The 144,179-nt window shown below is 46.5% G+C and overlaps 1 long non-coding RNA gene across 1 annotated transcript; it reads right to left on the bottom strand.

Annotated features, from left to right (window-relative positions):
* Nucleotides 1–79,456: 79,456 nt before the first annotated feature.
* Nucleotides 79,457–129,379, bottom strand: LOC147659651 (uncharacterized). The gene is made up of 3 exons (XR_015307191.1): nt 129,076–129,379; nt 122,258–122,300; nt 79,457–79,724 (listed from the first exon to the last, which is right to left on the bottom strand). It is a non-coding gene; the product is annotated as an uncharacterized LOC147659651 (long non-coding RNA).
* Between the last annotated feature and the right edge of the window lie 14,800 nt (nt 129,380–144,179).

Raw genomic sequence — 144,179 nt, 5'->3', positions numbered from 1 at the left:
CTTAACGGGGCCACAGTGAAGAGCAGCCCAAAGTGCGATTTACAGATGGCTGATGATTTACATATGTTCTGGCGTTGTCCCAGCCTGGACGCCTTCTGGAAAGAAGTGGGTACTACCTTAGAAGGGGTATTTGGAAGACAACTTTCTGTAAGTATGGACCTAGTTATTTTTGGGATCTCAAGAACGAATGTAGAAAGACCTCTTACTAAAGCCCAAGAGAATTTACTTTTCATTCTGATTCTTTTGGCAAGGAGGGAGATTTGTGTAAAATGGATAACTCCGGTTCCCCCTACTCATAACGAATGGTTGGCCTCAATCTTGAAAGTGTTTAATTTAGATAAAAATAAGAAGTACGCCTCTAAAAAATATAGATTCTGGGACTTGTGGGAAGAACATCATAAGAGGTGAATTAAATGGAGTGGTATATATAACATGTGTATGTAACATGATGGCAACATTCCTGGTTTTCCTACTACCTCCTCTGTATACTGTCCAATGATTCCGCTATCGCAACAATGACGAGAAAGGCTTGCAAGAGTAGCAAAGATGGCTAGCTCAACCCACTATGAATAACCAAGCCTCCTCCTTATAAGTATATGGACTTTCTTCAAGGGTGCCACGAAACTGAGAAAGGTCCCTGAAAACTCCTGACTTTTAACTGTTGCGTAATGAGGACTAAAAAAATAAATAAAAAATAAATAAAAAGATACATAATGCAAGCGAGTCTGCCCATCTGTCAATATTAACAAAGTGTACAGCTTTCTTCACAAACCTGTTGATCCTCTTAAGGATTTAGAGTATAGTACTTGGTATTACAAGGAAAAAGTACTTGGTATTACAAGGAAAAATATTTTCCCGGTGGTCTCAGAATTCTATAAACATATATTCCTCCCTCACAGTTAGTTGGGACGACATGTAGTTTCAGCAAGAAAGAGTAAACCTTGCACAAAAAAGATACTTCTTTGCAGAACTCTAGTGGCTCCCCAGTGCGAGCTGTTGTTTCCCATGCCCAGAATATGGCCGCTACCCATCTTTCAAAAGCCATTCCATCGAGTGTGTCCATCTTATTGCAATAATTATAGTGGACTTCTGGTCTGAGGAGTGGGTCGGTGGGTGCGCTATAACCAAACAGCACTGAGATGGGATGATTGCACATGCTGCTGAGGCTTCAGGAAAATTGGCTGCTTAGAACAGGCAGGATAAACACATCCTTTCTGAATCATGTAGCAATAGAGCAAAACCTACAAAAAGCAAGTGAAACAAAATAGTTGTTACATAAGGCCACATATGCGATGCTGCCCGTCTACAGTTATAAAAATGGCTTGATGTCATGGAGGCTTGTAAAGTTTATAAACATGAAAACATTTGGGTATTGAAAATGTGTTCACCTGGCAAAATGTTTACCATCATTTTATTTGTCAGGTTTAAGTCTACTAAAAGCTTAGGCGCTGCAGCCATAAATATCCATGCTGGACTTCAATATGTGAACGAGCAATAAAGATGCCCTTACATTTTGTGTTTATCTTGGCACATTTGCTGGATGTACAAAGACAAAGGTCAAATGTCAAGTTATCTTCTGATAAAGTGCTGCTGATTTGGAAAGTGGTGCTGTCACAGTATAACTCTGGCTCCCTCATGGTGGGCAGCCTCCCTGTGGTGCTGTCACAGTATAACTCTGGCTCCCTCACGGTGGGCAGCCTCCCTCGCTGCATAACCATCCCTAGTGGTGCTCGAGCAGCCTACCTGAACCAACATGGCAAGACCTGGCCTGTCCGCTATGGGGGACAATTCTTTCACTCTAGTCTACCCCCAACCCTCTCCAAAACCTCTGCAAAATCTTACAAAACACTCCACCCTGAAAAGACACCCTGAGACACTGATATCTGACCTACGTAACAGCGCAGACACCGGCACAGTCACGAATGACCTCATCTTCTATTCTAGAAGAACATCTGCCTGGCGCAAAACCTTTGCTCACCACTGCAATGTACGTGCTTCTAAGAACATTCCGTACGGCACTAAACTAACTATAGCACCCTCCCCTATGCTGCGAGCTGATCTCACCATCACTCTCTATAAAAATGGCATAGTTTTGATCCAAGCTTTGCCCAAAAACCTGAATAAATTTGCAGACCTTTTTACCCACCTCAGAAACCTCATGCCCAATACTAGCAGGGTATCTAACTCCCTCCCTGATGTGCCCCTGTCCAGCCCACCCAGTGAGGCCATCCACCCACAAACCTCTCTAAGATCCTCCAACAGTGATCACTCTAACCTCCCTAGCAACTCTCCCGGTTCTGTCAACAGAATCACTTCTAGACCCTCTGTCCCCTCCCTACTAGCTCCCCAAGTAGACCATGTCACCGGTACGCCCTCTTTAAACTACGATACAGATCACACTTACCTTTCCCACACTGTTGAGTCCTCACCCAGCCCCTCCAGCATGGCCAGCCACCCTCTAGCCCCCCTTCGGTCTCCCATCATTGACCACCCGAAACAATCCAGCACTTCTCACGGCCCCGCCAACAGAGTCACTTCTAGACCTTCAGCCCCCTCTCTACCAGCCCCCCAAGTAGGCTATATCACTGTTACGCCCCCTAAGACTTACGATACTAGTGCTACTTGCCCTTCCCGCCCGCAATCCAATCCGCGAATGGACTCCAACATAGATCCTATGGCTTACAATACAGGCCATACTAGTCCTTCCCCTCTTTCACCTATTCACGCTGTCAAAACTGCTCCCGCACCATTGCCCCCCTGCCCTCCAGCACCTCCTCCTCATAGGGACATCGATTCTCTGCACGCCAGAGCTACTAAACTTACCCAGAGCATTCATATTTCCATCCTTGAGCTAATGAACCTCCTCCATCTTGCTGAACTCTCCCTCGCCAACCTCATGCCCCTGCCAAACGCCATCTCCCCACACTTGACAGAGCCCACTAAACAACCTCTTCCGCTATCCTTGAGACATCTCCGCCCCCGCAAGCACCCACACCACCTATCGGAGGAAGAAATCCGTACTCTTGTCCTATCCTACAACTCCACCTTTGCCACTCCAAATCAACTAGATCTCACTGAAATGGAAATCCTTGCCACCCTCCAAGACCACAACTCCACCCCAACAATCCTGCATCCTGTAGATGCAAGTGCCGAACACGCCATCGCACGGTGACCATCAACTCAAACAGACCAGCTACCCTCCGCAACAGAATGGTGGTCAACACTAATCTAGATCCAGTTCACCAGTCTGCCCAGATTCCGGAACCTCCTCCCTATTCCTCCCTGTCTGGTCTGTTAATTAATTGCCGATCAGCAGCTAAGTATGCCGTGGACATTGTTGATCTCGTCCTCTTAAAAAATCTCCACTTAGTGATCCTTACAGAATCATAGCTCAATGAATCCTCATCTCTATATCTGGATCTCCTTGTCCCTCCTAACTACAACATCGCTAGGCTAGACAATCTGGCAAGAAAGGTGGAGGCATTGCCTGCATCTACCGCTCTAACCTTCTGGTCACAGAACTTCTAGCGGACACCACTGAGTCCTGCGAATACCTCGCCCTCGCTATTCACAGCAACTCTACCCTACTATGCAACCTGCACATCTTTTACCACTCCCAGGCATGAATGACTCCTTCACAGACCACCTCATGGAACTCATCACAGGTAAGAGCCCCAATACGGCTAATGATATTTTCCTTGGAGACTGTAATTTGCACTGGAACGATCCAAGTGACTCACATGTCAACGCCATCAAGGACCTACTTGCCGATCAAGCCCGGACCCAAGTCGGCTTACTTCCAACTCATTCAAAAGGGGCCACCCTTGACTGGATTATCTCCAAAGAATCAACAGTCAAGCTCATCTCTATAGACCCATGCGACTGGTCTGACCACTACGCCATCACCTTTACCCTACCTGGCACCCACAAGAATAGGGCATTGCAACCTGTGATTCCTAAACGCTGGATCAGAGACACTAAGAACCTAGACCACAGAGAACTCGAGGCTCGCTGCTAATCCGACCCCCCCCTGTCATATCACAATAGCCAGCAACCCCAGTGATCACTATTCTACATCTATCTCAAACATCCTGGATGATCTAGCCCCACTAAAGTTGTAAAGATCGATTAAAGAACAAATTAAGCAATTTTGCTTGCAATTCTGAAGTGTGATTAAACTAAAACTATTACTTTGTGATGTGCAAATATTAAATATTTTCTTAAACACAATTTCCAAACATGATCATTTGTGCGCTATAATGTTTTACCAGTAAAACTCCATGTCTGTGAAAATGTGGTGGCCATTGCAACTGAAAATGTACTGTCTATACATAAAGTGTGCTATCTCAGTAGTGCTCAAACATGCACGACCAGCTACATTCCAAACCTTTACCACTCTCCCATTGAAAGGGCATGGCACATTTAATACAGTTGTTTTTTTGTGTACCTCTTGGATTTTTCAAAATCCTTATGAATTTTGTGATATAACATTAATGGCAGTGTTGATGCTAAATATTTCAAACCACATTACATAACACATTCACTGGTTTTAGACATAGAAATCCAAAGGTGCACATTGCACGTGTTACATGTAGTGGCACAGCAGTTGAGATAACTGAAGTAACAGCACTGTAAAAGTGTGTTTGAAAGTGTTAAGAAACAAGAAATTAATTGCTAACTGATTATAATGCTTATAAGTAGGTTTCCATAACAAGATTACTTATGAAAATGATGATTTATAATTAATTTACTGATTAAATGAATGGTTCTAATGGAGAGGCATAGCATTTCTATTGCCTTAAATTGAAATACATTATGAATAGATTGTGGTGCAATTATGCGATAAAATCAGTAAGCAAGCTGAAACTTACAAATGTGATAGTAGAGACCATAATGATTCTAGAAAACAAGAAACAATTTTAGTAAAATTATTTTTTAAGAATAATTTACATATGTGGATGTTGAAAATTGTGCCACTAGGCCACAGTTAACGTTAATCAATTTTGTGTCATAATACATTGGTAAAGCTTTACTATTTGTCTCTTATTATGAAGTGTTTGATTTAATGCATTGCACTTGGTTCTAATGGAATTAAATACATTTGAAGCGGACATATGCATTTTAAGACCTTTCAAACCTGTTCTTTTCTAGGCAGCATTTTTCCCTTTTACAAATGTCCCTTGGCATAACATAACAAACTTCTTACTGATGACAAAACTGTGAGGCCAGGAAAGTCAATTCTTGCTCATGATCAGCATGGGAAGGTATGCCGGAATATCTAAATTGTATTTAGTGATTTCATACGTAACATAATCATGCGATGAATTGACTAGTGGAGTGATAATATATTACTAAAGAGTCATAAAGACTTAGGGTCCTATGCATGGTCCTATGTATCAATGTTAGGTTTTGCGATTCTCAAATAGCGAATTTTTGAGAATCGCTATTTGAGAATCGTAAAACGCTATGTATGTAGGATTTGCAATAAATGTTGCGAATCCTACATATTCCTTAATTGCTAATCGCAAAATGTGATTCGCAATTCAGGAATATCTCCTCATTCATTCCGAATGAATAGGAAGACATTCTCAATTTGCGATTCCCAATTAGAGAATCACAAATTGAGAATGCAACTTCAAGTGTGCCACGGTGTCAAAAGGACACCCTGTTACACCCCTGAAATGAGCATTGGTGCACATGTGGCGCACAGACATGCCCTAAGGGCATGTGTGTGTACCACATACCACTTTGAGAAATGCAAATGCAAAAATGTGCATTTTTAAAAGAAATCGCAAATTGCCACCAACCTGTAGTTATTTTGGACTGACTTTTGCTAACACTGCTGCCTTAAGCAGTTTAGCCGAAATCCTTCTTTGCCAAACTACATGCTTATGGACTCGCCAGTTAGTGGACTTTAATTTGAACCCTTTCTGCTTCAGAACCTTTGGATGCTGTTAGAGAAACGCACTATCCTTCTGACTTTAATGATGGTAGAACTCTGTAATCTTGTATCTGATTACTGTTTTAAAGCATCCTCTTTGGATTTGCATTTTTGACTAAATGTGTAGTCTTGAACAACATGCTGTAATATTCATGACTGAAATGCTTAAGAGATTGCTTATCGGTATTGATTTAGGATCATTAATACAATAACCAAACGATCTAAATTGTCTGAGTCTATTATTGTGTCCTGATGTTCTTTCATTCAGCTGTGTTATTTTTCATTTAATTTTAAATGCATTGTAGGGAGAATCAGCGAATCTTTTCAGAGTATAGAGGTTTTGTTTCTTTTATTCTGCGTTGCTGTAGCAGAGCTCCTAGTGTGCATGATTTTAATTAGAATTAACGTCTTTAGGAGGTTGGGTTTTCCCATTGAAATACTTTATTTCTATAGAATGGTCCTGAGAGTTGTGTATTAGAACCGGATCTTGAACTTGAAAATTAGTCACCAATTAATGGTCCTCATTTGGTGGCTAACGTTGTGGTTTGGAGACCCTTATTCCCACCCCTCCTATCTACAGAGAAAGATCCCTCAGAGGACCATTCATCCCTGTGGGAAGGGTAATGTTATGATCCATCAAACTGTAGAGGGCCCAGTAAGGCTAGAAAGATAAATGAGTAAGTAGCGGAAGTAAGAGATAAAATTAAATCTATTACAATGCTTCAGCTGGACCAAATCTTTGGTAGCAGAGCTATGGTTTTGCTTAGAGAAGTGAAGTTTTTGGGAAGCCAAAAATTGTTTTTTTGTCCAAGTCCAAACAGTTCACAATTTTGGTTCAGCAAAGAGAATGACTGATGGAGTAATGATGGAGTTTCATTCTGGATGAAGTCAATATGTAGCAGTAAAAGAGTGTGAGTATTAATAGGGATGCGCGTGGATATTGCTTATGCTAAGATTTCGTTTTTAGGTATCGGCTAGCGTAGGCTGCGCAGTCTCGCTGGCGAGATCTTATGTCTCAGAGTAGCGAGGCTTGAACCCGCCCCTCTTCTCCATTGGCTGGCTGCCTAAACGGCGGCCAGCCATTGGAGAAGAGGGTTCTGTGACGTCATTTTTGGTAGTTAAGCCCCGTCCGTTTTGGATTGAGGGGCGTGTTTTTTTCATTTCTTTCTCCCCTCGAAAAACACGCCCCCCAGTCTGCAAAGGACGGGGCTTGGCTTCCAAAAATGATGTTGCCTCCTCTCCCCCCCACCCCTCTTCTCACCTTTCTCCTCTCCTTTATCATGGGCTCTCCCCCTCCTGTCTTGGCCGATGCGCTCCCTGGCTGCCGCTGCTGCTGGGCTCTGTGTGTGCCCGCATTCCGCTGGCTCCTCCTCCCCCCGTCCCCTGCCGAGACAGAGAAGGCTTCCCCCGCTGCATGCATTACTCCCTCTGATCCAGTGTTCACACCCAGCCCCACACACAGTAAGCAAACTTTTTAATTGCCGATTTTGATTCGCAAACCATAATAAGAGACCGAAGAAATGATTAAACAGGGGTTACCTGATGAGGTTGAGGAAGGAGTCAACGGTTTCCTTTCTGGTGGGCACAGTGTCCTCCAGTCTCAGGGTCTTAGAGTTGAGGGCGGCGGCGCCCGCACCAGGCCGGATGACGAAACCCAGGGCTACGGCCAGGGCTGAGGCCAGCAGGGTGGTCCCCAGGAAGTAGCCCACCGCGATGGCCCCCAGCCGGCCCATAGAGCAAGTGTTGAGGCTGGCGGCGCCGGAGACCAGGCTGCACACCAGTAGGGGCAGGATGATCATCCACAGCATGCGCATGGTGTTCCGTCTCAGGAAGGGGAGGCAGCGCCTCCGCCAGCAACCCCCGGGGGTCGGCCGCTCATCTCGTACCAGGGCGTGAACGGAGGAACTGTCGGGCTCGGTGGCGGCGTGATCGCTCATCTCCGGCCTCTTCTCCATGTGCCCGCGGGCAGGCTCACACAGGGGCTTCCCGAGAGCTGAGCGGCGGAGCACTCACGGGAGCCACAGGGGGTGAGGCTTGTGAGAGGGTAAGAGGAGTGTAGGGGTGGTGTGGTGGGTCTCTCAGGGTTAGGCCTGAATGGGGCTTTCTGAGGTAAAGGTAGTCAGTTGGGCTTCCTCCGGTATCTGCGGGGGGGGGTACTCTGAGGAGTTTTCAGGGGGCAGGTGAATGTAAGGGGGCTGTTGTACCGTGGCTGAACAAAGAAAAACCAAAGGTGATGATGGACGTAGCGTTGACAATACAAACACTCACCCCCAGTCAACTGATCTGGGTTTAATCCATCACCGTTCTTTATCTCACTCCGCCACCCCAGTTCAGACATGGCCATATGCAAATGTCTGACCCTGTGCCTCTTGGGAACAGTCCAGCCCAAACTGCCAAGCCATGTCTTCCCTGGACTGGCTGATTTGCATATAACCAGTGTCTGACCTAGGGTGGTGTGGAGTGCAAAAAAACGATGGATGTAGGCCCAGATCTTTGTACTGGGGTGAATGTAAGACATTGTTCTGCATTCTGTAGATCAACTGTGTTTTTTTGCAATTTTCACCCCGAGTGGGCTGGGTATGCTCAGACGTGAGTCCCAGCCACTCCACATCACTGGAGTCAAGCTATCCAGGCTGAAGAAGGCTGATAGCCAGAAACCGGTCCTTGGATGCTTGATTCCGGTCTAGGAAAGACATAGCTTGGTAGTTCGGGCTGGACTGTTCCTATGAGGCACAGGGTCAAGGCTGATTTGCATATAGCCAGTGTCTGACCTAGGGTGGTGTGGAGTGCAAAAAAACGATGGATTTAGGCCCAGATCTTTGTACTGGGGTGAATGTAAGACATTGTTCTGCATTCTGTCCATCAACTGTGTTTTTTGCAATTTTCACCCGGAGTGGGCTGGGTATACTCAGACGTGAGTCCCAGGCTCTCCACATCACTGGAGTCAAGCTATCCAGGCTGAAGAAGGCTGATAGCCAGAAACCGGTCCTTGGATGCTTGATTCCAGTCTAGGAAAGACATGGCTTGGTAGTTCGGGCTGGACTGTTCCCATGAGGCACAGGGCAAAGGCTGATTTGCATATAGCCAGTGTCCGACCTAGGGTGGTGTGGAGTGAAAAGAAACGATGGATTTAGCCCCAGATCTTTGTACTGGGGTGAATGTAACACATTGTTCTGCATTCTGTCCATCAACTGTGTTTTTTGCAAGTTGTACGGTGGCTGTCAGAGGATGTGGGACAATGGGCTCTGAAGCGGGATAAAGGTCCTGTCTGAAGGGAGCCGAGACTTCAAGGGGATCAATGGAGACACCTGGAGACAAAGTCCAGGTGCCTCTCCGAAAGAATTATGCAGGGGGCTTCTGTAGGGGTGTGCAGCATCTTCTCTGTGGGATATGTTGGGGTTCTCTGAGGGCATGTATTTGGGCTTTAAAGAGGGAATGTGTTCTAAGAGGAGTATGGCTTTCTGAGGTGTAAGGAAATCGCCTCGGTGGGATTGTGATTGGGCCTCGCCTAACGAGTATTCTAAGAGGCCTCTTTGAAATATGTGCAGGGGCCTCTCGATGGTAATGTGCAAAAAGTTATCGATGAGAATGTGCAAGGGCCTTCGTTGGGATGGCTAAGGAGTTCTCAATGGCTTGTGAAGTACCCTTTTCCAGAAGTTCCGCAAGTACGGCTACGTGAGCACGGTGGAGGTGCACGGGCAGGGCAACGAGCGCTACGCCCTGGTCTTCTTCTACCGCCAGCAGGACCAGGTGGAGGCGCTGATCAAGGGCCGCCGGGACGACCTGCTGGGCCGGCTGGTCAAGATCACACCGTGGATCAGACGAGAGGCCAAGAGCGGCGTGCGCCCCATCACTGACTGGGACGAGTTCCACCCGCGGGCCAGCAGGTGCTCACCTCTCTTCTCTGTCCCTTTCTGCCTTCTCCTTTCTTGCGGCCCCAGCTGCCTCCAGGGTGAGGGCGGGGGGTGAGGGGTGCAGTGCCTCTAGTGACTGGGCTGATACCTGGTACATGGGTGCCTTAAAAATCCAGACCGCCAGTTCACGGATCTGCCCTTCAGCGGTCACTACGTTATTGCCTGCATGGGTACTTTGCCCGTTCGCTATGGGTTCCTTGCAATGGGTGAAACTGTGGGGCCCTCTAACGTGCGAGAGCTGCACAGCGCTGGTCGACTTTATTGGGGGGGGGGGGGGGTGTAAGTGGACGGAATACAGAACCTCAGCTCCCTGAGTCCATCGAACAGTACAGGGCGCAGACCTGCTGATGAGAACGAACCCTTTCTTTGGGATGCGACATGTCTAATGTCTGCCACATTGGCAGAGCGGTTGGCACCCTGAAGGGTGGTGAGGTACGCTTGAGGGTGCCTTGCGTGGGCTCTCGCCTCTGCCATTCTGGGGCATGCCTGCTACTGAGGGGCATTGATGCAAAGTAAGGGGTGTTTATTTACAGTGATATAGGAACGAGCTGAAGGTCTGGACAGGATTGTTCTGTCCCCCAAGCTTTCTGTGGTGCTCTCCAGCCAGATCTCTGCTCTACATTACCTACGACGCCTAGTGGGGAGTGTAAGCACCAGACCTCCCTTCCAAATTCTCCCAGCGCCTAGACGCGGATTGTTGGACTTGGCCCTTAGGGCAGGTTCACCCCTAGACTTTTTGCTTGTTTGTGACCCTGTGTTAGTGATTTTTGGGTCTCTGCGCACTTTTCCCTGGGTCCCAGAGGGAAAGTGCGTGCGTGTAGTATGGCTGGCCTGCCCTCCCATAGGAATGGATGGGGAATGTCTGTGTCCCTGGTAGTTCCTGATGCGTGAGGCGTGCCTTCTCGAGTTTGGTATGTGCGAACTCGTGAGAGTGAATGCTTCGCAATGGTGTGTGTTGCATGAGTGTGTCATATGTAGAAGTGCCACTTCTAGGACTTGGCATATTAATGTAAAATATGTCTGTCGTGTGATTGGCTGGAGCAGGCTGGTGAGCCTGGCTCCAGGAAGGCTGGATGGGTCTGCCCGGTGGTGAGTGGGAGATTAGCATGAGTGATGTGTGGGAGGAGTGTACCTGTGTCCTGGATGGGCTGGGTTTTCCCCACACAATGCTGGCTCCGCCCCCCTGTGGTGTGACTGATGACCCTAGCCCTGCCAGTGAAAGAAAGGGGTGGTTGGGCCATCAAGGGTACTCCCAAACCAGCTGCGACTGGTTTTCCCCCCACCCTGCACCTTGAAACAAAGGATTTCACATTATAAGAAGGGGCTGTGTCCCCACAGAAACTGTTCTTGTTCCAGGATCCTGAGGGGGCTGCTGTTGCTGCCGCTGGGCCAGAGGACCGCCACTTGGAGAGTCTCCATACCTGGAGACCCAGTGTGCTGGCTCTGGGCCCAGCCTTGCCCCCTGCCTGCCCTAAGGACCTTTTTGCTGGACTTCTGGGCTTCCAAGCGCCTGGAAGCGCTTGATTTCTCCTGCCGCGCTGGGAGCGCTTTATTTTGACATATAGCGCTAGGAGCGCTTCACTTTTCACCTAGCGCCTGGAAACGCTGTAATTTCTGCTAAAGCGCTGGGAGCGCTTTCATTTTCCTTCTGCGGCTGCCCACGCCGCTTGTGCCGATTTTAGAGTCCCCTGGCAGGTGCCCACCCTGCCCGGGACATTGCCGCTGTTTTTCTGCCGAGCGAGTGCCCACCTCGCTCGGGGTTTTGAATTGGAGCCGGAGCCCACCCGGCATTGCCCAGCATCTCCGCGCTGCCATTGGTTGCCCGAGGAGGAAGTCAGGCAATCCAGCCTGTGACATTGTGGGCGGGGCCAGCGGGGAGAGAGGAAGTCCCGCGCCTGCCTCGAGAGAGAAGCCGGAAGCAGCCACAGCGTCCTGCCCGGGGCCCCCAAGTGTAGGGAGAGCCCCGGGCCTTCCACCAGCCCCAGAGGAGGGAGAGAGTCCTGCCGCCACCGACCAGAGACCGAGGAGAGTCCCGAGGAGCGGGAGCTCTCCAGCCGGCCGCCAGAACCCGGTGAGTGGCAGTGAAGGGAGAGGGGCGTCGGGACACATTGCCGGTGTCCGCCCCCCCCCCCCTTCTCAGTAGCGCGATTCCAGGGGCAGTTTCCTTTTGTTTCTGAGCGGCCCCGGTTGGCAGAGGGCCGCTCCAACGACCTGAGGGCACCTTTGTCAAGAAGCCCACGAGGGGCTCAGGCGCCATTGTTGAGAGCCCAGAAGAGGCTCTAGGTGCCCCAATCTATTTCGAGTCCCCAGAGGGGGGACTCCCACGAAGAGCATTCCCTTTGAGCCACGAGGTGCCCCGGGGCATCAGTTGATTTAGAGCCCAGCGAGGTTCTTGGCAGGCATTGTCTCTTTGAGTCCCCAGAGAGGGGACTCCCATAGAAAGGCGCTGCATTTTCTTACAGAGCCCTGAGAGGCTCCGCAGTGCCACAGTGGTGGTTCTTGAGCAGAGAGGCTCCAACGTTGCCCTAACTTTCCCTGCACCAATTGCCCAGCACTTTGTGGGCAACTGCCACGTTTAGGCCCCCTGACATTGGGACACAGGGCGTCCTAGCCCCAACAAGGCCAGAGGGCCTAGGGACAGTCACAGGTGGTGACTTACGTGAGTTTTGGCGCAATTGTTCATTTTCTGCACCTCTGAATGTATTGCGATGCATCATGTGTTTTCCCTCCTTACACCTCTGAATGAATGTTATGCATTGCATCATGTGTTATGTTCTTACACCCCTACAGGTATAGCGATACTTAGGTGGTTTCCTTCTTGCTAGTACAGGTGGTACTAGTGAGGCCCAGGTCCCTAGTGTAATCTCCTAAGGTAGTGAGGGTTGCATAGGTGGTGCTCACCTGGTACCAGTAGTGATTGGTTATGTGTTATTTTTGTGCTACAGTTACATTCTATGTGCTATGTTCTAAAAGTGTTACTTCTAAAAGTGCTGATTCCTGACAGTGGTCCAGGTGGCCCTGTCTTGTAAATATCCCCTGTAAATTCTGCCCGTGCCCCTGGCACTTTGTAAAGTGTGTGTTTTTATCTAATGTGTTTTGGTGTAATACAAAGGCTATTTTTACATAACCTTGTGTGGAGTTTCCTTTGTGGTGGGCCTTGGGTGTTGTTGCTGGGGTGCGTGCGCAAATACTTAACTCATATCGCCTCCAAGTTTAGCCTTGCTGCTCGCGCCACGTTACCTAGAGGGCGAGCTGGGGTTATCTTGGCGTGTAACTCCCTTGCCCTGACTTAGGAGTGGTGGTCTCTGACTGACTTTGGCGCAAGCCCTGGCCAGCCAGGGATCCCATTTCTAACACGGATCCACTCACAGTCTGCATTTTACACAAAGTGTTCATTTCTCTATTGCACCGGTTCGTGTATTATAATGTGGGTGCATTTTATTTTAATAGCTTGCTATACCGCGAAACATGTCATATGTAACTTCTGAGTTGTGCAGCCAGTATACAATTTTTAGGCAATGCACTTCATGCTGGGATTTGAGTGTGTGAAATCTTACTTTCGAGTAGAGCCACTTCCCTTAATATGTGAATATTTGTACCTAATAAATGCAGAGTATATTCACTTTCAATGTACGTTGTTTGGAAAATAACATACAATAGGCATATCGTTGTTTATTCAGCTGTATTGCTGTGTGACGTAGCGTTCCCTGAGCTGCGGCGTCTTCCAGGTAGGCGGCATCGGGTATTTCATGTTACCAGCAAGCAGAGCCCAATCACTGCTGCGACTGCTCCTGGTGTCAGCCGGGGGCATATGTAATTCAAGTCCACCCCTGTTAAAATTGTCGCCCACCGATTGTGTGTTAACTTCTCCTTTGTTCGCCGTTTGTAATCATGTCAGATTTTTTTTACACTCATGTACAGCTCTGTGTGTTAGTACCACTGCAATTATCTTGTAACGGGTGCCTTTCTTTACTGGAGGAAGCTTGGGAGTGGCGAAAAGGTAATTTTCATGCCTTGTCACTTTCTGAAATTAATAGCTCCACCTGTTCTCGCGTAAACATTGCCTTCTTTTTTTCTACTCGCCCCTAGGGTTCGATTCTGAGCTCCCTGCTGATTTCCCTGTTGAGTTCACTCAAGAGTTCGTTGCAGAGTTCCCCGGAGAGCTCCCTGCTGGTTCCAGGTTCCTCTCACAACTTGCCAATGTCCCCCTCCTCTCCTCAATGGATGGTTTTGCACCCGTTTGCAAGTGTTCATGAGTGGCGTATTAAACTAGTCAGCATCAATATAATTAACACAGATGGTATTCTCTAATAACGTTTATGTAAGTACCCAAAGTGACTTATTGTGTTTTTATTGCAAAATTGTACTCCTACTTCAATGTTTGTGGATATACCAGTTGTTGGTTGTCTGGGATGAATCTACGTTTACAGAGCATGGACGGAGCCCTAGAATGAGTGAGTGTGAACAGAGAAGCTGGAGATCTACTATAGAAGTTTGTCGAAAGCTCCTGCAAATCTAATGCATCTCTGATGTTTTAATGCTCAGGGTGGGAGTCGGTGACTTTTAGAGGCGTCCTGAGCAGAAATTCAGTGATTGATGCAGGGGAATTCACTTGCTCAAACACCTTTCACAATTATTGACATCTAGAAAATGCATGAAAGAATTATCAGAGCCTGGATACCATTACTGTAAACTTACTTTGAGGGTTAGTGCTCGATTTTCTTGCCTCTGTTCCCTGCTTGTGATTGTTTTTTCTTGCCTCTTCTGTTCCCTGCTTGTGATCGTTTTTTTCTTGCCTCTTCTGTTCCCTGCTTGTGATCGTTTTTCTCGCCTCTTCTGTTCCCTGCTTGCAATCCTTTTTTTCTTGCCTCTTCTGTTCCCTGCTTGTGATCGTTTTTTCTTGCCTCTGTTCCCTGGGGCGTTACTGGGCAGAGATGGGCGTGTGGCTGACCTAGACTGAGGGAAGCAACGGGTGAGCTCTGGGAGTTGGTGGGGGCCTCCAATAACCCATTTGTAAATAAGGAGACTCCCCAGGGTGAGGGTGTGTGGCTCTGTGTGTGTGTGGCTCTGTGTGTGTGTGTGGCTTTGTGTGTGTGTGACTCTGTGTGTGTGTGTGAGTGTGTGGCTCTGTGTGTGGGTGAGTGACTGTCTGTGTGAATGTGTGTGGGTGTGTGTGGCTGTGTGTGTTGCTCTGTCTGTGTGTGTGTGACTCTGTGTGGATGCGTGTGACTGTCTGTGTGGGTGCGTGTGACTGTCTGTGTGGGTGCATGTGGCTCTGTGTGTGGGTGGGTGTGTGGCTGTGTGTGTGTGTGCGCGTGCAAATGCAATAGGTCTCGCATTTGCGAGAGATTAAGCTATTGGCATTGTAAATGACAATGCCATTTATTTATATGTTTTAAAAACAAAAATAATGTAATGAGCAATGCCAAGAGCTCTAACTTTAACAAAGATGAGACCATTGCATTGTAAATGCTTGTCTTCCATGTCCGTCACTTGTCCTGTACTTGAAACATACTTGCTCATATGCCAAAATCTGTATTACTCTATCACAAAAAATAAGAATTTATTTTGCAGTCACTGCTCTCTTTATGTTACATATAGTTCATGACTAGATCTTAAAAATTGCCTTTGCCGAACGCAATATTATAATGTATTAGGACCATAATAATGTTTTCTTTCAGACTGTACTGTTTTGTTTGCAATGCGGCTCTCTAAAAAAACTATTTAAATAAATAGAAATAATTTAGCTTATTGCATACACACACACCTTTCTCAACCCAATCACCCCCCCCCCCCAACGTGGAATTGCTACACGTACTCTTGCTGTCCAAAATATTCTCATAAATTCCCGGTGATTACCAGCGCCGTTCTATTTGCATGGCTATAAAATGTTTTAGACCCAAGTGACGGCTGTATTGAACACAGGGTTGCCACCTAACCACTGTTTTACCTGCATGACAAGAATTGTTATGGCAAGGCCAGTAAATAAATAAGAAAATGAGTCAAAGGGGGATTGAAAGGTGCCAAACCTATCGGAACACCTCTCTTTCTAATAGATTGGAAGTATACTGCCAACTCAGATTCTTAAAACCTTTCTTTGAATTTATTGCCAGAGTAGTCACGGTAGGCTGAAAGATAGGGCTGCTTCTACAGTTATGACCAAGGACTTTGTTAGTTCGGGCTTTCCGTTATAGAAACCTTCTGATCCTACTAGATTAATTTTGAGATACCAAATGTTTACAAATTGCTTCCATTAATATATTAGTGTTAAATGCAGGAATAAAATAAAAATGGGATACAGTCCTGCACAAACGACATTTAGAAACAGATTATCAGAGGGCCAATAGATTCAGAGAGCACATTTTCCTGTTAAAAAATGATTTGCTAGGTGGCATAATTATTACCATGAGTAGGAAGCCCCCAAGGATGCAGTGGCTTTACATATTTTGTGATTTTTAGGTCTCAGCCTGCAAAAGACTGTGCACATGCGCAGTCAAGCTGGCGAGACTTAATGACGTAGAGGGATTTTCACTAGTGTGGTTAAGCCCCACCCCTCTTTTCCATTGGCTGGCTTCCTAAACGGTGGCCAGCTATTGGAGAAGAGGTCCTAGTGACGTTCTTCTTTCTCTGTAAGCCCCGTCTGTTTCAGGCTGGCTTACTTAACTTCCTGCTGGTGTAAAAGCTTTCTTATCTTCTTTCTGGGGCCAACAGATAAGGAACCTTTTACGTCAGCAGGAAGTCAGGCCGAGTCTGTCCACGTGGGACGGCAGGCAAAGAGAAAATAACGACGTCACTGCCAGCGCTTGTTTTTTATTTTTTATTTACTCTTTCTGTTGTTCCTCACTTTCGAAAGATTCACCCAGCCCAAAAGTTTCCTTTTTCAGTGTAACTCTACGAATATGTAGCCAATGACGTGGCTCCATAGCAAAAGCTAGGGTGTTTTGGGAAACCTGCATGGCCGTAGGATTGCGAACAGTTTTGCAGAGAAAGTAATGAAACAGGCCAGTATCTCAGGGGCCGGTACAGTGGCGAGCAGAGTTATTTCTCCGAAGCAGCAAGTCAGGTACGGACGGTAGACAGATATATGCTACTCCCACAGGAGGTTTTGCATCGCCCACGTGGCCCGCTGCGCATTTGCGTATATTATGAGAAGATTTCTTATTACACGTCGAAGCAAAACCATGAGCTTCAGAAGTGGTTGCGGATGAATAACCCGAGCACAAGGGGTGAAATCCGCGCATTTCGATGAAATCTCCGTTCCCGAATGCTGCTGTGGTCATGCTAAAATAGACCCCAGCCACGCCAGGGGTGCAGCTGACGGACAGGACGTCCCGCGTCAGCGCGCTTGCACTGGTCAGCGTGCCGCGCGCGGCGCCTGAGAGGGCGGATTGTTCGAGGCTCTGAATAGTGCAAGTTTTGCTGCAGGGAGGGCTTCCAGCCTCCCGCCATTGCAGCAGGAAGTGACGTCACCGCTGCTCTGCACCAACGAGTGCCTGGACGTCGCTGCCTGGCTAACATACACCCGAGTGGGGCTGATTGCTGAACAGCTCCTGCCCAACATGCCGTCATCACAGGGTACTATGTGTTGGTGGTGCGCAAGGGAGGAGTGAGACTGAAGAAAGAGAGGAGGCTCGCACAGAGACCCTCACCCCCCTGTGTTCCGAGGACCCCGCACTCCTGTCCTTTCGAGCTGTCCTCATCAGCAGTGGCAGATCTGCTCGGATCCGTGATCCAGGAACAAGCGCCCATCTGGATCTGAGGGGGCCGCGCGCCGCACCTTGGGGGGCACAGGTATGGAAAACTTGACTTTTTAAGAAAGCAGGATGGGGAGCTGGTAGCGCTATGAGGGGGCGGGGGTGGATTGCTACGGGGGTATCATTACATGAGCCTATATGTGGAATATCTTGTCTGGGAGTCATGTATTATGACGGGGAAGGGGTGAGTATTTTCTAGGTTTGAGTGTATTTCTTTTAAAGGAGCAGACAGTTTTACTTTTTGCTTGCCTTGTATTGTGATTCTGCTTAGAGAAAATGCGCCGAAGAAAATTGGGAAGGAAGGTGAGCTGCTGCAGAGAGGGAGATTGACGTCACAGTGTGTCGCACTGTGATTGGTAGGTTGGCGTAAAGTTGCACTGGGATTGGATGACTTCGTCATAAGAGTTGCGCTGTTATTGTTTGAGATAGCTGAACAACTGAATTGTGGGAGAAATGAATGTCCTCGTTTTTACGGAAGAAATTTGTGAATGCACATTTTGAAATCAAATAACACATTTTAAGGTATTACAGAAATTGGAAAAGAAAAATGTGACTATATCTGTTAGAACAAAGGTAGAAGATCCACTTGAGGGTATGCCAGGATACACTATCAATGTGGGAAAAGGATTACATACATGTTTGTGGCTTGAAGTTTGGCAAAAACATACAGAGGGAGAAGAGGATTTACAGTTTCCTTGTTATGGGACATTCAATTAAGAATTATTGAAAACTTAAGAAGGAGAATGTATGATATGAAATCACCTCCCAGACCAACAGTAATTGAAGAAATAAATACATGGCAATACATGGCTCATCAGAAAGAAAGAGAAGTATCAAGGAAGATACAAGGAGAACTATAGATCATTATGCAGAAACTAGGTGGGATGCGTAACAGAAAAGGTGGAGAGCAGATATTGTTCATGTCAAAATATTATATTCTGTGTTAGAAGTCGAAGGAGACGACAAGGGAAAGAAAAAAAGAAACATACAGAGACAGAAAATAATGAAACAGGGAAGGAAGGAGAAGAGAGTGACATTGATGACAAACGTTTAACTGATTTATTGTTGAATTGTTTACCACCTTACAATGAAATTCGGAGTGAGGGTTTGACAAACACTGATACAGCGGCTGAGGTTCTGAGTGCACCTTTAATACATGACATACCCAAAGAGCATACACTTGTTACTCCTGTAAAAGGAAGGACAGAAATAACATCTCCAATGACTCCGATTGATTCGAATGATCCAGACGCTTTAACTGTTATCGTTACCATTGGGCCTGTTGTACCTATGTACAAATCAGGGTTCCATATAAATAATGTACACAATTTTGCTCCACCTACTGGAATAAATACAGCACACTGTAATTCATTAGAATTGTCAATCAGATAACTACTTCAGATGCCCTTGTTTCTGATTCAAAACAATATTGCTACAGATGCTAGAAATGTAGGTTAAATTCCAAATCAGGCTCACTTTGACCCAACAAGCAGAATGTTGAAGGGGTGTCCATCTTTTCATTGACCCACACCGAGTGGACCTCCTGAAATAACTTACGATGCTTCTGACATGATCGTGCACATGGGAAATGCAGTTCTAGATACATCTGCATTAAATATGCAACCTGAAACAAATGAAAAGTTTAGCAATGGGGGATTTAATTCAAATAATCCATGAGAGCAATCAGGATTTACTCCTCAAGAATTTGAAGAATAGCTTAAAGGATATAGTGCTCTGACTAATAACCAGAATTCTGAAAACGCTTCAGTTTCAGTTCCAGTCCCAAATTTAGATCCAGTTCCAGTACAAGTCCAGTTTCTTTTTCAGATCCAGCTTTGATTGCAGTTCCAAGCTCAAGTTTGATTCAAAATTCAGTTCCGAAAAAAAAGCAGATTGATGTGATTAGGCTAAAAAAGGAGTCCGAAGAAGTGATTTTGGGAACAATTAGCCATTTATGACTAGCTGCATACCAGGAGGAGGAATTACTGTTTCTCTGTAAAGGTATTACTCAACTAGAAAGATTTACACATGAAAAATTGACTGAACTGGCTCAAAAAATTAAACAGATATTAAATATCAAAGGTTTTATAAAGGCTATACACATTAGACTTTAGTGACAAAGATATTGTGAATTTCAGGGCTCATGGAATGAAATTGCAAATTAAAGAACTGATGACATTAATTGAGGAATGGGATAAGATAGAGAAATAGAAAGGTAGATGGTTAAAAAAGGAGGTAAAAAGAGTTAGGGTGCAGTCATCAAAAGCAAAAGGAACAAATGATGGATGGAATGCTAAATAATGCAAACATCCAACCCCAGTCATAAAGATCCAGATTTAATCCATTGTTGTTCACCACGCCACCCCAGTTTGGAGGCAGCCATATACAAATCAGTCTTAACCCTTCTCCTCATGGGAACAGTCCAGCCGAACTGCCAAGCCAGGTACAAGATCCTTTCACTGTGTAGTCAGAGGCATAGTGAGCAAAAGGATGATGAATTAAACCAAGATCTGTGACTGGGGTGAGTGGCTGAAATGTTTCAACATTCTGCCCATCATGTTGTTGTGTTTGCAGGGTGCAGTCATCACCTGATGTCTTGAATGGAAGTGTAGCAGAAATACAGATGCTCCAGAGGAGAGAAGTACCTGGTGGAGGTTATGTCCATGTGCCATGGACAATACCTATATTTTGACATTTACAAATGATTTACCGAAATTGAGAGAAAATCCAGTGGAATGGTAAAGACAGATAAAAAGATTTGTGAAGATTTCTAAGGTTTTGTGGATTGTTTTGAATACTCAGTTTGACATTGTGGTTCCAGGAGATTTATGGGCCTAATATATAGTTACTGACAGAACCAGTAAGGGATCCTAGAACAGAAGCACCTTCTCCAGTGAGTCCTCTTTCAAACAAACTGTTTTTTCTGTCCTGTTTTTTCCACAGGGACAACCTTCACCTTAGTTCACTGTGGAAGATCACCTGTTTTTAAACGTTAAGCCTTGTTTATATATTTTTCCCCGCCAGTGGGCGGCCACACTAGAAAATAAGTAGCATGCTTTGGAGTCACCATGGAACGTTGTTGGTGTTGGTGAACAAACTGTAACAACGGATTCTTTTCCCCTTAAATGCCTTTTCTCCCCCACAGGTAGATCCAGTCAGGTTAAAGAAGACTTGGGGTGAAAGTGTTATCCCTGATTTACTTAAACTGTGTTTACCCTTTAAATTCTTGTAGATAGCTTTAATTTCTAGGTCCTGAAGAATCGCAGGATTAATGGACCATTAGCGAGAAACATGTTGACCGACAGACTTTAACAAGAGCACATAGGCATGCAAAGTGATCATGATAGTGCCATGTTATATTGCTTTTAATTAGGACAGGAGACCCCCAGAATAAAGTTTGTCAGTTCTAGGTACTCCCAGTCCTATTTTATTTTATATCACATCACAGCATCTACACAATAACGGCCCCATACCCGCACTTCACCATACGGCAGTTGGATAGACGATCTCCGACAAAGAACCCCTTCTCAGGGAGCCCTTTGGGGATTGCACCGCCTCCCCAACAAGGAGCAGCCCAGATGAGGAAGCATGACACCTGAAAGGGTGTGTGAGGGCATTATTATCCAACAAATGGATCACCACTACTATCCTCTCTAGGAAATAGTGAGATCCAGCCCCTTGGCTTCTCCAAACAGCTACGGTTTTTAGAGAGGAACAACATTGAAATCCTTTTTGAATTGAAGGAATACCAGCAGGTAATAAGTCACCAGAAGACTAAGATTTCCCCTAAAGAGATTGATTGGGTACAGAGTTACAGAACAACCCAGGAACTAAAAGAAACAGCACATGCCTATTATGAGAGTTGTGTACAGGCTTTCAAACAATATAATGGATTGGATAATATTGCTAATAAAGATATGGGACATATTGTTTACAGATTTGTGCTTGGTTTGAGACCTGAGATTTCTTCTATGATTCGACAGAATTGGTTTTTTGGCAAAGCAAAGCATTAGATGAGATTTTGAGTAATGCTAAATATTGTGGGGATGAGACTGAAATGCAGCACAAGAAGCTTAAGGAGAAATTGGTGGTTGCCCAGATAGGAGCGATCAAAAAAGGTTAGAATAAGATGAGTTTTGAGTTACAGGGAGTATATAATCAAGCTCCGATGATGCAGGGTGTAAATGGTTTACAGCAACTGTAAAGGTAGATTTTGTGGAAATCCAGTAGATTCAAGAACTCTTGTTGGTGTGCCATTTTTGAAGAAAATGAATCCATGTCATGCTTGGGGAAAATGTGGACATTCGAAACGCAAGTGTAAGTCAATTATGAATAATGTAGGGAATCAGACGCAGAATATGCACAGTTCCAAGCAAATAAGGTGGTACAGACTCAGCAGGCACAAGGTCAGAGAATGCAATAAATTCAAATGTATCTCATTCAACGCAAATGCCACAAGCTCTGATGCCTCAACAGAATGATCAGATGCAAAGGTCAATGTAAACCAGAATCAGCACTTGAACTGAAACCTTTTCCAGAACTAGAATGTAGTGCAACAGTATTTGATTCTGCGATTTTCACCAGGACCCGGCAGTCTGTCGGTGCCTGAGAGGGGAGGAGGATTGCGTAATTAGCGCATCCAAAAGGAAGACCAGAGTGGTCTCTGTGTGGATGGAGAAGTGGATGGGAATCATGTCTCATTCCTTTTCGACACTGGTGCTACTCGCTCTACTTTGAGAACCGCAGAGGTTCATAACCTATCTCTCTCTGGAGAAAGTATCCAAATTTTTGGAGTGATGAACAAAAAGTTGCGTAGCGCAGTTTCAGAACCTGACGCAGATAAAATAGGGTCCTTTGAGGATCAACAACGATTTGTTGTGTGTGATACAAGTACAGTGAATCTACTTGGACGTGACTTATTGTATGAGTTAAATTGTTAAATTTACTGCACACCAAGGTGTATCGAGTTTCACACAAATAATGAGGCCGTTGTTTTTAAACTTGCCCCCAACGGAAATCTGATATGGGAATGTATACTCTCCTGACGAGTGTTGATTTGCCCATTGAGTTGAGAGACAATGTGTTACCTAAAGTCTCAGACTTTACAGGTAAAGATATGGGACTAATCAAGGGTGTTGAACCAGTCCGAATCACTTTTAAACCAAATGCAGAATTTCCGAAAATCCCACAATACAATTTGACTCCAGATACTATTGCGGAATGACTCCTGTGATCGGCTCAATGATTGAACAAGGGACCTTAAAGGAGATAATAGGAAATCCACGTAACTCTCCCATTATGGACTTACAGAAGCAGAATGGCAAGGTTCGTATTGTGCAGGATTTATGCAGGGTAAAGTCAATTGTTGTTCCATGTAGTCTGTGGTACAGAATCCAGCTGTGAGATTGTTTCAAATTCCAAGTGAAGCGGAATGAGTTTCTGTTATCAATTTATGTCAGACCTTTATCTTAATACCGTTGCATGAGGATAGCCAATACCTTTTTGCTTTCTGTTTTGGGAGCCGTGTTTTTGCATGGTGTCGAGTCCCACAGGGTATATGAAGGGCATCTCAATTTTTAACCAGATACTTAAAAAGAATCGCAAATCTCTGGAGATGCTAAATCATTCAGTACATTGATGTACTACTGGTGGCGTTAAATATGAAATAAGCTTGCAGAATAGGTACTATAGCACTGCTGAATCACTTACCAGAGAATGGACATAAAGTATCCCCAACTAAGTTACAGTTTTGCAAAGGAGATGTCCTGTACTTAGGACATCAAATTTAGAAAAGAGAGAGGAAAATGTCACAGGAAAAAATCTCAGCTATTCTTAACATGAATCCCCAACACCCCAAAAGGAAGTCTGCATGTTCTCAGGAATGATGGGCTACTGTAGGCAGTGGATTCCAAATGTTCTTTGACAGAAAAACCTCTTCAGAGGTTGACACACAAAGACGTGTCTGTTCCGGTATTTTGGGATGACAATTGTAGGACAGCCTTCGCAGTGCTGCAAGAAAGCCATTGCAGGGCACCAGCACTGGGAATGCCTGATTACAATAAATGCTTTGTGTTGTTTGGTAGTGAAAGAGAAAGCTGCGCTCTTTCAGTGCTGATGTAGATGCATGGCAGCAATCACAGACAGATTGCGTACTTTTCAGAAATTTTTGACCCCGTTATGACTACTTTACCTTGATGACTGAAAGCGGTTGCATCTGCATGAGTGAGCCTTGAGCAGTGTGAAAGTATAGTTATGGGACATCCATGAACTGTATTTGTACCTCATTCAGTGGTGTTACTGGTAACACGTACTTGTACACAGTATCTGATAGTCGTTTGACTGAGTATAAACAGATTCTGCTTGGTACAGAAAATGTGACGCTTAAAAAATGCATAATTTTAAACCCGGCTACTTTGATGCCATTGCCTGGAAATGAGAATGTGACTGATTAAATTGAACATGATTGTTTGGACGTGACTGAATTGTATACAAAGACACGTCCCGATCATTTGGACGAACCGTTGCCTGAATCCGATCATGTGTTTGTTGATGGATCCTGCTTGAGAGATAATGAAGGAAATCTGAATTGCGGTTTGTAAAGTTGGAGGTGTTGCGGAAGCATTATGATTGCAAGGGGTGTTGGGGAAGCATTATGATTGCAATATGACAGCAAAGTCGCTGAGTTTGTTGTTTTAAGAAGAGCTTGCAATATTTCAGAGAGACTCAGAGTTGCAATTTAGACTGATAGTTGGTATGGCTTTGGAGTCATGCATAACTTTAGGCAATCGTGGTCACAGCATGGGTTCATGACATCCTCTGGTTCACTGTTAGACCTGGCATCTTCGGCGTGGTTTTCCCCTATCTTTTTGCCTCTACCTCCTGTATTTTTTGATGCTGTGCTGGATTTCGTTTTTGCTGGTTTAGATGCTTTGGACACTCTGCCACTGCTGATCAGTGCCAGAGTGTAAGTGCTCCCTATGTAAATTGCTATTCTGATTGGATATACATGTTTGGCATATTTGTATCGCCATGAAGTCCCTAGTAAAGTGCACTGGGTGTGCCAGGGCTGGTGATGACAAATGCTACTAGTGGGCCTGCAGCACTGATTGTGCCACCCACAGGAGTAGCTCTAAAATGGTGTCTCAGGCCTGCCACTGCAGTGCCTATGGGCAGTTTAGAAACTGCCATGTCCTCCTGGTCAGTGTCCCCACTGACCAGGCCTAACCCTGCCCTTTTTGTGCACCTCAGTCACCCCTATGGAAGGCCCAAGGTACCCCCTGGACAGGGTGCAGTGTATGTGAAAGGTAGAGCATGTACTGTTGCAGGTGAGATGCTCTGGTAGTGAATTACAGCCATTTTCGTTTTTCACTATTGTAAGGCTATCTTGCTCTATAGGTTAACATGGGGGATGCTGGCTACAGTGGCTTCCAGAATTTCTTCTCATAGGAACAAGATAGGACATAAGTATCTAGTATCCCTGAACTCAGAATGTAATAACACATCTTTTAGGAAAGGTTGTTTTTAAATCCTGTGTTTGAGAACAGCACTTTTAGAAAGTTGCTGTTCTCTTGTCTGACCCTTCTGTGTGCCTTGGCCTGTTTGTGTATTGACTGTCTGGTTTGAGAGTGACGGGCTGGGGATTCCCCAGGAGGCTGGCTGAGTCAGCCCTAGGCTGAATGACTGCATTTGTAACTGGAGTGGTGGGAGGAGTTAGCACCTGGGCCTGAATAGGGCTGTGCCTGTCTTCCACAATGCTGGCTCCACCTCCTGCTGGGAGGCTGACGACCCTGCCCCTGACTCTGAAAAGAAAGGAGCAGCCAGGAAAACAAAGTGCTCATGAGACACCCAGAACTGGTTCAGACCGGGCTCAGGGCCCACTTGCACAAAGAGAACAAAGACTTTTAGGGGTATAAGTACAGGACCCCTGACAACAGAAAATTAGATCATCCTGGAATCAAGAAGGAACCTCTGCCAAGGAGAAAGCTGAAACTGAAGAAGGAAGACTGTCCTGCTGTTGCTCTGCTGGACTGACCTGTTGCTTTGCTGCCAAGGAGAGGTGAAGGACTTTGCTGTTGTGCTGTGTCCCCTGTCTTGAAGGAATCTCCAAGGGCCTGAGAAGAGCTGGCTCCCTGTTCTGAAGTCCCAGGAACAAAAGGACTTCACACCGCTGGACCGCGCATCGTCGCCCCGGAGATCGTCGCAACCCCTACGAGATCGTCGCATCATGCCTTTGCGAGAACAAACTTCCTACGGAACCTACACACCGGAATCCATACAAGTGGCCTTCCTCCCCATACAGAGCGGATTCGCCGCAACACGCCAGCTGCTGCAGCGGGGCTGTCGCATCGCCTCCCCAGGGTCTCAGGAGCAACTCATCGCTTGTTTTCCACCGCACCAGCTTCTGCTTTTGGAACTTTGTTGCAACTAAAAGGTACTGTGAGTAAACGTGACGCAACTGTAAACTTTTCACGCATCTGTGGACTATTTTATCGCAACTTAAAGAACTTACATTACAACCTTAAGAACTCTTTTGAAACCATATTCTTGAACTGTGTATGTTGGATTTTTGTCATTTTGGTCTTGTGTAGTTTAGATTAAATACCTTTATTTTTCTAAACTGTTGTGGAGTCAGTTTGTGGTGTTTTCACTGTGTTACTGTGAGTGTTGGTACAAATACTTTACGCATTGCCTCTGGTTAGCCTAGACTGCTCATGCCAAGCTACCTAGAGGGTGAGCAGGGGTTATCTCAGAGGGTTATCTCCTTGCCCTGACTACAATCAAGGGTCCCTATTAGGACAGTGGTGCCTACCTCTTGCTAACTAGAGACCCCCAGTTCTAACATTCACCAATACGAAATGGAGTTTGTGCGAAAACCCTTTTGTGGACCCTACAAGTGCCTGCAAACTGCAGTTGTGAAGTGTGTTGCTCATAGGCAGGGCACTGACTATCTAACAGTTATTAATCAATTTATTGCTGTCAAAAGTAGATACCTGGGACAAGGTGAGTAAGTTACATAAGGAAGTGACAGAAGCTGAGAAGCAAGGGTGGGTGCAAGCAGGTAGTAACAAAAGAGTGGATGATGTTTGGCTTTACACTGATGACAGATCTGTATTACCTGTTAGCTTATTGTCACATATGGCGAGACACTGTCATGGTCCTGCATATTTAGGAAGAGATGCAATGATGAGTTTCTTCCAACAGGTGTTGTTTAATCCCAGATTCAGAGTGAAAGCAGAGACAATGTGCCATTGATTTGTTGTGTATCAACAACAGAACCCTGGAAGAAAAACACAGGTGGTCATGAGTCACATTGGTAAATCCGCAGGTCCTTTCAACAGAATGCAAATGGACTTCATCGAGATGCCCCTTTGCAAGGGTCTGAGGTATGTTTTGGTCAATGTATGCACTTTCTCAAAATGGGTTGAAGCTTCCCCGCATGCAGAAATGACAACTTGACTGTGGCAAAAGTATTGTTAAGAGAGTTGATTCCACATTTTGGATTTCCGACTTCTTGAGTCAGATCAAGGAACTCATTTTAATAATGAGGTCCTGAAAATGTTATGTGGAGAACTTCAGGTTGAGCAGAAGCTCCATTGCAGTTACCGTCCAGAGGCTTCTGGATTGGTGGAGCAGGTGGATGGCACATTGAAATCCAGTTGGCGAAGGTGTGCACTTCAACATCTTTGAAGTGGCCTGATGCGTTGCCTCTTGTGCTGATGAGTTTGAGAGGTTCACCAGACAGGAGGACAGGATTGTTGGCACACTAAGCTATTATGGGCCGAGTGATGAGACTGACAGCTGTTTCTGCTAATGGTTTTGTAAATATAACAGACAACCTTATATTGGACTACTGCAAGGGTCTAGCTCAGAGGTCTTCAAACGTTTTGATGCTGAGACCCCCCTGTCAAAAGTTTTTAGGTGTAAGGATCCGATCCTGACAAACATTTCTGGAACCAAGTTCTCCTCATGATTGACAACTATCGGCAACCATAAAAGCCCCCAATTCCCACAGCAAATCCTTATTTACGGTGAGGATATAATATTAAACAGTATTTAGCAAACCAAAGGTCAGTGAGTGTGAAGGATTGGTCAATTGAGTAGCTAAAAACAAAGAGCCTAATTTATGAGGAATTGGCGTAGGGCAGCGCCGCAAGTCTTCTTATTGCGCTGCCCTACACCAATATGAAATACAGTGCATTCCTGTCCTTTCCACTTACGTTGGCGCACAAATTGCTGCCTAGCACCAACATAGTCAGGAATGATTTTTGCGCAGGAAGGGGCACTTCCCTTCAGAAAAACAATCCCAAGAGGCGTTTTCCTCTATCTATGTGAGCTGCAAAATGCAGCACACATACAAAGAGGAAAAAAGACGAGGAGAAATTAAAAATGTTCTCCTCGTTAACCTCGCGTCGGGGAGGCATAAGGTTTTGCACTGCCCTAGGTTTACATGATTTTGTAAATCTGGGGCAGCATCAAAATCTATTGGTGTTGCGTAGCAACCCCCATGCAACCCCCATGGAACGAATCCTTGACGCATAGTAAGGCAACATAGTGATTTGCGCTCTTTGTTTTAGTCCATATGTATGTGGCCATGCTTAGCCATGCAGGGTGTTTTTGCACCGCCTCATAGGTATGATTGAGACACTTGAGTTGCTGCAGCATAAACAAAGTGATGCTCTGGGTGTGCAAACCTCTCATAATCAAGCCCAAAAATATTCTGTAAGTTGTTTAGGTCTTTCACCATCAGGTAGCTACATATAAAATAATGGGCAGCGTAAATGAAAAATAAATTTCAAAAAGTTGTTACTCAGTGTGAAATGCACTGTAGTACATTATAAAAACCTCTATTAATTAAAGCACTGCAGAGGAGTGCGAGTAACCAGATAATTAAATCTTGGTTGGTACAGTTCATAATAGTGACTTGTGTATTTGCAGTGCTATGAGGTCACAGCCTAAGACAGAAAGCACTGTAAATATGCAAGTCATTACTATTAAAAGCACGCACTTCACAGCCCAGTTGTTAACTCTTTGCACTACCACTCAAAAAAAACAAAATCTTTTTCATCACAAAGCTTGGAGTGATTCAATCAATGAATGCCAGCACAGGCTTCCAAGTACCATTTACACTTGCAGATTAACTAATAGCGCACATTTGCATTTTAGTCATGCAAGCAGGCTCCCTTGTACAAAGGCTTTTCACAGCTCAGATGACTAAATTAATGAAATTTCAGCTGAAGCATTTGATCGAAATTAGCCGTCCTGGGACAGTTGTCTTTTTCCAAAACAAAAGTGAATGTTTTGGATTGAAGGCATAAGTGAGGCTAGGGGATGTGTGCCCCCTCCCCTTTCCCAGTATTCCCCAGGCCGCTTGGCGATCGCCCCCATAGATTGAAGTCCTCTGGTCTAGCTGATGTGGTACGTTCTGTCTGTCACCTGGTTTGGAAGGCTGATTTTGCAGTTCAACAGTAGCAATGCCATACCTCAGTCTAGGTGACTGGGTAATGGTGAAGAAACACATGCACAAAACGTGTTTGAAACCGTGCTGGAGAGGGCCTTTCAAGGTGATCTTAGTCACCAACACTGCTGTAAAGTGCGGATGTCTCCTAAATTCGGTACATGCCAGTCACACTTGCAGGGTCCCATGTCCCCTTCATTATGCAACAGCACCTGCTCCTGATGTACTGGTGGTTACAATGAGACAGAGTGATCAGGTTAGTCAAGTTGCTGGGGACCAGCAGGTTGCTGGGATAGCACTCGTTTGCCTGAGTGGGATCCAAGAGAGTCGTCTATAGGTATCGAATGGTCTAAGCAAACAAAGTTGACTGTGAGAGGTACTGATCCTAAAGCAGCAGCACTGGAAGTCTCCACAGGCTCCTAGAATTGGGTTTGGGTAGGAGGGGGGGGGACGGGTGTGATGCATTGGGGCTCCGCTGAAGAGGAGGCACTGCTGTAGGAGGAGTATAGGGGCCTTCACAAGAAGCCAATCTCGTTAGATTGGGGCCTGCTACTTGAACAGTTCTGCAAACAAATATCTGAGATATGATGGGCGACATTAAGGATACACTCATGTTTCCTAGCAACACAAACTTAGACATTCTGCCACCTCCTGAGACACATAGCGCCCCTAAACCCCTACTGATGATAACTCCGTCAACACTAGGACCACCCAAACTTGTTCTGGGGTGTGGGTTAGGGAGTTCTGGGGATTGTCTCATACTTCCATTTTATTATTATTATTGTATGATTATGGTGGCCATTTCATTGCAATGCCTACATTGCTCCTTTTCTTTTCTGTATACCTATAACTTTGTCTGTACTACCAGGAATTGTTCATGACAGCATGTATATGTTACTATTGTACCAACACTAACCTGAAAAACTGTAATAAAATATGTAAAACAAAAAAAAGAAGGGCCTAGTGCAGCAAGAATGCGAACAGGGTACCCCGAGACTGTTGGCCCAGAGGAGGTGAGATTCTGAGAAGTTGCCTGACAACAGGGCGAGTACCACCAAATGTTCTTGAAGGCTCGGAGTAGTCTGATGAAAGTGATACTGATGATGAGCAAACTGCTGTGAGGAGATTGAAAAGAGCAAGACTACCTAGCCAAAAGTACTCATCTCCTGAATGGATTTATCAGGCAGCAAATGAATAGGAACATAAGTTGATCAACTATTACTTTAACAATACAAGTCCACCTGAACTTCCTTGAAACAAATTTTGTTAGAGATCTGAATTTAAACCCTAGTGTCCCAATTGAAGGACTGACACAATATTTCTTGAATATACTCATCAACTAAGCTGATATAAGAAGTTTCCCGTATTAAAAGAAACTGTTGAACTGTGCCTTGATATTTTTGTGCGGATCTTTGCCAAAATTGCTCAAACCACTGTTGTTATTTTAGAACTTTTCTAATTTATCGATCTGAATTTTGAGAAACCATGGAGTCCAACACTGAAATTTCTCCTAAATGCAAACGTGTATATACTGGAATCTTCTCTATTATTTCTTTGATATTACTTCCTTTGCTTATACTTGGATGTTGGTGTCCCTTTAACATATGGAATTTCATGCAGAGCAATAACGAGCTTATTCTATTGTATTGATCAATTACAGTATCACTATTCAAATCAAGATCAGATGTTTTCTGAACTTATTGTGTCAAAACCCTTAAATCCACATGCTGAAGCTTCAAATGCTGAAACTATAGTCTATGTATTTAGACCAACTCAATCTTTGGATATGGCTTATGCACTTAGAAATAACCTAACATGCAAAGTAGTCAGAGCTGATTTGAAACATTTTTTTAGAGGAAAATAAACTAAATATTATGACAATAAATACTAATGCATTGCTTAAATTAACTCCTTGGAAACTACCGCAAGAAAACCATAAAATATTAGAAGAAAAGGCATCAATAGCTTTATACTGTCAACACAAAGGTAAACTTTGTATATATAGAAAAAGATCAATTATTAATACAAATTTTGTAGGTTTGAGTGTCACATGGCCCACTGAGACATTGTTGTCTTCACTAAGTTAGCATGAGCACCCTGCAGACTATCCGTTACTTCGAGCACGTTACTACACAACTTTATTTTGCAATTGCCTCTTCTGATGTTTTCACATGAGAACATACTGCTTTGTTCACGCTTGGTTGGTTCCTGGGATTTAGTCTGAACATTGTGAGCAAGGTCAAACAACAATTCACCTTGTTATTCTGTTCTGGTCAGGCCCTAGCACCTAGACTAAACATAGAGATGCAGCTGTTTGGGACTACGTACTTTGGTCATATTGGAACACACTGATAGTTAGCACACACTTGGAGAGGGACCTTTCCGGGGAGAAGAGCATGACAGCACCTATGATGTAGATCTACCATCAATGGACTGAGGTACGGGGTCTGCACATAACACCCAGAGATCTTCTAATATATCATCATCTTGCTTCTATACAAGGGGAGGGGGGTTAGGCTACGTTATCCTTCACTATGACAACTCCTTTTCTGAATTACAGACTACTTGCTATGCTAACCGTATTCATGTTGTGCATTTTTCTGCTTATTGTGGCACGTATACTGCATATTAGGGCATGTTAGTTAAAATAAACATTTTAAACTTGTTCGCGTCTCTGTCAGATCTTATTTTGGACAAGAGCTAGAGTGTGAGCAAAAGGGTGTGTCTTGCAACCGTGATTCCTGAGACAGTCTAGAATGTTGTGTTCTGGGGTGGCTAATCACTTGTTCCTATATGAGTGAAGAGGGCAAGTGAGACACTGTAGCTAGTCGGTCCCAGGCTCATGGGTACTGGAGGTTTTTCAAGCTTTAATCTTAAAAGGTTTTGTTCATTAGTTACATATAACATGGCACAACTGGTTGCTATTCCAGCACATAACTGGGCAGCAATTACACACCATTTGACACAGCATGGAGTCCCAAATGCAGGGGCTACCAATATTTTTGTGGTCGAGGCGGATCCGGCATACCACTTTGGGGTGTTTCATTCCTGGGTTACCTTTTCAGCAGTAGATGCAAATGATAATTCTTTCCATGCTAACATGGTCACATGCTCCTCCAGCAGCGTATCGGCTTTCGCGATGATTGGAGTTCCGATGGCATTCTATTTGGTTTAATGGCGCCCTTTCTCACCATGTCTTTTTTGTTTGTATGGGCCTCTTAAGAATTGATGGGGCTTCTTGGCTGTTTTGACTGGTTTCACACCACATTCAAACTATCTCAATGTTGCTGTGGTAGAGCTTTGTTTGCTATATGCACAAGTGATTCAATTTTATAGACGGCTCACACAATTTGTTTCTCGTTCTTTTTTAGAGGCTCCGACTGGAGCTGTGCATCCGGCACCTCTGCAGGGCGGAGGCCTTGTGATTAGCCCCGTCATGATTAATTCTGTGATGGGCAAACATCCTCAAAATCGTAAGGACCTACTCTTATGGATAGCTCAGAAAATTGAACAGCTTTATTGTCCTTCCACACACTAGCCAGGTAGAGAAGCACAGGACTTACTATGTGCTTGACGAGTGGTATGATTCCTCAGTTAGCGGACTGCAACATCTGGGGGACAGTGTTTGCTTCAGTGTATACACTGTGCTTTGGCACCCCCTCCATGAGCATTCTGCAGAGCGTTCTAAAATGTGTACAGGATGAACACAGGGCTGGTCCAGCCCTGGATATGGGGATGAAATTAGTGGGAATGTTCCCTATAGTCTCCGATATGATTCTGGCTAACATTAAAGGTGTAGTAGCTTGCTTGCAGGTGCACCAACGCCTTGCGGCAGTGGCAAGCGCTGATTAGGAGCGACAGTTAATGATTATTACTGCTGATGTCTATACATCTCTGGGACGCAATAATTTGGGAGTCAGACCATTTACACAGGTACATTTTAAACTCCCTCCGGATAAGGAAGGTCGTCTTGTCTTTCCGAAGATGACATGGAACAAAAACATGCAGCAGCAGAAGCCTTGGTCTCGTGCTGGTTCGCCTCCACCTGACGCTTCTGAGCATAGATATGATTTACGTGACCGCTCTAAAATTAAAACACCAGAGAGGTTCCAGGTTCCTGATCCATGTTCTCCTAGTTCCTTTCAGGAATTGTCAGATCAATCATTTGGCGGAGGGGGATGACAGGATAGCAGACAGTGCGAGTCCACGCAACGAAGGCGAGATACGCAGCACCAGTTTAACGGCAAAGTCAAAAGGGAGGAACAACCTCAATATCGAGCCCCGTTTCAAAAGAAAAAAGTTGCCGCTTTGACCGCAAAGTATGCTCCAGGCAGTGAGAACCCTCCTCCTGGACAGGAGTTGGGCAGTGACTCTCCTCGACAGCATGGCAGAAATTACTATAGTTTGGCAGACACTCCACCAGCATGTGGAGGCGAAAGCAACTGGCACGCTTATAACTGTTGAAACCGTGGACATCTGCATGCACTATCAAGTAGATCTCCAAATAGAAGGTGATATTAAACGCACACTTTTGGGGCAATTTGATGTCTTCCAACAATATTTTGCTTTTGGAGGTTGATTTGCATATCAAACGGCATTATGGGTTGATACCTTTGTTTTCATCTTCCAGTTGGCTTCCGGACACACCGCAGTGTTGTGGTCTTTGCAGTCTGATCTGCTGGCAACTCAATTCTTGTTAACTAAAGACAATGCCACAAATTTGGTCATAAGGATTGTACCAGGAACGTTAGGATTCACTTATAGGACTATTAATGACGGGGACACGGTTTCCCATTGCTTACAAATCGCATTAATATACTCCTGCAGGATTGCGCTTTTCTGCTACTGAATTTATTTTAACAGCAGTACAGATGGCGATTCTAAAGGAACACTCTCAGGCTCAGAGCAAACCAAATTCTAAAGCTCTGCATCCTTGCTGGATACAATGGGCTAGTTCGTTGACGTCAGTTGATGTCAATTTCATCTTTGATCCATCTTTGCGGACACAAGAGTTTTTACAATATGAACAAGTTTATCCTCTTCCTTTATCCCTGCTCGCTCTTGATCAGTAGAAAAATATAATTTACACTGATAGGTCTGCTCAGCCAACTATTGGTTCTAAACATGCTTATTCTACAGCCTGCATGATTGTGGCAGGCACAATAGTAGACCGCGATTTTAAATCCTCCTTGGTTCACACACAATCCCTTGGGGATTGTAGGGCATAAATGACTGAATTACATGCATTGCTTTTGCTCTTCAGTTTGCTGATCCTGAATTGCCTACTCTTATTGTGTGCAATTTGTTCTACGTGTGTACAATCCTTTAATGACAATGTATTCTTTTAGACACAGAATGATTTTCGTGATTCCAAAGGTAGCGCAATAAAGCATAAGGTGCTTTGGGTCCGAGTGGCCTTTCTTAAGGTCCGCTGGCCACTCACACATGTTATCCATACATTACTCCATCAGCGTGTGGGAGCGTACGCTGGTGGTAATTGTATGGCTGAGGAGACAGCCAAATCTGCAGTAGCCACATGCTCCGTAGCAGCTGTTACAAGCTCCATGACTAAAATTGATAGTGACATTTTGGTTGCTATTGTTGCGACGAAGGAGGGAACAGTGTTTCCCAAGGGGTTTCCCTTCACGTTATTCCTATCAATTAACCACTGATCAGGTTCCATTTTTGACTATCCCCTCTGTTGGTGATCACTTGATTTCCAACGAGGACCGCAGACTTTCATTGATTGTGGCTGCCCATGAAGGAATGGCTTCCGCACACGCGGGAGTGTAATTTGTACTTGTAAAGCGCACTAATACCCCAACTGGGGTGTCCTGGCGCTGTAACACATACCGATGTGGAACCCTTCCTGGCTTTTCCCTGTGAAATGTCCACTCCTGGGCACCCCCAAGGTGAAGCCAGGCATCCCAGCGCTGTTGGGGCCGTTGTGGAGATTAAGCAAGCTATTGCCCAGAGTTGCCGAGTGGGACCCATGATTAGAATAGGCACCGAGGCGAGAATTATCAGGTCCGAGGAAATTAAGCCCAAGACCCGCCGAGGCAGGAATTGAACCCTGGTCCCGGGCCAGACCTCTCCACAGAGAGTGAAGGCCTCAATTTCTCTTTTATAGCAGCGTTATTGGTGGTGAGCTTTATACCAACAAATGCATAAATACGATCTTTCCTGTGACATTTGTCAACAGGTTTAACCTTCTAATTTTTTTCTCGTCCACTACATACTCAACTTTTCATTTCAACCGTTTGGTTGTATTTATCTTGATCACTGCTGCCCTTTACCATCAGATAATGCTTTCAAATATATTATGGTTGCAGTGGATTTGTGCACTGGGTTCCTCTGGGTTTGGCCACAGTGCTGTGCTGACGCTTGTACTGTTATAAAAGATTTGCATGTCTTTGTAGGGGCTTATACCTGTGGCACCTTCCATTCTGACCAAGGTCCGGCTTTTGCCTCTAAGGCTTACCGAGATTCGCTGAAGTCAATGGTGTATGTCTCGTGTCCATATCAGCACGAGGGCAACTCTGTTGTGGAGCGGATGAACTGTGACTTAAAGCAATCTTTAACAGCAAGGGTATTATGTACAGGCTGGTTAATTTATCTCTATGGGGTTCTACGTGCACTAAATAACCTCCCTAGAAAATCTCTGGGTGGGCGAACCCTGTACGAAATGCTCTTTGGCATTAAGATGTTTGTGCGACCTTGACGGTCTAGACATTGTGGCGGTTGCCGCAACATTTGACGTAGATAACCATTGTGCTATGTTACAGAATTTACAAAAGAATCAAGATGCTCTAGCAAAAACCCATTTGCCCTCACCAACGAATGCAGCAGTGCTGGTCCCGGTTTCCGTCTGGCTTCCAAAAGTTGGTGATCTGGTCCAGGAGAAAGTGGAAAACAAGAAAGAATTTGGTCCAACCTACTGTGCCCCAGTTCCAGTCCTTGACCTAAAGGGCACCCAAACTGTGATCTTACTTCTGCTGCCTGGATGCAAAGACAATAGGTTAATTTCAATTGAACATGTCAAGTTACACCCTATGACCGATACTCAATAGTATGCCTACAAGCATTCAGGATCATGATGTTCCACTCCATCAGATGAGCTCTGTTTCTCCTGATTATCGTCAGCCTCAGGAAGGGGTGACTGAGTCCTTAATTGACTTGTTGCCTGTTCTGCATTCAATGTTTACAACTGTTGGCAACGAGTATACTTCCCCACCAGTTGAACTTTCAGTTGATATCCAAGAACACCATCCGCATCACGACCAGTTCCGATGATAACCTCGCTTCCGCCGAACACCTTCACTTCCAGATTCACACTGACCACAAAACCACACTCAGAGGCACCCTCACCTACAGACCACCAAGACCCCGCACACAATTCAGCGAAGACATCGCTGACTTCTTCAGCCCACATGCCCTCCCCTCCGAGAACTACATTCTACTGGGAGACCTCAACTTCCACCTGGAAAAGAAAATCGACAACAACACCACCACCCTTCTGGATAACTTGGCCAATCTAGGACTCAAACAACTTGTAGACACCCCCACCCACTTCGCCGGACAAACGCTCAACCCTATCTTCACCTCCAGCAAGCACATCTCCTTCAATCACACCACAGCTCTCCATTGGACGGACCACAGCTGCGTTCACTTCAACTACAAAAAGTCCACGACCCACAATCCCCCACAACCTATTCCTCGATGAAATTGGAACAAAATCACCACCGAAGAACTCTTCATATCGCTTCACCAAAACCCCCCCACCAAATCATCGGACCCAAACCAAGCAGCCACTAACCTCACCCAATGGATCACCCATAGCGCCGACGAACTTGCACCCTTGAAAAACCATCTCATCAAGCAAGGTAGCAAAAAAGCCCCCTGGTTCAACGATGACCTTAAGAAATCCAAGAAGTTCTGTCGTACTCTCGAGAAAACCTGGAGAAAAAAACCAACCACTGATAACCTAGCCACCTTCAAGAACGCCACCCGCAAACACCACCAACTAATCCGATCCACCAAGAAATCAGCATTCAAGGATCGACTTGACAACAATGCCCAAAACAGCAAGGAACTATTCAACATCGTCAAAGAATTTACTAACCCCACCGCCGGCACCAACGACATTTCTCCCTCCCAAGACCTCTGCGACTCTCTTTCCTCATTCTTCCACAACAAAATCGCCGAAATACATAACAGCTTTGATAACCAGCCCGAAGACATGTCCACTCCACCCATTTCCGATCCAACACCGCCCTCTAACAACCTTTGCGCCTGGAACCCAATCACCACTGAAGACACCATCCGCCTGATGAACTCCATCCACTCAGGATCGCCAACCGACCCATGTCCCCACCACATTTTCAACAAAGCAGGCTCCATCATGGCACCCCATCTCCGCGATGTCATCAACTGTTCCTTCAACGCCGCTACCTTCCCGGAAATCTGGAAACATGCCGAACTCAGCGCCCTTCTGAAGAAACCCACAGCAGACCACACCGAACGTAAGAACTTTTTTTTTTTTTTAAACCTTTATTTGGAGATAAGCAAGGACAAAGGAAGTGCATACACGATTCATACAGTCATAGATGGCCATTACAATGGTACGTCAGACTCGAAAAATAAAAATTTCAAGTACAGGGTAGCATATCAGTCAACACATATAGCCATAGCGAAATGTACAATGCATATGAGAACGAAATGATCCAGGATGCACAGGCAAGCTAATAAGACAATACATTACGGACATACTCTATTAGCTCATAAAAAATAAAACAAAGGAGACTCAGATAGAAGGGCCAAGAGAAAACCTGACAGGGGTCCTATCGCAATTTCTACCATCCAATTGTCATAAGAGGAACCACAGCCCCCAGAAACTCGCAGAAAGTGGCAGCAGCCCAGTCCCTCCCCCGATACTTAAGGATCAGCAAATGTAAAATGACATCCCAGCTCACCCTACTGCTGTCAACCAACCCCTACACGGTCCCCATGTTCAGAATCAGAATCCTGCACAGCTCTAGTTAGGAGGTACACCTGGAGCGGGTTCCAAAAGTCCTTCGGTCTGCATCTGACAGGCATCAATTCAGAGTAGATGTTATATTGGTCCTGACAGTATATGAGGTCATTCAACCAATCCCGGAAGCGCGGTACCCTGCCACGACCCCAGCAACAAGCAACCCTACGCTTAGCCAGCAGCAGGGCCACGTCAACAAATCTGCGATGAGAGGCAGGCACGTCCTTAGAATAACCCAGCAACATCACCAAGGGGTCAAATGTCACCCCATCCTCCGCCATAATTTGCAGGGCCTCATGGACATGTGTCCAATATTCCAGCACCCCCGCACAACTCCAAGCCAAGTGCAGAAAGTCAGCGCCTTCTGCTCGACACCTAGCGCATCTGTCATCCTCCGCTAAGTGAAACCGAAGTTTCCTCGCCGGGGTGTAATAGTACCTCTGGACAAATTTGTAGTGGATAATCTTAAGGCGACAACTGGAGGAAACATTGGCCGTGAGTCCACAGCAGTACTTCCATTGCTCGTCAGTAATAGGGGCACACAACTCAGCAACCCACTGCTCGCGCACCCGATTGGCCGGGACCGGACGCTGTCGGCGAATAGCACCGTATAATTTCGACACCAGGTGTCGCCCATCTGAAACCAACAGCACATGGAGGGGGAGGGTAACCTCCGGCTCTGAAGGGAAATCTGGTAACAGTGCACGCATGCCCTGCCTGAAGCGGACAAAGTAAAACAGCTCCAAAGGGGAGCAGGCAGCTACTCCGAAGAAATGAGCCTGCGTACGGAAGGCACCTTCATGAAACAAGTCACCCCACGTGAGAATACCGAGCCGCCTACACATCCGTTGAAACCCCGTTTCCAGCAACAGAGACAAATCAGGGTGATAAGCCAGAGGCATGACCAACGAATAAAGAAAGGAGACGCCCAGCAATTGGGCCACCCGTTTTCAAGCTTGTACCGTGCACGTCACCGTCGTACGAGGCGTTTCCACATCTGACACCTTGCCCAATACTAACCCCTCCAATGGGAGCGGGTGGGCAACCCAATGTTCAGCAGCAATTTGGGGCATAAACGGCGCGGGGCGCATCCAGTGATATGCGTAATGCGTCTGAGCGCTAAGGTAATAAAGCTCAAAGTCAGGGACGTCGAATCCGCCATCAGGATAGGGTAATGTAACGGTAGCCCAAGCCACCCGCGGCTGCTTGCCCCCCCAGAACAATCGTATGAGCTCAGAGCGAAGTCTGCGAAAGAAATAAGCACCAGGATGGTATGGAAGGTTTTGAAAGAGGTACAAAAAGCGGGGCTAAACTACCATCTTGATAAGTGACGCCCTACCGGCCATGGAGAGAGGCAAGGACATCCATCTAGTGACGTCGTCTGCAAGTTTAGTAATAGCCACACCATAATTAAGCCGAACCGTTTCTTCTCTATCCAATGACACGACAATGCCGAGATACCGCAGCTCCGAATCACACCATTCCAGAGGGTAATCGAGGGGAAACCTAGCTACAGCCGCAGTAAGGGGGAAAAGTTGAGACTTCCGCCAGTTAATATGGACGCCGGAGACACCCCCAAAAGCGACCAACTCCCGCAAGAGCGAATTAAGATTGTTCTCAGGGTCTTTAACATAAAGCGTGACATCGTCAGCGTATAAAGAAATTCCGACCTGCCGCTGAAGACAATTAAAGGCGCTCTGCTGGTGAAGCTGACGAATTCTGCAGGCCAGAGGCTCAATGGCAATGGCAAATAGGAGGGGCGAAAGGGGGCATCCCTGTCGGGTCCCCCTTGTGAGAGGGAACGAGGGGGATAGCACCCCATTCACCACCACCCTCGCCATCGGATCAGTATATAAGAGCTTAACCCATGAGATGAAGATCCGGGGGAAGCCCATACGACAGAGAACATCAATAAGATAGCCCCACTCAACCGAGTCAAACGCCTTAGTGGCATCAAGAAAGATGGCGGCATCCGGAATATCAGGAGCAATGGTCGACACAAGCGAAAACAAGGTGCGAAGATTGTGGGAGGTAGCACGGCCGGGCACAAACCCCGACTGATCAGGTAGTACAATGACGGGCATGAGCTCGGCAAGTCTCACCGCCAGGACCTTCGCGAGAATTTTAACATCGCAGTTGAGCAATGAGAGGGGCCTATAGGAACCCACATCCAACGGGTCCTTCCCCGGCTTGAGCAGCGACATAATAGCGACCTCCCGCATGGAGATCGGCAGACGCCCCTCCTCCAGGGACTCCTCAAAAACCTCGCGGAGAACAGGGGCCATGATGTCCACGTAGCACTTATAAAATTCAGCCGGAAGGCCATCCAGACTGGCGGCCTTTCCATTATTCAAAGACATGATGGCATTCCTGACCTCCTCCACCTCTAGGGGCCTACCTAAGAACGCTTGGTGATCATCCGATAACCAACAAAGTGCCAGTTCATCAAGAAATCCGCCATAACGTGTCTCCCCAGTCTGCTGTGTCGTGTAAAGGTGTGCATAATGGTCAATAAAAGTACGCTGAATCTCCGCAGTGTCCCGACAGCGAGTGCCATCCGGCAACACCAATTCTAGCACGTCCGACCCATGCCTTGGATGTCTAGTAAGGGCAGCGAGGACCTTACCGGGCCGCTCCCCCTCACAGTATCGTCTCGCCGTCCAGTACTTTCCCCTATGTTTAGCCTCTCTGGCGGCCTCCTCTCCATACTCGGAGAGTTTAGCACGGAACTGGGCCAGAAGATCGGGATCAGAGTCAACCTGCATCCTGCGTTCTAAGTCTCGCAAGTCAGCTTCCAAGCCCCCAAGGGTCCGTACAATCAGTTTAAGCATACCACAACTTTTAGAAATTGTGACTCCCCGGATCGTAACCTTGAACGCCTCCCATATAACCTCGACACTGTCAACAGAGCCCTTGTTTCTAGGGAAGAACGCCTCCACCTCCTCGCCAAGCTCCTCCTTGAACACCGGGTCAAGCAAAGCAGTCGGGAAAAGGCGCCAAGGCGGGCGCGGCCTGTGCAGCCCGGGGACAGATAAAACGACCTTCACCGGACAGTGATCAGAATACGTACGAGCCAGATGTGCAGCCTCTCGCAGGCCAGCCACCAACCCTCTAGAGAGAAACACATAGTCCAGCCTCGCCCATGAACGCGCATGTGTAGTGTAATGAGTACCCTCCTTAGTAGCAGGGTGGGTGTACCTCCAGCTGTCGATCAAACCAGCCTCCTCCACAACCCCACGCAGAACTTCTCTAGCTTGCACATTATACTGAGGACTCCCTTCCGATCTATCCAACTGGGCATGAAATGCAAAATTGAAATCCCCCCCCAAACAATGTAAGTGGCATCAACAGCAAGCACATGACCCCACAATGTAACGAAAAAGGTTGGCGTATCGACATTGGGAGCATAGCAATTAACAAACAGCACAGTGTTCTGCCCAAGCCGCCCCCACAGTAGCACATAGCGCCCCTCAGGATCCCCCATAGATCCCAGTTCTTGAAATGCGAGCGATCTTTTAACAAGGATGACAACCCCGCGAGCATAAGAAGATTATGAAGCAAACATCCTGGCCGCAGTCCACCTCCCACCAAAGCTGGGGGAAGGAGCGGACGCAGATGCGTCTCCTGGAGGAGGGCAACATGAATAGCATGCCTGTCCAAATACTGGATCACACTACGACATTTCCTGGCATCATTAAGTCCCCGTACATTCCAGGACAAAATCGATATCTGATCCATAACAGCAGTCGACATTAGCCAGTTTCCGGACCCCACAGGACCCAACAAGCAAATACGTAACATCCGACTCCCAGCAACAGCCGGCGACAGGACCCCCACCCCAGGGAGCAGTCGTCCCCCCGCATACACTCCACACACATCCCAGCCATCTCCAAACCAAGTAACCAGAACCACAACAACCCCCCCCCCAGCTGAACCATCCATGCAGCAAGCACTCAGAAAACATTGCGCGCAACACGCAGCCAATCCAGCTCATACGGCCCACAACTCGCACACGCGTTCCTCGTGCCAAGCGCTCAGCGCCACGTGGCCACCAAAGATGGCGGCCGTTCCATCCGGGCCCATGGCGGACGGGGGCAAGGGCCCCAGGACCAACACCGCCGAAAGGATAGATGGACCAGCCGAAGTAGCGGGCACGGAGCCGCGCCTGTGCACACAGACAGTAGCAGCGATCCCCACACTGACCCATGAGGCCTGGGCAAGCAAGCGTGGTCAGCCTCGTCCCCACCCCACCCACCCACCTGATGACACCCCAACTATCAGGCCATGCGCTCCCCCACTCCCCCCCGTTACCCAACAAACATCCAGTCAACCAACTAAGGACTAGAATCCAAACCAAAGGTACAAGTGGGGTACACCCTCCGGGGAACCTTCTAGAGGTGCACGACACCACTCCCTCACACCACGCCAGTGTCCGAGCCAACGAGTATGGAACGGCCCCAGGCGCAGCGCGGGGGGGGTGGGTGCCCAGAGCGCGAAACCAGATAGCACCATCCTGCGGTTCCACACCGACCTCAAGAAACCATACATACACTCTCACCTCAGGCAAGACATGACCCCCGCAACAACAAAAGAAAAAGGCGGCTAGCAGTTAGGCCACCAATGCGGGCAAGGAAGTCAGTAGAAGTCAGTGCAAAAGGCATACGTCCAGAATGTTCCAACACCAAAAACAAAAAAAGGGAAAAACAAAGAACAAAGTCACCATAATCAGGCGACCTCCTCCTCAGCCGCCGAATGTTCATCCTCAGGGTCTCGATCGCCTCTTCGATCTGCAGCCGCTCGTTCGCGCTGGAGGCGCTTTGCAAAATCCTCAGCATGCTGTGGGTTGGTGAAAAAATGTTGCTTAGCCTGGTGCGTCACTCTAAGTTTGGCAGGGTAAAGCAAAGCGTAGTCTACTTGTAGATCTCGAAGTTTCTTTTTCACCCCCAGGAACTTACGTCGCTGGTCCTGCACCATCGGCGTGAAGTCGGGGTACATGGTGAAAGACACCCCATCGAAGGAGAGGGCCCGATTAGTGCGGGCAGCCTGGAGGGCAGCGTCCCGGTCACGATAGTTTAAAAGACGCGCAATGATGGGGCGCGGAGCGGCCCCAGAGGCCGGCCGAGGTCCCAGTGTCCGATGCGCTCTCTCGACGATGAACTGGGATGAGAATGCTTCCGCCCCAATGGCGCCCACCAGCAGTCTCTCCACATAAGTTTCCATCTTGCCCACATTTGTGGACTCCGGCACACCTACGATGCGAACGTTATTGCGCCTACTCCTCGCCTCCAACTCCTCATTCTTAGCGGCAATGACACGCAGTATATTGTCCATTCTCGCCAGTTGGGTGGTATGGGTCGCTGTCGTGTCGTCGTGGTCCGAAATGCGCAGTTCCGCCGTTGTCAGGCGCTCCTCATGCACGTCCAGCTTCTGGACCACCGCATCCATGCGCAACGATATCTTGTCCACCTTGTCCACTATCGTGGCAAACCCCTGCCTCATCTCCTGCATCATCTGGGGAAAGTCCGGTGGTGGTGGCTGCGGCACACTATCAGCGACAGGTGGGGTGGGGTGACCGCGAATTCCCAGCATCCTGGAGCAATCGCGTTCCCCTCCTAGCCACTCCAGAGTCAAAGGACAACTTGGATTGTTTAGCGTAGTGCAGCGGGAGAACGAAGCAAATAGGAGTTAGGATGTAGGCCGGACAAAGGGCACGGACAAAAACCGAACCGTGGGGGCACGAGCAGGCCCCGCCACTCCCAACGGCGAAAAAATGGCCGTCTCCGCTCCCAGACCAAAGGGGTTATCCCCCAGACGACCAGAAGGAGATCCGCCGTGTCTCCGTAAGCAATGGTACCTGGGCAGGCAGACGTAGGAACCGAGAAATCAGTCCAATGGAAAGGAGAATCCAACAGCTTGCCCGGCCAGAAAGCGTGCCCGGTAGAGAGGGGCAGATCAGGGCCTACACCCCACGTGTAGAGCCACGGGCTGGCGTGAATGATGACGGCGGGCTGAGGATCACCCTACCTCCAGAGCGCAAGTCGGGGAAACTTGGAACCCTCGTAACTTCGGCCAGCAACCTCCGAATGGACCAGGAGTTGGACCGTGGGTGGTCAGTCGATGTCCCAGTAGATCTATAGGGTCAGATCAGGGCGCAGCGATGGTAATCAGGATCCCTAGGCGGATGATAGCTCTGGGCAGCAGGAGCCTCACGACAGTGCGGCCATTCTGCAGTGCGCCCTCTAGCGCCCCCGAACTTAAGAACTACCGCCCCATCTCGTTCCTCCCATTCCCCACCAAAGCCATCGAGAAAGCCGTCAACAGTCAGCTCGCCGCCTTCCTCGAATCCAACAAATCCCTTGACCCTTCACAATCCGGCTTCCGAGCCAAACACAGCACCGAGACCGCCCTCATCGCAGCAAATGACGACATCCGAACACTACTGGACAACGGATAAACAGTTGCCCTCATCTTACTTGACCTCTCCGCAGCCTTCGGCACAGTCTGTCATAGCACCCTTATACAACGACTCAGCAACGTCGGAATACAAGGAAAAGCATTGGAATGGATCATATCGTTCCTTGCCGGAAGAACCCAGAGAGTCCGCCTCCCCCCTTCAAATCAGAGGCCACCGAAGTCATCTGCGGCGTACCACAAGGATCATCACTCAGTCCCACCCTCTTCAACGTAAACATGAGTCCCCTCGCTTCCATCGCGCGACAACACAACCTCAACATCATCTCCTACGCAGACGACACCCGGACAAAACGGAAGTCCTCATCTTAGGCTCATCCCCCTCGGCCTGGGATGACTCTTGGTGGCCACCAGCTCTGGGAACTGCACCCACACCAACGGATCACGCACGTAACCTGGGCTTCATCCTGGACTCCTCCCTCTTGATGACCAGACAAGCCAATGCCGTCTCATCATCCTGCTTCAACATCCTACGCATGCTCAAAAAAGTCTTTCGTTGGATCCCCACTGAAACAAGACGGTCACCCACGCACTGGTCACCAGCCGACTGGATTACGGAAAAACCCTTTACGCCGGAACCACAGCCAAACTACAGAAAAAACTTCAACGCATCCAAAACGCATCTGCCAGACTCGTATTGGACATCCCTCGTCAAGCTCACATTTCCAGTCACCTGAAAGATCTTCACTGGCTCCCCGTCAACAAGAGAATAACGTTCCGTCTCCTCACCCACGCACACAAAGCCCTATATGACCTAGGACCCGAATGCCTCAACACGAGACTGTCCTTCTACACCCCCACCCGCCAACTACGATCATCCAATCAAGCCCTCGCCGCAATTCCGCGCATCCACAGATCCACCATGGGGGGAAGATCCTTCTCCTACTTAGCGGCCAAGACCTGGAATTCTCTCCCCACCCACCTCCGCCTTACTCAGAACCACCTCTCCTTCAGAAAGCAACTAAAAACTTGGATATTCGATAAGTAATGCACCCACCTCCCCAAGCGCCTTGAGACCCGCTGGGTGAGCAGTGCGCTATATAAATTTCTGAACTTGAACTTGAACTAGAAACTATAATACATTCAACTTCTAACGAAGAACAGCCCCCATTGTTTCAGCTCAGCTCCTGCGGTTACTATATTGACCAAGATAATTTTTCTTTGGATACATCTTCATTGTCTTTGTCTATATTTGTGCCAATTACACTGATTTGTGTTTCCATCTCGTGGTTGACAAGAACTTACCTAGTCCACAATGGACTTACATCTGGATTGTGTTGTCAATGGTGTTTCTCTTCATCTGGATCGGATTTGTGACTGTCTTTTTCCTTTTGATTAATTGCCACTACTTGCCTGAACGCTCTGTAGTAGAACTGGCTGACAGAGTACTGGCCCATATACTTCTTCGCATAAAATGAAAAAAGACCAAACCGTTGTTAATATTTCAGCAGTCCTGATGGCATTGTTTGGGACAAAGTGCCATTCGATGTATATGGTCCTACCGAGACCCGACAAATTCCATACGTCTTCCGTTTGTCTTTGGAGGATATCATTTTACTTGGGTTGCGGTCAGATGATTGGGATGTCAATGCTATTAATTCTTTGTTTTCTGATTTGCAATATTATACTGTTTTTGATACAGAAGATTTATATTTAAATTCAGCAAATTATGCAGATTTATTTAGTTACCAACATTATTGACTTCGGTTTCTTCACAAAACCAGTACTCAAAGACCTACCTTCAATTATACACAATGGAAACATTGCCCTATACCATCTAAAATAAGTTCCATTACACAGAAAAAGAAATGTACATATTTTGCGGGTTACAATCTATCTGACCCGGCATCATATTATTTCAAATTGAATAGCCCCACATTGAACAAATATATGCTTATGAAGAACAGGTAGTTGGGACCAATGGGAATTTAAAGACCATGCTCCAACATGCTCCCTACATATACATTACAACAAAAATATTGGAGGGTCTAACACACAAATGAATTCTAACAGGGTTTCCCTTAACAACTCCAAACTATATGTATCAAGAACCGGGGTCATCCCCTTGATGATCAGGAAGGGATGCCCATCAGTCACCACACGGAACCGCCCTTCATCATTTGGGATTCAAACAAGACCACCAAAGGATAAGCCGATGTACTATCACGGTCGGGGGTCCTAGATGTAAGGAGGAGCTCCACCGCCGGTCAGCAAGGTCTGGCTAGGGTCTTGTTTCTCAACTTTAGAGATGATAGAAAACTGGGGACTGATGTTGCAGTGCTCAAAAAGTGTACAAATGAAAAGACAAAAAGGAGGTTGTGTGAATATAAAATAGGATAGGGGGGTACCTATAACTTTATGCTGATGTTACCCTACCTTCCAAATTTAAAAAGTAGTTATTATTGACAGTCAAAAATATGCAGACCGTCTAGGTGTAATATGTAGTCGGCATGTTTCAGCAAACTATAGACCTGTTTGTCGTTGCTTTCTTCAGGACCAAAAATAACTAACAGCTACTGCAAACAAGGTGATAGTGAATACAACTACGTGCCCAAAACACAAAATAATATAAGATACAGAGATCACCTGTTTTTTCTAGGTGTACTGCTCCCTCTTAACATGCATTCTGAAAAAGAGGAAAGCAGAGGAGTTTGGAGGATGTCAACAAAGGTATTCTGATAGAAAAACAATATAACATTATAATCATACTTATGATTAATAATAAGTATCACCACAGTATACTAAACGCCTCAATGCTTGGAGAGCATACATGTATTCATTGGGCCTAAGCTGATGACTACCAATGAAAATTAATAATAATTCAACCCATCTTACCATGTTTATAAGAGGTATAGACCTCGCCCCACCTGGCCACGGCTCAGGAGAAGGAGAAGCACCGCTCTGAGATAGAAAGAAATGTATAAACAAATAAATACATTCACTATCATATGTATCTAAAAATCGAAATAGTGCACGCCACACCGGGGCATCGCTCTGTCCCCGACCACGTGCATGACAGCATAAGCATCTTTAGATCAATAATAGGCCATCACTCGATGTATACCACAGTCGGCGGAGCTTAAAGGTATTGTTATTCGCTCTATACCGTAAAAAGAGCGCGAAGCCCGCACATTGGTGGTAAAGAATTCAACCCGTTCTAAATGGGTTCACACATGATTAGTCCGTAGAGGTTCTCAGTTTGTGCCTCTCAAGGGGATATAGCTACTCTGTCCTTCACTATGACAGCTCTTTTTATGATTGACGGACTGCTTGCTATGCCAACCGTATTTGTATTGTGCATTTTTCTGCTTATTGTGGCACATATACTGCATATTAGAGCACGTTAGTTAAAATAAATATTTTAAACTTGTTTTTGTCAGATCTTATTGTGGACAAGTACAAGAGTGTGAGCAAAAGGGTGTGTCTTGTCTTTCCTCAGAGAGTCTGGAGTTTTGTGCTCTGGGGTGTCTAATCACTTGTTCCTCTGTGAGTGAGTAGGAGGGAAAGTGAGACACTATATCTGGTCGGTCCAGGGCTCATGGGTACTAAGGTGGTGGGATGACTCTGTCCCTATATACTAAAATCCCATAATCCTACGCATAGTCCTGTGTTTGTACAAAATCTCTGCAACACAAGTGAATGCAAACATACTTTTGAATTAAATGAATGAGAACTGGGGAAGATACTTAGAAGGTATTGATCCCATCTTTCATGAAGTGTATTATATTTGTGGAAATAATGCTTTTTATAAACTACCGAAAGGCTGGTATGGAAGGTGAAATACAGGAATAGTTTTATTAAATGTTAAAGATTTAAGAAGAGAAAAAAAGATGAGAACGAGAGACTGAAGAGAAGTGTGAGTGAAATAGTAGGTGATATTTTTGGGAGTTTGAATACATTCTGAAGGAGTAGAACTAACCCACATAAATTAGACAACTTTCTATATAGTCGCTAAATTAGCCACCAGTACAGCTGGGGGATTTTCGGTTATAGATGTAGGTATAATTTCAAAATTGACTTGCACTTGATATCCTTCTTGCGAAGGAGGGTGGAGTCTGTCGGTTGTTAAAGGTCCAACAATGTTGCACCTACATACCAGACAAGAGAAGAGACTTCGAGAGTTACATCAAAAGCATTACTGACTTATATAAGGACTGAAAAGGTTTGGAAACAAATGGTGCCTTGGAGACGATAGGTAAGAGACTGTCAACTGTTAGTAAATGGTTAGGTAGCTTAGGGAAATGGAATAGTGATTTCATCTTGAGATCTTTGGTGGCGATCTCTTTGTGCATAATTCTGATGATATCTATCATGTTCTGCAGATACACTAAGGACAAATGAGGAGTGAAAAGATGGAGAACTGGTCTTGAAATAGAGGATGAACAACGTGAATATTTTGACAAAATGAACATTTTAGAAAGGTTAGAAGAAATGAGATCTGATGAGTAGATATTGTGATGGCTTGATTAGCCATCAGAGGGGGGCCTGATATCACTAAATATATATATATTTTTTAATTACACAGCACATTCACGATTTTAGACATAGAAACCTGAATGTGCACATTACACGTGTTAAATGTAGTGACACAGCAGTTGAGACAAGTGAAGTAATAGCACCATAAAAGAATGTTTGAAAGTGTTAAAAAAATAGAAATGAATTGCTAAATGATTGTAATGCTTATCAAGCACGCAACGCCCATTGGGCTGAAAGGGCTTCGCCCCCCGTCGTGTGTGGCGGCACGGGCTGAGCCAGCTTTCCGGGCACACAGACAGCCGCACCTGAGTGCTTCACAGGTCTTTAAAAGAGCATTTACTTGCTAACAAGGCTTTGTTGTTTATTTACCCATTCTTAGAGCCCCTGCATCTCCACTCTGACTTTCGCTGGAAGAATTAGCGCCCCTCCCCCCCCCCCGAAATTTTTAGTAGCTTTCCCGAAATGTGGCCCTAGTTGCGTCTCTGATGCTTACTAATAGTTTTCCATAACAAGATTACTTATAAAAATGATGTTTCATTATTCATCTACTAATGTAACTAATTAGCTTAGCATTTCTATTGCCTTAAATTGAAATACATTGTGAATAGATTGTGGTGCAATTATGCTAGGAAGCTGAAATTTTCAAATCGATAGTAGAGACCTTAGTTATTTAAGAAAACTAGAAACAATTTTAGAAAAATAATTTTTTAAGAATCATTTACATATATGCCTGTTGAATATTGTGGCAGTAGGGCATAGTAAATGTTAATCAATTTCGAGTAATAATACATTGATGAAGCATTACTATTTTTCTATTATGAAGAGTTTGATTTAATTCATTGTATTTGATTCTAATGGAGTTAAATTCATTTGAAGAGGACATATGCATTTTAAGACCTTTTAAACTTGTTCTATTCTAAGCAGCATTTTTCCCCCTTAGTCAAGTACAATGGTCCCTTGGCATTCCTGCAAATGTTGCTATATTTATTCTGTACATATATCATCATATGTTTAAAGGACATTCTTTTAGATTTTACTGTGAAATAGTCAGGTGGGAAAGTCAACCATAACCCGATGTCATGTATTGACTCAATTTAAACTTCTCACTTGTGAGGCCTGGAAAGCCAGTTCTTTCTTCCATTTGCTGGAATAACTAAATTGTATTTAGTGATTTCATACTTAAACTAATCATGTAATGGACTGACTAATGGAGAGCTACTACATCACCAAAGCATCATAAAGACTATAAAAGAAGAGGCCCAAAAGGAGGCGCAAGGCCCTCATTTTTCTTTGTGAGGCGCAACACAGTTATTTTCCTTGGAAGACATACTCTAAGCCACGCTTTTTCTTCCATTTGCAAGAGCTACAAATGATATTTTTTTTCAATGCAAGAAGACTGAACGCATTCTTATGATTTTATAAACTATCCTTGATCTCTTATTTTGGACTGACTTTTGCTACAAATTCTGCGGCTTAAAGCAGCTGATCTGAAACCTTTCTGTATTGAACTACTGATTCTGCCTTATTTCCTCTTTTTGCCCATGCTATGGACTCACCCTTAGTGGACTTTCATTTGATTCCTTTTTGCTGTTAGAGAAACAAACCATCCTTCTGCCTTTAATGGTGGTAGGGATTTGTAACCTTGTATCTGATGACTGTTTGAAAGCATCCTCTTTGGATTTGCATCCTTGACTATATGTGTAGTCTTGTACAACATGCTGTAATATTACTGACTGAAATGCTTAACTGATTGATTGTCTGTATTGATTTTGGATCATTGATATAATAACCATCTTTGACTAAATGTGTAGTATTGTACTACATGCTGTAATATTCCTGATTGAAATGCTCTAGAGATTGTTTATCTGATTTGATTTTGGATCATTAATACAATAACCAAACCATCTAAATTATCTGACACTATTATTGTTTCCTGATGTTCGTTCATTGAGCTGTGTTATTTGCCATTTAATTTTAAATGCACTGTAGGGAGAATCAGCCACTCTTTTCAGAGTATCAAGTTATGTTGCTTTTATTCTGGGCTGCTGTAGCAGAGCTCCTAACGTGCACAATTTTAGTAAGTCTTAACTTCTTTAGGAGGATGAGTTTTCCTATTGCTATACTTAATTTCCATAGCATGGTGCTGAGAGTGGTGTATTTGAACTGGATCTTGAACTTGTGAGTTAGTGACCAACTAATTGACCTCACCAGGTGACTAATAGTGTTTTGGACACCCTAATTCCTACCCCTCCTATCGGCGGAGAAAGATCCATCAGAGGACCATTCACCCCTGTGCTAAAGGTAATGCTGTGATCCATCTAACTGTAGAGGGCCCAGAATGGTTAGAGGGATAAATGTATAAATAGGGGAAGTAACAGATAAAATTAAAACTATTATATGCTTCCACTGGATTAGCAGCACCCCCCACTGAAAATTGTTTCAGCACCATTGACTACAAGTAATGACTACATGATTTGCACATCCACCTATCACCTTTGCATTCTCCTGAGATCAAATATGGACAAAAGTAAGATATCTGTCTTGGTATGGAGGAAACATTTTCAGGCCTTCAGGTATGAGGGATGCTGCTTGACAGGTTTTCGAATTTAGAAAATCTGACCATGTCTGTGATAAGATCCATTCCCCTATACTGGCTAGTTGAATAAAAAATAAAAAATTCAAGTCAGTAGTCCTACTGTTTAAGATAAGATATTTTACTTTTTTACCCACTCTTTTATGGCTAACTGCTTCTGTCACTATGCCCTGTACCACATTGTCAGATGTTCACTATTGCCCTCTTATAAGCCCCCTGTCCATAAGACCAGATCACGTGGTCACTCTTTTTCCTATCTTGCGAGACTCTTTGGAATTCTCTAACCCTTCCTCTTGGGATCTACCGCATCCATTTTAGTAAAAAGTTAAACTTGTTGTTATTTGATCATGGCTGCAATTACTTTTCCTTTCAGCTTCTCTAGCTGCGCCTTCCATATCGCCACAATACCTTCTCTGGAGATTGAATGCTTGTACTTTACAAATACCAATATAGAATAGAATAGAATTGATGGATTTGTCCATAAGGCCACCTAGATGCTGTTGCAGACAACATTTGTCTCTTTTGTAACCAGCCTGTAGTTTGCTACTCTTCCAAGCAAAGGTGACAGCTAACAAAACGCACGATTTTTAAGGTGAGGTGGTCCAGGTCACTTAGCTATTAACTAAACAAAATGTCACCTGACATTGTGATTGGCAGCAGACAGTGTTTTCTGGAAATTAAAGAATGAGTTGAGAGTGGAATAAATTGAAAATGTGATAAGAGGGGTGGGGGGGGGGTGTTCTACCTCTAGGAGTATGTGCTAAGTTAGGTTAGCACATGATGGACAAATGGACTAAACGCTGACGAGTAAAAGAGCAAGAGAGACATTTCAGTGACAAGGATTCAATGAGGAGGTCAGAAGGTAGTAAATGAATTGTCACATATTTACAGATCCTGAGAAAAGGTTAAAGATCAGAGGCACCCCTATGGGCAGGTGGGAAACATCCAATGGGATATTGTATGCATGCAACCACCAAGCAACATTTGTTCATGACTAATGATATGTAACACCATTTGATCTCTTCACACAAAAACTAAAAGGTTCTTAGAGGTTTACATACAATTTGCCAAAGCCCAGTCTATTTTCAAAATAAAAAATTAACCTGCTGTACTCAAGCATCTCAGCTGTATCTCTTCTGTAACGATAAGGATTTATAGCAGTTGGTTCTAACCGAATAACCAAATTCCGTCTAAATTTCACAGACACAAATATGGTTACAATCACATAGAAATGCTGCAACATGCACCTCCAGACAACAAATGCACAAAAATTGAATGAGGTCAGTCAGAATCGGCTTCAAACTGTGTTTGTATTACCCCAATGGTCATTTGGCACAGCGTTTTTCCTGTTAGATTCTTTACCATGCACATTTAAAATCAAAACTTTTGGAAGGGAGGGTTTATCCAAATGATTTAATTTCTTCTGGGCATCTTAGACAAAGTAATAGGATATTTTTTCTCTTCTTGACTGAATTAGACTTCTCAGTCCATTCATGCCATTTCGTAATTACTTCACTGGGTGTGTGAGGGAAGGATTGTGGTGGTTCTAGGGCATTTGATGCAGAAACAGATTTGCTGTTTATCCAATAATTGTACAATATATTTAAAATACTTTGGGCCTGATGTAGATCTCGGGGGACATGTTTCTCCAACCCAACGGTGATGGATATTCCATCGGCCGAAATATAAATCCTATGGGATAATATGGGATTTATATTTCACCATTGTGACGGAGTAACACGTCTGTCGAAATCTAAATGAGGCCCTAATTGTCTGTCTGACTGTATACAAATGAAAATGGCAACACACACTCCTATAGAGAAACATGCTAATATACTTAGTTTTCCCCCCGGCCCTGTGATCCTCCTCCCTGAGCTAAGCTGATACGATGATTAGTGAGATTTTCAGCGCGGGGACGCACTGTTCCTTGTGCAACCATGCGCTTAACAAATGTCATTAATAATAATTAATAATAATAATAATACTTAACAAACCAGGCTTGTAAACACATGCTACAATGAAATCACAGTACAGAAATCGTAGCTTCATTGATATCAGTACCCGTAATTGTTTACACTGCCTTTTGCCTGCAGTTTCTGTTCATTGCCTGACAAGTTCAGTAGACCCCAAATATGGCAGCGACGTTCGAAGTGCGTGCTGAGTACCGTCAAGTATAGATGTTCCAACTGCATTCCAAGTTCTAGATGGTTGCCAGAAGAAGGCAGCTCGTGTAAGTGCTGCAAGTTGTACGTTTCTTGTGTAGGTGGTGGCCTGAGACTTTGAAAAGTACAAGGTTCTGTTCAACAGTTAGTGCTAACTGATGTTTCTCTATCGCAGTAAGTTTCAGAACTAACAGTTCAATAAGAATGTTGTTTGCAGTGTGATGAAATTACGATTTTCTATCGTTTGATGGTTAACTCTTACAGACAATGCTGGTGAGGAAATTGGTTAAAATCTTTAGGCGCGTGAGATTTGAATCTGGGTTGTGGCCTTCAAGCTTATTGTCAATGTGTAATGATGCAAATGCGCAATAAATTACTGCAAATAAAGTATTCGCTTACATCCCTGGATTGCACCAGATTCAAGTTTCTCCGTAAGGCGTTTTCAGAAAGATCAATGGTGGTAGAAGTGAAAGCAATTCAGCTAACAGGCAGTGGCGTCTCTTCCATTAAGGCGGAGGAGCCTCACCCCACCGGTCAAAAGATAAAATAAAATGATAAAATCTCATTTTATTTTCCTATCGCAGTGAGTGGTGGGGGGAGGCTGGCTAGAGCAGGGGGAGGAGTGATTTGCACTCCCGAAGTGCTCATGACTGCTTGGCCGGTTCTATTGTCACTGACCTCCATGTATCCAAACAGCCCTTTTTTAGAAATAAGCTATCATGCTGCAGTCAGAATAATCATGAGTATCAAAGTGTGGCCACATCATTTCTGAAATAACAACTAGAATGACACCATCTTAATGCTTGTGGTACTTTCAGGTCTGTATGAGTTAACGTCAAAACCCCAAGATTCAACATGCCCAACTATGTGAAGAGCAAACTCAAGTTTGCAGGAAGGGATAGAGACATTTGAAGCACTAATATTTTCCACCTAGAACAGATATCTAAGGCAACAACAGACCCCATTCCTCAAGCATAATTTCACATCTGTGATATGACAAGAACTACACTGTAGAAAGAAACTGCAATCACAGTTTCATATGAAGCAGACCCCTAAACAATTATTTGAGGCATAGTTTAATCATCTGTGGCCATCTCATTCCAGGCCATATGGACACGGTTCAAATTAATTAAAAATAAGCAAAACAAGACTACAAAACCTAGAATGCATTAGGCTATGAGATAAAAGTTCAGGACTGTAAACAGTGTCTGTAATGATGTAGAGGGAAGTGGTCATACTCGTGACATTCATTTCTTAATATCACAAGTGTGGTGATAAGACTCATGAGCCACTGCGCGTAGGCAATACACAAGAATATTGCAAAATAAATAATGCATGGTAAAAAAAAATACCAGTACTCTATAATAAGGAGGTCAAAGACCTAGGCACAGCTCCCTGGGGCAACATAGAAGTGATCCCTCGGTGCTATTCTTCTATGTTCCCTACCAATGGACAACCAGATACATGATATATCAGCAGGGCTGGAATTTAAAGTACAGAAGTGTCAGCCCTTTTTAATTGAGTGAAACACTGGCTCAATTCACCAGAAGAGGATTACGACCAGTCAGCTATTAATGGATATTCAGATCCAGGACTGAATTAGGAACAATGGCAAAAGTCATTGAAATAGAACAGAGTGCAGTGAGTGACGTGAGCAGTCCTCATCCCACATTCATCATTGAAGTACAACTACAATGCTATTATCATTGAGTTCTCACATAGCTGTCACAGGGAAACCCTACGGGTAGCTATGCACTATCAGTAGCCTAGGCTGTAACTTAAAAGAGCCAGGTTTTTAGCTTATTGCGGAAAGAGGATAGGGAAGTGCAGCATCTAAGAGGTGTTCTACATCTAGGGGCCTAGGAAGGAAAAGGAGCGGCCACCCATCCGGAACATCTCACTTTGGTCACTATGAGAGGGACTAGTTACTTGAGCACAGCGAGCGTAGAAGACGACAAAAAGAAAATGATCTGGGTGTCATCTGCGTATGAGAATAAGGCCAGGTCGCAGCTTTCTACTAGATCTTCCAAAGGGCGGACATAAATATTGAAAAGCAAGCGGCTGAGGGTAGATCCCTGTAGAACCCCGGTGGTGGGTGAGTGGGGACTTGACACTGTGTTAATAGAAAAGATCTGGAAGGTATAGTCCATCAGTATATATTTTCTTTTTTTTTTTTTTTGCAGAATGACTTTTATTTAGATATACCCATTGGAATGTTAAGTAGACTCACTGTAGTAGCACCTTGATACAATGCATATTTCAGTAGGGTTTAGAAGTTGTCAAGTGCTTTAAATGTAGAGGACAAAAGAGGACGTTACAAAGTAAGTATCCTCAACCCAGCAAAAACATCAAACTTTTCCTCTCAAGCATTTTAAAATAACATTTGTAATTATTGTCAGCCATTTGAGGAAGTTCTGTAACAGGATCACAACAGTAGCTATGCTTGAGCTTCACAGGCATAAGATTCAATATTACAAAGGAAAATATATGCACAAATGGTGAATGGTATTAAAACACAGTAATCAAATTCTAGAATGGTCTGTCGCAAGTCTGTCTTACTTAGATTTGGCTAAGTTAAAGGAAGAAAAAGTAATCACTAGAGTAGCTAGAAGTTTTATTTAACAGGATATGAGAGTAGGCAAGAAGTATATTAATGAATGACTAAATAACTTGCAGATATAAGCTGTTTAAAAGAAGTGCTCAAAACATTATTTAGCAGCAGTGTAGAATATACTTCTTTTGTATTTAAGAGCACAATAATCATCTATTCCACCACAAATCTGCAGTAGAGTGTTTCCAAAGTCACCAGAGGTATCTCTCTGTATAAATAATTTACCTGGGCAAAACCATGTTTTGGAGACCTAGTTGAGCTAGCGTCTCGACAAAAATGTCATGAGACGCAGTGTCAAAAGGCGCACTTACATCCAATAGGATCAGGACGGCTATGCCGCCCCTGTCTAGGATCCGGCATAGATATTTCATGACGCATTGAAGGGCGGCTTCTGTGCTGTGCTCAGCTCTGAATCCTGACCCGGAGGGATGAAGGGCCTTCTGGGCTTCCACATAGGTGGTAAGTTGAGATTGGGCAACAAAGAAATTAGTCTATAGTAGGCAGAGTTAGAAAGGTCCATATAGGTTTTTTCAGCAAGGGAAGCACCACAGCATGCTTCCAGGCTTTAGCTAGGGGGCGTGGCCTGCCACAGATGGAGTAGGGAGCTTTAGCCCATGCTCCCGTTGATAATCCCCCATCCAGTGCCATCCTGACACAATCGAGGGGCCCTGAGTCATGCAAAAAGAGGGTCCAGACCCCCACTAGGGTGTGGACACTTATAATTTGGCAGGGGGCGATATTAGAGTGAAGAAAGCCACTTGCCAGGACTGAAAAGCGGATACGTCAGAGGAACAAGATGGCACCCGCTGTGGGTGACACGATCTAAGAGACCCCGGGGCGTAGCGAACCGCTGATTGAAAGCCGACAGAGAGGAGCAAAGGGCATTCCGAAGCCCCCGGAAGACAGAGCAGGGGTGTGCGTCGGACCCAGCTTCTCCCCTCCGGAATACTACCATAGGGAAATTGCTGCCGCGGACTGAACCCAAGCTGCGAGTGAGATCGGCACTCAACTGCCGCACACAAAGAGTAAGGGGGCTGACGCTGGACCCTGCGGACCCGAGAGAGGAGGACCTATGAGTTGGACCCCCAAAAGGAAGAGTGGGGTGTGCCTTGACGCCGGGACTTCTCCCCCAGAAGTGAAGGTGGAAGCAAATCCCCAGAGGCTGGGGCCTGGATACAAGCAGACCCCCGACTGGGCCACAGAACGAGGAACGAGGCTGCTGACGGGCCTGCAAATCCAAGCGGGGCAGAGGAGTGGCTTGACTCCATAAGCACTACATAGAAGGGGAGCGGACGCATGAAAGTGGCAACTGAAGCCAGGAAATGAGCCACGAGCACCTAGCGGTACCACACATAGACTCAGGAGAACCACAGGGGGGCCTGGGGACTAACAAAAGGCTGACGCAGCACCTTGCGAAGAGAACCCAGACACGGAGGAGAGGTGCTCAGGGAAAGAGAGAAACTTCATGGATGGTGGCCTGGCTTGCGTGGCTAAGGCGCCGATGTAGGTGGAAGCGGGACTCCGGAGCTCCTCCGCGCCCGCCTCGCACCATCACATATCCTGAGTCCCGGCTCGGACCCCGAGCCCACCAAAGTGCCCAGGAGGGTATCAGGAGCGCAAAGGGGGGACCCGGAGGTCTGGGGGCCCCTGTATCTGCCCTCACTGAACTTTTTGCGGAGAGCGAGGCACCCGGGGAAGCGAGCGCCCAAAATGGCGGCCGCCGTCCCGACCTGAGACGCCTGGCGGCGGAGCCCTAGAAGAGACGAGGAGCCCTGGGACGCTGTGGCGGCTGGCCGTTTGTCGGCGGGGACCCCCTGGCATCCGTTGGAGGTGAGGAGCGCTAGCTGGCGCCACAGTACGCGGGACCGGAGGGCGAGGGACGGCCGGTTTGCCTGACCCTAAGATGGCACCGCCCGGGTGCCTGTGACTGCCTTGGTGGCCGTCTGCGGAGCCCCTGGGACCTCGTGGGGCACTAAGTCCGCCCTCCTGGTGGTGAATTAGCCACGGAGCCCACACCACCAGCAGGCCAGTGGCGCTCGGACAGAGACGGCGAGGGGAGCAGGGGAGAAGGCACCGGCTGCCCGCTCCCGCGAGACACCTGTTCTGAAGGCAGGAAGGGGCACCTGCCTGGCCAGAGAAGCCCGCGTACCGGGTGCCACATCGGGACTGGGGCTTGCAGGCGCAAAATCAACCTGAGACTCCCGGACGAAGGAGGCCTCGCCAGGCGACCAGACACAGAGCGCTGGTGCCCCACGGTCCTGGTGGAGCGGGACCTGACCCTTGGGCTGCTTCTTGATTTAGACCCCGCGTGACGCGGGCCCAGAGGTACGAGAGAGCGGAGCGCCTGTAATGGAGCTGGTGCGGAGAGCGGGAGCGCCGGCGGCCACCGCAGGGACACACGAAGCTAGCTGCCCACCAGCATGGTGCGGGGAGGCAGAAAGAAGGGCTTCGAAGCCCTGAAGCTGGATGACCCGGGGCACCTCGTGGAAGATGACCCGCCGGGGCCTGGGGCGGGGAGCTCGACCCACCCGCGGGATCCTTCCCTGGGGGACATCATGCAGGCGATCGTGGCGTCGCGGGAAGCTCTCGAAAAGCGCATGGATACCATCGGATTGGACCTGACCCTGCTGAAGGACGACCATAGGAAGCTAAAGGAGCGGGTGGCGACCTCGGAGGTTACCCTGAAAAGTCTGCCTGGGGACGTAGCAGCGCTAAAGACATCACTGGCAGAGATAGCGCAGAAGGTCCGAGTGCTGGAGCTCAGAGCTGAGGACAGTGAAGGGCGCTCTCGGCGCAATAACCTCCGCCTCGTGGGGGTCCCCGAAAAAGTGGAGGGGCAGGATGCGGTCTCCTACCTGGAAGGCTGGCTGCGGACTGAGGTGGCCCCGGACGGACTTTCCCCGTTCTTTGCCATTGAACGGGCACACAGAGTCCCTGCGCGCCCCCCCAAGCCGGGAGGGCCGCCGCGCCCGATCGTACTGCGTCTCCTGCATTTTAGAGACAGGGACCATATCCTGCGGAGGGTCAGAGACCTCCCGGCCCTGAGAATCGACAATAGCAGGGTCATGGTCTTCCCGGACTTCACTATAGATGTGCAAAATTAACGGGCCTCCTTCCTGGTGGTCAAGCGGAAACTGAGGTCGCTGCAGCTGCCCTACGCTATGCTGTTCCCGGCGCGGCTGCGGGTGGTCGCTGGGGAGCGCACCCACTTCTTCCTAACACCACAGGAGGCTTGGAGCTGGTTGGATGCCAGGGGGGAGCCGGGCACGGATCCCCCGCCGCAGACCCCACCCAGGAGACGCTCCACGGAAACGACGCCGACACGACGATCTGGCTTCCCATCGGGATGGCAGCAGGAACGAGCCAAGGCGGTGCAGGCAGTGGCGGCCATCAGCCAGGGAGACGCCAGCCCCTCCAGTAGCACATCGGAGCAGTCGAAGGCCAGTGCTCCCAGCCCTGGCTCCAGCAGTGGGCACGAGCTCTCGGAGACGGAACTGCCGGTGGTGACTCCCCAAACAGCGGATGGTATTCTGGGCTGAACTGGATCGTGGGACACTGGCCGAATATGTAAGGTACTGGGGTATGGATGGGGGCCGCTTCCGGACGCTATGCAGTGAGGTGCGGATACCCCCCGGGACCTATCACTGAGATCTTGGGGGAGGGGAGAGTCGGGAGACCTCTCCTGAGTGTTGTTGGGGGAGATGGGGCGGGGGCGGGGGGCTTCGGGCCTGCCTGGGGTCGGCGTCACGGCAGCTCCGGCCCTATTCTGTAGTGATACGCTTTTGATACTTGAGTTTGGATGGGGTTTCCATGTTGGTTGTCTGTCCTGGGGTGTGGGAGTTGGGGTAGTTTGATTACACAAGTTGGGGGGGGGGGGACAGGGGTGGGACCTGGGCGTGCTGGGGGGGTCACTGAGAGGGTAGATAGGACACGGAGGACTCTCCCATGGGATCCGACTTAGGCTACAAATGTCTCACATGGAACGTAAGGGGGATGCACTCGATGCATAGGCGACACAAGATCCACTCCTATCTAGTCAGGCGGGGCATTCACATCGCCTTCCTTCAGGAAACGCATCTGCTAGCTAAGGAAGGGAAGGCGCTGCAGCGACGTTGGAGGGGGCAGGTCTATCACACTGGCTACTCTGCTTATGCTAGGGGGGTGGCCATTCGGATACGGGCGGGGGTACCTTTCCAGTGCACACAACAGGTAATTGACCCGGAGGGGAGATACATAATGATACGAGGCAAGCTGGATGGGAGGGACCTTAATCTGGGTTGTTTGTACGCCCCAAATGTGGACCAGCCTACATTTCTCTCTCTACTGTCCAACAAACTGGCCCCGTTCTTAGTGGAACCCTTGCTCCTGGGCGGCGACTTTAATAGTGTGACTGACACTGCCCTGGACAGATCACACCCCCCCTACCGAATGCACCAGCTGGCAAACTTGCACTTGCGCGCTCCGCCTGGCAACGCCAGTGGGGACTGGTCGACTCCTGAAGGGCTAACCACCCGTCGGACAGGGACTACTCGTTCTTCTCCGCTCTCCATGAATTGCACGTCCGCATAGATGCCTTCCTGTGTTCCCAGGACGTGCACGCAGAGGTGTGCCACAGTGAGTATTTCACGCTCTCGATCTCTGACCATAACCCGCTTCTCGTGCGGATGCGCTGGTCGCAAATCCGCCCGAGGATCCCAGCCTGGAAACTCCGCCCTGAGGCACTAGACGACCAGCTCTTCCGAACCACAATAGCCTCGGGCATCGAAGGGTACTTCCAGGTGAACGCGGGCACGGCGGGCTCAGCTGCGACGGAATGGGACGCCTTTAAATCTGTGATGCGGGGCCAGTGCATTGCGACATCATCGGGGGTGCGGAGAACGTTACTAGAGGAAATCGCGAAGGAGGACGAGACACTGCGGGGGCTGGAGAGGGCAAGGCCTGAACGGCCGGACACTCACGAGGCCCTGCTGGAGGCGCGAGAGGCGGTGGTGGCGACGGTGGAGCGCCTCCGGTGCTTTGACTACAAGGCCTACCTTACGCGAGCGCACTCGGAACGCGACAAGTCAGGAGCTCTTCTGGCCTGGCTGGCCAATCCGGCTCGCCGGAGCTCGGTCATCTTTGAGCTCAGGGACCACGCGGGGGCGGCGCGATTTGATCAACAAGGGATCAATGAATTGTTCTATGACTACTACACGGAACTATACCGCAGCAGGGTCCTCCCATCGCTGGAGGAGTTCCAGGCCTTTATGGAAGATCTTGACCTGCCGGAACTGGGGGAGGAGGACGCGAAGCGGCTCGGGGATAAGATCGAGGAGAGAGAGGTGCGAGTCGCCATCAAGAGCATGGCGAGGAACAAGACGCCGGGCACCGACGGATTCCCAACGGAATTTTATCTCACCTATGCTGATCTCCTTGCGCCCCGGCTGACGTGGCTATACAACGAGTCGAAGCGGCTGGGACGTCTTCCTGCGACCACGGGGGAGGCGCTGATCGTCCCCCTGCTGAAACTGGGCAAGCAGCCGTGGGACAGAACAGCGTACCGCCCACTATCCATGCTCAACCTGGACTACAAGATTTTAAGTAAGATCTTGGCGACGCGATTGCTCTCCCACATGCCCATGCTGGTTCACGCGGACCAGTCGGGCTTCATCCCGACCCGCAATACGGCGCTTAATGTGCGGCGACTCCTGCATGTACTGGAGGCTGACACCTATGACGGCGACGAGGCAGTGGTCTTTGCTGTCGATATGGAGAAGGCCTTTGACAGCCTAGAATGGCCTTATCTCTTCCACGTCCTGCGCACGCTGGGCCTCGGCGAAGGCTTCGTAAATTGGACGATGCTGCTCTACCAGAACGCGACGGCGAGCGTCAGAACTGGGAGGGTTATCTCCGAGATGTGCATGGTGGGCAGGGGCACCCGCCAGGGATGTCCTCTCTCCCCCCTGCTGTTTGCCCTGGCTGTCGAACCCCTTGCGGCGCGAGCCCGGCTGGGCCGGGCGTATCAGGGCCTGGACGTCTACGGACAGGTACACCACATCGCATTGTACGCAGATGATCTGCTGTTGTTCCTGGCGAACTCGGCGGACTCCCTGCGTGGAGCTAAGACCCTCCTACAATCGTTGAGCAGAGTATCGGGCCTCCGAGTGAACTGGGCGAAGTCCCACCTATTCCCAGCCCACACACGGAGAATGTGCCCACAAACCACATAGGGCGTGACGTGGGAGGAGAGGAGCCTACGATACCTTGGCACCTCGATCTTCCATGACAGGACGGATATCCTTGAGGGAAATATTGGGTCGGCAATCAGGCACACTAAAGGGAACTTTGACTTTTGGAGCACGCTCCCATTGTCACTCATGGGGAGAGTGGCGCTACTCAAGATGGTGACCTTGCCGCGGCTGCTTTACTTATTCGGGACCCTCCCGATCTGGATCCCGGCGAGCTACTTTCGGCGGCTGCGATCGATGGTTATAGGCTTTCTATAGGGGGCGGGCAGGCTAAGGGTGGCGCATGCCACACTGCTCCGCCCTCGGGGGGCTGGAGGGCTGGCAGTGCCGGACTATGAGCTCTACTACCTGGCGGCGCAACTGCAATGGCTAACGCAATGGGTGGCAAGAGCCAGAAAAGGAGAGGACGGATCAGGAGAACCGGCGGGCCCGGTCCAGGTGTTGTCCCGGATTGTCCTGGGGCTGCCGATGGGAGATTTCCACCTCACTCAGGAATTTGCGACGGCCCGGAAATGCTGGACAGATATCGCCGAAGGAGCGGTATTACGGTTCCGTACGCACCTGAGAACCCACTTAAACTCTGCGCGGCACTTCCGCATGGGGGCTCGTGGCGCGGGCTAGATGGTTGGGACCAGCAGGGGCTGTCATCCATGGGCGACCTTTACGAAAACGGGGCGCTGTTGCCCTTCGACCTCCTGAAGGACCGCTTTGAGCTGGCGGGAGGGAACCTCCTCCTTCACGCGGCACTAACGGCGGCGATCCGCAAACACTGGAAGGCGGGTATGTTGGAACCACCGCTGTCTCTGGGCTGTCAGTACGTCGTGATGATGGCGGGGACGGTCAAGGCTGTCATGTGCCTATATCGACGCATGGTCTCGGAGTCCGTCGCCCCACTGCTGGCCTTGAAGGCGAAATGGGAGGCTGACTTGGCGACTGAGATCCCCGAGGAGGCATGGGATGGCATACTGGAAAAGGCCCGAAACGGGACGCGCAACGCGAGGTTCCAGCTGGTGCACTTTTATGTCCTGCACAGGGCCTACCTGACCCCTGACAAACTACATAAATACTTCCCGGCCCACCCGGCGTCCTGCCCACATTGCCCGGCAGATCTCGCCAATTTCCAACACATGTTCTGGTCCTGTCCTGAGCTGGGTTCCTTTTGGAGAGAGGTAGTGGAGGTTCTGAGGGAGGTAACGGAAAGGGACCTACAACTCACTATGGCACACTGCATCCTATACTGGTTCCCACACACATCAAAAAACAAGCTTACTAGCACATTTCTGGACCTGGGGCTCCTCCTGGCGAAACGGGCCATTACGTCCCAATGGAAGGCGACCAGGGGCCCCACGGTAGAGCGCTGGAAGGCTGAGCTGCATAAATGGGCCCGGTGTGAGGGAGAGCTTATTCTGCAGGCCGCGCTCAGGGCAGGCAATGACGTGGCTCTGGAGAGGGCCAGGGCGTGGGAGGGGTGGTCCTGGACCTTGCGCTCCTGGACATGGACGAGGAGGACACTCCGGTGCATAGCCTGGCTCCGGCGGTGCGCCCGCCTGACGTGGAGATGCCTTAGGCCCCCTCTGCTGCTCCCCTAATTGCATCCCATTGTGATGACTTACGGATAGTTGCTGATACATCCTGGTGCTTTGCTTCGGATCAGGTTTAGCCGGGAGGGTTGAGGACTCGATTCAGTGGTACTCTAGCACGCCTGAGGGGTGGGGGGTCCGGGCGGGGGCGGGGGGGGGGGCGGTTCTGGGAGGTTCTGGGCGAGGGGGGGGGGGTAGGCGGGGATGGGAGAGTTGAGGGGGGACGGGGGGTTGGTTGTTCAGCAAGGGTGCACTGTGACTCTTGGTTCACCTGGACTTGGGGCACGGAAGAGGGAGCGTGAGGACTGAAAAGCAGCACTGCCATTTCCCGACCGCTTGGTAGTTATGAACCAACACAGTATTCTTCAGCGCAGTTTTTTCCCCATGATATTGCCGCTCAACCTCCGGGGTGTGAGCTGAATGGCTGTGTGACACGGGAGCGGGGACGTCGCGCATTAATTGAGCGCCAAGGGAAATGGCTCGAATATACTGTATGTTTCCTTGACCTTGCTGCAATAAAAAAATATTTACAAAAAAAAAAAAAATGGTGGCCTGGCTTAGGGTAGAGAATCTCGCACCACGAGGATAGCTCACACCAAGCCACATACTAGAGAAGAGGACGATGGCAAGTGAAACAGATACCCCGCAGAAGAGCACGGGGCAGAGGGACACACCTAGCTGGAACAACAGGAGGAGTGGGGGAATTAAATAATTAAGGCCCAGACCTTTAGTACTGAGACCCTCAGGAGCGGAGACCCAGCAGGACTGCAGGAACACTGCGCCATAAGGAGAGAAGAGAGGTGCCAAAGCGTGCGGCCCTCACTGGAGACAAAGGAGCCCGCTGGGGCTCACCACAACAATAACAAGTGCCCCAGAGCGGCGACGAACATTGCAGGTACAGAGACCCTAGACCCCATACCGGACCGGGACAGCAGAACGGGAAGAGGTAGAAGAATTAATTTGAGAGAACTGCACGTACAAAGGGAAGCCACCATGGGGAAGGTGTCCAGGAGAAATGATCCAGAACAGCAGGAGCAGACGACCAGGGAGACCCTAAATTGAGGGTGGACAGACGCGGTGCCGGGAGAGTTACCACGGAAGGCCCTACCCTCCAAGACATACTCCAAGCCATTGAGACTCAAGAGTGGTGGTGGAAATGGAGATTGATGCCCTCAGGGGATATCTGGGACTGCTAAGGGCGGCTATAGGTGATATCAATGACATGAAACCTACGCTGGCCACAACAGCAAATAGACTCCCAGATATGGAGAAAGGATGCACATGCTGGAGCTCAGAGCAGAGGATCCCGAAAACAGGACTAGGCGCAACAACCTGCAAATCGTTGGCCTGCTTGAAAAAATTGAGAGGGCTAATATGGTTGTAAACCTAGAAGACTGGATCTGCATCCGGGTGGCGGTAGAAGGACTCTTTCCCTACTTTTCCCTAGAGTGAGCACAAAGACTACCAGCGAGAGCCCCCCTCCTTGGGGGACCCCATGACCAGTAGTGGCACGCCTTCTATTTTACAAGGACAGAGACCACGTGCTAGGCCAAGCTCGACTGAAGGGCCAACTGGTAGTGGACAACAGCACAGTTCAAATATTCCCGGACTTCTCTCGAGAGGTCCAGAGGCAGAGTGCATCCTATGTGGCTGCCAAAAGGAAACTGCGCCAGCTGGACATACAATATTCAATGATGCTCCCAGCTAAATTGAGAGTGGCAACAACCGACAGGACACAAATCTTTAATACACCACAGGAGGTTTGGGACTGGATTGAACAACAGGCACCACGTGAGCATGACATCTAGAGACAGGACAAACGGGAAAAGGGGCGAGCCCGCCAAAAAGAGAGAGGAGGAAAGACTGTGGGAGCCCCAACTGAAGCAGAGGTACAATGAGAAAGAGACAGAGCTGTGAAACTGCCTCGCTGTCAGGGGAAGACTCCAGAGACTCGGACTAAAGCTCCAGCATAATGGGGAGAGCCAGTCAGGAACTTCCGAATGTGGCTCCCAGATCGGCAGATGACATCATCTGAATGTTGGTGGCCATGCAAGTATAGCAGGAAGGAATAAGTAAGGGGGGAGCACATCAGAAGGGCATGACATAGCGGGGATGGTTAGGCCCAGGACCCAGGCTTACAGCTTGAACTATGAGAACACTGGACTGGGGAGGGGGGATGCGGGAGTCTGACGAGGCAAGAAGGCACTGTTCCTCTCCGAACAGAGCGCCTGGTCTGACCCTGATTGAGTTTCTAATTCTATCAGTTGTTGCACACAGGTGCAAAGTTTGGATGGGGGAGAGCTTCTCACTTGTCCTGGGGTGAGGGAGTTATGGGGGTTATAACGTTTTAAGTTGTGGACATTGCAGGGTGCTTTGGTTAGAATATCAGAAGCTGAATGCCAATACAGGCCGCATGACGCGTCTCTTGAGGAGAGCCAGGGAACAAGCAAAGAATGGAGGGAGAGGAGAAACAGTGCAATGAGTAGTGAAATTAAATATAATCTATTGTCTTGGAATATTAGGGGAATGCATACCATGCAGAAGAGACGTTAAATATTCTCCCACCTAAACAGACGAGGGGTCCACATCGCCCTACTGCAGGAAACCCACACCTTTGCTTTGGAGGGAGTAGCACTAACCACAGATGGAGAGGACAGGCATACTTCACTGCATACTCAGCGTTTTCTAGAGGGGTACTGATCTGGATAAGTGCGGGGGTTCGCTTTCAACACACAGGACACGGGATCGACCAGAGGGCCGATACATAATACTCACAGGTAGACTGGATGGACACGATGTAACAATAGTTAACATATACAGGCCGAACTCCGGTCATGTTGGCTTCCTGGATATGATGTCTGGCATTCTAGCGCCCTACTTGATTGATTCCATAATCATGGGAGGCGGTTTTAAATGTGTAGCATACCCTACCTTGGAACGATCCCAGCCCCGCTGAGGGACTCACCAGTGCATAGAGTGGTGAAGGCCTTTAGCGGGTGGCAGACCGGATGGCGACTGGTCAACACCTGGAGATGTACGTATACACTTGATAAAGAATACTCTCACATGCCAACAAACTACACGTACGCCTGGACACTTTCCTATGTACTCCTGACATTCATGCCCTAACACAAGGGTGAAGAACCTAACACATACGATATCGGACCATAACCCAGTCCTGATGAGGCTAAAATGGGGATTGAAACACCAGCCCATTCCTACCTGGCGCCTCAGACCTGAAGCACTAGATGATCAGGTCTTCCTCCAGGAGACTAGGGAACACATAACTTCATACTTCACTGATAATGCAGACTCCACCGACTCTAGACTGATGGAGTGGGAAGCCTTAAAACCATTATCAGGGGAAGGTGCATGGCGACATCTATTGGGGTCCGTAGGACATTAATAACAGACGTGGAAAGGGCGGACCAGGTGTTGTGAGACAAGAGATACAACAACCTGAAGGCCCAGAGCTCCAACAGGAACCCCTGGACAGGAAGGAGAAAGGGGCTGTTCAAGAAGAACAATTGCAATGTTTTGACCACAAAACATACATGGACCGTACCCATGCGGTGCGGGATAAGGCGGGCAGACTCCGGGCTTGGCTGGTCAACCTGGCCTGTAGAGGCAATAACAATGTAAGTAGCTGATCAAACAGGACATCCTCTATATAAACAGACTGAAATAACTAGTAGATTCCTTGAAAAGCTCGGGCCCGAGAGGGAGAGGAGACAAGGAAGTTTCTGGCTTCCCTCCCCCTTCCCACCCTGACTGACGACGATGAAGACCATCTGTGGGCAGGAATCTCGGAGCACGAAGTTAGGGCAGCCATTAAAGGACTGGCCAAGTGTGAGACTCTGGGAACCGATGGGCTCCGGAAGGAGTTCTATGCAACATATATTGGGGAACTAACCCCCAGGCTTGTGGAGATGTACACAGCAACCGGAGAGGAGGGACACCTCCCAAAGACCACACGAGAAGCACTAGTGATTCCCTGCTCAAGCCGGACAAATCCCCCCTAGAATGTGCGGCCTGTGGGCCATTGCTGATGCTCAATCTAGATTTTAAAATATTAAGCAAGCTGCTAGCGACAAGCCTCTTCCCATATGTGACCACTCTTGTCCACCAGACCAGGCGGGGTTTGTACCGGGAAAGAACACAACTCTAAATGTCAGACGACTCCTTTCCATAGTGGAGGCGGGAGAACACGAGGAACTGGCGGGAGTGATCTTTGTCATAGACATAGAGAAGGTATTTGACAGCCTGAAATGGGGGTTTCTCTATGCGGTCCTAGAAAAGATGGGAGTGGGTTAGGGCTTAATATAGTGGATGCGCGTGCTAAACTCGGAGCCACTGGCCATGGGTGCGCACGGGCCGCATGATATCGGAGCAGTACCAGGTGGAGAGGGGAACACGTCAAGGATGCCCCCTCTCCCCCCTATTATTTGCTCTGGCCATGGAACCCTTGGCCTGCTTGGTTCGAATGGGCAATAGATACCAGAGGCCTGTGCCTGGGAAAACAGGCGCACCACATCGCATTGTATGCCGATGATCTTCTCTTATTCCTGAAAGACCCAGAGGGGAAATTGCGAGAAGCCAAGGATATGATGGAGGAGTTTGGGGCTCTATCGGGGCTCAAAGTTGACGGGCAGAAATCTCGCCTTTTCCCAATGGTGGGCAACAGACCCCCACCGGAGGGATAGGGGACCTGCTGTGGGAGCCTCACTGCTTCAGATACCTGGGAGTTAAAATATGTCATTCGCTGCTAGACCTATAGGAAGGAAACATAGGGAGGCATTATGCTCATTAAAGGATAGCATAGCTTTTTTGGGGGGTCTCCCATATCAGTGGCGGGTAGGATCGCCCAGTTAAAAATGGTGGCTCTCCCCAGAATGCTATATTTCTTTACCACACTTCCAGTATGGGTGCTGGGTGCGTGGTTCCGAGAGCTTGACTCATGCTTGTCAGCTTTCATATGGGGACTGGCTGACGAAGGGTGGCCCTCACGACACTGTAACGCCCAGCAGCAGAGGAAGGTCTATCTGTCCCGGACTTCGAATCATACTACCTGGCAAGGCAACTACAGAGGGTTACACAGTGCGTAGCCAAGAGATTGACACCAGATAAGGAGGAAGGCCCCATCATCCCTGATGGAGACATACTACTGCACACCCTCCTAAGAACAGCGGGGACGTTGCGGGAATGCACAAAAGAATACAAATGGATACAGCGATGCTGGCGCAGGTGCCTCCAAAAGACACGGACCTGACGACCCTACTCCCCGGACCTACCAATGACCATGATCCGAGAGCTACTACATGCGGGGTCAGTGGAGGGGCTAGAGGACTGGACACAGGCAGGAGTTACAAAAGTGGGAGACTTATACAAGGGCAGGGAATTGATCCCATTTGACACATTTAGAATGGAGAGGGGTATCACCCACGGCCAGTTTTTGCTACATAGAATGATCACCAGGGCCATACGAAGGCACTGGGGGTTGGACCACTTAGAGCCAGACAATCACTCCATGTGTGGATACATAGGGACAGCAGGGTGCTCCATAAAGCCGGTCGCTTGCCTTTACAGACCATAAATCTGACCCCATCAGACCTCTGACAGCGCTGAGAGACTGCTGGACAGAAGACCTAGACAGGCCCTTAGAGGACAAAGACTGGGAGAACACAATGGATAGGATGCTCAAGGTCTAAAAAAATGCCTGCTTTAGGCTGATCAGTTTTTACATTCTACACCGGGCATACCTCACCCCAAATCGTATTAACCGCTACTTCCATAGGGAAGATGCGGGCTGCCCGAGATATGGAGAGGTGGGAGCGGACCTTCTATATATGCTATGGCGCTGCCAGGATCTGACTCCTCATTGGCAGGCAATGACAAATGAAACAGCTTGAATTATCGACGCGACGAGAGGTCCAGTGCACACGGGCACACTGTCTTCTTAACCTATTCCCCCACACAGCTAAAACAAAGGTCACCAACAAATTTCAGAACTTGCCTTTCATTCTAGCCAAGAGAGAAATTACTAGTCGATGGAACGCATCATGGGGGCCCAGCATAGCTAGGTGAAAATGGGAATAGGAGAAATGGGTGGGCTGTTAAGGCAGGATCCTGCTTAGGCATGCACTAAGGCAGAGTTCTTCAATCTGTGGGGCGCGCCCCCCTGGGGGGGGGGGGGGGGGGCGCGCCACCGTCTCAGGGGGGGCGCGTAGTCCGCCGTAAATCTCACCTTTGTCCTCCACTGATTAAAGAAACAGACGGCAGAGTGAAGCTGCAGGGGCCCGAAGAAGGGGTGAAAACTATTAAAGCCTCATTAACAATACGAGATTTCTCTTTCAGCCATGTAATCCGCTGTAAAGGGACTAAGCACAGGTGTAAATGAAACATAATTATTGTGGGAGGGTGCAGCACTGATAAAGGGTTTAAACTGCCCTTCTGAAGACAAAGGTGAACCATATGGTTGGAGAGGGGATAGAGCCGCTTATATATCTGAAAACAAATGCGTGCAGGGGCCTCTGTTCATCTCTGCAGTGTGCGGGCTCTGTTTCACATCAAAATGCAAGTAATCTCATAACGTGTTGCAGAGGCCTCCTAGGGACTCGTTGAGCAGATCTTTCCTGAGAAGTTTGCATGAGGTGCAGGTTTCAGCTTTGGGACGAATTTCACTGCGCATCTTTATTTTTCTAGTTTTATTTAATTTGCGCAGGCCTGCTTGGCAACACCACTCACGTGACACTTCACTCACCTGTCCCCCTCACTGCTCAATCTGCAATCTCACTTAAACAAGCCCATCACTAACCATGCATTCATTAGTCCCACTCTGCACTAACATGCACACCCAAATTCATATGGTCAGCTCAGTCACCCTGCATTCACTCCACTTACCCTTCTCTCACACTGTCGCATATCTCACTGTCCACTCACATGAGCCCTCCTGCCACCCTCACAGCACAGAGGGTTAATGTGCCTGCTACAAAGAAGGTGTACCATGCAGATCAAAGAACTGAGGGGCATATGTTCAAGGAAGTTGAGGAGTGAGGCGTTTAGCAGTCATGGGTTAAAGCCTCTCTCCGCCACTTCAGAAACGCTGCACCATATTTACAACAATATGGTGCAGCCTTGCGTTTCCCCTTAGCAGTGTAGTGCCAACGCAGACACCATTGCACCATAGTTCAAGGGTGTCTGGGTGCAGGACCTTCCTGTACATAAACAATCTTTAAATGCTATTTGTCTCACTTCCATGTGTGCTGCTTAATACAGCACACACAGAAATCACAAAATGGATTTTGTTTTTAAAGAGTACAAATACAAGGCATTTTGCACAAGGCAGCACACATGGATGAATGAAAAATGAGGAGAAATAATGCATTTCTCCTACTTTCACCAGCCTAAGACCAGGTTTTCCCTGTTCTTAATTTTAACGCTGCCTCACTTTTACGCTGCCCTTGTAAATAGGGCGCAACATGAAAATCAGTGCCTGTTGCAGTGGAACGCCCACTGCAACACCCACTGCCCACCATTTCACGCTAATCATAGTATGAAAGAGGGCCGTATTTACAAGGCAGTGTTAAGCCAAGTTAAGTGGCTTAACTCTGCTGTGTAAATACGGCAATGCCCCTATCACCACCACAACGTCGTAAAAAGTGATGGTGTGGTGTCTATAGGTGCTTGTACATATGCCCCTGAGTATGATGAAACTATGAGTAGCACTATAAAAAAAAATTATATGTTTGCCAGAAAGGTGCTATAGAGAGCTGAGGTGCATTGCTGGTGAGTGGTAGTGAGGGAATTCATGGAGAAGGAGGAAACACTCATTGTTTTGAACATTATTTGCCGGGTATGGCCAGGGATATGCGGGTGGCGGTCAATTATGTAGTGTACCAGATTCCAGAAATTTCTGTCAGGTGGTGGGGGGGCCCGACATTTACAAAAATTCAGCTGGGGGGGGGAGGGGGGCTCAACCTTCAAAAGTTTGAAGACCTCTGCACTAAGGGAACTAGGCAATATTGAGAGGACCAAGGAATGGGCGGCACTTGTAGAGAGCATGTGACATGAGGAAATGGAGTCTGGAAGCACAACACCGCAGACACAATCCCAACAGGGAAGCTCAATACGACACAAATCAGAAAGGGCCATCGAGCTGGCACCATCAGTGGAAGAATCCTAAGATAACTAGGGGAGGCCAGAGGGGGTTCAAAGATGAAGAACACCAAAGGGAGAGAGGGTTATCATCACAGTAACCAATAAAGAGCATCACATGCACACATAGACTGATATAACAGTGACCTGCAGTGGGGATGCTGGGGGGGGCTTGAGGGGGAGAAGTTGTCGGGGCTTGTTATTACAGGAACAGCTGCGTGATATATACTTAATGCATTAAACAAACCGAATAATGGCAATGCGGAAAAATTGGCGGAAGCTAACACGAAAAATGTATTTAACTAGACAAATGTTAACAACAAAATGCAAATAAAATCTGTTTACAAAAAATGCTTTGACGCTTGGCTAGGTGACCTTCACTTAGAGAGTATTCAGGAGATCAACTAGTAGGGGCAAGAGATGTTGGCTTGGGGTGCTGAGCTTGGTTAGACAGAGGATCAAGTGAAGAACCTGATTTAATAAACCACAGTAGGTCCAAAAGACGATCGGAGTCAAAGAGAAGAAAGGATTGTAATTGGACTGATGATCACATCATGTCCAAGTAAATTGCTTCCTTGGGAGGAGAAGGGTTAAAATGTGAGCTGGAGTTTCCAGGCTGGGTACTACCAGTCGCTGCTGTGCTAAAGCTAAAGTGAGGCGGCTGTTTGTCACTTTGTTGACAAAAATATCTGCCGGCTCTTCACATTGATCCCATGAGAGTGAGGGAGGGGGAGTAATAATGCTAAGATCAGACAAGTCTTGGACCACTTTGAAGAGGGTTTTGTGACAGTTTTGAGCTTTTGATACGTTTTTCAGAGTAGAAGATGGCTCTAGCATTTCTGTGTGATAAATATTCAGAGCTGTCTTATATTTTTGCTTTGAATAATTATCATATCAAAGATCAACAAGTGCCTAAAAGAAACTTTCGCTTGGTTCAAACATAACCATCTAAAATGTAATTCAGATAAATCCGAGATAATTTTCTTTGGCTTTCCCAGCTGGATGTATAGAAACAATGGTGGTCTCAAGATATGTCCCCTCCCCAGGCCGCGGTTAGGACCATAAAGAACTTGGGAATAAAAATGGATGATGCCCTCTCTATGGCACCACAGGTGCAAGAGACAGTCAGAACCTGTTTTGGTCTCCTGAAGATGCTTATGAGGTTTTTATTTCTCTTACAGATTGAGCATAGAAAAATGGTTAATCAGGCCCATATCATCTCAAGGCTGGACTATGCCAACGTCCTCTACCTGGGCCTTCCGGAGTTCTTACTCAACAAATTGCAGGTAGTACAGAACACGGCAGCCAGGGCTGTTCTGAGCTTAGGGCCTAGAAATTGGACTTCCCGCCATCTCAGGGATTTACACTCTTTACCGGTGCGCAGTAGAATCGGTTTCAAAGCCCTGGTCCTGGCCTTTAAGGCCCTGCATGGGATAGGAGCTAAATACATCTCTCGAAGAGTCTCCTTTTAAATATCTGGTAGATCATTAAGATTCGCCCACCAACATCTCATGTCCACTCCGAAATATTTTAGAGCTCGCAAAGAAGGTCGCTCTTTTCAAGCGCTAGTAGCCAGACTTTGGAATAAGCTGCCTCTTCCACTTAGGAAAGTCACTAATTTGCTCGTTTTCAGGAAACAATTGAAAACTTGGCTGTTTCAACAGACACTATAACTTTCTCAGCTCTCCCCGGTTCCTTTTTTTTCTGTTTTCCTCTTCTGATTCCCCTTGCTTGTTTGGTGTTTTCTGTCTTTTAGCGCCAGGACACTCTTTTGAGTAGCTGCGCGCACTAGAAATGTATTTTAACATAACATAACATATCACTCTTTCGAGTCATTTACAGAGTTTATTTTCTTCCTGTAAGGTGTTGTTAAACAGGGGCAACGGGATGCCGTCCAGACACAGATTTGAATGTATCTGTCAAGGTTGAGTCAAGAGAGCTTCGAAGCCAGTTGTCAACTACAGGAAGATCAAGGGTGACCTGACGTACTCGTTGAGGTAGGGTATCCGATAAACACATGTTGAGGGCAGTGATGTGGAATCTGGCCCAATCTGGCCATAACATTAGAACCTCTTGCTGCGTGGGTGAGTAAGGAACAGGAGGGTATGGAGAAGTACAGTCAGTTATTGTAGAGCACCAGTTCCCGGCATGGCCAGGAGACCAATAAATTAAGTCGCCAGAGAAAGTGAATCTGGGCGTAAGACTGAGTTCAAGTTCAAGTTCCAAAATTTGTATAGCGCACTACTCACCCAGAGGGTCTCAAGGCGCTTGGGGGAGGAAGGTGTATTTATTTATCGAATATCCAAGTTTTTAGTTGCTTTCTGAAGGAGAGGTGGTTCTGTGTAAGGCGGAGGTGGGTGGGGAGAGAATTCCAGGTTTTGGCCGCTAAGTAGGAGAAGGATCTTCCTCCCATGGTGGATCTGTGGATGCGCGGAATTGCGGGGAGGGCTTGATTGGACGATCGGAGTTGTCGGGAGGGGGTGTAGAAAGATAGACGCGTGTTGAGGCATTCGGGTCCTAGGTCGTAGAGGGCTTTGTGTGCGTGGGTGAGGAGACGAAACATTATTCTCTTGTTGACAGGGAGCCAATGGAGGTCTTTCAGGTGGCCGGAGATGTGAGCTTGCCGAGGGATGTCCAAAATGAGTCTGGCTGAGGCATTTTGGATGCGTTGGAGTTTTTTCTGTAGTTTGGCTGTGGTTCCGGCGTAGAGGGTGTTTCCGTAATCCAGTCGGCTTGTGACCAGTGCGTGGGTGACCGTCTTTCTTGTTTCGGTGGGGATCCAACAGAAGATTTTTTTGAGCATTCGTAGAATGTTGAAGCAAGATGATGAGACTGCGTTGACCTGTCTGGTCATCGAGAGGGAGGAGTCCAGGATGAAGCCCAGGTTACGTGCATGGTCCGTAGGTATGGGTGCGGTTCCGAGGGCCGGAGGCCACCATGAGTCGTCCCAGGCAGAGGGGGATGGCCCTAGGATGAGGACTTCTGTTTTGTCCGAGTTTAGTTTTAAACGGCTGTTCTTCATCCATTCGGCTACTTCTTTCATTCCTTCGTGTAAGTTGGTTTTGGCGGTGTTTGGGTCTTTGGTGACGGAGAGGATCAGCTGGGTGTCGTCTGCGTAGGATATGATGTTGAGGTTGTGTTGGCGTGCGATGGAGGCGAGGGGACTCATGTATACGTTGAAGAGGGTGGGACTGAGTGATGATCCTTGTGGTACGCCGCAGATGACTTCGGTGGCCTCTGATTTGAAAGGGGGGAGGCGGACTCTCTGTGATCTTCCGGTGAGGAACGAGATGATCCAGTCCAATGCTTTTCCTTGTATTCCGACATTGCTGAGGCGTTGTATGAGGGTTCTATGACAGACTGTGTCGAAGGCTGCGGAGAGGTCAAGTAAGATGAGAGCGACTGTTTCTCCGTTGTCCAGTAGTATTCGGATGTCGTCTGTTGCAGCGATGAGGACGGTTTCGGTGCTGTGTTTGGCTCGGAAGCCGGACTGTGAGGGGTTGATGGATTTGTTGGATTCGAGGAAGGTGGCGAGTTGACTGTTGACTGCTTTCTCAATGACTTTGGCAGGGAATGGGAGGAGCGAAATGGGGCAGTAGTTCTTAAGCTCAGTGGGGTCTGCTGTGGGTTTCTTCAGGAGGGCGCTCAGTTCGGCATGTTTCCAGCTTTCCGGGAAGGTAGCGGAGTTGAGGGAGCAGTTGATGACGTCTCGGGATGGGGTGCAATGATGGAGTCTGCTTTGTTGAAAATGTGGTGGGGACATGGGTCGGTTGGTGATCCTAAGTGGATGGAGTTCATCAGGCGGATGGTGTCTTCGGTGGTGATTGAGTTCCAGGCGCAAAGGTTGTTAGGGTGCAGTTTTGGTTCGGAGGTGGGTGGAGTGGACTGGTCTTCGGAATGGTTTTCAAAGCTGTTATGTATTTCGGCGATTTTGTTGTGGAAGAACGAGGCTAGAGAGTCGCAGAGATCTTGGGAGGGAGTGATGTCGTTAGTGCCGGCGGAGGGGTTAGTGAATTCTTTGACGATGTTGAATAGTTCCTTGCTGTTTCTGAGAGAAGAGCTTCACAAACTGATGAGGGAAGCACCCAAGTTTTACACCGAAACATGTTGTTGATAATGGCAAAACCGCCATCTATCTTATCCCTGCAGTTCCTTCTCACAGTACAATAATTATATGGTAGAGCAGCAATTACATTTGGCATAAATGCTTCTTGCAACCATGTTTCTGTCAAGAACATGGCATCAGGGTCATTATCTACGAGAAAGTGGTTTAAGTGCGGCTGGTGACAGTTCAGAGAGTGACATTTTAAGCTGTAGAAACAGCTACTGTTTCTAGTCAGGACATCGCTTTCCAAGGTATTCCTACCCTTAGCCACCAAAAGACCGACATTGGGTGTGTTGTTAGAGATTATGGTGGATTTCTGGAATTACAGGAAAAGCCACAGTATTTACAGCTAGCATTGTAAGCTGAGGGATAGAGCGACAAGCGGCATGCTTCTGCACACCTTGGGCAGAGTGTCATAAGCTGATGCGGGGACTATATATTTCTGGGAGTCATAGAAGGGGCAGGAGTCCTGGACCCGGATGGGCGCAGACGGGCTTGCCTTTGGCACGCCCACTTGGCACAGCCGCTGCGCATCAGCACCAGGCTGCCCTTTTGTAACTCAGGTGAATGTCCCAATGATGCTCAGCTGGGAACAAGTGTCCAAGATGGCGGCCGTTAGAGCACAGTTGAAGTAAACAGAGTGATGCATCCTGGCTCCCTCTGCTCAAACGGGAAACCCGTGGCAGACCGAGGAGCTGGGAGGAAAAGAGCAAAGTACTAACAGATGCTCAAATATCAGCAACTGTCCCTTTTGTCCTGATGTGAACGAATCATTGGAACATATTTTCTTTGATTGCCCAGTGTACCGTAAACCTAGGCTCTGCTGCCTGAAACCTATATGTTCAAACTTGGAGACCAGGTCCAGCAGCGAGGCATTCAGGATCCTCAAAACATCTGTGAAAGGGCCTATAGTGATTGCCGTTGCAAAGTTCCTAGGCTGGGTGTGGGTGATTGGCTGGAAAGAAAGGAGGCTTATGTCCATGTCATGTACGTTTATATGATCAATCTAGCATTATGCACTTTATTATATTGATGATTTTTTGTAATTTGAACTAATGAAGGCTGGTTCCTCAGACGGCAGCACTGCCCGGGTGCATTTTAGTGTTTTAAGCTATTTATTGTGTTATATTGAACTTCCAGGGTGGCTGTTTCAATTTTAGATATTCTTTCAAGATGTATGTGGGATACATTTTATTAAATTTTATTTTCACCTCTCTGTGTATGTTGTTTCAACTTTTATGAGTTTTTTAAATTCGAAATAAAGTCTAGGACTGACTGACTGACTAGTAGTTGAGCCTTAAATTAAAATGCGTTGTGTGCCGGTTATGTTATATTTGAAATCACAGATCGAAGAATACTTGGTATTGCTGAGTATTCCCCCTGTAAATCCCTCAGTCTGTTAACTAATACCAAATGCTAACATTGTTTTTTTTGCAGTGTTATGTTTCCTAACATAGGCCTAAGTAGCAAAGTAACCTTTTACCTACATTTGTTCTACCTTGCTCTGCATAACAGTTTTATCAATGACCTTTTACCCAGTTATGTGCTGAAAAAATGTCGATTGGGTTCCTTGAAACTAGCCTTATTAATTATGCATGAGGATTCTTACCATCATATCTTAATCCCCTGCACGTGACGTATTTAACAGGATTAACATACTCTGTACAAAAGTCATCTCTATCTTCATCCTAGGGCAACAGGGCTACTTTACAAAGTTAAAATTATTGATTTAGGCTCCTTTACCTAATCGTACTTACAACATATCGATTGTGGTAGAACCCCCGAGGTTACCTTTTTTGTATAAACAAACTGCTCCTTCATTGGATAACGGAGGAGATGCTTCTACGCTGACACTGACACTTAGGGCCTTGCAGGCTGAGGCTTCAACATGCAGTGGTCTGACATCACTTGCGGGGTGTCGAACTCGTGACCAAGACGGTGTCCTTCATTCTCTCCCATCAGGTCCTGGGGTTGGCTTTTTCCTAGTAGATTCTTGGCTTCACACCCACATACAGGCTCGGTACACTTAGGTAGGGTCTGCATCACAGGAGTACGCAAAGATGACTGTGTTTATATCTTCCTGCATATATGAATTGCTTTAGCGCCATGGTAGAAATGTATCAACTGTTCACTCTTGGTGTTTGTAATCTCTTACGTTTGCTTCTGTCTACTGATTGTCACAGCACATACGTTTTATACTAGAATGACGCTGGTTCAATAAATGCTTATTGAAACCATCCCCAATGTTTATTCCGTGTATCTCTTCGAGACTAAGTGATCATGATTGACTAAGCAAAAAGTACTGTACTTTTTTCACAACCCTGAAGGGTCATGGGTTGTCATGTTCAATGGTTGCCAGAAACTTTACACTCCTTGGTAAGGTTCGGGGGCTTATACTGGCATTATGAGCTAGCTGATATATAGGCTGACATATCCTGTGGGGGTGTTCGTAATCAGTCAAGACACCAATCCCTTAGTTTATGTTGTCCAACAAACAAGCAGAACCTATGTATTTTTAGGAACTACACAACAGCAGTGGAAAATACTAAAAGTTTAAAATAACATTCATGGTAAGGCCAATAGAAGTACCCAGAGGGTGGTGCCCTAGGTCTGCCTGTCTGCTACGCATTGGCGAAAGGCTTCCCTTTTGTAATGCAGGTGAGCGTCCCAATGCTGCTCACCTGCGCACATTGCTATCATTGTCTGAAGGTGTAACTACCTAAGAAGTTGTGAATCCATTAACCTGGATGCGGGTTGTCAAATTCTCACCTGAAGAAATTCTGATTTCCACTCTAAATGCTTGAATAACGTGCTCAATTTGTACAATACATCTGGTGTACGTGACATTAGTGGGTTGCGGATACTTTAGTAGTAAAGGCAGCATTTTACACGTATCTTAATTAAATGAAAGACATCCCACATTATTTCAGCCATTTCATGCATCTGCATTGGGGTTTTGAAAGGAACACTTGAGACAGAAGTGGGCAAAAGTGGTGGATTTTACTAAGTAAGGCATCAGATACAAAAAGACTGCAATACAAATAACAATCCTCTCCTGACTATCACACAGACCACCCTTAAGGTCCCATGACTCAATCTGAACAATGTGCCAGGACAGTCCTTTATTATTAGCTCCAGTTGTTCTGTCACTTCACAGCAGGTCGTAAAAGTAATCCAGGCCTTGTCCTAGCTCCCAGATCGATATTCCTGTCCCAAGCTCCGCTGCAAGCTCCAATCTGAGCTGGATGGACTAGAAGGAAAACATACAGATTGTGTTATGAATATTTATCTAGATAAAACGATGATTATTGTAAATTCATACAAGATAGAAAGATGCAAAGTGCAAGAAGAAAAAGACAATGCAGCTAACTGTAAGGACTGGCATTGCATGCTGAGCGATAACGTCTTAATCACAACAGAGGTTTCTTAGTGGTACTTTTCAATCATCCCAGAGAAATAAGTCTGTAGGGATTCTTCTCAGTCAGACCTTTGGGGAGGACTACAGTGCAAAAACTGACAGTCTTGAAGGTACAGATACTTCCAAGGCAGTGCAATTCAACTCGTATCCTAATTTGTCAGACATGAAGCAGCAAATTACTTTTGGGATAGTGGTTAATTAGAAGCTAGCTAGAGGATACTGAAAAAAAACAATAAATAAAAAAAATCAATCTTGAGGGCTGTAGCTAAAAGAAATGTCAGGTGGTTATGAGGTACATGTTGGACACAACAGAGTCAGGCCTCTGAGGTAGGCAGGTGGAGATAACTAAGAGGGCAGTCACAGAAGAAAGTAAGCCCATGAGGCAAAGAAGAGGGGAACGAGGGTGAACTAGTGTGAGCACTTACACTGTACGTCTGCGGTGTGTTTAATTTTGTGATTGGCACCCACTCCCTCTCACTGCAAACTCATTTTGTGATTGCCCTCTGCATCATGTGATGCTGTTCCACTCACTGGCAGTTTTGTCATTTTAGGACTGGGTTGACAGTGCAGCTTTCATTATACATAGACTGGGATTTGGGTCTTCTTCTTTAACCCATTGGCTTAATTTGGCCAGCCTCTATTTGTCATTGGCTTAAAACTTTGTCAATTACGTTTTGGCTCATCACAGTGAAGTATTCTAATGCAAGGGCGACTCCTCCGCTATGGTGGGGGGCGTGTCGCCCCACTGGTGAAATGCTGCAGACAGAAGAAAAATAAAAGGTCAATAAAACTATTTTATTGTAATTTTATTTTTCACTTACAGTCCACGAGTCTGGAGCGGGCAGGGCCATGCCTCGGCTACAGTATGAAGAAAGTGGCCAAATTAGGGTCACTCGGGTCACTCATAACCACCTCTCTGCCTTCCATACCAAATGAAGAGTCGGCCAGACAGTAGAGACTATATAACCAATCTATATTTATTCAGATACACTTGAGCGGATCCCGGTCTACCCAGTCTCTTAGGAGTGCTGCAGAGGGACTGGGATCAGCAAACATGGATTTACATAATGTACAATTCAGAACCAATGGAGGCACGCCCATAATGGAATTTTCCAGGCAGATGCAGCCAAACAAAGAGGTATAGAAGGATAGGTTTCGATTTGGAGGCCGGGCACACACTATCCCCTACTCAAGGTCGCTCTGTCCATGCCCGACACTAGACTTGTGGGAGACGGCCTATATCTAGTGGGAAAGGTATGCATTAATAAAAACAGTGTATTCATTAGCAAAGCAACGACCAACCTTGGAGAAACAAAACTTACCACAACCTGTTTCTCGAAAAAGGCAAGGAGTAGTTTCGAACATGGTTCAAAATGGCGGGCAAACATAAAATGGTACAGCGAATGCTAACTTACATAGAATAATGCAAAAGCAAAGATAACAGAAATGTTTTAATTCCCACAAGTAGGAGGGAGAGGAGTGGTTTTATGCACTGAAAGTGTGCATGTCTGTTTGGTTGACCGTCCTAGGCCGGCCAAAATGACATGCACACTTTGATATCTTCAGGCTGTTCCTGGGAGATATTATCAGTGCTCAGGGCCACAAGCTCCCAGTCCCTGCTGGAGCTTTAAACTGGCCCGCTCCGCCTAATGAAAGCGCTTCTTTCATGTTGGGAGTAACTGCATGAGAGAAGCGCTCATGCTGGGAGTAAATGCACAAGAGAAATGCTGGGTTTGCTGAGGAAGTCTGGGAACCTATGCTCCTGGGGATTGTAGTAACACAGCGCAGAGAGAGAGTAGTTCGGGTTGCTGGCAGCGGAAGGTAAGTGTGTTTTCTTTTTAATATTTTTTTTGCAGTGCTGGTCCCCCCAAGTCGAATTGGCAGCACCCGCTGCTGATCAAATGCTACTGGCTGTTTGGCTGTATCCTTCGGTTTCCACTTACTTGCTTGCATTTAACTGCTTGTCGAACTACTTTACAATCATAGCCCACTTTATTTGAAATAGAAACTTCATTTGAAATAGAAACAAATCAATACAGACCGACATTTATTTCTTGACTGGCTTTAATGTGCACGCATTAGAAAACACACTGAATTTGCCAATGTTCATTTCTTATAGATTATTCTGCTTAGCTGTGTAACACATTTGGTCTTGTAGTGATCAAATACCAAAATGTGTTTACCTCTACGCCTCCTCAATGTTGAGGATATATTTACAGTGACTAAGGATCAGAGATTGGTCTGCTTAATAGGAGCACATTCCTCGTTCACTAGTTTGTGTCGTCAAGCTCATGTGTCATGAGTGCATGGGTAAAGAGTAATCAGGGAAAACTGGAGGGCCTTATTTGACAGCAGAAACATGTAACTACTGCCCGGATGATAATGCAGTGGCCTTGCTCTTCCTAAACCCTGAAATCATTTGTCTCAAGACTTCTTCTATGGAAGAAGGTTTCCATAGCATCTTGGGGTTTTAATTTGGTAGAGAGATTTTCCCTAATTAAATTTTGAAAGAAAATACATTCTATTTGGTTTTCTAATCTAATTACAAATTAGACTAAGATGATGAAATAAACTGTGACTGCAGAAAATGTTTGGTTATATGGGAAGATCTCCCAAGAAATGTCTTCATTTGCATACATAAGGGCCTATTCCAGGTGGGCCGGTGGGCCACTTTACAGCTAAAAACTCCAGTTTTCAGCCAAACAGGATCACATGTCATCTGCAAAAAGTCAGTGGGAACAAACATGGAAAAACGGCTGTAATTTAGGAAGAGTTGCAGAAAGCAGTGCATTGACTCTGTTTTCATTCCTGATGTTAAATCTCACCCGAGTCTTTGTACCGTAACACCAGGGGCCCGATGTAAGTGGGTTTTCAGATGTAGGGGGCCTATATTTTACCGATTCTGTAAATTTACCGAATCAGTAAATTTACAGACAGGCCCTTTAGAATCTGTATTTTACCACCCAATCCTATTGGGTGGTAAAATACCGAATTCAGGTGTGCATGCACATCTGTGCATGCACACCTGTGCAATGTGACACACAGACATGCCCTTAGGGCATGTCTGTGTGCCACATGGCACACAAGTCCGGAATTGGGGTGCTAGAGGGTGTCAAAGTGACACCCCCTGCACCCTTGCTGAAATCGGTATTTACTGAATCGGTAAATACCGATTCGGTAATGTCCATTGATTCCTATGGGCTTCAATGCCCGTAGGAATCAATGGGCATTACCGATTCGGTATTTACAGAATCGGTAAATACCGAATCTTAATGATTCGGTATTTACCGATTCTGTTTTACCTACATCCCCCCCTCTATTTTACCACTACTTAAATACCGATTCGGTATCATTCAGTATTTAAGAAGTGGTAACATTTAATTACCTACATCGGGCCCCAGGTGCAATATTATTGCACCTAGTTCCCAGGCCTCTAGTGATCAAGCTCCCTAGTAAAGTTTGAGGCAACACCTATCAATACTTAGCTAGGGATTAGTTCTGTACAGTAATAATTAAATTCTATTTTGATACTTAAGGTGGTTGTAATGAGCAAGTTATTTGCCATCGGTAATGCTTCTGGTGGATACTCTATCTAACTGCAGTTTCCTCACCTTGTGAATATTACCCGAGGTGTCAAACTGGATTTGGAAACTTTTAGAGCAGTACACCTGAGCACCGGTGAGTGGTATCGTGTCGCTCTGCCGCCGTTGTCTCCCACCAGAAGTAACGAGTGGACTGACGTCAGTTGCTTTCTTAGGCTCTTCATGCCCTCAGATATAGAGCCCTGATACAGACTGGCAAGATAAATGTGCAGAACCTTTCACTATTTTTTTTTTTTTAGATGGAATAGAGTCCAGTTCACAGAACAAGGAGGTGGGTCTGTAATCTGTGGTCAGATAGAGTATCCACCAGAAAGAGCATTACCGCAGGTAAGTAATTTGTTCTTCTGATAGATAGTCCTACCTGCAGATTTCACACCTTGTGAGATACCATAGCAGTACCCCCCCACGTGGTGGGTCAGTGAATTGGCTAATACCAAAAAGTGCTGAAGGATTGAAAGAGAAAAATGCCCACCTCGACGGAAGTTGTGCTTCATGAACGTGTTTACCAATGCCCACATAATCGCCAGACAAATCTCCAGAAGAGGCACTCCTTGTGCCAAAGTAGTGGTAGCAGCTTTGGTGGAATGAGCCCGTAGTCCTTCCGGAGGTTGTTTGTTAGCCACTGCATAGGAGATCATGATGCAGAGGACAATCCATCGACAAATGCTACGCTTCCTTGCCCTTCTTTGCGGCAGCAAACCCCACAACGAGCACTTGATGTTCTATTGTGTGATCAATGTAAAAACATATGGCTCTCTTGGGGTCCAAACAATGGAGTATCACTCCATTTTTAAGGGCTGAGGTGGAGTAAATCCAGTGGACTGATTACTCTTCAGTCTGTTTGCCTTGATGTTCTGGACACTCATGCCGTACACGGATAATTGAGCTCCCGGCTACAAATCTTTTACCCAACATGTTGATCTATTGTGGAGCTCACTACAAGAACTAATCACGTCTCCTACACGTGAGGGAGAGCCTATTTCCATGCTAGTCCATTCAATACGCCCGTCAAGCATCACTCTTCTGGATGACTTTTGTATTTGGCTCTTATCAGAACCTGCGTATTCAAACCCCAAGACTACATTATCTTGAGAGGAACACACACTCAGAAGTGACACCTGGCACCCTACCAAACCGTTGGGAGGTGCTCACATTTCCCTGATAAAGCCCTGTTTTGGGAGAAATGCGTTGGCTGCATGTGCACTTGGTTGAAACCATTACAGAAGACTCAAGAACATTTCTTTGATTACTTAACTGCTTTTATGTTGCCTCTCTTTGTCTTATGTCATGAGGCAGGTTAGTGAATGCCTTAAGGGTGATAGCCTGGTTGATGTGAAATGGTGATCTATTTTTGGCAAAATAAAAGCTTGGGTCCTCAACATCGGATTATCGTGAAAGAACGTGGTACAACGTGGTTGGACAGAAAGAGGCTGAATCTCACTCACACATCACGCTGCCATTATGGCAATGAGGCAAACCATTCTGAGGGTCAGGAGGAATGGACAACTGTGCATTGGCGAAATAAATGTTGCAAAACAAGCCTTTCAGAAATCTCAAACCAATGAAGGCTGATCTGGAAAACGCAAAAAGATAATGGGAAGCAAAGCCTGGTACAGTGCCTAAAGCAAGTCCTTACTAGGCCAGGGACAAAACAGACAACAAAACATTAGAAAATGTGGCTATAGTGGGTCGATTTGGCAAGTGCCACATCAAACTACAAATTTGTCCCAACAACTGTTGTACACTGATTTTGTAGAGGAATACCTCTCCACCAACATGACATACAACAGCCTCAAGAAGAAGGTCAAATGAGTTCAACTGCAGCTGTTCAATCTCCAATTATGGAGATGGAGATTGCGCAGGTCCGGGTGCAGCACCATGCCCTGGTGCTGCAACAAAAGATCCTTTCAAAGGGGTAGATTCAGTAGAGGACAGATGCTCATGCCCAAGATGTACGGGCACCACACTCTCCTGGCCTAATCCGGTGCCGCTAGGATAACCTGGGTCTGGTCATTCCCAGTCTTATTTAGAAATCTACGCATGAGGGCAAAGCATTGAGTTCCAAGTACCACTCTAGGCAGAATGCGTCTTGGAGAGAAAACCTTCTTGAGAACTTTAAGATCGAAAAGAGCTTATATTGCACATTCTTGGCTGTGGAGAAATAAAATCAAGCCAGGAGTTCTTTCTACTGATAGAAAAAGCTCTGAACCACCTCTGTATGTAGCTGCCATTCGTACTCCGCAAAGTTTGGGTGGTTGAGTTTGTCCACCCTGTTATTTAGAGATACCGCCAGGTAGTTCACCACCAAAGAAATTCCATTGCAGGCCAGCCACTTCAAGACGCATAGAGCCTGCTACCACAAGATTCAAGATAATATCCTACTCTGCCTGTTGCAGTACCACATGGCAGAGGTGTTGTCCATGAGCACATGAATCTGCCTTCTCCTGATGGTAGGCAAGAAGGCCTTCAAAGTCAAGCTAATCACCCTCAAGTCCATAAAACTGATGTTGAGTCGAGATTTTGCTGAAGACCAGAGGCCTCTAATCCCCACCTCTCCTAGATGACCTCCCAAACCTAAAAGTGATGGATCCATCACTACTGTCATATCTGGATGGGGTAAGATGAGATGCTTACCACTGACCCAGTCCGGTACAGCAGCCACCTGTGCAAGTCTTTTTCAGTCTCCTCCTAAATCTGGATACAAACTGTCAGATTCAACTGGTTCTGTACCCTCTGGGACTTCAGATACCACTGCAGAGCCAGTATAAGCCATTTGGCATATTTCACCAGCATGATGCAGGAGGCCAACAATCTCAGCAGCCTCAGAGTCATCCATGACAGAGGCTGAAACATCGGGATCATAGCCCAAATGTCCTGACTCTCCATTGTGGGGGAAAGGCACAAAACAATGCTGTATCCAAAATGGCTTGAATGAATAGAACTATCTGCATAGGAATCTGGTGTGACTTCAGCATGTTGATAGTAAACCCATGCTGGAAGGAACTGGATTAACAAAGAGTTCCTACTTTTGAGGTTGGAACCCTCAAGTTGTCCCTTTGACCAGAAAGGCCTTTACTTCCTGCTGGAAGACTGACATGCCATCCTCCATTCTGATGGTGGTGAAAGGTGAGATGGGGTAGAAAAAAACTGGAGGGCATAGCTCCGATTGGCAATTTGGAGAACCCCTTTGTCTGATGTAATTGCTTGCCACCCGTTGAGGAAATGCTGATGCTGCCCCCAACAGGGTGACTTTGTGCCACGAAGGACATTCTAAAGAGGTTTGTGGCTGCATCCTCCTGGGGGTTTGGGGACTGAGCTGGCCATTGTCCCCGATGCCTAGGACAGTGCCTTTGAAATAAGGCCTGCTGGGCTTGTCACAGGGTTTGACACTTGCAGTTTTGGAAACAGCTACAGAAGGCTCAAAAGGGGTAAATAATGCAGCAGGAAATTGTCTGAGTGGGACAGACAGGCGCTAAATAATGTGCCATTGCCCTGATTTCTTTAAAATGTTCTATGGCGAAGTCTGTTTTCTCACCAAAAAAGTGAGAGCCATCAAATGGCATGTCCATGAAGGTTGCTTGCACATCAATTATGAGGCCATAGACCACATCCAGGTATGGCCCCAAAGTGCCACACTTGTACCCATCGCCCGACCTAAGCAGTCAGTCGTGTCCAAGCCAGAGCAAATAAAAAACGTAGCTACATTACAGTCATCCTGAATAGCTTGGGTCAGGGACGCCCGGACATCGCATGGAACCGCCAGTAAAACCTGGCTCGCCGTATCCCACAGGAAATGCGAATAGCAGCCTAGAAGACAGTTGATGTTTACTGATCGCAAAACAGCTTGTGTTTACTGATCGCTGATCAAGGCTTATGGAGGAAAAGATAAGCTAGCCAAATGCCTCTATTCTCTTCGACTCATGATAAGGTGGGATGGTGAGGAAAGTTTGGGATTTATCTTACTGTAAACCTACACTACCAAACAAAGCCACACCTGCATCCAGGGCTCATAAATGTTAGATGTCCCACTGATTGCTGTCAATTGTCAGAACCGATTTTAGTGGCCTACGGGGCAAGTAGGAGCTATTGAGCCAAACTGTGGGGTTGAGGCCTTTTATTCCTGATGCCGGGGGCCTGACTTGCTGCGGGTCTCAAGCAATTGGGCCATGTTCTCCTTCATCACTTGACTCTCACTAGTAGCTTGGGTCGAAAAGCAACACACTTGTTGGATGGGAGGTAGATACAGTGGAGTGATCACAGGATCACAACTCAAAATACATTCAATAGCAGCAATAAATGACTGTCAGATAAATACTTGATTATATGAAAAAAGGAGCATTTATATGCGAAAATAAAGTGAAATACAGCATACGCAAACAATACACAGAGTCTCCTGGGGTCAGGGCTCTAGTGTTCGATAGATAAGTCACTGAGTTCCACTTTCTTCTCACTAACAGTAGAGGTTATTGCCCAATCACTATAGGCGACATTCAGGTTAAGCACTAACAGGAGTTCAAGTCTCAGGAGCCCCCTTCCGACTCTTCCAAACATCAAAAGAGTTCCAGTGCCCGAAGCGCTATGCCTTCATGACAAGTTCCTGAAGGGACTTCCAGTCCTACGATCAGTCTTACCTACTCCTCCAGGGATTGTGAGACCTGAGTTTCACGGAGCATATCACTCACAGATGTTGCGAAGAGTTGCAGTTGCTGCTGTTGGTGAGTAGTATTCACGGCTCTACAGGGGCTGAGGTGCTTCCTCTGGTGAGACAATACATTCCCCACAAGTAGAGGGGTCAGTTGCTCCTGTTCTGCCCCTCAGTATGGGGCTTGGGCCTACATGAGTCACCAAGGCGGCCTCTTCTCTCAAGGATGGCTGACACCAGGCAATGTCCCTTGTCCTCCCTTGTGGCCCCCTCTGGCATACTGGGTCATCCACCTTTACTCAGCACAGGGGCGACAGCCCTATCAGCACAGCAGTAATTTCCTCTTCATGGCGCTCCACCCACCCTCTGGTTTATGAGGTCAGTGACTTCACTCCATGCACGAGCTATGGTCTGATTGGCATGGCAGTAATCTTCATGGAAGCACCCTCTGGCAGACGGAGTCTTCGACATCCCTGCACACAGACTACGAGACAATCGGCACAGCAGTAGATTTCATGGTGGCACCCTCTGGCATATGGGGCTGCCAACTTCAGTCAGCACACAGTCTGTGGCCTGATCGGTACGGAAGTAATCTTCACTGTGGCCTCTTCTGTCACATGGAGTTGCCGACTTCCCTCTGCACAAAGGCAACAGCCTGATCGGTGCAACCAAGGCTAACTTCATGGTGACCACCTCTGGCATACAGGTTTCCAACTTGAATCTACACCCTGGCTCACTCAGTGCAGTAGCCACCTCCTCACACCTTGTTAAAGGGACCCACTCACCAGGACCCTTCTCCCCCCCCCCCCCCCCCCCCCCGGACCGCGTTACCTGCAAGCGTTCTCCTCTTCCTCACAGGGCAGACTGATCTTGTCAAGCAGGCATGCACTGGTGTTCCAGGGTCAGGTGGTCTTGGATGTCACTTCACCCGACCAGGAGACTGTCAGGTCTTAGCACCCAGCCCTGGTCACAAGCAGAAGTGTTGCAGGGCTTAGCCTTCTCGCAAAGCCTGGCTGGCTGCTTGATTGTTGACAATTTTGGGAGCCTCAAGCTTCTCTTCTTATAGTCCATTTCCAGACACCAAATGTGATTTAGGGGCTGAGTCTATGACGTTGTGTTGTGGGTCTACTTCCCCTTGAAGTGCCTACTCCTCTGCCTTTCCTCCAGAAATCACTGCACAACAGGAGCTACTCCAAATCTGATAGTGCCACAATACAGGCCATGGGAGCGACTAGAAGTTCACGCTTGGGTGTCAGCCACAGTGATATATGCCTCAAAAGGTTACCGCAGGGACACAACCCTACTCTGTATGATTCTCTTATCGGCTCCTACTCTTTACTGAGATGCGCCCAGGCTCCTTTTCAGGGTCTTTTTCCTGTATCAAAAAGCAGCCTTTGAAGTGAACTGAAGAGCCTGGCTCTTCTTTCTGAAGTGTGTGTCCCAGCCAGCTCACAGGAATACTGCAATCCACAAGTATGTCTTGGGGGATTCCTCTACCTCCACATGCTCCTCCAGTCAGCCCTTGGTCTCCCTAAATGGAACCCAGAGTCCTCCTTGTATTGCACCATTCACAGGCACACATACACACAGCACATGCATACAACACACACGCTGAACAGCGCTACATACTAACTTGGTGTAGGCCAGTGGTGAGTTGAGCACACAGAAGCAGAGCTTTACATGAGTGGGCCTGTAAGCCTCATCCAGTGACACAGGTAAAACGGCCAGTTCACTTCTACTGATCACTTCATGGTATGCTGTCACCACAGCAGTCATGCTGCGTAGCTCCCAGTCAACGCGATAGCCTTTACCCACTATGATATAGCGCTCTGGGTGCCCCTTCCGGTCCAACAAGAGTGTAAGTCATGAGAAAAGTCTATGTCAAGGTATAAAGGCACGATCTGTGTTCCCCTTCAGACCAATAATCAGCACCCTGGTGGCCACATACCATAGCAGCTGCGGCACTCATGGTAGGGGTACATGTCTGTCACCATGCAAGGGACTTTTTGCGTTCCAACACACTGTCATATGTGAAAACCATATTGAAAGTCACCGTAGAGTTCCATGATCTTGTGAGAGTGTATTTGGCATTTATCCTGTAGCCAGTGCACGTCATGGGCAACTCAACCATCACACTCGGGTGGACCCAATGGGCATTTACTTGGCTGCCTGTATCGAGTGTACGTAGTGTGCTGCTTCTCTCTTGCTCCTGGAGAATGTGTTTGTCATATATACTGGCTACCTGTAACCAATGCATGCCACAGATGACTCCTCTGTTGCTCCTGGGTGGCCACTAGCTATCAAAGTCTCAAATTTGTCTGGCACTGCCAACTCAATTTATTTTACAGTCTAAGAATTAGGCTACAGTCTCAAATGCTCTTTTGCCATGGTTTCTGTCTTAACATAACACATTCTTCTAACAATTACTACCTATCACCTCAGCTAATTACTGTGTCTACATAGCAATTCAACACTTGTTGGGTTATACCATGAATTATCTACCATGGTTGCTTGGCACTGCACCAATTGCTAGTTTCGGTTGCTCCTTTATTGCCTTTAGATTGTACTTCCTGGTGGCCAAACAATACCATGAGCAGCTTGGCTTTTGTCACTTTTAGGATGACTGTGTGTTGCCCCATCCGGTACAGGATTATGAAACGGGAATCGGTAACTCTACAGCAGCAATTTAGACAAAGAGGAAAACCTACATAGGAACAAAGGATAGACATTCCACAGCATTTGGAGCACAGCAAGGGACTGGATTCAAGCTTCCATGTGCTCCAGGGACTCCTTTTGTGGGCGAAGTGAGCTTTAATGCGGTGTCCCAATGCACCCTGGGCACCTTATTCCTGCCCCTTTATGCCCCAAATTTTAAGGGTGGAGTACCAGAGGTCTCCTGCATAGGTAAGACAGCTCAGGGTGTGCAGTCGGAAAAGGACCCAGGACTCTCAACTGTACGGTTAGAGCTCGCTCTGCCCACTAATCACCCTGGACATCTGATTCCCGCGCCTTTCTGCCCAGAGTACAAATCACGACCTACCAGACTGTAGGAGAGTGCGGACGTGAACAAGATGGGACCATGCGCAGCGGTAAGTGGAGCTAAGGGGAGATTTACACTGAAAGCAGCAGAGGCTCCCTGATCCAGACTGGAAAAAGGTGATGAACTTCTTTACAAAACAAGATATCGAGGGTAAGACTTGTTGAAGCCATTTTAACCTAACCACTACACCCTGTCCACCACAATGGCTGACACCAAAAATATATAGTGATAGAAATAGGACTGGTGAGTACATTTTTAGGCGGCCATCTCTGACTGGTGTTTTTTTTACTTACCCCTGCATAAATAAAAATAACAAACTGTGAGAGCACTAGGTCAAAGCATCCAGTCATCTTAATGTTCAAACAAGTCAGCCACATTGCAATAAGCATATACAGAGAAGAACCTTGCATCTTACAATAGCCTCTGGAAAAGAAATCGAAGCCTCTACACTACCTGAAACTGCACAACATTTGTTATCCTACAATAGCTCATCCCACTTATCGATCATCTGCAGATTAAAGAGACACTGACTGGGACCACAAACATGGTTGCAGTACGTTCTAGTTCTTTTTCCTAATTGAAGGGAACCAACTTTGGATTCACTAATAAAGAAAGATGGTGGGCCTAAATAGTGTGAATGTTCCCACTCTGTCCCACTCAGGAATTAACTTGCTCAGAATCAACTACCCACCTGTCATCCAGATATGGGGCAAAGAAATTCAAACATAATATCCGAAAGAGCAACCCCGAAACTCTTATATCTGACTCCTATTTTTGACTCCCAAAAGGAGCCATTAAGACAGATATGATCTTCTACACGGGACGCACTGCTAAATGACAGAATGCATTTTACTCCCTCAATGCAGTCAACGACACACAGAACATCCCCTATGGTCTCAAACTCCCAATAACACCCTCTCCCTTACTCAAAGTGAAAGCTACTCTCAATTTTTCAAAATGGCAACATGCTGATCCAAGCAGCGGACAATGACCTACAAGATTTTGATTCGATTTTTAGTGACCTGAAAAGGAAAGTAGCAGCCCCAGCAGAAACTCCTATTTACCCGTCTCATAATTCAACTCCTATTCATCACCTTACATCTAATAACACCGCCCACAGAACTATACCCAATGGCATTCAAACAGCCCTGCAGAATACACAGCCTTTCTGAGAATCCAAGTAGACCCTTCTACAATCAGAGCTATCAGCCCAAGGAAGCGGGTCAGTGCCCAAGAAACACCCACCAGACAATGAGCAGGTGATAATAACCCCTTTGAGGTACACAAAACCAGGGCCGGACTGGGAACTAAAACCGGCCCTGGCAAAGTGCTCAGCCGACACCGCCTCCTCTCCCCCCGGGGGGAGGGGGGCCGGCCGCGCTCTTTGCCAGGGTCGGTTTTCGGCCGATTTCGGCCGATTTTGTTACAGGGCCGTTTTTGCAGCTATGCTGCAAAAACGGCCCTGTAACAAAAACGGCCCCCAGGGGCCTCAAACCGGCCCCCATCCGTGCGGCCCACCGGGGGATTGCCCGGTGCCCGCAACAGCCAGTCCGGGCCTGCACAAAACCAAACGTAAAGCCTCTCCTAGTCAACTAACAGGGAGACCAGGATCTCGGTCACTCCCACAATTATGGAGAAGGAAATACCAGTCTCCCACATGGAGAAACCCAAATCTTCAACCAGGAGACCCACAATCAGGAGCACAGACATTGACGACGACTCCACACTACTAAGAGGAAGGCAGGGCTACGCCAAACCCCGGGAAGAGACCTTCCCTTCACTCAGCCAATCATAGAGCAGTCTACCGAACAACTCTCAACCCGGCTGGATACCAATGATAGAGCAGAAGCCGTGTAGATCCCACAGGACAGCCTTAACTGAAAAAGCTGGACACAGGACTGGCAAGCTCCCCATAGGGAAGAATACCACAAAAGCAAAAACGAAAGCAGGTTACCAGAGTCCGCAAACATTCACACGGAAAGCTAATGTAGGCAGTCACCAGAGTCAGCAATGTCAGAAATTTAATGAATGCGGTCAGTGCCCAACACAAAAACTTCCCGTAATCAAAATCAACAATAACCTGCAACTACTCCGGTCAGACAGAGAATGGGTGAAGAAGAAAGTCCTCACAATTATTTTCACCCTTGAGAAGATGTACACGCCTGCTAACAAGTCCACTGACTCCCATCCAGCAGAAATCATATCTACAACAGCAGACTCAACTCCCCGAGACAACAAGCTTCACCAGCCGAAAAGAACGAGCAATCACCTCTCTGAAGAAGAGGTGAATTCTCTGCTAATATTCTGCAAGGGCACTCAGAAAACCTCTCCAGACACAGCATCCAACATATCAATCGTCAAGAACTCCAACTATGAAAAAACAGAGATACAACCCCCTACAAGTCAATTACAACCACATGATCTCAATTGCAACCAACACATTTTCCACCACAGCAACGCAGAAAGAAGTTACAAACCTGAAATGCATGCTGCACAATTGCAGATCAGCTGCAAAACACGGTACAGACATAGCTGATGTGATCCTTGCACATGATTTGGACATTCTCTTCCTGACTGAAACCTGGCTCAACCCAAGAGCAGCTCCAATACTAGACCTTCTCATTCCACCAGAATTTGCCATCTTACATCTAGACAGCACTTTGAAGCAGGGAGGAGGGCTTGCTATAATCTACAGAAACTCCCTAACCTTATCCCACTCTCATCAGAAACAACCTCATTGTTTGAACTCATGGGAGCTGAAATCAAGATTGAAAAGAAACTGCTAGCAAAAAAACTCCTTTTATACCATCCACATGGTAACAACACAATCTTCCCAGAGCAACTAATGGAAACAATCATGATCAATGCTACTTCACCCTCTAATACAATACTTTTAGGAGATTTCAACTTGCACTGGAACAATGACAAGACCCCACAGTGACAACACTCAGAAACATGCTTCAGAACATCAACATGATTCATCATCGCAAAACCAGGAGCAGTAGATATGCTAGACAACACCAGGACAGACTGGTCAGATCCTCTTCAAATTCTGTTCCAAATACCCGCACAAGAAATCAAAATCAAGGATCAAACGAGAAGGAAAAAAAACTTGGAGAAGAGATTACAGTCACTTAAACAGATATGATCTGGTGGATCTGTGCCCATCTCCACAATAGCAGTATGACCAACATAGTTCAGAAGTCTGCCCCAATACGTCTAAGGAGGCAAAAGAATAAACCTCCAGTTCTGTGGTTCAACCAAAACATAAACAATGAAAGAAGACAACTAATACATCTAAAATTAATATGGAAGAAGGACCCAAATATCACCATCTCAAACAGCTGACAATGTGTAGAACCTCATACAAAAGACTATTTGGAAAGCCACAACAACAGCGATCAGATCAGAACTGGACAGAGAGAAGAAAAAGCCCAGAAAACTCATCAACATAATAAAACAACAGTCAGGAAATCCTGCAGAACCCACAATTACAAACTGTTCAGCGGACATCTGTAAAACCATCTCACCTTTCTTTAAAGAGAAAGTTGCAACCATTAGCAAAGCTATTCCCAGCCAAGCTAGTGAATAACTTAGGGTTTCTATCTACCCCACTCTCAGCGTTCACAGCAAGAACACTGACCAACTCTGCCCAGCGGTCCTAAGAAAAACAGTTTCAGATCTCTGAGGGGGAAAACTAGAAAACTATTCAGTCAATGAAACCCACCAAACACTTCAACAATCCCATTCCCTCCCACATACTGAAAGAGAACCATCAATCTGTCACTCCGTATAGACTCAAATAGTGAATGCATCTTTCCAACAAGGATCCCTTGCGGAATTCCTAAAAATGGGGCAAGTTTTTCCCCATTTTATGAAACAGGCACGGACCAGAATGACCTAAACAATTTCGACCTGGAGCCAATCTATCTTTCCCGGATAAATTGCTTGAAAAACGCACCCATCAGCTACTATGCAAATACATCTAGAATTCTGACCTATTAGACAAACACGAATCAGGTTTTAGGACATGGACACAACACTGAGGTCACCATTCTAAGCATCCTTGATGATATACAAACTTCACTAGACCAAAACGAATCCTGTCTCCTAATACGTCCGAATGTAACAGTGGCATTCGACACAATCAGCCACAAACGCCTCTGAGAAGCTCTTGACCCAAGAATTGGCCTGTCAGGAGCCATGACCTACATCTGCACCTTCTAAGAAAAATGTAACCCTTTATACTGACCTCAAAATGGCAGTTCAACGGCGGTTCAATCGCTAGTGCTCTCAAGACTGGACAATGGGAATGCCGCACTCATAGGTCTACCGAAAGCCAGCCTTGCCCCCAATGAAAGCAACAATCAATGCAGCAGCAAGACTTTTAACAGGCAAACGGCGATATGACCACATTTCCTCTTCACTCAGACCCCTCAACTGGCTCCCAGTCAAAGCTAGGATCCAAGTGAAGGTTGCATCCATTACACACAAAGCTCAACACAATTCTGGCCCTAAATACATGGCGAATGCGATCAAACTATCAGAAAGAGGAAGGGCTTCTAAAAGTGCTAAATCCCTCATACTAGAACCAGACAGTTAAAAAAAAACAAGGTCGCATTTTCGCTGGATCAGTTCCACAAATATAGAACTGTCTACCACCTTTAACGAGAGCAATTACCTCCTTCAGGATCTTCAAGAATGAAGTAAAAGCCCTACTGCTAGAGAAACATGTTGCATAAAAGAACTCCTTTAAACTGTCATTCATCCAGTTTGGTGTTGTATATTATTGATGTTACTATCTCTTATAGTATCCTATTGTATTGGTACTGTGATCTTCGACTGCTCTGTACAGCCTATCATTAAAAATAGGTGCTTTACTGTACGGCAACCCTCATTAGCTCCCTGTACAGCACTCTGATACCTTGGTGGTTTTGTTACCACTTTATAAAACACAATAAATAAATATTTCATTGGTACCTTTACTGCCATATGGTAGCTATACACTTGCATGACAGATTGCGTAACATCTTATAGACATATGGCATGACAGACTGTATAACAGTTTGCTATTTCTTAATATAAAAAGTGCATGATAAACTACTTATAAAATGTGTTGCAAATGGGAGATAAACACTGTAACAAATGTTAACTCAATTTGCAGTAGAAATATGTCTAATGGTGTAAGGATCACATGGAGGCGCATGCTATTTCTCAGCAAGGAACTTCAGCATCTCATCATGAATAAAAAGTGCTTTATAAATGTGAATACAATAAAAAACTAAGTCAATGTTCTTTATGACATGAAGCATCCCAAATAACTCAAAACATACGGAAAATTATATAATATATATATTCACTGGAAAAAGCATAGGTTTCAGGGACGTTATAGTTAGAAATTAGTATTTAAAAAACCGTAGAAATTCACTGAAAAAAACACAGTTTTCAGGGACGTTACAGTTAGTTGGACATTTCACTCGTACAAAACCAGAGAAATTCGTCCGTTATAGCTTGGAGAGCTAACTATAACTTGCGCCCCTGCAGTGCACTGCTGATGACGTCAGATATTACATCACTGATGACATGGTCAGTGACATCACTGATGACATCACTGTTGACATCTCAAATCTCACGTTTTTTAAATAAAAGTTTTGGGAAGGGGGGCAGCGTAGCCCCCCCTCCAGGGGCCAATTATGGCCCCTGGGACCCCTTCCCCTGGGGCCTGGCCAGCTTTTTAAAATTATTTTTTGGGGGGAAAGGGGGCCGCATGCCCCCCTCCTCAGGCAAATTATGCATTTCCGGTTTAAAAAAAAATGTATTACAGGGCAGGGGGGCTGCGAGGCCCCTCCTCCCAGGCCACTTCTTGCCCCAGGGACCCCATAACCCGGGGGTGGCCCTTAGCATTGGGGACCGTGGTAGGAGCCCCAATGCCCCCACGGTCCCGCCGGCTCCCCACCTCCTGAGGGAGCCGACATTGCTTTTGCACAAGGGGAGCTGCTGACATGCTGCTCCCCTCGTACAAAAGCAATTCTGCTTTGTTTTTGGAAGCAAGAGTAGGTTTCCTGCTCTCGCTTCCGAAAACCAAAGCAGACTTTGCTATAACAGGGCGGGAGCCGTGCTCCCACCCTGCCATAGCAAACGGCAATGTCCCAAGGGTGGGCACCTCAGGACATTGCAGGATGGGGTCCCCAGGGCCATCCAGGGCTCCTGGAGGGTAGCCGCGCGTCCCCCCTCCCATCAAGTACAAAGCCCCAGGGAGGTGCTGGTCCCCGGGACTGGGGGGGCCTACAAAGCCCCCCGCATCTCATTAATGAAAGACCCAAGGAGCTGGTGGTCCTAAGGGCTTGGGGGGGGGCCCGCAAGCACCCTCTATTAATAAAGAATGCCATGGGGAGGTGGCGGTCCCCGGGGATTGGGGGCCCATGAGGCCCCGGAATTAATTAGGGAGGTGGTGATCCTGGTGCAGCGTGGGGGGCAGGAGCCCCGCCCCACCCTTTTTTTAAAACAAAGCCCTGGGGAGGAGGCTGTCCCCGGGGGTGCGTGGGTCCCCACTAATTAATTAGGCATTGGCCCTGGGATCTGGCCCACCCGGGGGCTTAAGAATAATGAAGCGTGGGAGCATGTGCTTAATTTTTATTTTATTTTCTCTGACGGATTCGCGCACCCAGCACGAATTTGGCCAATATATAATTTTTTAATGCTTTCTTTGGCCCTGTGGGCCCTTGTGGAACCCCCTGAGCCGGCTTAGGGGGTCAGGCTGCTTCTACCCTGCCCCCTTTTCTTGTTTTTTAACCTTTATTTCACTGTTTTCTTGTGACTCAGTTCTACAGAGTCACTAGATGGTTGCCAACACTTCCGGGTTTGGAGTGTTGGCAGCCAATCAGAGAGAAGCTCATGCCGGGGAGGCTTCGCGAACCCTCCTCGGTGCCCAGATATCGAAACTTTTCTTCTTCTAATTTCTCAGGAACTACTGAGCGGATTTACACCATTTAAAAAAAGGGCTCCTTCAGAACCAAGACCTACCTTTTTGCCAAATTTGGTGTAATTCCGTTCAGCAGTTCGGGCTGTAGCTTTGTCTAAAGTTCCTATGGAAATTAACATGGGAAAAATGCATTTTGAGACCCCCCTTTTTAGGTCTCGCACCTGGCGATACAGCGCGAAGCCCTTCGCCAGCGAGACCTATAGTCGTCGACTATGCTTTCAAGGGCTTGCAAGGGAGACAGGAGATGGGCATGCGCAGGCTGCAAGCCGGATCGGAGAACGCGCGCGTTCACTACGTACAGTTACGCGCTGTGCCCATCTCCTGTCTCCCTTGCAAGCCTCCTGCAGTTACTGTCACTTTCCCTCCCCCCTCCGCCGTCGGCTCCACGTCAATGCGCCCCGAAGTGCTCCTTTCTGCAACAGCACAATTTCATTTTACTCGTTTTAATTAGTAACGTGTCTGACCCTAGAAAGGACCCGCCCCACAGACCCAAACTTGTGGTCAAGGCTTCAGCTACTGGCCGGCCACTCACTCACTCGGGTGTGGAAGGAGCGAAGACCTCGGGGCTTCCCGGGTGCCACTTGGCAGCCTCTCTCGGCAGGTCATCTCCTCGGGCATCCTCTTTCTACGGGCGGGAGGGAGTCTATCGCACTCACAGCGACCACCACGGCTGCTAAGAGCGCGCACAGGAATCCAGGGAGATGAGACTGCACATGCGTGGCCATGGGACAGCAGCGAACCAGAGGTAATGCACAGAACCGGGGAGGTTGGCAACGCGACGTGACGCGGTAGAGGCAGGGTGGCTCTTAACCCACAGGTTGCGCCACAGAGAAGGTGCTGCATACTGAAGTTAGACTTATTTTACTTGTTTGAGATGCTGCCGGCGGACACGGGACCGAGCCTCCTCCTGCGCTGCCACCGGCGGAGCCTGGACTCACTCTGACCCGAAGGACGCTGGTCTTGGACGATGGCTGCCACTGCGCGCCGTCGATGGACGGGAACAGAAAAGATAAGGACTCGAGCCTTTAGTTTACTGCTGCCTCCTCTGAGTCCCGGCCCGGAACATCTAACGGATCCGGAGTGGTGCAGGGCTAGCGTCCTCCTCTCAGCAGTGCCAGCATCCCTGGGGCAGGGGACCCCGCAGAACATGCAGAGGCAGCCCAGATCAGCGGTGCACTGCCACATTCAGAGATGCCAGTGTCTCCCGATTTCTCCCCAAAGCAGGGCGCCCGCCCAGAAAACTGCGTGGAAACATTTCAAAACCGAGGCATGGAAAAAGCGTTAACCTTATGTTGGCAGAGAACCGGTGGAAAAAAAATGCCACACGTTTGAACTGAGCATGAATGGTAGCTGCTGCTCGCTGGCACAGCTGGGGGCTTGTCGTGCTGTCCTTATTGCATCTTGGTTGCATCACGCAGGCCAGGTTGATGCTGTTGTTTCTGGCGCTGTGGTTCGCGAGCGGGAACATGGGGGGTTTCGTGTGATGGTGTGGACAAGGCAAGCTATGTCTAGGCACTGTAACTGTTGTGCTGAATGAACCGTGCGGGCTCTCCATGCTGTAATGTGCGCCTCAGCTGTAACAATTCACTGAAATTGGGACTTAAGAGGTGTCACCCGTAGTTACTTCTTTCGTCACGCTATTGTTTCACTTCCTCCAAATGTCATCAGTTCCTTCATATTCTCCTTCTCCCATCAATTTTTTCCCCTTACTTTCACTATTTTTAGTCGACTGTTGACTTCCACCCCTACTATCACACTTTCTTCACGTCACACGTGTTCCTACACTGTAAACCACTCCCCCCCCCCCCCATGTTTGTACTCATTAACACTAGTTTCTGCTCCCTACTATCCATTTTCTGATGGCTCTCCCCATTTTGCCTTGTGAAAGTCTCCTTTGACTTTAACCCATTGCACCTTCCCCCTCGTGGTCACTTCTTGCTACTCTGACCCATTCTGTCTGCCCTGCACCTTTGCTGCGGACTGCTCACAACCTCCTCCCATTGGAACCCCCTCCTCCTCCTCCTCCTATTACACATCCCAGAAAGCCAAGAGAAAACAAGTGAGCTACCAACGTATGGGATTTTTAAGACCGGAAGTTCTGCATCCATGTCTTGTACCCACCGCACATTGTGATCACTGCCCATGCGGTCATCTTTTGCACATGTCCCGGGTCCACGTTTCACTATGTAGCATCTTTACGTACACCGCTGAAGGGTGAAACAACCTTTACTACGCGGTCAAAACACCGCAGTACCATCACAACGCAGATTTTACAACGCAAGTTGTTATCATGACTTGCACTGGAGGGCGCTCTAGACTAAGGAATAGTGTGATTTACTATTCCAACACCTTCCCTAGTACGTAGGCTGGAGTTGGAATAGTAAATCATACTAATTCTAAGTCCAGCACCCTACAGCGCAAGTTGTGGTAACGACTTGCGTTGTAAGAGCTGCGTTGTGATGTACCGCGTGGTAACGTCATACATCCGCTGAGGGTAGGTCCAAGGGGAGAGAGTCGTAGGAAAAAGGGTTGTTTTTTCTGTATGCCTTCTTAGTGTTACATATTGCAATTGCTTCCATATAGCGCTTCAAAGTCCTGACGAGGCGCTATGCTTGTATTCCTCCTCGAAACTTTGCCCAGTGGTCCTGTTGGCTCTTTTTTAGGTCTCCCACCAGGCACACACACCACCAGCCGTCAGTGCACCCTTCCACTAGGCACACACACCACCAGCGGGCAGTACGCACTTCCACTAGGCACACACAACACCAGCCATCAGTGCACAATTTCTACAGGCACACACACCACCAGCCATCAGTGCACGCATCAATTGTAAACGCATCCACAATTAACTATTGTAGCAATCCCAGTATGGCACACTTTACTTTTAAACATGCCAGTGCACACTTTTCCACCAGGCACACACACCACCAGCCTTCAGTGCACGCTTCCAGACACACACACCACCAGCCGCCAGTGCACGCTTTCACCAGGGATACACACCACTGGCCGTCAGTGCACATTCACCAGGCACAGACACCACCAGCCATCAGTGCACGCTATCACCAGGCACAAACACCACCAGCCATCAGTGCATGCTTCCACCACACACACACCACCAGACATCAGTGCATGCTTTCACCAGGCACACACACACACACACACACACACACCACCAGCCGTCAGTGCACACTTTCGCCAGGCACAGATACCATCAGTCGTCAGTGCAGGCTTTCACCGGGCACAAACACCACCAGCCGTCAGTGCACGCTTCCACCAGGCACACACCACCAGCCCTCAGTGCACGCTTTTACCAAGCGCACACACACACACCACCAGCCGTCAGTGCACGCTTCCACCAGGCACACACCACCAGCCGTCTGTGCACACTTCCACCACCAGGCACACACACCACCAGCCATCAGTGCACCATTTCTACAGGCACACACACCACAAGCCATCAGTGCACACATCAATTGTTAACGCTTCCACAATTAACTATTGTAGTAATCGCAGTATGGCACACTTTACTTTTAAACATATTCATCTAAAGCGCAGCATGCCGCCAGTACTACAAAAACAAAAAAAAAATGTTTGGGCCTACAATTTATAGACTTTTGTTGCAATTGCTGTTGCAATATTTCGCAATGCCAATAGCTCAAACTTAATTAATGCGAGACCTATTGCATTGCAAATGCTTGTTTCTTGGCTCCTGCTTGACGAATCACCCCAAAACTTTCAAGACAGGAGCTGTCCCATTAGTTTTGATAATTTCGCGAAGATTCTTCAACCGGCGCCAAAGATATTGGCAAAAGAAAAAACGTTTTTTGTATAGAAACGCGGTCCTAACTATAACTACCTACTGGCGATCGCCAGTAGGTAATATTAATATTAATATTAATATTAATATTAATATTAATATATATATATATATATATATATATATATATATATATATATATATATATATATATATATATATATATATATATATATATATATATATATATATATATAATATATATATATGATCAAGGCCTCTTTGGGGGCCGAAACGCATCATGGCTGTGCGTGGTGTTACCTGGAATAAATGACTTCATGCACGTACCTTATCGGGTCCGTGTTCGTCTTTTGCCATGAAAATTGGTATCCTGAAGACAGAGTTCTGTATATATATATATACCAGCTGGGTGAGGCTTCAGTTCTGCACCTTTCAGGACTTTTAGCACGACGTTCCATATGCTAATTAAGCATGCCGAACTGTTTCATTACCTACTATAGGAACAAATTAGACTTTTAAATTAAAAAGGGCTTTTGACTTTACTTAAAGTTGCACTTATACTCGCAATGACTCCATGTCCCATCGTGCATTAGTTAAAATCTCGCACTGAGCACACGCCCACTGGGGGCTGAAATAACAATAAAAAGAATGTGAAACAGAGCACAGCAAGTTTCAATTGTCCTTTTTAGCCCAGGAAGAAGGGGTTGAATACCCTGAAATGCGTTGGCAGTCATACAATGAAAATGGAGCAGGAAGACAAGCTGCATTGAAAAGCTCCAGGGCAGATAGATAGATCCAATCCTGGTTCTGCAATGCTTGAAAACAGGCACGGACTCAGTGGGTTTGAAGATCAAAGGAATTTATTCAAAAAACGACCAGACGCGTTTCGGCGGACAAGTCCGCCTTGATATATATATATATATATATATATATATATATATATATATATATATATATATATATATATACACACACACACACACACACACACACTCCACACACACACACACACACACACACACTCCACACTCCACACTCCCATGTCCGTTCCGCAATTAAGGGCACTCACAGCACTTTCACGGCGTTTTAGGCTGCCATAGTTTATTCTTTTGGCGCTGCACAATCGTATCAACAAACGCGTTTCGGCATTGCCGCCTTCGTCAGTGTCGATAGATACAAGCTTTCAAATAGTTTAATTAAATTCTAGCAAAGTGAAGGAATTCGAGGTACCAGGTACACAGAATAAGATCATAATCCCCAAACTGTTGAACTGTCATTCAGAGTTCACTGTGTATTGCCTGGTGTGCCCATGTGGTAAAATATGTGGGTAGCACGATCAAACAGACAAAACTAAGGGTGCTGTAACATATGAGAGCGATTAACACCAGAGATCAGAGCTACCCAGTGGCTCGACACTATGAGAAAAAGCATCAAAGTAAAAGTAATCTACTCTCATTCTTCATCCTAGACCAGTTAACAAGATCAGAACATGGGGGAGACTGGGTTAGAAAGCTAAGAACCCTCGAATCACGTTACATTATAATGCTACAGACAAAGAACCCGACAGGCCTTAACAATGAGGAAGAAATGTGGGTGCATATTGGCTAAGATGACTATCTGAACTGTAAGAAAAGAGAATGAAGTCGATTTATAACTACTCCCTCTATGAGAACTTGATTTCTCACATTTTGCCCACTCAGGGCAATATCCGAAAAAGGAAATAAATGTGAGATTGTTGGCACAAACATGGGCCATCAGAAAAGAAAAAAGCGCTTAAGAACATCCTTGTGAACAGAACAGGGAAAGCCCATTAAGGGCGAAATAAATCTATGAATGCAAAATTGAATTGCAAAATATGAGAATAATAGAAATGAAATGTACATTGTAATGTATTGTTGAAATTGTAATAATGCAATGTCTGTAATTAACTGCACATTAAGCGGAAACAGATTTCATAACTGTAGCAAGCGTTTCTCTGACATTTTAAGATGGCCGCCACAGTAATGCAGAAAATTCACTGTGCCTTATTTTATGTTCATTGATTTTAATCACGTGAAAATGTTACGTTGTACTCTTATTTAAACTGTTTGAAAGCTTGTATCTATCGACACTGACTAAGGCGGCAACGCCGAAACGCGTTTGTTGATACGATTGTGCAGCTCCAAAAGAATAAACAATGGCAGCTTAAAACGACGTGAAAGTGCTGTGAGTGCCCTTAATTGCGGAACGGACCTGGGAGTGTGGACCGTGTGTGTTTAAAAATATTTATGTACCTCACCGTGCGGTAAGGAGGCACCCGAGGCAAAGAGGAGCGATGGGTGGTGAAAAGGGGAAACGGAATATATATATGTGTGTGTGTGTGTGTGTATACAGTGTATATATATATATATATATATATATATATATATATATATATATATATATATATCCAACCAAATACCAGACTCCCAAAGTGAAGGGGACCACACAGAAGCTTCTTGTTGAAAACACCAGGTTTATTCACAACTTGCTCGTGGCGTAAAGCATGGTTGCAGCCTCAGTGAAATGTTCTGGTTAAACGCGTTTCGGGATCACCATCTCCATTCGTCAGTGGCGCTTCGTAAAAGCAAGCGGTCTCGCTGTATTTGAAGTGTTCAGTTCAATTGCCTGCCCCTGGGCGGGGGCGTGGCCGTAGCAACGGCCTTCTGGTATAGATTGAACTGCGGAAACTACGTAGCGCTTTCCACCATACAACGCCACTGAGGAAGGGAACGTGTAGTTCCAGAAACGCGTCTGGCAGAGTTACAACCGAGTGTGTGGTGCCGAGTATGAGAACTGTCAGCATGATGCCATTTTGTGTGCGCATTAAACCTCCGGAGGTTCTTTTCAAGTTGGGTCTCCTGTGATTTTTGGATTTAAACCGGCCGTCCCGGTCGGGAAAAGAACCCGCCGCATTGCGGATTCCACGCCAGCACCCAGGTGGGTGTTTACACTACAGGGAAGGAGGAGAGCGGGCGTGAATGCAGGGTCACGCTCGTTCACATGCACCATGGCAACAAAGAAGCGGGACTGTTTTCCTGACGGTGCATCGCACTCACCCACTTGGGATTTAAAAATGTTCATTGAAGGTGCAAGCGCTCCCACAGTTGACTGATTAGCGGACTATCATATCCAGAATGCCGTGCTGTGGGCCACGCCCTGGTCTACAGGTGGTATAGATTGAACTGCGGAAACCACATAGCGCTTTCCACCATACAACGCCACTGAGGAAGGGAACATGTAGTTCCAGAAACGCGTCTGGCAGAGTTACAACCGAGTGTGTGGTGCCGAGTATGAGAACTGTCAGCATGATGCCATTTATGTGTGCGCATTAAACCTCCGGAGGTTCTTTTCAAGTTGGGTCTCCTGTGATTTCTGGATATATATATATATATATATATATATATATATATATATATATATATATATATATATATATATATATATATATATATATATATATATATATATATATATATATATATATATATATATATATATGTTTGTGTGTGTATGCATATATACAAAAAGAGAGAGGGGGTGGAGGCGCACTCAAATTCTATACAGTGTTATCAATTAATTAAATCTTTCTAAGGTTATCAAAGGGTGCTACACTACAGATTGTGTTGGCTACACAATATATGAAAACTATACTCGGATGTAGACAGCGGCCTACATGCAGTGTGCACTGTTCCTAAAAGATTTTTTTTATTTTCAGTTATAGAATCTAAACACTTAGAGATAAATAAACATACTAGTCTGTAAATTCAAATTCTTTTTAGTGTTTAAAGTAATTTTCAATTTGCATGATATTGTTGTATTTTCCACAATTACATTGCTATTTACAGTTTCATAATACATGCATTGGGCGGCGCTTCATCAGAATTTATTTAGTTGATGAGTACACAAAACCAGAAGATGTTATATGTTAATTGTTCTGTGACTGAGAATACACAGTACCAGGTTTATTGTAAATAGTATCTCGTCATGAAGATGCATGTATAGTGATACATGTATTATGAAACTGTAAATAGCAATGTAATTGTTGAAAATACAACAATATCATGAAAATTGAAAATTACTTTAAACACTAAAAAGAATTTGAACTTACAGAGACTTGTATGTTTATTTATTCATATATACATACACACACAAACATACACACAACAAAGGAAGTAGGGAACTATGGGTAGTTCCCAAGCCTATGCTTAACAACTCTGCTAGCGAGAGAGACATTTGAGGTGAGCAGGTTCAGAGTGCTCAGTATAAAGGAGCTGCTCTCCGCATAATTTGGGAACTACCCAGATTTCCCTGTTTTTTTGTGCAATATTTCTGCATCCCTCTAAGCCTGAAAGTGTATTGTCTTTGTGGTACTTGATGACCATTATGATAGCACCACTGCCTTTAGCTAGGCCTGGCACCTACTCCCTATAAAACTTTGTTCCTTGGATACCAGACCCTATTTTAATCACCACTCACAAGCCTCACTAGTAACACTATTAGGTAGACCCCTCACTTGCATTCATCTTTAAGGCATCTTCAGATCAAAAATATATCTGACAAAGAGCCCCCAGGCCTGTCAGGCATTGCAGCGCCGGCCTGATGGGGAGCGCGCAATGATGAAGTATGATACCCTAACGGGTGTGTGAGGGCAACAAGATCTGATTTTCCGATCTTCCTACGACAGGACTAGCAGCCTCAATGGTCCACCTTTAGGGACCCCCCCCCCCCACCCCCCCCCCCCCCATACACTTGGGCTAAGGAGGAACTAACCCTATCTTGAGAGTTATGATATTGTATTGTCCCACAGAGGAGCTTGGGTTTAGGACCTCGGAAAACCATGTTTCTCTTCAGTCCCTCTTTTGATTTTTGAAGGGTGTGTGGAACACTACATATCACTTTCGTATGGACTCCAATAGAAGCTCAAATATATGTAAAGGCAATTAGATCTTATAAATTGCTTACGTTTTTTTTAGGACGGTGTGGCAGTAAGTTCCCCAGCAGTGAAAGCCAACAATACTGAATATGTGCTTGGTAGCGCTTTGATGTATAGGAGCTGAAAGAAGTTCGGCAAAAATGACCACAATTGGTGGCAAAATGCTTCACGTTGAAGGGGCAAAGCTGTAAAATGGGTAATCAGACGAAATTTGGCATCTAGAAAAGGCTTTTGTTTTTAAAAAAGAATGCCAAGACGTGGCTATTGGATAGTCTAACAAGAAATACATTTAAGCGCCTGCATATCATTTGGGGTATTGGTGCTATACAGTGGCGGCTCCTCCACTACAGAGGAGGAGCATCGCCCCACAGCTTTGCAGCAGTGAAATAAATAAAAAACAAAATGATAATAACTTGAGGTTTATATCATTTTCATTTTTCCTTTTATTTTTTTCCTTGCTGCGACAGCTTTGCAAGCGGGGCGGGGCTGCTCTGCTGACAGAGCAAGGGAGGAGTGGTTTGAACTCCCTAAGTGCGCATGAATGTGTGGCTGGCCATCTCGGGCAGGCCAAACACTCATGCACACTTTGTATATTCTCCACCCAGGCTGTACCACAGCCTGGGTGGAGAACATGCCCAGCCTCCCATTCCCTGGTTGGGCGCTGAACCACGGCATGCAGACCAATCGCAACGCTGCATTGTAGCATTGTGATTGGCTCGGGGGAGCCTCAGCCTGGGTGCTACCTGTTCCTGGAACACCGGCCGGGAGGGACGACAAATGGAACTGAGTAGAGGCGGGGCGAGGGGTTTAAGTTTTTTTTTTTACACCACTTTTCGCCTATCCCAACCCCACCTCATCCCAGCGCCGCCCCCAATTCGTTAGGCTGCTCCTGGTACTATACATTAATATGGCAATGTGACCATGACTATGGTGTTTACATTTCCATTTATGTTCTAACTTTCAGATTTTTAAAAATACCATGTAACCCTGAGCAATAGGTATCTCGCCAACTATTCATATTTCTGAACAATGCCTGCCTACAGTAAAATCGCCACGTTAACTACAAAAAAGCCATCTATTCAAAATCCAAATGTGAATTGTGTGTTTTTGATTTGTTCACTGATTTTCGTCCAACCTCACTGGCCAATGTGATACCGTAGTCCAGAATTCCAGACTTCTGGCTGTGTATCCCGTCAGGATTGTATGGCCCATTCGTACAGCTTTTGCTCACGTTGCCCGTTACTCGGTGCTGTGCTGTGAAAACCTCACTGACTGAATTCCATTCGTGCTACTGTTACTTTTACCAGCATGCAATAGTTTAATGCTGCTTTAGGCAGATATGAAAGTATGGACGTCTGTGGAACTGTCATGTGATTTAGGCTTCGGCAATAGTTTTAATTGCATGCTCATCTTATCTAAATGGTCACAAAGAACAACTCAAACCAGCCACCAAATATTGAAGACCAAACTTTTGTCCTTGAAACGTTTGCAAGTTGCCATTACAGGTATCAGAGCGTTAATCACTGTATTTATAAAATGTATGTTTATTTTTCAGGTCTAATCAATAAATTAGTTCGTTCTCTCAAAAGTCCCATCGCTCTAAAACAATGAAAATGAAAAAAGCGCTCATTAATCTTCAATTCGGACTCTAGATCTGATCTGATCTGCACATCTCAAAACAGAGACCTGCTTGACATTCTATACTGCTTGCACCAACAGACTTCCAGATGCTGATCTCCCAGCATCTTGGACCATTTAGCAGCTATTGAAAGGCAGAAGTATCCACGGCCTCAACAGAAACTGGCCTAGCAGATTCTGCTGCTGTTACCCCACGCCTCAAGGTGGAATACAGGGGCTTAGCACTTGCCAATTCTCTCTCTCTCTGCACAAAGGATGAATGCGGTCAGGTTCAAAGCGCTCTGGTTGTATCCAAGGCACCTAGAAGGTTGCACTTCAAGCTGGTTTGTGCTGATGGACTATCTCCAGATTGGGCATAACACCTTACATCAAATGAACCAGTTGATACAGCTTTACCTCCGCAAAGTGAACTAGTATGGTGCAGATTAATAAGGGGATACATTATTTCGATTTCTTTCTATTCAATTGCAAATGCACAAGTCTCAACACTGCATCCCTTCAAACACAAATTATTCAGATGTTCATGTATGATCCCCATTCTGCAATGCTGTGAGCTCTAGGCTTTTAAATTGGCGAGTAAATGATTTGAGCAGAATACCACAACACCTCAAAAGTAATAGAACTGAGGCAATTCTTGTCTATTGAAGATCTAATATGCAAGTTAAGAAGTGTGCCTAAGAAGAGAAACCCGGTGATACATGATGTTAATGTTAAACATTTTATAGAGCGCACAGCTACCCAAGACGGGCTTCCCGGCACTGACAGGAAAAGATAGGATCATGAACAGAGTTACCTGAAAAGACAAGTTTTTAGTTGCTTTCTAGAACTTAACAGATTTCGGTTTGATCTAAGCTGCACTGGGAGAGAAATCCAAAGTTTGGATACTAGATAAGCAAATGAGAGATCTCCACTTCTCCCTCTTCTAATTCTAGGAACAGCAAGAAGGAAGTTCGATCTCAAAGCTCTAGGAGCTGCAGAATGTGTGGGCTTGGTGAGTGTTTGTTTAGTCTTGTGCGCAACGCATACTGCTTTAAACTCTATCCTTTTGCTATCAGGTAGCCAGTGAAGTTGAGCAACTGCCGGGCCTACTGAATGCTTTTTGGGTAAACTTAGTAAAGCTTGTGCCACGGTGTTCTGAATAACCTGCAGAGTTTTGACGACATACGAAGGACTACTCAAGTAAAGAGAGTTGCCATAGTCAAGACGAGAAAGTATGAGGCCTTGAACCACAGTCTTCTGACAGTCGAGGGGAAGCCATTTGAGTGTTTTCCTAAGGGATCTCAGAAGGTCGAAGCATGTCCCTGCCACCTTTGTTGCCTGTGAGTCCTGGTTAAGTCTTTGTCCAAAATGATTTTGGAGTAGGGGACTCTCCCAAGCATGAGGGCCAGAGAATTGATTCCAAAGCAAAAGAATGTTGCCATCCACCATTACCTCTGTTTTGTCCCCATTTAGCTTGAGACAGCTAGCCGCCATCCAACTTATCACCTGTTCTAGATATGTAGTTAGTGTTTCCAAAGAAGTGTTGGTATAGGGTGACAGGGAGATGACAATCTGGTTGTCGTCTGTGTAGGATACCACTGTAAAACCTAGGGCAGGGATAATGTCTGATACAGATTGAACATATATTTTGAAAAGCGTAGGGCTCACGAGGAGCCCTGCGGCACTCCACATACCAGCTGATGTACCTTTGACAAGAACAGTCCTTCACTGACCTGGAAACTCCTGTCAGCCAACGAGCTTAGCCATGTTAGCGCTTTCCTGTTATCCCAGTTGTTTCCAGCAGTTCATAATTCACAATGTAGGCCCCAAAAATCAATGAGCCACAGCTGGCTCTTTCTGAATGTGCTGTTAATTTTAGTGGAGAGAACAGAGACAGCATCCTAGGGCATAGTGATTTATTTGATCACTCAAGTATTTGAAGGCTTTTCCGTTGATGTATCTTAAAGTGAGGCAGAGGTTTGGCAGGGGACTGGAAATAGCACAGAAAGCCAGAAGTGTGTCTGCAAGGTGAAATTATCAGGCACCATGGTTTCTTCCCTGGCTCCATTGTTCAGGATCACATTATATCAGGATATTTTGGATTTTGGCTCAGAAGACAGACTGTGTTTCTTTCCACTGCCAGTGTTTCATCTTTTTAGTGCATGAGAAAGATCAGGAATACAACGAATTGTTTGGAGCCCAGATGCTCAAATACGCATAGGGGAGATTAAAGTCATGCCTAAGAAGGGTATAATTATGTTGTAATTGAAAGGTACCCTCTTGGTAAGCATGGGTCAGGTAACCAGTTCATGTAGAATAACAGGTTGTAGGTTTATTGAACAGGTTGCGCATTACATAGTAAGGTACCCCACGAGGAGCAGCATCCTCTTTTCTCAGCCCTTCTCATCTAACTGCCAACCCACCTCCAGTCCCACACCAACTTTCCATGACATCACACACTGGCTGAGCAGAGCAGAGAACAATGGAAGTGTGCACAGAATGCATTACAAGCATAGCAGATTATAACACATCTCCTTTCATTAGAAATAATAAAATGCGAAAAGAAAACAAAAGATATAAAATTATAAAATGCAAACAGATGCGCCACTCTCATGTCGCGCTGCTCTGATTCTCCCTTTTTACGGCCGCATCCGCAAGGTCTGAATTCCTGCTTTGTCGACAAGGCTACTGCTATAACAATGCTGCAGACATTTTGCATGAAATACACGTGGCTATTTCCTTTTAAGCTGCACACGTTCTAAACTTTTTTTTACATCAGATGACACGCGGCGATTGTTGCCCACGGTGCGCGTTATGACAGTGGATCACTTTTAACATCAGGGCTCGAGTCGGGGGTACACGCAGGTACACGGCATCCCCCCACTTTTTTTACAGGGTGGACGCCGTCCCCCCTGCCAAGAAGCTGGGCCCCACAGAAATTTGCTGAACGTGTCTGGGTGTAATTTTCAGACACCGGGACACGTACGAAAAAAGAGAACAAGGGAGACCCTACTCACAAAGGAACCAGGGTAATGCGTTTATCCAGAAAAACAATGGTTCCTGTGGCATATCACTTTATAAATATTTGATAAACTGAGGCTTAATAACAATCCAAGTATTAGAGAAAGGGTGGCATCAAGGAGAGAGAAACACAAATATATCAGTTTCAAACCATTTTTTTTATGCTTCAAATGACAGATATAGATAAAATAGATTTGACTGCGCCATATAATACAATATACAAAGTGCAATGTGTCCCCAGTGATTTGTGAAGTAACCAAAAAACAGCGTGTGTACAGTTAGGTGAACTATACAGGTTACAGTGGTGGCTATTTACAAGAAGGAGACATGACTCAGAGCAATTATTTAAATCAATTGTAGAACAGCCGCTATAAAATCATAGTGAAAGGGTAGGGAGGCCTTCAAGGGATATAATTCAGGAAAGAAATCAGTTTCGAGCTTTTTCCCGTGTTTCCAGTCAAATTAACTTTGACCCGGCTCCGTATCTCAGCAATCATAGAAACGAAGTTGTCAAGCGCCCAGTGGCCACAATTTGGATAACTGCACCAGCTCATAAGATTCCATGTCCATGGATACAGATATTATATGTTAAAAGGATCTTTGGTCCCCAAGTTCTATATCACAGAGATTTTTAAGCGTCCTTCATTTTTGAGCCATTTGCCATCCAGAATCGATCGACCAGTGTATTCTTGGCGCTTTCACCTGTGGGACGATTGTGTTCTTTTCATAGGCACCCGCCCGGTTTCCAACGCTAAAACTTCGCCTTGAGACCAACATTGTGGTATCTCATTCCATTTGGATTACAGCACAGCTCACAGCAGTGTTTTAATGACAACAGTCCTGAGGATGGTCTCGATAATTTTGTTGTAGAGAGACCGAAACGTCGACCTTCATCTTATCTCTACAGTGTTTGATTCACTTTGTTTTCTGAGATAGATGTTTTTTCTAGGTTTTGCTGTATTATTGATCATTTGCTATTAGGCTATTCATACCAGCATCTCCTTACCTGCTTTTTTGATTTATTGCTGATTCAATGAACTTTTTGATAAAATTCCTTTTTTGATACACCTTTGTGTTTTGTTGTTTATATGTTTACATGTTTCTATGTGTTCTATAAATTGATTTTGTGTATTCAACTATATGATTCATACATTAGGTTAATTAATTTTATTCTAAAAATATATTGAATAACTGATTTCTTTCCTGAATTATATCCCTTGAAGGCCTCCCTACCCTTTCACTTAACTACCCAAGCCCTCAAGGGTTTAACTGGGTTGCTCACTCTCTTTGAATCGCTATAAAATCATAGGCACTGTGTGAGTCTCGTTCGCCTCCAAGTACGTCGACGGCGTTTCGACCCTTAGAATGAGGGTCTCATCAGGACTGGGAGTGAGGGACGTCTATAAAACATAATATATATTGTGTAATTATAAGTATATGTAGTCACCATGAATATATATAAATATTCTTGGAGAAAGTAAATGAATTTACCTTATACTGGGCTAATGAAAAGTGTAACCCATGCGTGTGAAAGTAAACTGAATTTACTTACAGTTATCAGATGACGCGCGGCGATTGTTGCCCACGGTGCGTGCTATGACAGTGGATCACTTTTAACACCAGGGCTCGAGTCGGGGGTACACGCAGGTACACGGCGTCCCCCCACTTTTTTTACAGGGTGGACGCCGTCCCCCCTGCCAAGAAGCTGGGCCCCACAGAAATTTGCTGAACGTGTCTGGGTGTAATTTTCAGACACCGGGACACGTACAGCACGTGACGTCATGAAGTACTTTGCATAGTGTCAGTCCCCCCACTTCTTTTTATAGGACTTGTGCCCTGTTCTGAACACCAATCACAATCCGGTCTTTTTTTCATGCCACGCATCGAACCATTCTGCACGGGGCAGTCCTTAGCACGTGCGTGCCTCACCTGCGCTATGGAGTACGTTCTGCAGATGTGCCGGAAAAAGTCTTACAAGGAATTCCTGGTACACTCTATTCCTAGAAGCAGCGCACGCCAGGCCAGCCTCGCCTTTTTAAATGCCGCTACAATTACTTGCGCTCCAGCATGCACAATGGGGTGGCCAACAACAACAGTCCACGGCCTGTTAACACTAACACACCATTTTAAGGCTTTACACTAACTGCTAAGTGCCTTCATCTCACACAATGCTGGCTCACTCACCACGCCATGCCTTCACTTGCTGGCAGTTCGGGCTGGACTGTTCCCATGAGGCACAGGGTCAAGGCTTATTTGCATATGGCCATGTCTGAACTGGGGTGGTATGGAGTGCAAAAAAACGATGGATTTAAGCCCAGATCTCTGTACTGGGGTGAATGTATGACATTGTTCTGCATTTTGTCCGTCAACTGTTGTTTTTGCATTGTTCACTCACCACCGGCATGTCCAGCAAACGTGACGAAATGCTGCAGCGAAGGCAACTCACTCAATCTTTTCATTGGTTGCACGATCAACCGTCCTGATCACTCAGAGTATATTCCGATTTCCGCTTGGCATGCGCCCTTCAGTTGTCAGTCTTTGGGTTTGTTGGAAAAGACACTGGTGGGGTGCAGATGTTTCTTTTTCTCTTGTTATGTCTTCAATCTGTTTTTCTCTTCTTATGTTTTCAGTCTCTTTTTCTCTTTGTTTGCATCAGTTTCTCTGACACATAAGTTGCCTTTGTCCTCAACCTACCTTCTCTTTTTTGTTTTCATCAGGGTCTCTCTCAAATGTAGGATTGTTTTCCAATCGTCACCAATATGTAACTGAATGTAGTCTCTTAGTAAGCAAGAGACAGGTAGCCAGTTCACGTAGAATAACAAGTTGTAGGTTTATTAAAGAGTTTACCGGTTACATAGTAAAGTACCCCACAAGGAGTAGCATCCTCTCTGCTCAGCCCAATCTCTGTCTGTCCTTCAGTCACTCACCAACATCCTTTGATATCATACACCCCAGTGACACACATGTAAGCCACCTACCTACTATAGCACTCGCTTGCAGGATCAGGCATGTGTTTAAAACCTACCTCTACTGCCAGCCAGTCAGTCAGTAATAGGACTAGTGAAATAAATGCATCTACTCCACACCCCTCCTACACTCACCCTCTACTGCATACTCTAACAGGACCAGGGACAAATACTACGCATCCACCCTCTACTGCTTACGAAGAGAGCATATTCAATTACAACAAATTCCCAGGATTTTTGACTTGGAGGTTTGATGGAATGTGGAGAGTGGAAGGAAACAGTGGGGTCAGCATTTAATAAGGAGTTGAGCAACAGCAGTTGCTTAGGTTAATCCTATCAAACAACATAAGCAGTCTGGTTGCAAAAAGACCTACTGTGAGCTTACAGTCGGTTTACTACTAGCCCATTACTTACAATAGGCTGCCTTTGTCACTCATTTTATTCTTATTAAATGGAATGCTGGTCTTCTCTTGTGGTTGTCCCTCACCGGGAGTATAGCGTCTTTATGATTACTTTGATTGGCTTTCATGTATCAATCCATTGCTGACATTTACGGAAACACTTTTTTCTTATGCATTCAGTACTCCATAAGAGTGCACATATTTTCTGGCTCCCTCCCTTGTGTGATACTTCACACCTCAGATACCCTCTCACCCCCTGTGCTGTGTGGCTCCTCGCTCAGCTGAGCTTCTCTTTAAAAGCACAGAATCAGGGATGTTTTGCTGGGGTATAGCTAAAAACCCTGGTTTAACCATTTCTGTGCATGGGACGGCTCGCTGTCCAGCGTCACGGGTGGCGTGTGTGTGGGACAGCTCCTGGCCGTCCTAGCACCCACCCACGGGGGAAGCTCCCCCGTGGGCCGCCCATCTATGTGCCCCCACCGGGGAAGGCAGGGGAAGCCCTTCACCTGCCTCCCCCCGCACTCCCCTCCACATCATCACAGACGTCATTAGAGGATTCCCAACGCAGTGGAAGCCATTTGCTTCCAGCATGTTGGGAAGAGAGGAGGTAAGTTTCTCCTCATGGGAGGGGGGGATTTAAACAACAGAGGCATCGGAAGAAAGGAAAGAGTTTTCCTTTCCCCTGATGCCTCTTTTGTGCATTCCTGCTGCACGATTGTGCGATCATGCAGCAGGAATGCCCACTAGACCCAGGGATTTTTTTTTTTTAATGGAGATATTGATTTACTATTTGGGGGAATCCCTTAGGCAAGTTTAGCTCCCCATATGGGGGCAAGTATGGGGGAAAGTTCTGGAATCTGCGTGGATACACAAACTTCCTCCCACCCAGCATTCCCCAAGGTTTCCTGATAAAAATGGTACCTCACTCGCGTGGGTGGGTCAAGGACCTGCGACAGGCAAGGGCCCAAAACCTATTGAGGCAACATCAAAATTACCTATCAAAAACCAACCTGGTTTTGCAAGGGGGGTCCCATACGTTTTTGGCCTTGGGCTTGGCGGCCATCTAGGAAAACCTACCAAACCCACACATTTTTTAAAACTAGACAACCTTGAGAGTCTAGCGAGGTATGACTTGCGTGGGTCAACCAACATTCTCCTACCCAGAATCCCCTGCAAATCTCAGGTTTCGCTGAAAAAAGTCACTTTTTTCTCAAAGTTCTGTGTGGGAAAATTCTGGAATCTGTGTGGATCCACAAATTTCCTCCCACCCAGCGTTCCCCCAGGTCTCCCGATAGAAATGGTACCTCACTTGTGTGGGTAGGCATAGTGGCTGCAACAGGAAATGGCCCAAATCTTACTGTGGAGACTTCAAAATTACCTATAAGAAAACTACCTGGTTTTGGGGAGGCACGTGGGATTTTAGCCCCTGGATCAGCGGTCATCTTTGGAAAGTACCAAACCCAAACATTTTCAAAAACTAGACAACCTTGGGAGTCCAATGAGGTATGGTTTGCAAGGATCCCCCAACGTTTTCCTACCCAGAATGCCATGCAAACCTCAAATTTAGCTGAAATAAACAAATTTTCAACATATTTTTGTGTGGAATCACTGTGCAGGCACAAATGTCCTACCCCACAGCCTTCTCCTTAGTATCCCGAGTAAAATGATACCTCACTTGTGTGGGTGTCCAATGTAGAATTGGCTAAAAACTTTTTTTTTTAAATTGTAGCATTTAAAATTCTCGGTGCTACACCCTTATTCCCTATGTTTTGGGCTCTTCCCAGTCACAGGCCCTTGCCCCACCCACACAACTGAGGTATCATTTTACTTGAGAGACTCAGGGGAACGCTGTGGGGTAGGACATTTGTGCCGGCACAGCAATTCCATGCAAACACTTGTGGAAAAGTTTGTTTTTTCAGCTACATTTAAGGTTTGCACGGCATTCTGGGTAGGAAAACCCTGGGGGATCCATGCAAGCCATACCTCATTGAACTCCCCGGGTGTCTAGTTTTCAGAAATATTTGGGTTTGGTACTTTCCCAAGATGGCCGCCGAGCCCAGGGCCAAAACCCCAGATGCTCCCCCCAGCCCCCAAAACCAGGTTGTTTTTATAAGTAATTTTCATTTCGCCTCGATAGGTTTTGGGCCCTTGCCTGTCGCGGTCCTTCACCCAGCCACGCGAGTGAGGTACCATTTTAATCGGGAGAACTGGGGGAAGGCTGGGTGGGAGGAGATTTGTGGATTCATGCAAATTCCAGAACTTTCTCACAGAGAAATTTGAGAAAAAAGTTATTTTTTCCAGCAAAATTTGAGGTTTGCAGGAGATTCTGAGTAGGAGAATGTTGGGGGACCCACGCAAGCCATACCTCGCTGGACTCCCCTAGGTGTCTAGTTTCCAGAAATGTGTGGGTTTCTTAAGTTTCCCTAGATGGCCGCCTAGCCCAGGCCAAAAAAATCAGGGGAACCCCTTGCCAAACCAGGTTGGTTTGTGATAGGTAATTTTGATGTTGCCTCAATAAATTTTGGGCCCTTGCCTGGCACAAGTATTTGACCCACCCATGCGAGTGAGGTATCATTTTTATTGGGAGACCTGGGGGAACACTGGGTAGGAAGAAATTTGTGGAACCACGCAGATTCTAGAAGTGTCCCACACAGAAATTTGAGAAAAAAGTTATCTTTTTCAGCGAAATTTGAGGTTTGCAGGGGATTCTGGATAGGAGAATGTTGGGGAACCCATGCAAGCCATACCTCGACGGACTCCCCTGGGTGTCTAGTTCCCAGAAATATGTGGGTTTGTTAGATTTCCCTAGATGGCCGCCACGCCCTAGGCCAAAAACTCATGTGACCCCCTTGCAAAACCAGTTTGGTGTGTGATAGGTAATTTTGATGTTGCCTCAATAGGTTTTGGGCCCTTGCCTGTTGCGGGTCCTTGGCCCACCCATGCGAGTGAGGTACCATTTTTAATGGGAGACCTGGGGAAACACTGGGTGGGAGGAAATTTGTGAAACCACACAAAAAAGTGTTTTTTTCTGCGAAATTTGAGGTTTGCAGGGGATTCTGGTTAGGAGAATGTTGGGGACCCACGCAAGCCATACCTCGCTGGACTCCCCCGGGTGTCTAGTTGCCAGAAATGTGTGGGTTTGGTAGGTTTCGCTAGTTGGCCGCCAAGCTCCGGGCCAAAAACTCATAGGACCCCTTTGCAAAACCAGGTTGGTTTGTGATAGGTAATTTTGATGTCACCTCAGTAGGATTTGGGCCCTTGCCTTTCGCAGGTACTTGGCCCACCCATGCAAGTGAGGTACTATTTTTATCAGAAGACTTAAGGGAATGCGGGGTGGGTGGAATTGTGTGTCTCGACACAGATTCCAGAACTTTTCACCACAGAAATGTGAGGAAAATGTTTTTTTTTGATAATGCTTTAGGTTTGCAAGGGATTCTGGGTAACAGAACCTGGTGAGAGCCAGTCAGCTCACCCCATCCTGGATTCCCCTTGGTGTCTAGGTTTCAAAAACGTATAGGTTTGCTAGGTTTCCCTAGGTGCCGGCAGAGCTTGGGTTCCAAAACTACAGCTAAGCACTTTGCAAAAAAAGGGTCATTTTTCTCTGTGAAAATCTGGTGTGTCCATTTTGCGTTTTGGGCCGTTTCCTATTGCGGGCACTAGGCCTAACCACACAAGTGAAGTACCATTTTTCGCTGAAGACTTTGGGAAACGCGTGGTGGGTGGAATTTTGTGGATCCACACATATTCCGGAACTTTCCACCACAGAAATGTGAGGAAAATGTGTTTTTTTGGACAAATGTTTAGGTTTGCAAGGGATTCTGGGTAACAGACCCTGGTGAGAGTCAGTCAAGTCATCCCATCCTGGATTCCCCTGGGTGTCTAGTTTTCAAAAAGGTATAGGTTTGCTAGGTTTCCCTAGGTGCCGGCAGTGCTAGGGTTAAGAAACTGCAGCTAGGCACTATGCAAAAAAAGGGTCATTTTTCACTGTGAAAATGTGGTGTGTCCATGTTGCGTTTTGAGCCATTTCCTGTAGCGGACACTAGACCTACCCACACAAGGGGAGGTACCATTTTTGGGGGGGGAGACTTAGGATAACACAGAATTGTAGAGCAACTGTTATTATCTATTGACTTTCGATGCATTTCTGCCATTCCAAATGAAATACAATGTGTAAAAAATAAGTCATTTTGAAAAATAACCTATAATTCTCATGCCAGTATGGGTACTCCCAATTTCGGAAATGTGCAAATATCTACTGTTTTTAAACTCTACATTTTGTTCCCATTTCAGAAATACATAGGTGTCTTTCATACCAACTTTTACATTTGAACATTTTCCCAGAATAATTGCCATAAACCCAGTACATAATAAAAAACCATTGCAAGGCACTGCTTAGTTATTGACTATGGGTTCGTCGGGTTCTTGGTGAACCTTTAAGTTCTATATATCGCCACAACCAGAAAGGTCCAGCGGATGTAACAGTATATTGCTTTCAAACAGCTGTCATAATTAGAAGAAGTTACAGGTGAAAACATGGACACAAATGGCTGTTTTTTTCAACTAATTTTCAATTTTTCCTATATTTAACTGTTAGTTTCAATAAAGAAACCTTGAAGGATCTACACAAATGACCCCTTGCTCAATTCAGAATTTTGTCTACTTTTCTAAAATGTATAGCTTTCCAGGATCCATTATTGGGTTCATACCCATTTCTACCATTAATTGGAAGAAGGTTGAAAACACAACAAATAACAAAAATAGGCTATATCCCGGTAAAATAGCAAAACTGTAAAAAAATATGGTTTTCCGTCAAAAGTCTGTCATTCCCAAAAAGCTGGGAAAATGTTAATTTCAGCCCCACAAACCCTTTTTGATACCATTTGCAGGGAAAAAAAACAGACACTTTCATTTGCAGCACTTTTTTCCCCAAAAAAACAAAATGTAGCTGTATTTTGGCTAATTTCTGGGTCCCTCCAGGGCAATCCACAAACCCTGGGTAGCTTTAGAATCTCCATGATGTTGGAAAAAAAGGGCGCAAATTTGGCGTGGCTACCTTATGTGGTCAAAAAGTTAAAGGGGCCTAAGCGCAAACTACCCCAAATAGCCCAAAAAAGGCTTAGCACAGGTGGGGGAAAGGCCTCGCAGCAAAGGGGTTAAGGGTTATTTTTCTTGCATTCCATATATTGCATAAAAGCACTAAGATATGGCATATAAAAGCTTTTAGGGCACTGGTGAAAAAGTCCTGTGTTACTCTCTCTCAGCTGGCCCTCTGAGACAGAAATTGTACTTAACATGACGCTTCTACTGAAGGCCCATAAATCTGTTCCCCCTGTTACTGCAGAGGAGAAAATAGCTGGAAAGTAAATTATGCCTTTGCAAGCTGATACTTCCTTATTCCCTTTACATTCTGACAATTCCTTATTTCTTCAAGTCCTGTTCAGAGTTTCCTGAATGAAAAGCATATGAAAAATAAACCATACCATTCTAAAAAGATTGAAACATTGAATTCAATCTACAGTTTTGAGATATCTTATGATATGTGTTTGCGTTTCCTCTAGAATTTTTTTTTATCTCATTTTTTTTTAACAATGCCTCACAGATTTACACAGGCAAAGCCAACAGCTTGGCACTTGATGAAAAAAGGTGAGACCCATGCCAATGCTTGTTTTTAATGGCCACTAAGTTACAATACACCCCTGCCTACTCCTGCTTCAATACACAACATTTGCTTTGCGGTGATCTATTTGTTTTTTTGTTTGCATTGCTCAAGGAGTTATTTGGCGATTGTCTTATTGTTACAGGTTGAAACACCACTTCAGTGTTTTGATTTAGCCTGGAGAAGTTCACTTAACTGCCTGTGCCCGAATTAATTATATATGCTCCATGCATATCCAAGCATTATATTCACGGAATTAATTCCAATAATTCCTTCACCAAGCATGAGTAAAGTGGTAAATAGACCACTGTCATCACATGGCATAAATGGACTGGTCATTAGTCTTTCTACCACAGCAATCAAGAGAATCTCTTATAACCATTGAAACGTTATATTTAAGGATTCATGAGCTTGTTCCCTTACCGTCTCAGGTCATAGATGACATCGTCCTGATTTGGCAGGGCGAAGAGATGGGTATTTCTGTGCGCGATTAACTGAATTCCAAACTATCTCCACAGCAGGGCTTTAAGTGGGGTGGGTCCTGCCTGTGCTCAGCACTGGCAATTCTGAAAAGCAGGTGCTGAGATGGGTCTTTATCAGTCTCTCCATTTTTGCCCTCACCCTCAGGATGAAAAAAACTCAACTCTGCAGCAGTACCGCCCTTCACTGCCTTTGATGCAACTTCGAAGAGACATGTTGTAGGTCTTTCATAGTCTCATCATTTCAGAACTAACACATTTTCAACATGCTATACTACGAAGCCATGGTTGTTGCTTATTTATGTTATGCAACTAACAACCATTTACAAAACCAATAGTACTGGCTTGTTGTAGGTGTAATATTACTTGTTCTATCATATAACTGGATGCAGTGACAGAAGCAGCAAAGTACCTCTCGGGCGGTACACTATGCTAAGCATAGATGTTTAGCTTACTTTTGCAGCCACACACTAATTACATGGACCACGCCCATTTGAGAGACCCCCCAGTTTTTTCATCCCACTCCCTACTCAAGAATCTAATGGTTTTCTGCATGTGACTAATGGGGGGACACAAGCTCACCATTACTGCAGTAGCGTTTATTACCTGAACTGAGAAAAGGGAGGGCCCTAAGAGAAACTCCTGGGCGCACTGAAAGGCCTGGGACAGGGCATGGACAAAGTTGTGCATATGCCTGAATCTAGGCTTTCAGAAGTGCTCTGGTCTCCAGCTGTACCTATGAATGGACAGAGACTCGAAATAGGCCTGGGAACCAAAATAAACGTGTCTCCAGTTAGATAGCTACAATGTGACCCACCTTTGCAAATTAGGGCGGTTTTGAACTTGGAAAGATACGTTGCATAAGTATTTTGCAAGTATGGAAAAGTGCAATGATTTTAACTTAATGCAGGCAATGTTTGGTTTAATGTCGGGTAAATCAACAGTAGAAAGAGGCCCAAGGGACCATAAAACAGACCCAAAAAGAGTCCAAAACAGACGACACACTGATAGGTCATGCCAGCTACTGGGAACTGCCTGGTTGCCCATAGGCCAGTCCAACCCTGACAGTACCCGACAGGATGGCTATAGCTAGTGGGGCTGTTGCATGGGAATAGATGGAACACTGCTGTCTCCTCAAGCAGAAAAAAACGGACAATCGATATTTAAAGGTTCCTATTTCTTTTCACAGCTGATAGATGGTTAGCAACAAGCACAATCAGGCCTTACCTTTAATGTTGGGTAGAACACTGCATGCTTTCCACTTTTATTCCTAAAATACACAAGAAAGCAATAGTCACACATCTGCAACATTGAACTGAAGTGTCTGCCAATTATAATGCATTGTTAATTACTATGTAACGCTTTTGCTAACAATACTGCAAAAACTGAATTTGGAGTCCTAAGCCAGTTACTATCGGTAAACAAATGAATTGCAGCTTAGAAATAAGGTGCTTCGAGATGGTTCTGCTGTGGGTCACCCATGTGGATGCATAAGTGACTCGCACGGTCAAATGGCAGGCAGTCCGTGTACTGGGAAGGTCAGAAGGTTCATAAATTGCTTCTCACAGCTTTGATGGCTGGAGGGCAACACTTAGTTCAAATGAAATCTTGGGTAGACATGGGGCTAGTATAGAAGGGGAAGCAGAGGGTCTGGCAGAGGCCTGCCTTTGGTGTCTGTCAGCAGCTGGAATAGTTATCGCCAGTTAGTCAGGGAAGTGGAGGAGTTATGCAACAGTAAAACAGGCCTTCCAGGATCAATGCTGATTTGAAGTTGGCTGGGTCTAGTCTGAGGTGGAATGGATGGCAAAAAAAAACAATGGAGTGAGATATTGGCCCAAGTAATTACTAACAGCGGAGATTATTTGTTTTTGTATTCTTCACCGTGGCACCCCCAGTGTAACATGTATGAGCAGATCTGGGTTATGTGCTCATTGTGCCACTGGAACCAAGCTGCACCTGACTGAAGAGGCCCATATAGGCGAAAACCAGTCCTCATTCTAGCCCATAGCACCTTTAGAGACGAGTGCATGCTGATGGCTTGTGTTTCAGTTCAGGCTCGAGTGTCACTACTGGAGCAGGATCAAAGCTGATTCGCATAAGGTAGGGCCTAATCTAAGGTGGCATGGTGGGCAAAAAATGATAGGGATACAGGGCCGAGTAACTGCCAGTGGCTGAGATTTTTTCAAGCATTTCATCCATCTCATTTTTGTATTCTTAACTGTCAAACCCTAAGTGCGGAGAGTATGCCTAGACGTGAATCCTATGCTCACACTGTTGTTGGAAGCAAGCTGAAGCCAATTGAAGAGGCCAAAATTGGGTAAGACCATTCTTGGGTTGCTTGTGTTTCAGACGATACCTGCCTTGGCAGTTCGGACTGGACTGTTCCTAGTGGAACAGGATCAAGGCTGATTTACATTTGGTTGGGTCTAATCTGAGAGGGCAAAAAACAGATGCACCCGGATGTAGCACAGATAACAAACAGTGATTAAAATTATATCAAGCATTTCATCCATCATTTTTTTGTATTCTTCAATGTGACGCACCAAGTGCTATGGGTATGCCCAGATATGGGCTGCGTGATCACTATCTTGCTGAACTGAAGAGGCCCAAATAGGCTGAAACCAGTCTTGGGTTGCTTGCGTTCCGGTCCCGAGAAAATTAGGCTTGGCAGTTCAGTTAGGACTGTTCCTCCTGGAACTGGCTCAAGGCTGACTTGCATATGGCTGGGTTTAATCTGAGGTGGAATAGTGGGCACAGAATAGATGGACTGGTATGTGGCCTGAGTAATTATCAGTGTCTGAAATTAATTCAAGAATTCCATCCATCACTTTTTTCCATTCTTCATTGTGACACCCTAAGTGGGACGAGTATGGTCAGATATGGGCGCTGTTCTCACTGTGCCACTGGAACTAAGCTGTACCTGACTGAAGATGCCCATATACGATAAAACCAGTCTTAGGTTTCTTGTACTCCGGTTTGGAGAGGAAGAGTCTGGCTAGTCAGTCGGGATGGACTGTTCCTACTGGAGGAGAATCAAAGCGGATTTGCATATGGAAAGATCTAGTCAGAAGTGGCATGGTGGGCACCCAAAAGACAAACTGGGATGTGGTCCCAAGTAATTACCAGTGGCTGAGATCAATATAAGCATTCCATCCAACGTTTTTTGTATTCATCAGTGACAAAAGATTAGTCGGAAAAGCAGGACTCCCCTGACAACTGGACTGCAAATAAGCAATGGAACAGTTTCATGGGAACAGCACTCCTGAGGAGGCCATGCAGGCACCGCTGTGCCCCCCCCGGTGCAGGTGGGCACACCCTTCATCTCAAAGGGGGCCACTTGGCCAGGCCAGCTGCTACCAAATAAAGAGTGGGGAAGCAGTAAGGCTGCTGAAGAATGGGTAATGGGGGGCCCCTCACATTACCTCGCAGGGGGAGTCTGAGGTTTGTTACGTCACTGCATAGATTTCGACAGCAGGTACACCCTCATACCCATAGGGTGACCAACCGTCCGTAAATTGCTCGGACCGTGCGTCATTTTGGTGTCTTATCCGTAATTATTCCTTTTACAACGCCTTTTGTCCGTAATTTTGAAGATTAATTACAGCGAGCTGTGTTGTTCCCCTGCGAGAAGCCCCAAGAGATTAAAAGTTCTCAGGGGTCAGCACTCACTTCTCTGCTGAACTCCGGAGGCTGCAGCAGCCCCTCACTGAGTTCGCACAGAATGTGGATAGGCCCACTGTCATTCCGACTGAGGCTAATTATCCCCTTTCGAATGACAGTGCGCCGTCTGCCTTAAGCATAGCATGTGCCAGTCAGTGCCTTGGAGGCCAGTGACTCACTTGGAGCCAGTAGATCGAAGTTGGTGATTAAATAGGAGCTTTCCCCAAGCAGATTACTGTGGGGAACTTGTGGCCTTGTATTATTTGCCAATGTTGTTCCCGGAGAGTGTTGGGGCAGGAACAATGACGGGACAGGAGCAGTGACGGAATAGGAGAGGTGACGGGGCAGGAGAGGTGACGGGGCAGGAGAGGTGATGGGGCAGGAGAAGTGACGGGGCAGGAGAAGTGACGCGGCAGGAGCGGTGACGGGGCAGGAGAAGTGACAACGCAGGAGAAGTGACAGCGCAGGAGAAGTGACGGGCAGGAGCGGTGATTAGGCAGGAGCGGTGACCGGGCAGGAGCGGTGAATGGACAGGAGCAGTGAATGGACAGGAGTAGTGACCAGGAGAAATGACGGGGCAGGAGCGGTGATCGGGCATGAGCAGGAGTGCTGACCGGACAGGAGCAGTAAACGGGCAGGAGCAATGAACAAGCAGGAGCAGTGATGGTGCAGGAGCAGTGACGGGACAGAAGCAGTGACGGGACAGGAGAGGTGACGGGGCAGGAGAGGTGACGGGGCAGGAGAGGTGACGGGGCAGGAGAACCGATGGGGCAGCAGCGGTGAACGGACAGGAGCAGTGAACGGACAAGAGCAGTGAACGGGGCAGGAGAAGTGATGGGGCAAGAGAAGTGATGTGGCAGGTGTTGTGATTAGGCATGAGCAGGAGCGGTGACCAGGTAGGAGCAGTGAACGGGCAGGAGCAGCAACGGAGCAGGGGAAATGACAGGGAAGGAGCGGTGGCGGGACAGGAGAAGTGACGGGGCAGGAGAAAGTGACGGGCAGGAGAAAGTGACGGGCAGGAGAAAGTGATTTCTATTTATGTTCTTTGCCTGTTTATTTATATACTATTGCATGACATCCACTGATGTGTCTGTAAAGCATACCTTTTGTCCTGAATGTTGACCCCGAGTACTGAATTTTTACACTCACTGTCCTGAATTTGCGCCCATGCCAGTTGCCCAACCTACATACCAACCATATTTACTAATTCGAACCCATTGAACGCAGAGGACACAAGCTCCATTCGATGCTTTACAGATGTTCACAATGTAGGCCGCTGGCTTGAAGTGGGTTAATGCGCGCCGCCGCCCGCATCTGCTAGAGGAGCGGGCTTATCCTCACCAAGCCCTCTGACCACTGATGTGCTGCCGCAGGAGGAAGTTCATAGGCCGGAGCTATTTTAAAATGCTTTCATCTGATTTGTTCTGGGTCTGCGCACCCAGGAGTGCTGCCTTGGCGAATGCGCGGGTACAGCGTGCTGAGCCGCGGAGACGCCGCCAGGGGACTCTGCTCTGGGACTGCAGGTAATTTGAGGATTCACTGGCGCGCATGCGCGGCCCTGGACCGGCATCCAACGTCCAACGTTAGTATCCACAAGAGCTGGGCACGCGCTAGCACGGCGCAGAAGAGGAAGTCCTGGCTGGATTTGTGCAGGTTATTTTAGAGTGGCAGGCGGTTCTCCACTGCACAATACACGTGTTTTTCCTTCATCGATGCGGCTTCTCGTGTTCAAGTACATGTAGCAGGTGAACAGTGTCCTGCGGAGTAAGATGGCGGGCGGTGTGGATAAGAGGAAGGGGCTTTAAGAGGCAATTAGAAGAGGGCATAGGCAAGTGAAGCGGCAGAGTGGTTAGCGCCTTGAGGAAAAGCATACGTCTTTTGATGCTAAGGAGTGGAGAACTGGAGAAAATATGAGAACCCCAGTGATGGAATATAAAGAGAAAATCTAGGGCAGAAGGAGGAAGCCTAGTCAAGAAGAAGAAATGAAGAATCCTGGGTGAAAAGGAACCATGAAGAAACCAGGCAGTGAAAGAGCAGGAGAGATGCAAGAGCTAAGGTGGGGGGGGGAGGGGAAAGGGGGAGGAGGGGACAGAGGGAGGAGGGGCAATCAAACCGGAGAGAAGAGAAGGGTGAAGGAAGGAACGCTGAAACCACGGATAGGGGCGAGATGGCAGCCGAGGGTAAGCATGGGCTAATTTTGCGAATCTCGCGTTCGCGAATTTTGCGGATTTGCGAACTCGCAATCCGCAAAATCCGCGAATTCCCGCAAATTATTTTTTTTTTTTGTGTTCGCGCGTGTTTCTGCCAGTTCGCGAGGGTTTTTACAATTTCGCAATTTGCGAACTTACCTGTCGGGTCGCAAGTTTTGCGAACTTGTTGTTTCTACGTGTCCAGCCTGTTTGGGACACTCTTCTTCATCACTGCCACTCTCTGTCACCACTGCCACTCTCTGACTACTCATGCCACCCTCTGGCCCACCCATGCCACCCTCTGTTTCATCACCACACCCTCTGGTTGTCCAGTGTACATTATTTTCGGCAAAGCAAAGCACACCTTCCCTGCCTCAAGTGACCTGAATTAATTTGGGGCTGATTAATGTGTCAGAATATTTTTTTAGCTGGCACCTGCTTCCTTAGTGCTTCCTGATTAGTGATCTTTTGCACTTGCTAAGTGCTTTCATTGTTGCAAAATTAGTTACAACACCTGCCCTGCCCCAACTGACAATAATGAATTAGGGGCTGATTAATGGATTTTAACTTCCAGCCTGGCTCCTGCTTGTCTCCCTTAGCTGTAATTCAGGACCTTTGTGGCATATGTGTAACTATTCTGAGGTTCAGAGCAGGGTCACATAATAGTTGCAACTGGCAACTGAACTCTGGAGGGGCCCCTCAGGAAGCACTACAGGAAATGGCTACTAATGATGAGCCTGAACTTTTGAACCTGGTAAGTAGTTTCAGTTTTGCAAAGATCGTATTTCTGCAATTTAGCACTTACTCGCGGGGTGCGTAGTTGTACTGGCAAGCCGCGAACTCACGCGAACAGTGCGAGCAAGCCATAAAATCTGCTGCTCGCGGATTTGCGGATTTTGCGGGAGATTCGCGGATCTCGCAGATTGCGAATTTACCGAAAATCCGCAAAATCCGCGAGCGAAACGGATTTTCCGCCCATGCTTAGCCGAGGGGAAAAAGTGGAGGCCAGACCTGCATTAGTGGCGAGGCTGCATAGGGGAATAATAGGGAGAGTGGTGGGGGTGAGGGGGCATTTAAATCGAATCCCTGGAGAATGTAAAGAACAAGACTGTTTGGGGCAAAGACAAGTTTGGTCAGTATAACTAATCTAGAGCTCGGAAAGAGCTGGCTCGGCAATGAAAACAGAACCAAACTGCAGAGGGGGTGCGTGCAGGTGACAGGAGAGTGGACGTATCTGGAGCCTGCAGAGGAACACACATTTTGGAAGGAGTAGAATAAGATTAGGGCAGGGCTTTAAGTGGGATGAAAAAAACTGTGGGGGGTCTCTCAAAGGGGCGTGACAAATGCAATTAAGGGCGTGGCTTAAAATACGTAAGCTAAAAATCTGTGCTAAGATAGTGTGCCGCCCCACTAGTATTTTGCTGTTTGTCATTGCATCCGATATATGATACAGGTAACCTTACCTTCAACAAGCCAGGACTGTTGGCTTTGTCAATGGTTGTTAGTTGCATAAGATAAATAAGCAGCAACTGTGACTTGTATATATAATACTGAAAAAGCTTCACTTAAAGCCCTGGTGACACTATGACAATGTTGCTGCTCCTGTGTTTCAAAAAAAAAAGGGACATCCAGAGAGAAAATTACTCTCTTTAAAGCATTCCCTTCCCCTACAACGCTCATATGGCATGACGTCATGCAGTAACTTCTCCACTAGTGAGAAGTGAGCAGTGTGAGCATCGCACATCAATGTGCCTGCTGTCACTGCAAAAAGAGACCAGGGCACAAAACAGAGCACGATAGAGAACCTGTTTAGAGGCCCCCTTTAAAAAGCTGCCGTGCTCAGCACCGGTGAGACCCGGGCCACTTAAAGCCCTGGATAAGGGTGTTGGGTGAGAGGCATAGAGGGGTGGCGGGGACATGCAGTAAAGAGGGAATCTGGACCCTGAGAAGAAGACTGGGCAGGAGGGAATGAAGAAGCATGGGTACGAAGACGAGGGAGCTCCTGGGATGTTCATCAGAAAAGGAATGGATGGAGGCTGTGTGTGTCTAGGGAAGAAGAGTTGGTAAAGGCTACTGTGCATAGACCTTTTCTCCATACGCCCCCCTCCTGCCCCCCCGGCAATTAAGAAAGGCCACATGTAGCATGACTAGATTGCAGAGGCAAAGAAAAGGCGAGGAGTGGAAATGAAAACTTACTTTTTGTACTCAAAATAATGCTCAGCAATCTGCTCCTCCCACACAATCTTCGGCTTCTGCTCCGTTAGGATCTCGATGTACCTGGGGGAAAAGTAAACAATCCGCTAATTATAAAGTTGGCTTCCCACGTTCAGGTGTTTGTGTATCTTGGAGATGTGAATGCTGAAAGTTAACATGCTGTACCTAGCTGAAGTCCCTGTAGGGAGAGTCTGAGCAGACAATATGCAAGAGGCAGGCACAGGAGTCTAGAAGCAGAAGTAACTGTGACCTCTCTTATCCAATCTTGTATTCTCAGGGTCACTCCAGAATTTGGAATAAGAGTCCAACATCCAAACATCAATGCCCAGACTGGTGAGCAACGATACAACGGTAGAACAAAGCACCAGTAACTGCTGACCTCCATTGGTCTGACACACTCCCCACTGAGAGCACTCCAACTGCTTGGGCGCCACAAGGTATCTCTGAGTTGGTGATTTATAGGAGAGACACATTGTAGTCTTCAATGGTACAGTTTCCAAGGAACATGTAGTAACGAAGTTCACGCAGGTAGGATGTAGTATATGCAGATTTATTGAAGTACGTTATACGTAGAAGTGTTGTAGTCAAGCAGCCCCACCAGGTGCAGCCTCCCTCCTGCTAAGCCATTCTCAACGGTCAGCTTCACCTCACAGGTACCCAACATTCCAAAACGCATCATCACTCCAACATTCCTTGCAGCACACAGCACATTCGCACTGGCTGAGCTGGTGTATAAATGGCAGAACATTAACATGTACAGGATACTACAGAACAGGAGTGAGGAAGGTATCCGCACTGGCAATAGGGAGGAACTGCTCGCAAGCTGCAGAGGGAGGCAGCAAGTATACACCTGGTGAACTATCTCAAGTGGGAAGGTCCAAGTGGGAAGTATCAGGTGCTGCCGTTGTTGCCAAGGCCGCCTTTAGGGCAGTGCGACTGGTGCAAACCTGTTGAGGGTACTGTGCAGATAATAGATATAAATTTTATGTGGATAGCTGAGTGGATTACTGCTTTTGTGACATATCCTTTTGCCACCGCTATTCATAAGATACAACCCTAATATAGAACAGTGACTGTTAAGAATGGTCATCAAAGAGCTGCATGCAAACTGCATAAAATAGGTTAGGACTGTACGTTTTTTCCCCAGTCTTTCATCTATTCCTAATGTTGCTGAAAAGGGTTTGTTTGGGTAGATTATATATTCTTATCAGGAAAGTCAGCCTTTACTGGTACTTTAAAACAAATTAAATGTATTTGAGAGAGGGGCTATGGAGAGATAAGGGTCACTTTTGCCCGATGATCATGGGGGAATCAGAGGAGGAGGTCATGGGAGGAGGCGAGGGAGCCAAGAGGATTGTCATACCGTGCTCCGACAGCTCTAAAGCCGGCAGTGGTTGTTGCAATGCACATCGTTCTCATTTCAGCACCAACACCTTTTGCCCAACCCACAGGGATGTCACAGACATATACCCACCTGAGGTTAAGAAATAAAACAATGCTACATTGCGCAGCAATACTGCTCCAGAGCCCGCTCTGGCTGCTTGCTGCATAACAGATGGCATTAATGTAGCACAGTCTACGAGTTAAATAACCTCTAGATGCTGTCCCACCCGTAACACAGCGAAGACAGAGAATCAACACGTGGCTATGTTCAGAGGCTGGGTTTAGGCTGACAAAAGAGACACTAGGAGTTCATCTGGACCATCAGGGCCTGGAGTGGAAGTGCTAAGAATTAGGCGAAAGGTAAATGTCTCCCATGTTTAGGTAGGAGAAAGGAGCTGAAGTGTCACCCTTTGGTGAGACTAAAGAAGCATTGTGTGTTGAGCACGGTCATCCAGCTTCCACGACTACCACAAAGACGAGGGTGTAGCCTTCAAGCAGACACAGGCAGGGGCCAGGATTCCCTGCACACAAAATCCCAGGGCTTTGCTTGCGCCCCATAAATTCAAGAATCAATTTTAAAGACGCATGAAGACCTATTCTCTCGAGAGTCTACCACCAGGCATATCAACAACCACATTAACATTGTTGTGTTTCTGCTGTTGTATCTCTATGACAAGACATCCCCTCAGCAGTCTTTCACTAGATCCTTTGTCTCATTTAGAGACCAGAAGGTGGAGGATTCAGAGAAGAAGAGCAGGGTATGGAGGGTTCCAGGAAATGGTAGTGAGACTGAAAGGGAAACAATATTGAGAGGGTGGCATGAGTAAACAAGATGGGTGGTGGCTTCAACGCTAGGGTGGAACAGAGAGCATGGAGCGGTGAAATAGTAAACTTGAAAAAGAGAAGGGGTGCACAAGGATGTCCTCCCTCATGTATCAGGAATACTTAGTGAAAGGCTGATGTGCTGTTCACCCGAAACGTGTTGCCTTAATATAGAAGACTGTGAGTGGGAAGTCAGTGCGAGGATTTTTAAAAGTCTAAGTCGACTGAACCATTCCTCCATCCATCTTAGGTAGTAGTGAAGGAGAACTTGGTAGCCAGTGAATGAGGAATAAATAGACGTTTTTCATAGAGTATAACCATGTACCCAAGGTGTGTGTGTGTGCCTATTACTGTTAGTTGTTTGGGACTTGTTTGGACCAGATAAACAAGCACCCTGCAATGCAATGCCAAAGGCTGTAGGAGTAGAGAGTGACTAACAATCAATGCTTTCTAAGAATGGTGCAAAACCAGGGTTGAGCACACTTCGGCTAAAGGCTTTGGAGGACACATGATCTTAGTGGCCCAGGTTGATCTCATAATATAAGGAAGTTCAGCCAAGAAGACAATCCCTGTTGAAGGGCTAACGGACAAGTGGCGAGATGAACACTGAAGCTAATAAACATCTGGAATTATATTCAATATACAATAATACATTAAGTGTCCACAAGCTGAAGAAAAGACAAAAACATAGTAAATGTTGCACAGGACAAACATCACCACAGCAGATGGTCAAGTCCTTCACCTATACCTTCATATCCGTACTGAGAAGTGAAAAGGGTACATAGCTAGAGTACAATTATGGCTCTTTATTTGGTTTCAGTTTTAAGGAAATAAACACTTTACTGAATTAAGGGTGCAGGTCTTGAAAAGATATTGCCTCGCCACAGACCTTGTGTAATATGTATCACTATAGTGGCAGTAGTTTTACAAAACTCAAGAGGATGGCCATCTTTCCAGGAGTTTTAGTTGTGGCCCTTGCCTTGATGAACTCACAAATTTTTCCCCACGTGATGTCTTTCTCCAAATTTGCTGCCACTCATTGGTTTAGTCTGGGCAACTAAAGTGTCTCTAAAACGGTAGTCTCTTTTGATTAAGTGTCTCACGAACAGAGGAAGGAGCAGTAGTCATTGAACACCGTTGCAATGGCTTGAGGATGTTCAGCAAATGCCCCTGGTTAGGTTCACACTGTCGGGATTACTCTGGAAGCCATGTTGTGTCTAAATATAAACACTAATAATTGACATGCCTTCTTCCCTTGTTCATAGGTCTTGTGCTTAAGTCTTGTCAAGGTCCATTTCACTTTCGATACAAATTGAGCTCAAATTTTGCCTTTATTATTCTGTTTGGTAAGTTGGATGTCGTCATCTACATTATTGCTTCAACAAGGAGGTTATTGCCGTTTCCAATGAGTGCTATTTCTGTAAGGTTTGGCACTTCACTAAAGCCGTATCTTTGATTATTTGACCTTGGACATAGGATTTGCCAGCTGCCACTAGAATTTAAATCTTTGAGGTAAATGTGCATTTGTTCTTTATCGGCATGATTCCTACATTTCAAGGCCAGCAGCAACAAATGATGGACGGAATGCTGAATGAATCAAACATTCACCCCCAGTCAAGAGATGTGAGTTAAATTAATTGTTCTTTTGCTCACTACACCACCCAAGTTTGGACCCAGCCATATGCAAATTAGTCTTGACCCTGCTCCTGAGGTACTGGGTTTTTCAGAACCGGTACTAATCCGGTAACCCAGCGGTGTCAGGGCAACATCCAAAGACCCCGGATTCCCCTGTCTTGGCAAACAGAGACACGGGATACTTCTTGATGACGTCAAAGACCAAGGTTTATTGGTTGCAACCAGAGACAGAGATCTACGAAGTACACATGGGTAGTTCGTCAGAGACTGCACACTTCTATGAACGGAACACGGTCTTTTATGCCGAAAATTACGCCTCTGGCAACATTACAATTTACATTTGGTGCATACAAACTGACCAATAGCAACATAGCATTTCAAAAGTAGCAAATGACGACAGGCAAAAACAATCCCCTTTTCCGTTGTCCAGCCCACCAAAAACGATCGCACACATGCTTGGTTTCCTGTTCGATCAGGCTGGACGAACCCATCATAAACCCTTCAACCCAGATCGCTGATCAAGTCGTGAAGGAAAGACAGAAACAGATGGAAAGGAGATAGAGGAGTGGGAACGGTGTACCATAAACTCGGACACGTCCTGCCCTTTGATCTTTATCAGGCCAGCTGCTGAATAAGGAACTGGCTCAGCGGGATTCGCCTCAGGCGAGGAGTCAGTTCGGCCAGGTCAACCAAAAGTCAGCTAAGGCATACGTGTCAAGGACTCTCTCTCGGCCGCAGTCATCGGGCCTATGTTAGGGCAACCACACAAAATGGCTGCCACATACAAAATGGAACCCGGAGGTTCAGACTAAATCCTCGAATGCAGAGTGTTCTCCTGTATCAGTTCATACGAAAACACTCAGATACGTTACACTCGCCATTTGCGGTCTGTAGAGACCAAAATCGTCCATTTCCGACGATCTTTATAAATCGGGTTCGGAACTATCGAACCCAATTCGGGACCACGGAACCACAGACCCTCCTTTTGCCCTATCATAGGCAATAAACCCAAACCCATTTTAATCTGAATCCGGATCTATATTCATCAGATCATCGATATGCTACTGTAGCATCATCCTATTACTAAGCATCTTTCTCTGGACAGGTGTCCGTACGCACAAAGTAGCACAAAGGCCACAAATAGCCGGAGCACACTGTACACAGAGACAGAACATGAACAGGATTGCTAAGACCAACCCAATGACCATCAAAATCTTCCAACCCCAAGTGGATATCAATCCCCATAACCATCCCATCAAAGACCAATCTCCTTTGTCCAGATGGACAGAATCGGAGATTTTATGCAATTTGGAAATGGCTTGGAAGACCGATGGAGCGTTGTCTGGAATAAAAACACAGCAGCTTGATTGAATCAATCTACATACTCCACCTCGATCTGCTAGAATAACGTCTAGGGCAACTCTATTCTGAAGTGTCATAAGTCTATCCGACTGGAGCTCAGCAGTCAAGTTACCAAGGGCACCGGCAGTCTCGACTATGGTGGACTCAACCACTCTCGTAAGCTGACGAATATTCCTACTGTTAGCCATAGGTCCCCAAAACGGCAGAAAACCCTTAACAAAATCTCCCAATTCTTGTCCTGCAGTGTCTTCTTGGCTAAAGACACCTCTAGCAACTCTCGTCTTGTGATAATCTGCCGCAGCTGTAAAAGTGGGGGGTAACAGAAAGGAAACAACACATGTGCCCGAGAAGTCGGGGGGCAACCATGTATACGCTTTGTCATAGCCAACAAAGTAGGTACCCTTAGCAGCTAAGAACGCTGGGGAAGACTGAGACGGAAACACATAAGTCTCAGTGCAAACACTCTTCCCTAACTGAGCCTTCGGATTCTTACCGTTGCCCTGCAGACAATAGTAGCCTTTACGGGGCACTATCCAGATCGGTAGAGGACTTTTCGCTCGCTGGTTAATACTCAGACTAACTCCATATCCAGTGACGTTCCAACCACTATATGGTTGCCTCTCATCTTTCGGAATAGTCTCGACTGCATTAGTCCCTCTAATCATGTCGACTATACTTCTAGCTAATGGGCTATTCTTTGGATTGTCTTTCGGTGAACGTAAGGGGTGGACACTGTGGGCATAGATGAACATGGTTCTGTAAGCTCGAACCGAACCATTTAGACTGAAGGGCAAAACCAGATAAGGAATACCCTTATCGGTTGTATGAGGCATCAAACCACAAATCCAGCAGTTCGTTGTATTAATCACTAACTGATGCTGGTGCAAAAGTTGAATGAAAGAATTATTAGAGAATTCCAAACGTCTGACTACCTCATATTCAGGCAAAGGGTGGAAAGAATGAGAAGAAATAGTAGGTGAAGGTGTAGGTTGCACAGTGGGATCAGACGTCATTTTAAAAACAAATGCTACAAAACCAGCTATGAAGATCATGACGCTTAATAGCAAAAATATACATGGCATCAAAAAGCATTTTTTCGACATTATTTGGCATATACGTTTTCTAAAATTCAGTGTCTGTACAGGTCTCTCCAACTCAAAGAAATCCATCCTAAACTAAATGTGCTGCCCGCGGTGGTTGGTTGATTCTGCTTGAGAGTGCCTCTGCTGCACCAGGAAGGCTGCCTCGGGCCAACAGAACCCTCGACCTAATGTCTCAGGCTTACACTCCCAAGACTGGATGGCAGTTCAAGAAAAAAAAAATGAGTAGATCCTTGGTGGAGAGTTAACCTGCAAACAATAAAAAAAATCAACTTTATTAATATTTTTATTTGTCCATAGTTCTCAGTCTCAACTTATTTTGGTTTCTTCCAGGTGATTCTTGATCGGTGAACAAAAGGTGAGGTTCTGTGGTGTCCAATCGCTCTGCACGAGGTATTGATGCTTGCAAAAGTCGATCGCTCTCCTTTTCCGAACTAGTTCCAATCAGACGAGCATCGCTGAACGGTATGAACTTCGGGATTGTCTCGGTCTCAGAGTCTGCAAGACCTTCTTGGACCCACTTGTCATAGGGCAAAGGAAAAGGTGCCTTCTTGGTATGCGAGCCGTGGATCCAGTTACGCTTTCCACGCACTCGCACCGCAGATCTTGTAGACAACAGGACTTGGTAGGGCCCAGTCCAACGGGGCTGCTCGTTCTTCGTTCGCTGAAAATTTCTAACGAAGACCCAGGCACCGGGTTCAATAGCGTGGCCTGGATCCTCTGCAGCTTGAGGAAGACTATCGTATACCTGTTGGCGTAAAACACTCATTTTAGTTGTCAATTCACGCAAATAGTCAAGCAAAACAGGGTATTCGAGGTCACTAAACCTCGTCGGTCTTAGTACGCCCCAAATATTCGCCGGGCGACCAAACACAACCTCGTATAGACTCAAACCCATTCTTGAATGTACAGTCATTCGGGTGGACAAAAGTGCTAATGGCAAGGCATCTGGCCATTGCAAACCAGTGCTTTCTTGAATTTTGGCCAACTTCAACTTAAGGGTGCCATTATAGCACTCGACTAAACCAGCTGATTGGGGATGATTTGCAGCGTGGAATTTCTGCTTAATCCCGAGACCCTCACACACTCTCTTCATAACTTGGCCCACAAATTCACTTCCGTTATCACTCCAGATGATTCTCGGCATTCCAAATCTCGGGAAAAACTCTTTTATCAAAACTTTCGCTGTGGACAGGGCAGTATTGTCCTTAAGGGGGTAAGCTTCTACCCATCTAGAAAAAGAGCAAACAACCACTAACACATACTTCAAGTTGTTGCATCTTTCCATATGAATAAAATCTAGCTGCAAAGCCTCGAACGGATACGTAGGAGGAGCAAAATGACCAGCTGGTGTCGGAGTTCCCTTACCAGGATTATGCATCAAACACACCATACAGTTCTTGACAAAATTCTCTGCACATCTGGGGATCCCTACATTCTGCCAAACCGGAGCCAACAACTTGCAAATCCCTTTCACACTAATGTGTGCCATTCCAAGTGCCATTGTAACAACTGGAAACACAAATGCATTAGGCAACAACCATCTCTGATGTTCGGACAAATCAGTCCAACAACCATTCGAGTCCAATCTACCCTTACTCTCTCTCCATTCATCCAACTCTTTCTCTGTAGCCTCACTCTGAATAACTTTCACGCTCTCAATGGTGTCTTCACACATACTCTTTTCTGGAACTCATCTCGCCGGACCCACAACATACATTCGACTCATCACGTTCCTAGCAGTTTCTTTCGCAACTTCATCCGCAAACGCATTACCACGACCAACGTCATCCGTAACCTTTTCATGGGCACTACATTTCACGATCGCTACTTGCAAAGGTAACGTAAAAGATTCAAGAAGTTCATTCAACAGTTGCCCATGCTGGATCTTCGTCCCATGCGATGTCAAAAACCCACGTTCACGCCACAAACGTCCAAAACTATGGGCCACACCAAACGCATACTGACTATCCGTGTACACATTCACTCGTTTCCCTTTCGCCAACACACATGCTCTCGTAAGTGCAATCAGTTCAGCCGCTTGTGCGGAATTATGTGGGATACGTGCAGCTTCGACAACTGTATGCAAAGTCGTCACAGCATATGCTACAGTTGTATCGCCATTCGGTAATTTGAAACACAAGCCATCAACCCACAAAGCATCATCACAGTCAGGAAGAGGAGTATCCTTCAAATCTATTCTCCCTTTTGTCTCTTCTTCTGTTCTTAGAAAACAATCGTGTTGCTCTTCACTATCCTCATCAGTCTCCTAGCGAAATCGGCAATAATGTAGCCGGGTTCAAAGTATTGCACCTCTTGATGTGCACATGGCTCGCTAACAACGTAAGTTCATACCCTGACAACCGAGCACTAGTTAAGTGCTGTGTCTTCGTACGATTCAACAAGGTATCCACTGCATGTGGAACCATGACCACTAACGTATTGTCCATAACCAAACCCGCAGATTGTCGAATCGAAACAGCCGCTGCCGCTGTAGCTCTCAAGCAACTCGGCAACGCTCTAGCTACAGGATCTAAAGTCGAGGAAAAGTACGCACATGGGCGTTGCTTCCCGCCAAACTGCTGAGTCAAAACCGATAATGCACATCCCTCTCTCTCGTGAACATACAATGTGAAAGGCTTACTGTAGTCGGGAGTACCCAAAACGGGAGCCGAACACAACGCATTGCGTAACTCAGAGAAACTCTTTTGACATTCATCAGTCCAAGGAATCGGATTTGGAGTATCCTTAACCGTAAGAGCTAGCAAAGGCTTCGCTAGAAGAGAAAAATTCGGGATCCACTGTCTACAGTACGACGTAATGCCCAAAAACGCACGTACTTCTCTCTGTGTCGTAGGGACACTCATTCTCGCGATAGTCTGAATTCTTTCTGGGGTCAGTTTCCTTCCCTCCTTCGATAAGAGGTGACCTAGGTAGGTAACTTCTTGGCGACAGAATTGTAATTTTGAGATAGAAACTTTATGATGGCAATCAGATAAATGAGACAACAAGGACACAGTGGCATCCTTACAGATGTCTTCGGTATCAGCAGCAACCAACAAATCGTCAACATACTGAATAAGGGCTGCACCTTCAGGAAAAGCTAACAAGTCAAGTTGCGTCTTCAAAGCTTGACTGTAAATCGATGGACTCTCGCAATAGCCTTGAGGAGCGCGTTTAAAGCGGAAACTTCGTCTTCCTAAAGAGAATCCGAAGATTTCTCTACTCTCTATGGCAATCGGAATGCTGAAGAAAGCATTCTTCAAGTCGATCACCGAAAACCAAGTGGCAGAGGCTGGAATCAATGTCAATAATGCAGTAATGTCGGGTACAACAGGGAATTGCGGAACAACAATTTTGTTCACTTCACGAAGGTCGATAACGACCTATATACAGGAGGCTGTGAAGAATCAGTTCTCTTCAGGACAGGCAAAACAGCACTATTACACACATTACCTCGTGTCTCTTCAATAACGCCCTTGTCAATCAGATCATAAATGATCGCCAAAAGCGCTTGTTCACCATCACTTGAAATGCGATATTGTGGAATGCGCTGTAACTTAGCATTCGCCTTCAATGTCACAACATATGGGGGAATGTCTAACAGGCCCACATCATTTGGACCCGTAGCCCACAATGAATCTGATAGCAAAGACAATTCAGGTGGGAGACAATCTTTCGAAATATATATTGGAGAGATCACATTCTCACCCAAAGTGAGATGTACTCCTGACGGAGAACAGTACAAAGTCGCATACAATCTCTTCAACAAGTCCAAACCTAGCAAGTTCTCATTACAACCTGTAGTCAAAAGAAGGGGTGCTTCAAACCTACGAGGACCAACAGAAAGAGGCAATGGAGCGGAAATCGGATTTATAACGGGGCGCCAGAAAAACCTATAGAAACATTATTAAAGCCAGACAAAGGTGCGCCAGGGAGTTTAGAACGCATAATAGAACTCTTCGTAGCACCAGTGTCTAGCAGAAAAGGCTCTGACACACCTGATGCAATCACTTCCACGTAGGGTCCACTCTGATGTACTGGAACTGAAACAACTCCCTCTCTTTGTCTATGGCTGTCCTAACAATCATTACCTTGCTCTTCATCGACTTCAACATAGTAATCATCCACGTAGTACTGTGTAGACCTACCAGACGAATTCTGCTGTTGGTCAAAACTGTCCATTGAATTCTGCGGAGGCAAAGGGAGCGCGTTCTGTCCGCGACCTCTACCTCTAGGCGCTTGTTGAGCACCTCTACCCCTACAACCAGGAGCACTATTTGCACGTTGCAACAGAACCGGACAACTGTTTTTGTAATGACCCTCTTCTCTACAATACGCACACTGATTAGGCCCATACTGAATACGCTGTTGAGGAGTCTCGTCTCTTTGCGAGTTCCTCGAATATTGTGGTGATTGCTGATAATCATGCTGATTATTAACACGGGGTGGATAAGCTTGTTGTAGAAGAACTTTAGTCTTCAATTCCTTAGTCTTCTTATCCGCTTTCTCTAACTCATCCTTACGCCTATTCTCGTAGTACTGAGCCGTAGCGAGAATCTGTGCCGAAGTAGAAACAGGCCAACAACTCTCGGAATCCTTCAACTTGGTACACAACTCAGGAAGAAGATTGTGCACAAATTTATCAACGAATAATCTCTGGCCACCCTCGGTAGCCATATCCTGACCACTATGATCAACAAATGTTTCTTCAAAACGCGAGAAAAAGTCCGAAACAGACTCATCTTTCTTCTGTTTACACGCAGACAATTTGTCCCAATTAACATGGACTTCAGGCATCAACGTCTTCATGAAAGTAATGATTCTACAAGGAAGTTCAGTAATAACATTTTCAGGCTTAGCACCTCCAACTTGTCTATCATTTGCAGCAACAAGATTCACCCACAAATCGCCCATTTCATTATCATGATCCGTATGTCGAATGACATTCCAAATGGGCTGTGGAACTACATTCCCGAACAACATGTCTATGTCCGCCAAATTCATGACGCACGAACTCACAGTCTGCGTAAGTTCCTTATAATATCCTGCTGGATTCTTCCGCGGATCAGGTAAAGTCTGTTTAAGCGCTAGAACTTCTGCACGCTTCCATGGAACATGAACCCACACTCGCTGAAAGTGTGCTTGAACAGGTGGAACAGCATTTGCATCAGCAGGTCTCCATACTGGAGGAACCTCTTGCATTGGATATTGACGCGCATGTCTCCTAACTGACGAATCTGGCTCAAACAGCCGTTCAGTAGGGACATTGCTTCGAAGCAACAGTAACATCGACACCGCTTTCTCGATGTCATTTAGACTCACAATCGTTCCCTTAGCAAACTCGGAACGCAATCGGATCAATTCTTCAGGTGCTTTACCCACTTTGTCCGTCCATTGTTCATGGAGGAACGCACACATAAGCTCAAAGACATAACGTTGCTTTGGTGCTTCCCATTGTCGGAAAACATCCATAATACCCTCTAGATCGTACTGGGACTTATACGTCACCCATCTACGTGCCATATGATCCAAAACCGCTTGCTCATCTGTATCGGGCAATTGGCTACGCAGCTGTCTACGCTCGCTCACAGGAGACATACCCAATTGTCCCAACCAAGGAGTCAAGAAACCAGAAAAAGCAGCGGTCATCCGCTGTCTAGGAGAAGGAGTAGTCAGAAGGACAAGAGGAGACGAAACAGTAATAGAAGAATCCATAGTCGGAACAGGCATAGAGGCAGTAGTAGCAGGAAGAGACAAAGTTGGCGGCCCCTGAGAAGGCTGCGCCAAAGGGACAGTAGCCAACGAAGGAGCTGGCTGTGGAGGAATTACAGGAGGCAAAGCAACCGGCACTTGCACGGCCACGACCGGTGGCGGTGGTGCCGTTGCATTCTGCACATAAGGTGGCGGTGAATTTAACAGATGTGACATTAAAGGATCTTTCACAAGATCCTTCTCATCTTTCTGCTCTTTAGACGGCAAGACTGGGTAGCATCTGTCTACCGCTAACTTCCTCACCCTAAGCATCTGCTCACTTTCCTGCTCATCTTCATTATCTCTGTATGCAATGGCAGCTTGCACCATAGACATACCCTTCTTATTTTTCTTCGCTAACTTTATTTCTTTCTGTTTGGCTTCTTTGCGCCATATGCGGAAAGAGTCAAACATCGCCGGCCGGGCTTTCTTCTTGAACAACTTCACTTCAAGGTTATCCAAGACTTCTGTCTCAAAACTGCCATAACGGGGCCACTGTAGAACACTGTCATTCTTCGTGTATTTAACCCAAATCTTATTATAGCTAATAGGACCCACGCCATGCTTCACATATAGGTCGTAGGTAGGAGTTCCAATCGGAGGAACCGGACACGAATTCTCTAACCGGGAATCCCTCAAAGTACCACAACTGAACAATTTTCTAAGACTGCTAAAACCAGGCATCTTGCTCACTAGTTTAGCTTCAAACAACAAGGGGAATCTAAATCGATAATCTCGTGAATACACGAATCCCTTGGCTTTGGGGCCTGCAGGTACCAAATCAAAGCTATCCACTAAAGGATACAAAACAAACTAAGGACTAGGAGACGCTCCGTTTATACTTAACTGAGTTGTCGATGGCGTCACCAGAAGACCCGTCAATCGTCTCGCTCTACAAACGTCTAAGGCTCCAAAAAAGGGCGACAGTCAGGGCAGCAGTCCTTCATAGCCGTCGGAAAGCGGGAAACCTCGCAGCAAAGACTTTCAGACCACGACGACATACAGGGGTCTATGAAGTGGCTGGCCTTCCTCCAGAATTTTCTCACGAAGCTTCTCACGAACCTCTGGCTTGGACCGGTACCGCTGAAGTCGCCCCACATTGGGCGCCAATTGAGGTACTGGGTTTTTCAGAACCAGTACTAATCCGGTAACCCAGCGGTGTCAGGGCAACACCCAAAGACCCCGGATTCCCCTGTCTTGGCAAACAGAGACACAGGATACTTCTTGATGACGTCAAAGACCAAAGTTTATTGGTTGCAACCAGGGACAGAGATCTACGAAGTACACACGGGTAGTTCGTCAGAGACTGCACACTTCTATGAACCGAACACGGTCTTTTATGCCGAAAATTACACCTCTGGCAACATTACAATTTACATTTGGTGCATACAAACTGACCAATAGCAACATAGCATTTCAAAAGTAGCAAATGACGACAGGCAAAAACAATCCCCTTTTCCGTTGTCCAGCCCACCAAAAACGATCGCACACATGCTTGGTTTCCTGTTCGATAAGGCCGGACGAACCCATCATAAACCCTTCAACCCAGATCGATGATCAAGTCGTAAAGGAAAGACAGAAACAGATGGAAAGGAGATAGAGGAGTGGGAACGGTGTACCATAAACTCGGACATGTCCTGCCCTTTGATCTTTATCAGGCCAGCTGCTGAACAAGGAACTGGCTCAGCGGCATTCGCCTCAGGCGAGGAGTCAGTTCGGCCAGGTCAACCAAAAGTCAGCTAAGGCATACGTGTCAAGGACTCTCTCTCGGCCGCAGTCATCGGGCCTATGTTAGGGCAACCACACAAAATGGCTACCACATACAAAATGGAACCCGGAGGTTCAGACTAAATCCTCGAATGCAGAGTGTTCTCCTATATCGGTTCATACGAAAACACTCAGACACGTTACACTCGCCATTTGCGGTCTGTAGAGACCAAAATCGTCCATTTCCGACGATCTTTATAAATCGAGTTCGGAACTATCGAACCCAATTCGGGACCACGGAACCACACTCCTCATGGAAACAGTCCAGCCCAAACTGCTGAACCGGGTCCTTCCTGGACCAGAAATAAGCATCCTGGGAAGATCTGGCCTGGCAGTTTGGGCTGGACTGTTCCCATGAGGAGCATGATCTAGACTAATTTGCATATGACTGCGTCCAAACTGGGGTGGCATAATGAGCAAAAGAACAATGGATTAAACCCAGATCTTTGACTGGGGGTTAGTGGATGGAAAAGTTTCAGCACTCTGTCAATCATCTTGTAGGGTGTGCTACGTTCACCCCAAGTGGCCTAGGGTGGCCCAGATGTGGGTCCCTTGCTCGCTGTTCCTCTGGATTCAAGCTAACCTAGCTGATGAGGGGTGAAAATCTGAAACCGGTCCCAGGATGTTTGTTTCCAGTCCAGGGAGGACCTGGCCTGGCAGTTCGGGCTGGACCGTTCCCATGCAGAGAAGGACGAGGAATGATTTGCATATGGCTGTGTCCAAACTGAGGTGGCATAGTAAGCAAAAGAACAATGGTTTAAACCCAGATCTGTGACTGTGGGTGAGGGGCTGAAAAGTTTCAGCACCCTGTCCACTTGTTGTGTTTGCAATTTTCGCCCTAAGTGGCCATGGGTATGCCCAGACGTGGGTCCCTTGCTTGCTGTTCCCCTAGATTCAAGCTAGCCTGACTGACGAGGGGGTGAAACTGAAACCGGTACCAGGATGCTTGGGGTTAGCGCCTTGAGACCCTCACGGGTGAGTAGCAGGCTCTATAAATGTTCTGATTGATTGACTGATTGGGGTGAACGATCAGCCATGGTTACATTAGGGCATAGGCTACCATCAGATCTTTGAGGAGCACTTTGTCTGATTTGCACGTTTTGTTCAGGGACCAGATCTGTTCAAAGCTGAATTAGGTGTGACGTTCCAGATACCTCTGGCGAATAAATTGGAATAGTCAATCTCAGTCAGGGTTCTGCTTACTACACAGAGTTTAGATTTACCCGGGTTGGGGGCATATACAGATACAATCACAAATTGAGA

This window comes from Lissotriton vulgaris, unplaced genomic scaffold (assembly GCF_964263255.1).
Source record: "Lissotriton vulgaris unplaced genomic scaffold, aLisVul1.2 SCAFFOLD_453, whole genome shotgun sequence".
In the NCBI taxonomy this organism is placed as follows: domain Eukaryota; kingdom Metazoa; phylum Chordata; class Amphibia; order Caudata; family Salamandridae; genus Lissotriton; species Lissotriton vulgaris.
This window is presented reverse-complemented; position numbering and strand designations above follow the sequence as displayed.